We start from the raw sequence: 132,424 nt of genomic DNA on the forward strand, positions 1-132,424 counted from the left end.
GCCGAGTAAATTAATACCCAACATGTCACGCTTCAAAATTGCGCCCGCTCGTGGAATGGCAGCAAATTTTTACCCTTAAAAATCTCCATAGGCGATGTTTAAAACATTATACAGGTTGCATTTTTTGAGTTACAGAGGAGGTCTAGGGCTAGAATTATTGCTCTCGCTCTACCGATCGCGGCGATACCTCACGTGTGGTTTGAACACCGTTTTCATATGCGGGCACTGCTCACGTATGTATTCGCTTCTGCACACGAGCTCGGCAGGACGGGGTGCGTTTAAAAATATATATTTTTTCCTATTTATTTTACCTTTTATTTTTACACTGTTCTTTAAAAAATAAAATAAAAAATTGTGTCACTTTTATTCCTATTACAAGGAGTGTAAACATCCCTTGTAATAGAAAAAAGCATGACAGGGCCTCTTAAATATGAAATCTGGGGTCAAAAAGACCTCACAGCTCATATTTCCACTAAAATGCAATAAAAAATAAATAAATAATAATTTTGGTCGTATGAAAAAAAAAATGGCCCTTTAAGAGCTATAGGCGGAAGTGACGTTTTGATGCCATCTTCTCCTAACTCATCTCCATGCCACAGGGGAAAAAGGATCTGATCGCCTCCACCGCTACCGAGGGCTCCGGTAAGCGGCGGAGGGCACCGGAGAGCGGCGGGAGGGGGGCCCCTCTACCCCTGCCGATAAAAGTGATCCCGCCGCAGAAACCACTATTATCGGAACCTGGACCGCTCACTAAAGAAGAGGATTCCTGGGGTTATGGCAGCTAGCTGCTGCCATAACAAAGATATCCCTCTTCGGGGCGTGGCCAAGATGGCGGACTGAGAGGACGTGTTCCCTGAACTCTCCTGGAGTGTGATCCGTGAAATAGCCTTTTTTCCCTGCCTGGGCCTGTTTGCGGGGCCCCGTGGTGCTCTTGATGCCGCCTAAAGCCATCGGGAGTCAGAAGAAGCCCAAGAGACTGAAATTCCCGGCGTATATCCCGGAGGATACCACTTTCAGCACCGGCGGCCTGCCGTCCCCTGCACGCATCTGCAATATGGCGTCGCAGACGGACCACGAGGAGGGCCCGGCTCACTCCCCCCCTGGCATCCCTGAAGTGATGGCGGCTATCACGTCGTGCCAGGCAGCCCTGACCAACAAGATCGAGGAGGTCCAGCTGGATGTCAGCCTCATTAGGCAGGACTTTGATAAGATCCGCTCCCGGGTGTCTGAAGTGGAGCACCGGCTGAGCGAGACGGAAGACGCAGTCTCGGGACATGATGCCTCTATCAGGGCCCTGCAGTCTAAGGTTAAAGCCCTCGAGTACCGTGCGGAGGACGCCGAAAATAGAAGTCGCCGCAACAATTTACGGATCGTGGGGCTGCCGGAGGGGGTGGAGGGTCGTGCCCCAGCTCAGTTTGCGGAGGAGCTCTTCCGCTCGTTATTACCGGCGGCCCGGCTCTCTCCGTACTTCGCGGTGGAACGGGCTCACAGGGTTCCCCCTAGACCTGGCCCTGAGGGGGCCCCTCCCCGCACGTTTATTCTCCGGCTGTTGAACTTTCGGGACCGCGACGAGCTGCTCCGGGCCTCCCGCGCTGCAGGGGAACTGCCGTACCGGAATGTAAGGCTGATGCTATTCCCGGATTATACGATGGAGACCCAGAGGCAGCGCCGCTCTTTTGATGTTGTCAAAGCGACTCTCCGACGCAAGGGGATCAAATATAGTGTTCTATTCCCGGCGAAGTTGCGAGTGGTGGATGGGGAGACGGTGCGCTTCTTCACCTCTCCGAGGGATGCCTCTGCATGGCTCGAGACTCTAAACTGAACCCCCACCCTTTGAATCCATTACTATGGGATTGCGGAGCCTCTTCACCTACAAGTGAGTACTGTCTGTGACTGTCCGGTGGTTCCTGCGGTCTGTGTATGCTCATGGGGCTGCCGGGACATGTCGGCGTGGCAGCGGTGGGGTGTTTGAGCTGACTTTCCTGCAAGAGACCTATTCCCCCCTCGCTGCCATATCCGTTTGGGATGCCCTACCGCCCTATAGTACTCGGCAGATGTCCCCCACCTCTCCCGCCGATGGGCGCCATGATGGAGCCGCTGGGGGCTAATTACAACACGTGGATACTGCCCGCAATCCCAATGCTCTTGTTAATGCAACGTTCAGACTGTTTAAGTATGTGCCCCTGCCCAGGCAGGTGAAAACGTTCAGCTAGCCATCCGTCTTGCATCGCTCCAGGGCACTGGAGAGAGACTTGGGTTACCCCTTTTTCTGTTTTACTTCTCTCCTCTGCTTTGTGTGTGGAAGGTGCATTAGTGTCCAACTCTGGCTACACGCTCCCCACTTTGTTGGTACTGTTCATAAACTTTGGGGTTGATGGGTTTTAAGTGCTCCTTAATGTTCCGAGGTGCGCGGGGTGGGGGGCGGGGGGGAGGGCTGTTCTTCTGCCACGGTTTGGCGGGAGGGTTAAAGGTTTTTTTTGTATATAAGGTTGGTTGGTCTTTGCTCTCTATGCTTATCAGTATGTATGTGTACACATTGGGGTACTGGGGCACTCCCGGGGCGTTGGCTGGATCTGGCGGACCGGGGCTGGGCGGGCTCAGGTCTCTCTGGTGGGTTGGCTCTGGCTGGCACAGTCCGGGGGGGATCTCTCCGCTGTTTTCTGACATCCCATATGGCTAAGTGCAGGGTGATCTCATGGAATGTGCGGGGACTCAATTCGGCAGTGAAACGGTCGCTGGTCATGAACTACTTGAAGAAGCTCCACCCCCAGGTGTGTATCCTTCAGGAGACACACCTGATGGGCTCCCGTATCCTGAGTTTAAAGAGGGCATGGGTCGGAGCACATTATCATGCGATGTATTCTAACTATGCTCGCGGCGTCAGTGTGCTGGTACATAGGTCCCTCCCTTTCCAGCTCCTAGACGTTAAGCTGGACCCGGGCGGGAGGTATGTGCTGTTGCATGCCTTAATATCGGGCATACCTATTGTATTGGTGGGTGTATACTTGCCCCCCCCTGCGGACCTAGATGTCCTACATTCTATAATGCAATTGGCTACTATGTATAACGTTGGTGATGTATTAGTTGTGGGGGACTTTAATCTTGTTATGTCTAGGGATCTGGACAGGCTGCATGCCTCTGGCCCGCAGCAACATGGCCTGGCCAATTGGGCGGATGCGTTCCGCATGACGGATCTCTGGCGGCAGCTGCACCCCTCCACCAGGGCTTATACTTGTCTGTCTACCACTTACCGGACTATGTCCCGCATCGACTTGGCGTTTGCCTCCCCTGAACTACTCAGGAGGGTAGTTGACGTGGAGATCCTCTCTAGAGGTATCTCAGATCATGCTCCGGTATCTGTCACTTTTCAGCTGTCCCGGGTGGAGGGAGTGCGCCTGTTGAGATTATCCAAGTACTGGATCATGGATCCCGGAATTCAGGAGCAGATGCTGGAGGCCCTCTGTGCCTTCTGGCTGGACAATGAGGGCTCTGTGGACCCCCTAGTGGAGTGGGATGCCTTCAAGTCATGGCTAAGGGGTGACTTTACGGCTCGTGTGGCGGTGCGCAAGCGTGAATCGATGCAGTCTCTGAGGGATCACGAGGAGAGGGCAAGATTGAGGGAGGCCGAATACGTACGCTCACCGGACTCGGAGCACTACGTGCCCTGGAGCGACGCCCTGAGAGATCTTTCCCTGGTCAGGGTGGACCTCACCAAGAAGTCCATGTTAGAGAGTGCCCAGCGGGTCTTTGAATATGGGGACAAGAATGGTCGACTGCTGGCCTGGCTAGCCAGGGGGCAGCGACCCCTGACCCATGTGGGGAGGTTGCGTGACCGAGATGGGGGGTTGCTTACGTCCTCTGTGGACATCGGGGCTAGATTCCTGGAGTTCTACCAATCCTTGTACTCCTCTAGAGTGACCTATACTACGGCAGAGCTGCTTCACTATTTGGATCGGATCTCCCTTCCCTCCTTGACTGAGGCGCAGTGTACCTTCCTGGACTCTGACGTATCACTGGAGGAGGTACAGGTGGCCCTAAACTCTATGCAGTCTGGGAAGACCCCCGGCCCGGATGGTATCCCAATTGAATTTTATTCAGTGCACCAGGAGCTTATTGCTCCCAGGCTCACCTCCCTACTTAAGCAGGCCTTTAATCTGGGGTATCTTCCTGATTCACTGTCTGACGCGATTGTGGTGTTGGTGCCCAAACCTGGTAAGGATCCTGAAGAGTGTGCCTCCTACAGGCCTATCTCACTTATTAATGCGGACGCCAAACTCCTTGCTAAGCTCTTGGCTCTTAGGCTGGCCACTGTGATTGAGGACCTGATACACGTGGACCAGACCGGGTTCATGCCTGGGAAGGGCACCGACATCAACATCCGTTGCCTGTTCTTGAATCTGGATGCGCAACATGATAATGGGGGCACCCGAGTCGTGGCCTCTCTAGATGCTGAGAAGGCCTTCGACTCGGTGGAGTGGGACTATTTGTGGGAGGTACTCCGTAGATTCGGCTTTGGTCCTAAGTTTCTCCAATGGCTCCGAATGCTATATAGGTCCCCTCGGGCTAGGATTCGTGTGAACGACTATCTTTCTGACTATTTCCCCCTCCGGAGGGGGACCCGGCAGGGTTGCCCCTTGTCACCCAGCCTGTTCGCCCTGGCCCTTGAGCCCCTGGCGGTCATGGTCAGGGACTCGGACCGTGTACTGGGCCTCCGGGTAGGCCCTCTGGAGGAGAAAATATCCTTATATGCGGATGACACTCGCCTGTATCTCCACGATCCAGTCGACTCCCTGTCCTCGGCGCTGGAGATATTTGATGAGTTCGGTAAGTACTCTGGGGTACGTATCAATTGGACTAAATCTGTTCTCTTCCCGCTGGATGCTGGGGCTAGGGAGGTGTCCTCGCAGTCGATGCTACAGTGGGTTGAAGAATTTGTGTACTTGGGGGTGAAGGTTTCCCGGGATCTGCAGTCCTACTACCGACTCAATTTGAGACCGGTGGTTGATAGGCTTAGGGACCACTGCTCGCGCTGGAGCACTCTGCCGTTGAACCTCCTTGGGCGCATAAATGTTCTCAAGATGATTTTTCTGCCCAAATTTACATATTTTTTCAGGAACAGCCCTGTGTGGCTGCCTCAGTCCTTCTTTCGGGAATTGGATAGCTGCATTGGCTCTTTTCTGTGGCGGGGTTCGTCCCCCCGGTTGGCCAGGTCTACCCTTCAGCTGCCTGTTGGCTTCGGGGGGTTGGCGCTGCCCAACCTTTTGGTGTACTACTGGGCTGCTGTACTGGTCACGGTCCGGTGGTGGTTTGAGCAGTCCAGGGCCAATGCAGCGGTCTGTCTGGAGGCGGCTATCGTGGGGTCCCTAACTGAACTTAGCAACCTGGTCTACCGGGGCCCGTCTGGATACCCCCTGTTGCCGGGTCCGTCTAGAACCACGCTGAGGGTATGGGGGGCGGCTAGGCGTCGCTTTCAATCCCCTGGCAGGTGGTCCCCCTTTACCCCACTGTGGGGGAATCCTAACCTCGGGCACTTTCGCACCATACCGGACCCGCAGCTGTGGGCACGGTTCGGTATTAAACTCCTGAGAGACATTGTTGCCGATGGGTCCCTGCTCCCTTTTTCGACCCTGTCTACTCGTTTTGGTCTGGCGCCCTGGATGCTGTTTCGCTACCACCAGTTGCGGCATGCTTTTAGGGCCCAGTTCCCTACCCCCCCCCGTTCTCAGGGCTGACCTGGTTGAGGACTTACTGGCCCAAAGCTCCTTAAATAAGGCGCTGTCCACTCTATACCTAACGATTCTTAGCAAGGACTCCCCCAAGATGGATGCCCTGTGGCGTAAGTGGGAGGTGGATGTCCCGTCCCTGGATAGGGAGACTTGGGAGGAGTGTTTCGATGATGGGTATAAACTGGTGATCTCGTCTAGGGATAAGCTGATACAGGCAAAGTTCATACACAGGGTGTATTTCACCCCTCAGAGACTGCATGGGATATATCCGCACCGCTCGCCTAACTGCCCACGATGCTACACCTCAGAGGGCACATATATGCACATGTTCTGGACCTGTCCTAGGTTGGTGGACTTCTGGTCCGCTGTGGTTGAGACGGTCAATGTCCGCCTCCACCTGAATCTTCCGGTCTCCCCGGAGCTGATGCTCCTGGGGGTACAGGACGATGAGCAAAGACCTCGATACGTTAAGCTGTTGCTATCATTGTTATTCTTCTATTCGAAGAAGGCAATTCTATTGAAGTGGACCTCTAGGGCCCCTCCCACGGTGGGTGCCTGGATGGATGCAGTTAACGCTGTTCTTCCTCTGTATAAAATGACATACATGAACAGGGGATGCCCGTGGAAGTTTGAGCGAGTATGGGGACCATGGATGAACCCTCTTTGATCACGCCTGCTGAAACCCTGCTTCCTTGCTGGCCCCCGCCCCCCCTCCCCGTTCCCCCCCCTCCCCTCTCCCGGGTCACTTCACTGTCATTACCTCTGGTGTATATGCTCCATTGAATTGTGTTTACGCTTGGCTTACAGTAGATTCTTTTCTGTGCAAATGTTTCCTGGACCTCATGTCTGCTTACGATACTGCTTTGTTCTTTATACCTTGTACCTTGTATTGTACCACTCTTGCATCAAATAAAGACCAACCTTGTTGTTAAAAAAAGATATCCCTCTTCAAAGTGCCGACGTATATCGGCATGAGCCGGTCCGGAAGTGGTTAAAGTCTACCTTAAATCAAGTCTCTAACTGCATATTGCACTTGTTTGTAGCCTAAATACTGAAATTTACACTTTTGGAAAAGCTAGTAAAAACTTAGCTGTGCCAGTAAATATTTGGTGTCGTACCAGTAAATGTCAATCTAGTACGTTGGCAACACTGCCACCTGCAGTGGAGAAAGCAGATTGCACCTGCCTTCCCTGAGATCAAAAAGTTATTTCAAGGGCTCCTGTATTGAAAAGGTTGAGAAAGGCTGCTCTAGTGCGTTTTAGCACAGATGCAGAGATGTATTGAAATGGGGCTGAGCACTTTGCCAAACTGCCCTGATCGTATGGGTACCACAGTGGTGGATTATATCGGGGGTGGCAAACAATGCACCCACAGTTACCAGCTCCAGACCACAACCCCGGTAGGTCGAAGAGCCCCGTACTTACCCCCAGGCAGCGGCTTCTTCCCAGGCATCTCCTCCGGCAGCCTCCTCGTCTCCTCCCACCTCTTCTCTCCTTATCGTGGTCCAATAGGATAGCTTGTCGTTATTGGCCAATCAGGAAACGGGTTTCATGACCCGCTTCCTGATTGGCAGGGAGGAAGATTCAGGAGATTCAGTGTGAAAATAGAAAATATTTATTCGCTATTGTCACACAACTTCAGGTCGCCCCAGGTCGCCTCAAGTCGCGCTGCATGAAGAAATGAATGTAAGTGAATGGAGCCGTCTTAATGTACACTACTGCAGTCGCTCCGACTTGAAAAAAGGTTCCTGTACTACTTCAATCCAACTTGTAGGCGACTTGTACCCATTGATTTCAATGGAAGTCGCCTCCAAGTTGGATCCCTGTTCACAGTGAGGCAACTTTACAGGAAGACGCCCCGGTGTGAACCTATTCGAAGGCAAGCCCTTCCCTCCCACAGGGGAACTCCATGTCAAATTTTAAATAAAAAAACAGCATGGGTTCCCCTACAGGGGCATTCCAGGCCCTTAGGTCTGGTGTGGATTTCAAGGGGAAACCCCTACGCCGAAAAAACGGCATGGGGTCCCCCCCCAAATCCATACCAGACCCTTATCCGAGCACGCAGACTGGCCGGTCAGGAAGTGGGGTGGGAACCGTACCAGGCGGCATGTCCTCAACATGAGGGGGTGGTTTGGAGCAGGGGGGCGCCCTGTGGCCCCCCCACCCCAAAGCACCTTGTCCCCATGTTGATGGGAACAAGGGCCTCTTCCCGACAACCCTGGTTGTCGGGGTCTGCGGGTGGGGGACTTATCCGAATCTGGGAACCCCCTTTAATAAGGGGGCCCCAAGATCCCGGCCCCCCACCCTATGTGAATGAGTATGGGGTACATCGTACCCCTACCCATTCACCTGGTGGAAGAAAAATGTCAATAAAAAAACACTACACAGGTTTTTTAAGTAGTTTATTAGGCAGCTCTGGGGGTCTTCTTCCGACTTCGGGGGTCTTCCAACCTCTCCGCTCTCTTCTCCCGCTCTCCGGTTCTTTTTCCCTTCTGCCGGGCACCACCGCTATCTTCTTTCAGCTCTTTCACCAGCGGGGGCCTGGTCTTCTCCCATCTTCCGACTTCGGGGGGTCTTCCGACTTCTCCCGCTCTCCGGTTCTTTTTCTCTTCTGCCGGGCACCGCCGCTGTCTTCTTTCAGCTCTTTCACCAGTGGGGGCCCGGTCTTCTGCGTCTCCTTCTTCTCTTCTTCTCCTCTTTGATGTTGACGCAACGCTCCCTCCTGCTGTAATACTGGGTGTGCGGTGCGCAACAACTTATATTGGCTTCTTATGACGTCACAGTCCCAGCATGCTCCAGGTGTTGACAACATAAGGGGGCGGGGTAATTATGTCGTCACCACCCGGAGCATGCTGGGACTGTGACGTCATAAGAGGCCTATATAAATCGCTGCGCACCGCACACACGACATTACAGCGGGAGGGAGCGTCGGGTCAACATCGAAGAGGAGAAGAAGAGAAGAAGGCGACGCAGAAGACCGGGCCCCCACTGGTGAAAGAGCTGAAAAAAGACAGCGGCAGTGCCCGGCAGAAGAGAAAAAGAACCGGAGAGTGGGGGAAGAGAGCGGAGAAGTCGGAAGAAGGGAGAAGACCGGGCCCCCACTGTAAAAGAGCTGAAAGAAGACAGCGGTGGTGCACGGCAGAAGGGAGAAGTCGGAAGACCCCCGAAGTCGGAAGAAGACCCCTGGAGATGCCTGATAAACTACTTTAAAAACCTGTGTAGTGTTTTTTTTATTGACATTTTTCTTCCACCAGGTGAATGGGTAGTGGTACGATAAGCCCCCCGCCCGCAGACCCCGACAACCAACGGCCAGGGTTGTCGGGAAGAGGCCCTTGTCCCCATCAACATGGGGACAAGGTGCTTTGGGGTGGGGGGGGGGTCACAGGGTGTTGGGCATGCCGCCTGGTACGGGTCAGGAGGGGGGGGCATTCGCACGTCCCCACCCCCTTTTCTGACCGGCCGGTCTGCGTGCTCAGATAACGGTATGGTATGGATTTGAGGGGGGGACCCCCACGTCGTTTTATTGGCGTAGGGGGTTCCACTTGAAATCCATACCAGACCTAAGGGCCTGGTATGCTTCTAGAGGGGGAACCCATGCAGTTTTTTTATTTACAATTTGGCATCGAGTTCCCTCTCCTGAAGTCGTGTTGTAAGTCGCTTTGTGATTCATACTCAAAAATAAAAGGGGAATTACCGCTCCAGGTGGTTCCGCTTATGTGATCAATGTCCTCCCAGGAAAGCAAGGGTGCTGGCAATGTACTTGGCAATCAATGAGACAGGAAAATGTATGGACAGCCGCACTCCAAAAAACCTTTTGAGGTTGTCTTTATTTTAAAAAAAAAGGATGAAACCGCACTACAAAATCACAGCAGAACAACAAGGAAAAACAGCTGACGCATTTCACACTATTGGCTAGTGCTTAATCATAGCTTTAAGCACTAGCCAATAGTGTTTTTTGGAGTGCGGCTGTCCATACATTTTCCTTTCTCATTGATACTCAAAAACAACATAGAATATCCAAGCTCAAACTTACCAACCAATCGGCAACCAACCAAATTCACCTGTCTAACAGTATGCGTTAAAAACAGAGGTTTAGTTGCACGCATTTGCAAATGCATGTGTAAGCTGCAGGCCCCGTCGAGGCTCTCTGTGTACTGCAGTCCTAACTCTAAAATGTTAAAGTCTCCTCAGTGGAAGCACATGCATTCTGATGGATAAAGGGCAGGTGACTGAGGGTAGCCCAGCCCTCCTTAAAGGGGCAGGAGCACACTAAACACCCAGCACATAGAACCAAAGGTGTCAGTGCGTTGCCAGACCACAATGACATCAATACAAAAAACAAATGTCACTGCCCCTACCTATGACTGGTCTATACAGTAAGGAGCATGCATTTGCAAATGCGTGCAATTAAACCTCTGTTTTTAACGCATACTGTTAAGACAGGTGAATTTGTTTTGTTGCTGATTAGTTGGTAAGTTTGAGCTTGGATATTCTTCGTTGTTTTTGTATGTATACGCACCCTTTCCAGTGCTCCTTACTGTATGGACCAGTCATAGGTAGGGGCATTTGTTTTTTGTGATTCATACTCAAGTCCTGTTCAAGTTGCCTCCCAAAGTCACGCTGAGAGTCGTGTTGCCCCTGTGTGAACCGGCTCTTAGTAGGAAAGTTGAAAGTGCTGGATGGGGGGGGTGGGGCCGGGCACAGGCTTCAGGTGCTGCTGTCGTCAGACCGGCGCAGCTATGTGTATCCTGCACCCCCTTATAGGTATGTGCACCTGCCCTGATAAAGTCACGTGACTATACGCGTCGGGCTGGAGCACTAGACCCAAGCACTCTGACGGCAGGCTTGTAATTGTCCCCGATCGCTTTATCTAATGCAAATGTGAGTGTTTTACCTTTCCTACTAATAAATGTGTATACGTTTTTACGGGATTACGCGATGTGCCTCTTCCTTTACTTTCTTTGTCATACCGCCACTCTCTGAGTACCTTCCGCTGTGCACTGTGAGATAAGGAGTGATCTAAAGAGGAGCATAAGGATTTTTGCGAGCTCGCCGCTCGTGGTGATAAGCCCGCTATTTACTGTTCCATGTGAGTGCATCAGTGTATTTACCAATTGTATGTACTTTCGGGTTACAGAGTCACACTATATACCCCTCTGTCATCTTTTTACATGGTACTGATGAGGACTCATTACTTAATTGATATCCTGAAAAAACCTCAGGGTTATCCATACTGCCGGATGATTTCAAATTATAAAATGTAATCTATGAACAGAATAAAAACAGACCACATGCTCACCTTCCAATGTTTCAACGGCCAAGAGCATGGCTGCCGTCTGAGCAGTTGCCTTTATTTTTAGCACACAAGCACAAAATGCATTTTCATTGGTTCACAATTAAACAGAAACACCCACCAATCCTCAATACCACCCACTGATTACTCCCATTCAGTCTCTTTTTACACTATTCAAAGTTCCTCTGAGTGTGTAGAAGGGGAAGTCAAAGTCCATATTTGGGCATGCTGCCCACATCATCCAGTGTAGAAAAAAAGTTCATTCAGCTCTGCACATTTTCCTTCCAAGCAGTCTGAGTGAGAAGGAGGGGGATGGGAAGGCTTTTCCTGTTACAACTGAGGAATCCAGGAGGGAGGGTTACATCTGTTTTTAATAACATATCTTTGTATGGTCAACCTTAAGTTCCAAGATGTACTTATAACTTTAAAACACCTATCTCTTCATTTCATTCCTGATATGACAAAATCTTCATCAAGGAAAATAAGCAATATACTAAAGAAATATTACCGAAATACACTTTAATATTTCTAATCATAACATAAAATTTTCATTTTAGTTTCACGTCTATCACAGCCCCCCCTTGAAATGAATATTTTATCAGTTTATTCTCTTTGTTATTTCTTAACAGACAAGTACAGTAATGGAGGACATGGTCAATATAACAAAACATTATCATAACCAATACAAACAAAATTGCTATACCTATTTGAGTACAAATGTGTTATCACCCAAAATATTGTCCGCAGGTGACATTCTAAATGCCCCCCCTTGTTCACCTAATATCCTGTATAAGGCCATAATTTTATACAAAGTCATTTGTGAAGTGGCCTCTAGGTGTTCAGTAATATACTGGAATGCATCCTTGTTTATAGTTAACAAACCTCTATTGACCATAGCAACCAGAATTTATCCAATCTACATTTACATTACTAAGTTAAATTTCATAAAAGCATCCGTTCCCACCAAATCACTATATTTCCCTTCATTAGCATTTTAATTTTATATTGGGCTCTGTCCTAAGTATTTTATTTCCTAAAGAAACTTTATTTATTACACTAGTTTTCAGGACTGATCATGCAGCATGAATATTCTTGTCGCATGTCTGTTTAAACAAACATAGCAGCCTTCAGCATAAACGAACATACAGAAGTTTCATTGTTCCCCTACATGGATCCAAATATAAGAGATCAATTATCCTTCCATTAATACATTCGTCAATCTGAAGCCTAGAAAGTGACATTTTAATCCATAAATATAGCGGTATCATCATCATCTGCATCATCTATCCATTGTATCTTTATTTTTAAACTATTTTAACTGACCTTTCTTAAGCTATGCAGATTAACACCATATTTCATTCTCTTTAAAATAACACCCTTTAAGTAAGGTATTCTTCAAACTAAATGGTGCAAAAACCCACAGTTTAGTAACATATGAGAGAAAGAAAGAATGAGAGAGAAAGAAAGAAAGAAAGAGCAAAAGAAAGAGAGAGAGAGAGAGAAAACGAAAGAAAGGAAAAGAAAGAGAAAAATAATACTTTATTAATAAGGGCTTTCTTTCAGATCTTCTAATGATTGTGTACAAATTACCTTTTATTATTAAAGAAAGATTTACCCTCATAATATGCTTTTATAGTTCATAACATATTTACTTCAGACAACTATAACTTTTACTTTCAAACATTGCAAAGAGCCATTTAAATCACAGCAGCTGAGAATGTTACTGGGTGTCTGGTTTCAACGCTAGCACTCACTCCAGATAGAAGGGTAATTCACCACAGCCTGTAACCTGATCTGCTGTTAATGACCTCTAAGGGAAAACATCTGTTCCCCCCCCATGCTTGGAGCAGATTGTACAAGTTTTAGACCATATACAATCCAATCGAATTGCATCGTTTTTCTCATTTTTAACTCTTTTTCAAAAATTTTAAAACATATTTGGTTTGTACATCTGCCAAAAATCATGTACATCACATTATACAACGACATTTCCCAACTATAATAACGGAAAAAGATCGCTTAGAGGACAAATCTCATGAAATCCACTGACCAGTCCCTGCGCATGAACCGACCATTGTTTTCTTTCGATAATGTCACTCATAATTACTCACAATCTATATTTTATCAGAAATGTCACTTTATAATAACTTTTAACACTTGTATATTTTTTAATTTTATTTTTACAATTTTTATAATAATATTTTTTATAAAGTTTTTAGATTGAACATAACTTTCATATTTTAATATTTTTCCTGGGGAACCCTATAATAAACCAAACCCAAGTTTAGAATCTGTTGTAAACATAGCTCAAACCTCTACTTATTAATTCTTACAACCAGATCTGTAGGATTTCAGTTAAATATAAAATACCATGTTGTTTACCATAGACTGAATTGTATACAATTCTTCACACAATCTCAATCAACAATTTTCCCATTAAACCTTTGTTCTAATCCCATGTTTATGCTTTGACATGTCATAATACATTTTCAGTTGTTGGGGTAAACATATTCATAAACATTTACAGGCAGAATTAAACTTAATTATCTCATTAGAGAACTTCTTTACACTCTGACATTATTTAACCAATTAGCCCATGTAACCGGGACCCCCCTTTGAGATATTCCAACCCACAAACCCCAGTGGTCACAATCCCATGTATTTGAAAAAAGATATATAATTTCATTCAGATTTGTGGGCACAGTCCATCATATCACTCATCTCCAGAGAATATTTTCGAAGGAACCTTTTAATCATCACCCAGGGGATATTGGTAATTATCGGTACCTACATCAGAAATGTGAGAAAAACTCGTACACGAATATTAGTTACCTATTTTCAAAAGTGGTCACATAATCATAGCTCATAACAATCTAATCTAGAGACTGTCTCAAACAAGATTTCAGAAGGGGATAATGTATTGAATGCTCCCCCCTTGGGGCCACTTACCCACTTAACCCTGAGGATGGCATGGCACAGCATGTGGAATAAAACCATTTAAATGTACTATGTAAAATGTTCTACTGTTCCAATGTGATACCCAGAATCTCCTCATCCCTCATTTGTGACTTGTGAACACAGCGTCTGTAGTCATGAACGCCAGGATTTACACACTCTCTCTACCGCTTTTGGGCACCCCATGAGGTCAAGGCATTGAGGTCTGGGCACACGTGACAGCATATGAGCGGATTCTACCTTCAGGTAGGTCTGCCACTCCCATCTACATCATTCTCCTCCCTTACGTGTCTGTCCAGCGAAGTGGCATTGTAGTTACCCCCCCCTGGACAGACTAAGGAGGGCATGAAGAAGAAGGCCCGTGGGCCGGAGGGCACAGAATCCAGTAAGGGCAGCAGGCAGGAGGCGACACCATCTGCGTTCAGAATGAGGCAAAGCCTTCAGCAGGGAAGAGCATCCGGGCAGGCCCATGCTTCCTCCAGCCGGGCAGACAGTTGGGCAGAACGTAAGGGGAAGGAAGGGGCACGGCCTCAAGCAGTCGGGCGGGGCCCATGCTTCCAGCAGGCATCGTGGGCAGAACATGAGGGAAACGAAAAGACAATAACAGGCCCTGGGTATCACATTATAAATTTCAAAACTGGCAAAAAGCCCTCTATGTATCAAGTCAAAATACAGTGCATGGCATCGTCAGTGTAAGTGTAAGTGGGCAACCCAGATGGGACAGGTCCCCACAGAACACGCATTCAATCTATCCGATTAAAAGGATAAAAAAACGGGACGAAATAATTCACCTAAATTAATTCTCTGTAGAAGATTTTAACTGTAAAATAAAGACTTAACAATGGCTTATTATGTGCATCAAATGTCTGTTCCATATTTTTTAAACCTCAGGAGAAATATCCCATTATTTACTGATTACCGTTTATTAATTGCGACAAAGCAACTGAAATTGTAGACTCTAACGGACATAGACAGTGCAATATCCCAAGTCAACCTTTTGTTAAAAAAAAAACTCTGTGTTACAAAAAAAACTGTCTCCTAGGTTGTCGTCCCTGGGGGGGGAGAGAGGCTATCCTCCAACTTGCAAATGTGGCAGAGCTCAGGGCGGGCAGGATACGGGGGTCTGGACCTCCCACATTCCTCACACACCCAGTTCTATCCCCCCACCAGGGAGGGGGCAGGAGTATATATTATATCAGGGAGGCATCCCAGAAATATAAAAAAAACCAGCAAAAATAATAAGCCCCACTGTACACATAGATTCGGATATAAAAATAGTCTGCGTTATCCCAAAAACCCCAAACTTCTGCGAATCAAAAAGATACACCAGCAGCTGCTGAGATTTTGAAACAGACAAACCACGACATATATACACACATATCTCACAGTGTTCCTCTCAGACTGGCAGCAAGGAGAGGGGGGGGGGAATTAAAGAGAAATCCTGCCCAGCAGGGAAAGAGTTAAAGGGGGGGGGGGGGGGAGGGGGCCATCACTGCCTGGTTACTCCAGCAGAGAAATCTGAAACTCCAAAAAAAAAAGTCTGCTGATAGAACTCCACACAGCCTGGAGAGGGGGGGGGGATGGAAATGAAAAAGAAAAAAAAAATTGGCTGCAGCACGTGCTTGTCTGCCATTTATAGTGGGCTGCTAACAGCTCTCAGAACAAGAATGCATGTAATAAAAAATAAAATAAAAAAAAAAACGCACGGACAAACAATAAAACAACACAAAACACACGGCTCTTTCAGCCCCTAATTCTTAACCCCTAACCCCAAAAATATGTAGCAACCCCCAATTTCACAGAGTGGGCTGGCATCTGGGACACATCCGGGTCCCCCTCATTACCACACCCTGTTTTCTTAACCCTTAACCCCAAAAATGTGTTTCACAGAGTGGGCTGGCATCTGGGACACAACCAGGTCCCCCTCAGTACCGCACCCTGCTTCCAGCAAGGTAACCCCAATTTAGCTAAAATAATCCCATAAAGTTTAACCCCAAAAATGAACCCCAATTTCACAGAGTGGGCTGGCATCTGGGACACATCCGGGTCCCCCTCATTACCACACCCTGTACCCCTTAAAAAAAAACTCCGCCTTGAACTGCCATAGTCAAGGATCTCGGCTCACCAAGCCAAGCAACTTACTGATACACCCCAATTTGAATCCCCCCAAAAATACTAGCAACCCCCAATTTTTCTCAAGCCAAAAGCCAGCGCTACTCGCTTAGGCCAAAGCAACCCCCCAAGTTAATTCCAGTCCCCCCTCAGTCAACGCTCGTCTTAGTGACTGACACACCCTGTACCCCTTAAAAAGGAACCCCCTTAAAAAACTCTGCCTTGAACTACCTTAGTCAAGGAACCCCCCAAATCCTGACCAACCGTGCCAGGCCAAATCTCGACTCACCAAGCCAAGCAAAAGCAACCCCCCATTACTTAGCTAACCCCAAAAACCTCTTCATTCAGACCAGACATATTGACATGGGCATACTGCCAACCTATCCAGGGACAGTCATGCACACATAAACATCTCCACCCCAAGACACGCTTACCATGCGTCACCGGCTCAGGACCCCTGAAAGAAAAATACTGTCCACCTACAGACATAGACCCCTGAAACAGTCACATTCAAACTAACACAACACTTAAACATAAAAACCCAGGTATCAACCCGGCAGACGGGACAAAGGGTTACAAGCGTTGCTCAAGAAATCTCGTCTTTGATTTGAGGAAGCGCAAAAACGCCTGCACCGAAGTGTAGGTGAGCAGCCCGTCTCCACCCGCACAGACGCATTGCATTTCCCAAATAAAGCAACGAACCGACGTTGGGGCCAATTGATGAGGACTCATTACTTAATTGATATCCTGAAAAAACCTCAGGGTTATCCATACTGCCGGATGATTTCAAATTATAAAATGTAATCTATGAACAGAATAAAAACAGACCACATGCTCACCTTCCAATGTTTCAACGGCCAAGAGCATGGCTGCCGTCTGAGCAGTTGCCTTTATTTTTAGCACACAAGCACAAAATGCATTTTCATTGGTTCACAATTAAACAGAAACACCCACCAATCCTCAATACCACCCACTGATTACTCCCATTCAGTCTCTTTTTACACTATTCAAAGTTCCTCTGAGTGTGTAGAAGGGGAAGTCAAAGTCCATATTTGGGCATGCTGCCCACATCATCCAGTGTAGAAAAAAAGTTCATTCAGCTCTGCACATTTTCCTTCCAAGCAGTCTGAGTGAGAAGGAGGGGGATGGGAAGGCTTTTCCTGTTACAACTGAGGAATCCAGGAGGGAGGGTTACATCTGTTTTTAATAACATATCTTTGTATGGTCAACCTTAAGTTCCAAGATGTACTTATAACTTTAAAACACCTATCTCTTCATTTCATTCCTGATATGACAAAATCTTCATCAAGGAAAATAAGCAATATACTAAAGAAATATTACCGAAATACACTTTAATATTTCTAATCATAACATAAAATTTTCATTTTAGTTTCACGTCTATCACAGTACCATCCGAGATTGATTCCTCTAGCCCAGTGTTTCTCAATTCCAGTCCTCATGCCCCCCCAACAGGTCAGGTTTTCAGGATTTCCCTCAGATGAAAAGGCTGTGGTGATTACTAAGGCAGTGAAACTGATCAAATCACCTGTGCAAAATAATGGAAATCCTGAAAACCTGACCTCTTGGGGGGGGGCCTGAGGACTGGAATTGAGAAACACTGCTCTAGCCGCACATAGGATCATCGCAGTGTCTGCTGTTCGATCAAAATTCTTTTGATTGGTACTCACCTCTCCGCCGGCTTCCGGGAGTTCTGTCGCAGATCCGGTGCCGGTGCGGGGCTTGCCGTGTCCATCTGAAGGGCTCCTTTGCTGTGCCTTCATATCTGCATGCCGGTGGGACCTTCCTATCTGCCACACGCAAGGGCTGTTACACTTCCCTCTATGGCCGAGTACTCACGGCAGGACATGTCCGATGAAAACGGTCTGCAGACCGTTTCCATCGGACATGTCTGGCCGGGGACTGCCCGGGGACTTCTGTTCGATGGCTATACACACCATCGAACAGAAGCCCGCGCGTAAACATTACGCGGGGCGTGTCCGCGTCGATGACGCGGTGTCGCCGCGACAATGACGCGGCGACGTGGGCGGGCCGCCTTAAAAATGCTTCCACGCATGCGTCGAAGTCATTCGACGCATGCGAGGGATGCGGGCGGCAGGACATGTACGGTAGGTCTGTACAGACGACCGTACATGTCCGGGCGGACAGGTTTCCAGCGGACTGTTTTAAAACAAGTCCGGGAAACAGTTGTCCGCTGGAAACCTGTCCGATCCGTCCCAAAATGGTCCGCTCGGGCCAACACACGGCCAAACATGTCTGCTGAAACTGGTCTGCGGACCAGTTTCAGCAGACATGTTTGGTCGTGAGTACGGGGCCTCACACTTCCTTCTATCAACCTGGGATTCTACAGCCATCCACTGGGAGTTGCGATAGTTCCCTTCACGGGACATCTACATGCCGACGGACTGATGTTAACCCCTCCTCATCTGGATTCAGCAGTGGTATCGTTGTACACATTTTTATACCAGTATCATACTTAGCAACATGTTTTTATGACTGCTTTTGCTACCGTTTGGTATTACTCGCACCATTTTTACAGTTCATGTAGCTACATCGATTTTATCTCCAGTGCAATATTTATTTTGTTACCTGCTTGAAGACTATAAAACTTTTAATGCTATTCCCATCGAGCGCTGCCTTTGTGTGTTTTTTGTATCCTGCTATCCATTTTTCCAGTGGTTGGTAGCTGCACTGGGAATCAGCCTGCAAGGGGAACAGCTAAAAGTACCGTATTTATCGGCGTATACCACGCACTATTTTGCCCTGAAAATCAGGGCAAAAATCGTGGGTGCGCGGTATACGCCGATACCCGCCACGAGTTTGATTACTGCGCTGGCATATACCGAGCGCAGTACACTTGTGTATCTTCGGGCAGTCTCAGCGCCTCTCGCGCTGACGTCCTGAGCGTACAGGACGTCAGCGCCAGAGTTGCCGAGCCTGCTGATACAGGAGTGTACTGCGCTCGGTATATGTCGGTGCAGTATTCAAACTCGGCGCGGGGAGGACGCCGCAGAAGGATGCCGGACCCGACGAAGAGGACACCCGAAGCCGCAGAAGGACCCGACGAGGCCGCCGATGGACGCCGCGCAAGACACCAAAACTGTGTACAAAACATCTTTTTTCCACAGGAATTCGGGCAACTTTAGGGGTGCGCGCTATATCCCCCGATAAATACGGTAGTTGGATCTGTATGTGCGTTATAATTAATCGAAATTGGTCGATTAATCGATAAAAAAAAAAAAAAAAAAAAAATGATTAATCGAACACAAAAATTTTAATCAGTAACAGCCCTAATAGAGATAGAGATAGAGATAGATAGATAGATAGATAGATAGATAGATAGATAGATCTATCTATATCTCCGGCAGATACAGTTAAAGTAAATTGACCATAAACCATTAAAATTTTGCTTAAATATAATTTTCTAGTAAAGAATTCCCAGCTGGATCACAAATTAGAAATACGTTTTATTGCCTTGATAAGGTCGTTGACATCAGAACAGTACACAAAATGTATTTATTAAAAAGGGAGCACAAAAATACACAAAAAGGATCCAGTCCTTGTGACAGATTACAAAAGTTCTTTTGAAGACTTGATAAAGTTGGAGACGCCTGTCCGTGTTCACCCGATGCGCTCTGCAGACAGACGGAAAAAATTGGATTTTCCTCCATCTGCAGAATCGGAGGATTGCGGACACTGATGAGATCGGGTGTCCGCGGATGGTCATCTGCTGAGACCCGCCATCTCTTAGGGATCAATCCCTTTTTCATTCCTAAACGGATGGATGAAAAAGCAGACATAGGGTCCGCACGTGTGAAAGGGCCCCAATGCATCCTATGCATTAAGGTGAAACATCTGATAAATTACCAGCCCCCCGTTTTACTTACCCGAGCCCTCAAAAGTCCCGCATCGAGAACAAAGCTGGTTCTTGCCCCTGGCTTCTCGGCTCTTCATTGGATAGATTGATAGCAACGCAGCCATTGACTCCTGCTGCAGTCAATCAAATCCAATGACACGGGCGCCGGGGCGCAAGTCCGGCATTCGTGTCTATAGACGCAAATGCTGGATGCGGGAGCGGGCCCACAAGGCAACCCCCTTGGGAGAGCGCTTCCCAGATGGGTTATCTGATGCGGGGAGGAGCCGAGACATGTTGGATGGTCATGCTCCCAAATTGTCTGACAACAAATGTGTTCCATCGGATTATCCGATTGTGTGTACACAAGGCCAGCGGACTAAAATCTAAAGTACAAACACGCATACTCCGAACCAATGCCAACCATTAGACAACATTAACAGAAGTTGCCCAAAGGGCGACGCTAAAGAGCAGAAAACCCACGTAGTTTTGTGAAGGTTGGCTGAAAAACTTCTGCCGTCTGTTTGCAGAACACGTTCACGGATTTGTCCGATATGGAAATCCGATCGTGTGTACGAGGCTTTAGGACTTCAAAGCTATTTTGGCAGTAAAGTGCCAAAGTACAATAATTTAGAAAGAAAAACACATCTTTTCGAAAGCTGTGCAAGCGCACATCCCCTCAACCACGGACAAACTTCAGCAATTACAGCCTCAGCATCCTACATTGCATCGAGGGCATTTAAAACATGTCAATCATTACACTATAGGCAGGCCAGAGCTTGTGCTCAAACCAAAAATCACTGCACGTTTATGGCACATAGGGGTTGATTTACTAAACTGGAGAGTGCAAAATCTGGTGCAGCTCTGCATAGAAACCAATCAGCTTCCAGGTTTTATTGTCAAAGCCCAATTCAAGTTAGAAGCCAATTGGCCACCATCCACAGCTGCACCAGTTTAAAGGGGTGGTTCACCCTAAAAACTACTTTTTCTTATTACACTGGCCCCCCACATTACAATACGATTAAGGCTATTAGTTTTTTTTTGATGCTGTACATACCTTTGTACAGCATATTCACCTGTGGCTTCCGAGTTGCGAGTCCCGCGGGAGTGGGCGTTCCCAACATGTCTGTGATTGACGTTTTGACCAAAAACGAGCTCCCCCCGTCGCGTAAGCCGCGTCACGATTGGCGAAAGGAGCCGAACGGCGATGCGCAGTATAGCGCCGACTCGCCGTTCGGCTCCTTTCGCCAACCGTGACGCGGCTTACACGATGGAGGGAGCTCATTTTTGGTCAAAACGTCAATCACAGACATGTTAGGAACGCCCACTCCCGCGGGACTCGCAACCCGGAAGCCACGGGTGAATATGCTGTACAAAGGTATGTACAGCATCAAAAAAAAAAAAAAACTAATAGCCTTAATCGTATTGTAATGTGGGGGGCCAGTGTAATAAGAAAAAGTAGTTTTTAGGGTGAACCACCCCTTTAAGTAAAATCTCCCCCATAGAGTTTAAAAAAGAAAAACGATATATATGTGGCTAGCACACCATAAAGTCATTTTATATAGTCCAACTATTTATGGGAGCAATCACAAAACAAATACCTGGGGCTAAATTCATAAAGAATTTACGCCGGCGTATCTATTGATACGCCGCGTAAATTCAAATCTGCGCCGGCGTATCTTCCTTATGTATTCAGAAAGCAAGATAAGAAATTTGCCTAAGATCCGACTGGCGCAAGTCTCTTACGCCGTCGTATCTTAGTTGCATATTTACGCTGGCCGCTAGGTGGCGCTTCCGTCGTTTTCAGCGTAAAATATGCAAATGCGCTGGATACCCCGATTCAGAAACGTATGTGCGCCCGGCGGAATTTTTTACGTCGTTTGCATAAGGCTTTTTCCGGCGTAATGTTGCTCCTGCTATATGAGGAGCAACCAATGTCAAGTATGGACGTCGGGCCAGCGTCGAATTTTGCGTCGTTTAAGTCGTTTGCGTAAGTCGTTCGCGAATTGGGCTTTGCGTAAGTTACGTTAACGTCGATAGCATTGACAATTTGCGGCGTAATTTGGAGCATGCGCACCAGGATTCTTTCACGAACGGCGCATGCGCCGTTCGTTAGAGACGTCATTTACATAGGGGCCATGTTTTATTTACATAAAACACGCCCACCTCTTGACAATTTGAATTCGGCGCGCTTACGCCGGCTGATTTACGCTACGCCGCCGCAACTTACGGAGCAATTCCTTTTGTGAATACTGCACTTGCCCGTCTAAGTTGCGGAGGCGTAGCGTAAATAGGATACGCTACGCCCGCACAAACTTGCGTCCACCTACGTGAATCTAGCCCCTGGACTATAGATCCATTATGTACTGGCAACAAACTGTCGTCTGTGTGGATACCAGTTGACTAGCTGCTTTGGCAAAAAAGCTCCAGGCTTCCCCCAGGAAGGAGTGATGGGTATAGAACAGAACTAGGGATGGAGTTCCTACAGCGCACAGACCATAGCTTCCTGATGCGGTTTAGGGGTTCCCCCAGTACAAAGTTGGCAGTTTTCTGATATGGTTTAGGAATGACAAAAGGGGTCGATTTACTAAAACTGGAGAGTGCAAAATATGGCGCAGCTGTGCATGGTAGCCAATCAGCTTCTTTTCCAATAATTTTTATTGAAAAAAAATTGTACATGTCAAATTTTCAAGGCAAAATATTGTTTACATGAGAAAAGCATTTCCATATACAAAATGTCTCAAGATACTAGAGGTGAGAGCAATATGGTATACCTTAACAAGGGTGCTCATTGTATCTCTCATCTCTTTAAAGTGGATGTAAACCCACTCTCATCCTTTCTAAACTACTGCCTTAGTGCTGATCTATAAGGATATAGACGCCTCCTGCATGTATCCTCACCTGTCAAATGTCTCCTCTCTGTCTGTTATGAGACCTGAAAAACTGCAGATTCTGTGGGTGGATCTGTTGTCTGGAGCTCGGTGGGTGGAGTCATGATGTCAGTAGACTCTCCGCCCTCCTCTACACTCCCCTTGACAACATGCATTTTTTCCCTATGTATCTCTTACACTAAATTCTGGTATGATCACAAACATCCAGTCAAAATCCAGAAAAGTAACCACATGACTTCAGAAAAGGGGTGGAAATAAAAGAATAATGCCAGTGACTTGTCCTTAAGGTTTCCCCTAACGGGGAAGTTCCTTCAAGGACTGCGCAGGCGCAAACTTGCCAACGGAAATCTCCGAACCTCTCCCGGCATCCAGGCTCATTCTTTAACATCCCCGTGGATTGGAGGATGTTAAAAAAAGAGCCAGGAGGCCGAGGGAGCGAGGACGTGAGGCCGACTGGCCACTTTCCTCGAAATCCATGGCACCCTGGATGCCGGCCGAGGTTCGGAGATTTCCGTCGGCAAGTTTGCGCCTGCGCAGTCCTTAAAGGAACTTTCTCGTTAGCCGGAACCATATCGGCAGATCAGGTTACACCTGCGCAGGAACTTCCACGATAGCCGGAACCATACCGGCAGATCACCGGTCTCCAGGCTAGTGCATGAGATATGTAAATAACCTGTCACTCACAGCAAGGGGGCGGAACGGACTAAGGTTTTTCTCTGTAAGTCGGTTTTTATTTCACTGAACAATAAAAGGAGGATTGCTCAGAGCTGGAGTAACTGTGTGGCAAGACTGGGCACAGCTGATAGGAAATCTTATACTCTACTCCGCGACATAAAAAAAAAAATTGTGTTTACATCCACTTTAAACTTTAACTTAATGAGCCAATCAGCTTCTAACTTCAGCTTGCCAAATTTGTCTTTGACAAAAAAACTGGAAGCCGATTGATTACTATGCAGAGCTGCACCAGATTTTGCACTTTCCAGTTTTAGCAAGTCAACCCCAAGTATATGTCACCAGCACACCATGGATCTGTATAAGTTATGTTAAAGCAATTACAAAAAAAAAAAAAAAAACACCTGGACTACATGACGAGTATCCATGATCTGTAGGCAACATCTTCATTCTTCTGATACCAGTTAACCAGCTGGTTGTTACTCCACACTATTCCCAGGAAGGAGTGCGATAGGAATAGAACTAGGGATGCATTTTAGGGGGTCCCCCAGGTGCACAGAAGACAGGTCCCTCATGTGGTTTAGGGTTGCTCCACGGCACCTTATTTAATTACAAGTTTCCTTTAACCACTTCCATACAGGGCATTTTCACCCCCCTTCCTGCCCAGACCAATTATTATTTTTTACTAGTAATGGCGGCTATCTGCGATTTTTATTGTGACCGTGAAACTGCGGCGGACATATCGGACACTTTTGGGACCATTCACATTTACACAGCGATTAGTGCTATAAAACTGCACCGATTACTGTGTAAAGGTGACTGGCAGGGAAGGGGTTAACACTAGGGGGCGCTGAAGGGGTTAAATATGTTCCCTAGGGTGTGTTCTAACTGTTAGGGGGACTCACAAGGGGAGGAGATCGATGTATGTTCCTCTGTACTGGGAACACACATCAGTCTCCTCACCGCTGACAGGACATGGATCTGTGTGTTTACACACACACACAGATCCATGGTCCTGCCGTGATTGCGGGTGGCCGCCGGGCACGCGCAACGGGTCCCGAGCAATGCAGCGGGGGTGCGCCGTCGGTGGCACGCGCGCCCCCTAGCGCCTGGAAAAGCAAGGACGTCATATGACGTCCAGTCTGAAGGACGAAACGTTCCCGCCGACGTCATTTTACTAGGACTCGGTAGGGAAGTGGTTAAAAAGCAGAACAACTCCAAAAACATGTTTTGGTTATAGATCTGCTTTAAACGTGGAGCAATTCACTTTCAGACAGAATAAAGCATTCTAGGTAATTGGCCTTTAAAAAAGTCCTGAGAAGATTTGGCAATCCAGCAATCCCTGTGTGTTCAAAAGTCTGTTTCCAGAGAAAGAATTTTATAAGTCCTGAATGTTTAACTGTTGTCTGTATTCCTCAATCCATTTCTTCATATAAGCCACTTCCAGAGCGCGAGCCTCGATCACCGACCTGGGGTCATAAGGGCTATTGGAGCGTAGGTCCAGATGGTGAGCTCCATCCGGTATAAGAATGGCGACCAGCGAATCGCTGAGGCTCTGCTTGACTCCTCCAGCCGACCACGGGTCTAGATCACCATTACTGGAAAAAGAATCACATGTTTAGATTTTCTTATAAGGCAATGTCAGAAAGTTCATAAAATCGCATACAGTGAAGCCTGAGCTTGAGCACCGTTCCCCCGACAGACTAAACTCACAAGCATATCATCTTCCAACTCATTCCATAGCTAAATGGATAATCATTGGCCATAAATGATGAAGATAGCGGAGCAAACCAAATCAAACCCGACTTTGCAGCTGGGTACTGGGGCATTATTAAGAAGGAGGTTTTTATTTGGGAAGGGTGGCATTACACCAGGGATTTAAAGCCCGTTTCACTCACACCAGGTAAGAGTTACAGAGGAGGTCTAGTGCTAGAATTATTGCTCTCGCTCCGACGATCGTGGCAATACCTCACGTGTGATTTGAACACCGTTTTAATATGCGGGCGCGACTTGCGTATGAGTTTTCTTTGCTGCGCGACTATATATATATATATATATATATATATATATACACACAGGTCATTTTCAAAAAATTTGCATATTGTGATAAAGTTCATTATTTTCTGTAATGTACTGATAAACATTAGACTTTCATATATTTTAGATTCATTACACACAACTGAAGTAGTTCAAGCCTTTTATTGTTTTAATATTGATGATTTTGGCATACAGCTCATGAAAACCCAAAATTCCTATCTCAAACAATTAGCATATCTTAAAAAGGTTCTCTAAATGAGCTCTTAACCCAATCATCTGAATCAACTAATTAACTCTAAACACCTTCAAAAGATTCCTGAGGCTTTTAAAAACTCCCAGCCTGGATCATTACTCCAAACCGCAATCATGGGTAAGACTGCCGACCTGACTGCTGTCCAGAAGGCCATCATTGACACCCTCAAGCAAGAGGGTAAGACACAGAAAGAAATTTCTGAGCGAATAGGCTGTTCCCAGAGTGCTGTATCAAGGCACCTCAGTGGGAAGTCTGTGGGAAGGAAAAAGTGTGAGAGAAAACGCTGCACAACGAGAAGAGGTGACCGGACCCTGAGGAAGATTGTGAAGGACCGATTCCAGACCTTGGGGGACCTGCGGAAGCAGTGGACTGAGTCTGGAGTAGAAACATCCAGAGCCACCGTGTACAGGCGTGTGCAGGAAATGGGCTACAGGTGCCGCATTCCCCAGGTCAAGCCACTTTTGAACCAGAAACAGCGGCAGAAGCGCCTGACCTGGGCTACAGAGAAGCAACACTGGACTGTTGCTCAGTGGTCCAAAGTACTTTTTTCGGATGAAAGCAAATTGTGCATGTCATTCGGTAATCAAGGTGCCAGAGTCTGGAGGAAGACTGGGGAGAGGGAAATGCCAAAATGCCTGAAGTCCAGTGTCAAGTACCCACAGTCAGTGATGGTCTGGGGTGCCATGTCAGCTGCTGGTGTTGGTCCACTGTGTTTTATCAAGGGCAGGGTGAATGCAGCTAGCTATCAGGAGATTTTGGAGCACTTCATGCTTCCATCTGCTAAAAAGCTTTATGGAGATGAAGATTTCATTTTTCAGCACGACCTGGCACCTGCTCACAGTGCCAAAACCACTGGTAAATGGTTTACTGACCATGGTATCACTGTGCTCAATTGGCCTGCCAACTCTCCTGACCTGAACCCCATAGAGAATCTGTGGGATATTGGGAAGAGAAAGTTGAGAGACGCAAGACCCAACACTCTGGATGAGCTTAAGGCCGCTACCGAAGCATCCTGGGCCTCCATAACACCTCAGCAGTGCCACAGGCTGATTGCCTCCATGCCACGCCGCATTGAAGCAGTCATTTCTGCAAAAGGATTCCCGACCAAGTATTGAGTGCATAACTGAACATAATTATTTGAAGGTTGACTTTTTTTTTATTAAAAACACTTTTCTTTTATTGGTCAGATGAAATATGCAAATTTTTTGAGATAGGAATTTTGGGTTTTCATGAGCTGTATGCCAAAATCATCAATATTAAAACAATAAAAAGGCTTGAACTACTTCAGTTGTGTGTAATAAATCTAAAATATATGAAAGTCTAATGTTTATCAGTACATTACAGAAAATAATGAACTTTATCACAATATGCAAATGTTTTGAGAATGACCTGTATATATATATATATATATGGAACAAAAGGTGTACTGTAGGCCTATAATACACCTCCCGGCGCCAAAATGGACAGAAACTGTTCAATAATCAATAACAGAGGATTGTCAATAGATCGATCATCTGTGTATTACAGTAAATTAAATTAAAAAAAGCAGCCGTTTAATAAAATACAAACATATAAAAAGAGATTTAAAATCTATAAGAACAAAAATTGTCAGCATAGAAAAAATCACAAACAGCGCTAATAGTGGTATGTTCTAGTGTAAATCCCAAAGAAGGAACCACTTATACACTCGGTGCAGAATAAAAGAGTGTGTCAGTAAAATAAAGAAAAGTCCATTGATACAGTGTCCGATATAAGGAAGAAATCAGATAGCAAACACCTTCCACCCGAATTCCTTAAAGGGCACCACGTGGGACAAAGTAAGCCCCCTCTGGGGTGCGAACTCACCGCAACACAATGAATATAAGGCGATGTATAATATCTCCAGACTGACAAAACTCTTCAGGTAGGGTAATCAGAAACATCTGCTAATAGTCTCCCAAACAGACCAAAAAAACACAGAGAAATGCCATAGCGTAATTCCGTTTTTAATGGTAATGTAAAACAAGAGCCCCACAGCACAGATTCCCCTCAATCAATGCACGTACATGTAAATAAAATCAATAGCGCAACATAGTCACCATCTCCAAGGACTGGAGTAGCATCATACTGGCCTGGTGTAATCTCGTGGGAGACAGACTGTCCTGGTTCCAGCAGAGGCTCTGGTGGAGCGCATAGGTCACTTCCTGAGCGTCGTGATAAGCCACGCCCTGACGCGTTTCGTCATAGGACTTCGACAGAGGGCGCCCTCTGTCGAAGTCCTATGACGAAACGCGTCCTATGACGAAGCTACACTCGGAGGGGGAGGAGGAGCAAGAAGAGGAGAGAAGGGACGAGCAATTCAGTACGCTCACGCTGGCGTCCCAGGACCAGGAGAGGTAGGATGGCCGGCACGACACCCCCGCCCAATCCCCGCTCCCCCCCCCATTGGTAAAAAAATGACATTGGCGTATAACGCGCACCCCCGATTTCCCCCCTGATTTTAGGGGGAAAAAAGTGCGCGTTATACACCGATAAATACGGTATATATATTATATATATATATATATATATATATATATATATATATATATATATATATATATATATATATATATATATATATATATATATATAATGTTGTCCCGATACTAGTATCGGTATCGATACCGAGTATTTGCGGGAGTACTCGTACTCCCGCAAATACCCCCGATACCTGAATAGAATACTTAGGCCAACCCCCCCTGCCCCCCGCCATCGTATACCGCAAAGCCGCCGCTGCCGCATTAATCAGCGTGCGGGGAACATTACAGGCAGCTTTCGTTTGAATAGCTGTATTCCCCGCCGCGCATAGACACTCCCCCTTGCTCAGGATTGGACAGATCCGTTCAATCCCGAGCAAGGGGGAGTGTCTATGCGCGGCAAGGAATGGACAGCTATTCAAACGAAAGTTGCCTGTAATGTTCCCCGCACGCTGATTAATGCGGCAGCGGCGGCGGGATCATCATGTACTATGTATGGGGGACATGGCTACAATATGTGGGGGGGGGGGGGGGGGGACATGGCTGCAATATGTGGGGGGACATGGCTGGATATATGTGGGGGGACATGGCTGGATATATGTGGGGGGACATGGCTGCATTTGGGGACACATTTAAAAAAAAAGTATCGGTATTGGCGAGTACATGAAAAAAAAGTATCGGTACTTGTACTCGGTCCTAAAAAAGTGGTATCGGGACAACCCTAATTATATATATTATATATATATTAGTGCTGTCAAACGATTAAAATTTTTAATCGCGATTAATCGCATTAATGTCATAGTTAACTCACGATTAATCTCTCTAATTTATGACGAATTTCCCCACAAATATCGCACAATTCTGCAAGTGATTATAATTTATTATCGCTGTTTTCTAGCTGATCTAAAACCATTTTTGACATAAAGGGACACTTTTGGACAATCTACAGTTTTTCAGGCAGAAAGAATAGTTTTTATTTTATAAAAGAACATGTAGGGCACTGGGCAGACCACTAGGGACAAGGGGGGTGTGTATTTTTTACATACAGTACTGTAATCTATAAGATTACAGTATACTGTGTGTATTGTGTTTGTTTACTTTTTTAAATTTGGCGCCGTTCTCCGCTCCCGTGCGTCGTAACGTCGCAGGGAACGGAGCTCGGCGTCACACAGGCACTGTGAATCGAGCGAGGAGGACCCGCAAAGCAAGGAGGACCCGCTCGATCACACAGCGGGGTGGCATCGCTGGATCCAGGGACAAGGTGAGTAACTTGTCTGTGAATCCAGCGAAAAGGTAAGCCGCGCCGCTGCACACTCTGCATGTCCACCCGAGGGCTCCTGCGTTAATCGCGCGACAAAAATATTGACGGCGTTAACATGGGTTTGCGTTAACATCGCGTTTAACGCACAGCCCTAATATATATATATATATATATATATATATATATATATATATATATATATATATATATATATATATATATATATATATATATATATATATATATATATATATATATATATATATATATGCAGCAGGCAGGTTAAATTAGCTGGATTCACGTAGGGTTACGCCAGCGTATCAGTAGATACGCCGTCGTAACTCGGAATCTAAGCCGTTGTAAGTTTAAAGTGTATTCTCAAACTGAGATACACTTAAACCTAGCTAAGATACAACGGCCTGTCATATCATACGGTGCAATTTTTCCGCTGGCCGCTAGGTGGCGCTTCCGTTGAGTTCGGCGTAGAATATGTAAATGATCGATACGCCGATTCACGAACGTACACTTGCCCGTCGCAGTAAAGATACGCCGTTTCCGTAAGAGGTACGCCAGCGTAAAGATAAAGCTGCCCCCTAGGTGGCCTAGCCAATGGTAAGTATGGCCGTCGTTCCCGCGTCAAAATTTAAAAATTGTACATCATTTGCGCAAGTCGTCCGTGAATGGGGCTGGACCTAATTTACGTTTACGTCGAAACCAATACGGCGTACTTTGGAGCAATGCACACTGGGATATGTACACAGACGGTGCATGCGCCGTTCGTAAAAAACATCAATCACGTCGGGTCACCAATCATTTACATAAAACACGCCCCCCTCATCCTAAGTTGAATTAGGCGTGCTTTCGCCGGCCCCATTTACGCTACGCCGCAACTTAGGAGGCAGGTGCTTTGTGAATACAGCACTTGCCTCTCTGACTTAAGGCGGCATAGCGTAAATACGATACGCTACGCCGCCGTAAAAATGCGCGCATCTACCTGAATCCAGCTATGTATATCCCCTAGGTTCAGGCTTTATGTCAGTTTATACCTCTAGGGCAGTGTTTCTCAATTCCAGTCCTCAGGCCCCCCCCCAACAGGTCAGGTTTTCAGGATTTCCATTATTTTGCACAGGTGATTTGATCAGTTTCACTGCCTTAGTAATCACCACAGCCTTTTCATCTGAGGGAAATCCTGAAAACCTGACCTGTTGGAGGGGCCTGAGGACTGGAATTGAGAAACACTGCTCTAGGGGGAGTGCTGGGAGTCCTGCTGGAGGACTTGATGGGCCCAGCTGAATTTGGTAAGCTCATTAGGTCCTCTACAAAAACTCCCAGCATGCAGAGAGAGATGCTCCAACCTGCAACCAGATCTGTGTGGATAGTCTGGGGAGTGTGATCTCTGTGCGGTGAGACTAAGCCTGTGTGGCTTTTGCTAAAGAGATTTAAACAGCAGGGAGTCAGGGACTGGGGCAGCACAAGGCTGTACCCAGTTGTTAGTTAGGGACACCAATGTTTATAGCAAGCAGGTCAAGTTGACCAGGATTTATTTTTGTATTTCTTTTGTTTTATGTCATATTTTTGTTTGTATATAGTTCAAATAAAACCGCACCTTTTTGTTTTCCTCCTACCACTGTCTGCTGTGCCTAGTGTATTTTTGTGTGCTGAACCCTTCCAGGGGACACACACACACACACACACCTGCTGCCGGGCTAACCCCTCACAATATATATATATATATATACAGGGCAGGACTTAGGGTGGTGGGGGCCCCTGGGCTTGAGTGTTGAAGGGGCCCCCTGGAGCCGAGAATTGGGGGGGATCGAAGTTGTTGAGCGGGGGGGGGGAATTGAAGTTGTTGAGGGGGGGGGGAGCGCATTAAAGTTGTTGAGCGGGGGGGGATTTTGCAGTTGTTGAGGGGGGGAGTGCCTCTCACCTGTGCCAACAGCCGGGGCTACAGACTGTCATTAGCCCGGCTGTCGGCTTTCTTCCCTTCAGCAGCCACAGTCCTCCACACACCACTCCGGTTCCTCCTGCTTCCGTGCTGCCTCCTCTTGCAGTGCGGGAAAATTAACCCTTTTGCGGGACTGCGGGAAGAAGCTGTCTGTGCGGGAAAGTCCTGCAGAATCCGTGCGTGTTGGGAGGTATGCGCAGGGCCGCCATCAGGAATTTTGGGGCCCCTTGCACAGCTTAAGGCATGGGCCCCCTGAAGCAGAGAACCTAGGGGGGGTGGGGGTGCTGCCGCCTGAAATTGAGAAGCGTGGGGGCTGCCGCAAATTGAGAAGCGGGGGGGGCCTTTACAAAAAAAAGAAGAAATAAAGAAGAAAACAAATATATATAAATATATGTAGCCATCCGGGGCCCTGGGGACCTCTGGGCCTTTTAATAAAAGAAAAAATAAACCTCTGGGCCCTTTAATAATAAAAAAAAAAAACATTTATAAAAAATACATAAAAAAAGGGAGGTTGCCAAACCCGGGGGCCCTGGGGACCTCTGGGCCCCTGGGAACCTCTGGGCCTTTTAATAAAAAATAAACAAAAATAAAAAAATAAAATAAAAAAAGGGGGGGTTGCCACATGGGGCCCTGGGGACCTCTGAGCCCTTTAATAAAAAAAAAATATATATATATATATATATATATATATATATATATATATATATATATATATATATATATATATATATATAAAAAATGTAATTTTTTTTATAAAAAAGGTGGGTTGCCATCCGGGGGCCCTGGAGAACCCTGGGCCCTTTAATAATAATAATAATAAAAAAAAAAATTATATATATATATATATATATATATATATATATATAATATATATAAAAATAAATATATAAAATTTTTTTTTTTTACAAAAAATAAATAAAAAAAAGGGGGTTGCCGTCCGGGGCCCTGGAGACCCCTGGGCCCTTTAATAATAATAAAAAAATATATATATATATATATATATATATATATATATATTATATTATATATATAAAAATAAAAAATATATAAAAAAAAACATTTTTTTACAAAAAATAAATAAAAAAAAGGGGGGTTGCCGTCCGGGGCCCTGGGGGCCTCCGGGCCCCTGGGGACCTCCGGACCCCTAAAAAAAAAAAAAAAAAAAAAAATTTTTTTTTTTTTTTTTTTTTTTTAAAGGGGGCCCCCTATTGGGTGGGGCCCCTGGGCTTGAGCCCAGTCAAGGCCAATGGTAAGTCCGGCCCTGTATATATATATATATATATATATATATATATATATATATATACACACACACACACACACACACACACACACACACACACACACACACATACATACATACACACACACACAAAATAAAGAAAACTTTGATCACTTGGCAGCCGAGTAAATCGGAAGTGACGTTGTGACGTTGCTTCCGTGTTTACATACAGGAGACTGGAACCAAGCCATTTCCAGCTTTGTGCCAGTCTCTGTCTAGATGCCGGAAGAGGCGGATCGTGGATCAGATCTCCCGGTGGAATGGGAGGCCCGGTAAGAAGGGGGGGGAGGAATGTTCCCTCCAGCTCCTCTGGGATAACAACCGAGCGACTTTTAGCTGCATCAGTTGTTATCCCTGGAAAGGAATACAGGCATTATCCTGGTATAACCCCCCCAAAGCCGAGGCCGCATATATGCGTACAGTCGGTAGGAGGGGATAATTAAAGTGGTTGTAAACCCAATATATACCTAATGCAGTGACTGGTATCAGGGGATACACAGAGACTAAAAACAAACCCTCCTACACACAGTATCTCACAAAAGTGAGTACACCCCTCACATTTATGTAAATATTTTCTTCTATCTTTTCATGTGACAACACTGAAGAAATGACACTTTGCTACAATGTTGTGTAGTGAGTGTACAGCTTGTATAACAGTGTACATTTGCTGTCCCCTCAAAATAACTCAACACACAGCCATCAATGTCTAAACCGCTGGCAACAAAAGTGAGTACACCCCTAAGTGAAAAATGTCCAAATTGGCCTCAAAGTGTCAATATTTTGTGTGGCTGCCATTATTTCCCAGCACTGCCTTAACCCTCTTGGGCATGGAGGTCACCAGAGCTTCACAGGTTGTCACTGGAGTCTCTTCCACTCCTCCATGATGACATCACAGAGCTGTTAGATGGAGGAGGTTAGAGACCTTGCGCTCCTTCACCTTCCATTTGAGGATGCTCAATAGGGTTTAGGTCTGGAGACATGCTTGGCCAGTCTATCACCTTTACCCTCAGCTTCTTTAGCAAGGAAGCGATCCTTATGTTGAAATACTGCCCAGTCTCTGAACGGAAGGGGATCATGCTCTGCTTCAGTATGTGACGGGGTGGACACGGAGGCCGGGACACCCTCCAACATGCAAGTCCACGGGCAGCACAGGATAAGGGAGCTGGCGATCGGGGGGGGGGGGGGTCCAGGTCCGTCTGCCACCACCTCCCCCCACCGCTGGAGCACCAGTCGCCACTGCTTAGGGGTTGATTTAAGAAAGGAAAATAGACAGTTGCTCCAGAGTCAAGTAACAGGAGGTAAAGCTTCACTTTGCAAAGACTACCCAATCACATACAAGAAAAAAAAAAAATGTTTTGCTTGCACGCAACTGTATTACGTCCGAGGTTTGCAATCACTTTAAAAGCAAACTGTGCCTTACCTATGCAAGACAGCCAGTTACACATTATCATTGTTGGTGCGGTGCCCTCAGAGGGAAGGACAGTGCAAGTGCCAACTAGAGTGAACTGGCGCTTAAAGGCCTCCTTACCTCAATTCTGGCAGCTGAATGAGTAGGAGTGAAGGAAAGTAAGTAAGTATCTGCTGCTAGGGAAGGGGGACATTAAAGAGAACCTGTTGCTTTGATCCACAAAAAAAATAAAAAAAAAAACACGCACACACATTTGTCCATACTTCTCTTGTGGGCAACAGGAGTACAATTACTTTTCCCCTCCTATGACCTAGAGTCAGCTTATAGTGGACTACCGACTGCCAGCTGATGGAGCAAAGCCACTACAGGCTTGTGAAGAATCCTGACAATACTGTCAAAATCCACCCTGCTGCCTGACTGCTGGTTCTGCCTCTCAGCTTGAGCCCGCCACTCCCACCCTGTCCCCAGCCCGGTACTCCAGTGAGCGCCGGTTGGGCATAGTGGAGACTGGTGACTGACAGTCACTGCTCTCTGCTCAAAGCAGCCCAAGAACTGAGTAGCCGTCATGTGATCACTTTGTTCTCAGGCCCAGAGACAATGTGGGAGAGCTGCGCCCGTAGGGAGGCAAGTAGAATAGAGAGATTGATAGATATCTACCATTCTCTCTATCACACACTTCAGCCTCCCCCCTCAAATCCCATACTTTTTATACATTTCTCACAAACTGTTGCTATTGCAGACAGGACCACTAGATGGCACCCTCATAAAGGCTGTGGGGGGAAAAAATAAAAATGTATGAACATTCCTACCTGAAGATGATGTTGCTGGCAGAACTGATGTTCTTCCCACCGTAAATGGTTGTGATCCATTTTTCGCGAGGCCGCACTCCCCACTGTTTGTAGCATTCATCTGAATAGGTTTCGAAATCCCACTTTTGGGGCTCAAACATGTCATCGACTCCATCAGGGCAAAATGGCATCACCATCTCTGTGCAAGCCTAAAGGGACAAAAAAAAAAAAAAAAAAAAAAAAAAAAAATATTATATTATATTATATTATATTATATTATAGTGTTAAAGCGGGGGTTCACCCAAAATTTTTTTTTTAATATTACATCTAGCAGAGCCAGCATATTAAGGGCTTTTTTTCTCTGTACATACCTTTTATATTCTGTTTTTGTCCAGGGCTTCCGGGTTCCGATGACTGCGGGACTGGGCGTTCCCATCCTTCCGTTCGATGATTGACGGCTTGTGAAACAGGTGACCTGTCGCACAACGCGCGTCACCAGATTTCCGGAAATAGCCAAGCTGCCAGTCGGCACTATACGGCGCCTGCGCAGTTAGCTCTACACGCCGGGCGCAGGCGCCGTATAGTGCCGACTCGCAGCTCGGCTATGTCCGGAAATCTGGTGACACGCGTTGTGCGACAGGTCACCTGTTTCACAAGCCGTCAATCATAACCGAAGGATAGGAACGCCCAGTCCCGCAGTCATCGGAACCCTGAGCCAGGGCTAGGAACGCCCAGTCTCGGAGTCATCAGAACGCGGAAGCCCTGGACCAAATCATTTTTAGGGTGAACCTCCACTTTAAGTCTTACAGTAAGTTCCAAAAGATACCATCAATTCTAACAAAGGCCCATTGGTCCTGGTAAAGTTACAAAAGCTGTAAATCTCCTCTGTTAGAACTGACAAGGGACAGCTGTGTGAAATGCATTCTCATCACCAAGGTATACATGACCCCAGACTCGAAGGGGTTGCCACTCAATACACCCAACAGCTGCGTTAAGTAGGGTTTGCTCTGAGACATTGTAAGACACGAGGCCATAGATAATTGGGTCCACTGTGCGGATCAGCAATCATGGAATCTAGTCAGCCCCCATACCTACACACTAGACTGGTTATTACTGCCATCTGTGCCCAGATCTCATCTTCCGGAATTTCAAGGGAAGTGTTTAAATAATTTAAGCATGAGGGTTCCCATAACATTGTGCGATGTAGGTCAGATTTTGTGCCAGAAAGGAGGAATATTATGGATTGCATACCAACCTAGGGTCCAAAACAATGTGTCCTTTATGGGTGACCAGTAGGGAACCACTCTCCCGATCTTTTGTCAACCTAGGGACTAAATTAGAGGTCTCCAAACTTTAACCACTTCCATACCGGGCACTTATACAGCCCGCCCAGACCAATTTTTAGCTTTCAGTGCTGTTGCACTTTGAAAGACAATTGCGCGGTCATGCTACACTGTACCCAAACTAAATTTTTATTATTTTGTACCCACAAATAGAGCTTTCTTTTTGGTGGTATTTGATCACCTCTAGGATTTTTATTTTCTGCAAAAAAAAAAAAAAAAAGACCGAAAATTTTGAAAAAAAAAAAACGTTTTTTTTTGTTTCCGTTATAAAACATTGTAAATAAGTACGTTTTCTCCTTCACTAATGGCCACTGATAAGGCGGCACTGATGTGGTGGCATTGATGGGCACTAATATGCGGCACGGATGGGCACAGATAGGCGGCGCGGATGGGCACAGATAGGCACCGATAGGTGGCACTAACATATGTGTTGTACTAATAGATGCCAATCAGTGTCAAACAATGCCTGCCAATCAGTGATGACCATTGCGAGCACTGATTGGCATCCATTATTTCTATCATTGTCATCCCTGGTGGTCTAGGGTGGCATACCTGTGTTTTGCATCCCTGGTGGTCTAGTGGCATCTCTGGTGGTCCAGTGTGGGCATCCTTGGGGGGGGGGGGCTGTACAAACCCCCCCTGTCAGAGGAGCAGCGATCGGCTCTCCTCTACTTGCATCTGACAGACACGAGTGAGGAAAAGTCGATTACCGGTAAATAGTCTCCGTCAGACTCTTTACCTAGATCGGTGTTGCGGGGTGTCAGACTGACACCCTGCAACAACGATCACCGCGATGCGCGTCCCCGGGGGCGCGCAGCGGCTCAATATCCTGAGGATGTCATATGATGTCCACTCAGGATATTGAAACCACTTTGCCGATGTCTTTTTGCATAAGGCGGGCGGCAAGTGGTTTAGAACAGGTCAGTTTATCAGACCTCAAATTTTCCACTCGCCTACTCGCAGTGGAAAATGAGGTCTGGCGAGGAGCTGGGCTGCCTGGGGAGAGAGGGCGAGCACCGCCGCCGGCCGTTGATCGGGAGCTTTTCTCCCAGCGATCGCCTATGGCAGAGAGCATTGAGGTAGGACGAGGACCGCGGTATCACAGAGTTATATAGCATATCATTGAACTTTTCTCTGCTCGTTCTCACACACACAGCCCCGCCTCCTCCTAACCCCGTGCCTGTATGACAAAACGCATCCCAGCATTGGACCCGCATTCTGTCTTACAGTCGCGGGGGTTAGGAGGAGGCGGGGCTGTGTGTGAGAATGAGCAGAGCAGAAAATAAGTTCAATGTTATGCCATTACAGCGGGCTATACCACTCGGTGATACCACGGTCCTCCTCTACCTCAATGCTCTCTGCCACAGGCGATCGCTGGGAGAACAGCTCCCGATCAACAACGGCCGCTTCATGCAATGAAGCGGTGAGGCGCATTTAATATTTAAGGTTGTCTGGTAAAGGGTGGCTAATTACCTGCTCTTCTAAAGGGAAATGTGTAGGTGTTAATTGACAGTGGGTTATACCGCAGCTCTCCTTTCTCCTGTCATGATCTGGCCACCAATGGGGGCACAGTGAGTCTGCAGTGGGGGCACAATGAGGCTGCAATGGGGGGCACAGTGAGTCTGCAGTGGGGGCACAATGAGGCTGCAATGGGGGGCACAGTGAGTCTGCAGTGGGGGCACAATGAGGCTGCAATGGGGGGCACAGGTGAGTCTGTACTGAGGGGGAACTGATAAAGTTGTTAATATTTATTTTTGTAACTTAATTCTGCATAAAACATTTAAGTGTCATTTTAGGAGATAATTTATGAGGGCGTGATTAGCGACAGAATTAGGGGCAGGGCATGGTAGTGGTTGGGCGGGGAAACCGGTGGCGAGTAACCCTTGAGGCCTGGGTAGTGGCTCAAGACTTGACATTTTGAGCCCCGAGTTTATTGTCCTTCAGAATTTTGCCAGTAGGTACAAGAGGGAGTAAATCATGCCCCATTATTGGTTCTTTTAATACTAGAGTGCCATTGTTGGCATCTGTAGGAGAGATGGTGACCCATCATTGGTGTCAGTGAGAGAAGTAGTGCGCCAAGGGCCGGATAAAGGCCACAGGCAGTGCCCAGGCCACAGTTTGGAGACCACTGGGCTAAAGTGTCAATTAAAATTGTAAAGGTTTCCAGTTTGGTTCTTACCAAGTGGAAGTTTCATGTGCTTATATAATGCCTTTCCCTCCTCCGCTTTTCATCTACACATTAATCAAAATTTATGGCTGGTTCTTCAAAAATTGTATCTACACCAAGGACACCAGAGGAACCCTTAAACATTTTCAGGTCCCATTCAGAAGCCATTTAGTGGGGAGGTGGGCTCATTGTAAAATAATGCCCCTCCTACAGTGGTATTTAGAATGCCTCTACCTTTACAGATGGCAAAACTGACCATTGGTGTCACTCTGCCATGTGGCATTGGCCCTGGAACTATGCTGAACCCATCAAGTGGGAAGTCAGCCACAGCTCAAGAATCCGCTATCCACCTCTGGAGGAATCCTTGCTGAGAATGGCTGATATAGACAGTGCACATCTCGTAGAAATGTAATTACAGTGTATGAAAAGTATTCATACCCCCCTTGAAGAAGGTTTTCCACATTGTCATTTTACAACCAAAAACGTAAATGTATTTTATTGAGATTTTATGTGATAGACCAACACAAAGTGGCTCATAATTGTGAAGTGGAAGGAAACTGATAAAAAAGGATAAAAGTGTGGCGTGCATTTGTATTCAGCCCCCACAATACTTTGTAGAAGGACCTTGGGATGTCTCCACCAGCTTTGTACATCTAGAGTGACATTTTTGCCCATGCTTTGCAAAATATCTCAAGCTCTGTCAGATTGGAAGGAAAGAGTCTGAACAACAATTTAAGTCTTGCCACAGATTCTCAATTGGATTTAGGTCTGGACTGTGACTGAGCCATTCGAACACATGAATATGCTTTGATCTAAACCATTCCATTGTAGCTCTGGCTGTATGTTTAGGATCATTGTCCTGTTGGAAGGTGAACCTCCACCCCAGTCTCAAGCCTTTGAGACTCTAACAGGTTTTCTTCTAAGATTGCCCTGTATTTGGCTCCATCCATCTTCCCATCAACTATGACCAGCTTCCCTTTCCCTGCTGAAAAAAAGCGTCCCCACCACATAATGCTGCCACCACCATGTTTCACGGTGGGGATGGTGTGTTCAGTGTGATGTGCAGTGTTAGTTTTCCTTTTAGGCCACAAAGTTCAATTTTGGTCTCATCTGACCAGAGCACCTTCTTCCACATGTTTGGCTTCTCGCAAACAGGACTTTTAGCTTTCTTGCCACTCTTCCATAAAGGCCAGATTTGTGGAGTGCACAACTAAAAGATCTCTGTAGCTCCTCCTGAGTTACAATGAAACCAAAAAAAACTTCTCCTGGTGAGCGAGTCTCTGGTTAATACACACATAGTTCTAGCCCAGCTCGCATGCTGTGTATCATAAAGGAAATGATTTTGGACAACTGCACTTTCAAAAATCCTCACATGACCAGTGGTTGACAGATGGAGCGGTGGGAAAAAGAGGTAGACGTGTTTCGCGCAAATGTTAGCGCTTAGTCATTACCTCCTCCAGAGTTACCATGGGCCTCTTGGCTGCTTCTCTTTTTTTTTTTTTCCATTTAAATTTTTATTAAATATTTTTTTTTTTTTTAACACAGACTAACATTAACATAACATTCTTACATTTATATACTGACAGACATATAACAACACATACATGGTCTCCTTGTGGTCCCTTATTTTGGTTAGTCTATGGTGACCCTTCTTTCGCTCCCTCTACCCTTCTTTATCTCTTTCTCCCCAATTTACTTAGAGACAGGAGGGTAACCTCCCTGGGATATATACAATTTGATACGACTAGGTCCCTGATACAGATACCAATAGAATTAGTAGGGGTAGGGAGAAGAGAGAGAGGAAGAGAAAGGAAGAGAAAAAAAAAATATATAATAAAATAAAATAGAAATAAAAAAACAAGAAAAACAAAACCACGCCCCATTTTTAATTATGGCTTATTAATCCCCTTCATCCAGGGTACCCAGTGTGCTACTTATTTAAGTTTATAATATTTATTTCTAGGTGATGCCTACCTTCCATAGGGGATAAGGGAAGGAAAAAAAAAAGAAGAAAAAAAAAACCCTCCCCATTTTTAGCTGTGACTATATCATCTCCTTCATCAAGGGCACCCAGTGCACTACTTGTTTAAATTAGAATTTATATTTCTAAGTGGTGTGTCTACCTACCCTATAAAAAAAGAAGGAGGAGGGGACAGTGACCTCCTCCACCGAGGGAAACCGTTCTCCCACCTTCCTTCTTGTATGTATATGTGCCAGCCTTTCTAATTCTAAGGGGGCAAAACCTGCCCCTACCTCCGACAAAAAAAAAAAAAAAACACAATACCCCTCCCCATTATAAACTGTGATTATATCATCCCCTTCATCAAGGGCACCCAGTGCACTACTTGTTTAAATTAGAATTTATATTTCTTTATCGTACATCACGGGACACAGAGCCGCATAGCCATTACATGTGGGTTATAGAGTCTACCGTCAGGTGATGGACACTGGTGTAATCAATTAAACAGGAAGTTCCCTCCCTATATAACCCCTCCCCTACTGGGAGTTCCTCAGTTTTTTCATCAGTGTCTAAGGTGTTGGTCACGAGTTAACATGTGCTCTTAGGAGCTCCACTGGAGGGATCCATGCTGGATGTAAAAGCCTCCATAAATCCGGATCCGTCCAAGGTGCTTCATAGCCAAAGTGGACGGTACCCGGGCCTCGGTACGAAGAACGAGGTTTAGCCTATAATGTCTCTCTGCGGAGGGCTGGATCCTGGGTTCCAGAACTTTGTGCCTTCTAAGGACCAAATGTTTTTTCTGCTGCCAGGGTGCTATATAGGTCCAGGGGTGTGGTGTTCCTGCTATGGACCCCGGTCCCTGAAGGTCTAGGACTATACCCACGGTGAAGGGGGAAGATTGGGCCTCTTGCTTGGCAATACCCTGCAGCGTGGAAAGGTAAGAGAGGGACCTACAGGACTTAGTTCGACAGTAGGTCTTCTGTAGGGGACTATGGGTCTCACCTATATTATGTTTCTATGCATGGGCAATGTAAACCACGATGTCTTCTGAGACGGGATGGCTCAGGGCACCCATATACCTCCCCTAGCCGGCATGTAGCCTGGGCCACTAGGTCTGTTCAGACAGGATGGCTGTAGTACCCATATATCTCCCCTTGAAGGGGCTGGTACATAAAAAAAAAAAAAATGCCCTTAATCCTATGCAAAGGATTGTCTTCCATGAGTAGCTGCAAGTCTTATCTGTTTTTCCACTACTATGGGCAGTAAGACATGCCTGATGTTTTCACTTACCATGCTTTCCAAAAACGGAAGCGTAAGTGTTAGCTGGTCTATTGTGCGTCCCACTTCCTCAGCTTCAGGCTCTACCATGTCGCACGTGCTCACCGGCTCAGTGCAGTCGCAGAGAGGGCTCTTCAAAAAGGCCCAGACGTCAGAGCTCTGTAAAGCTAGGGGGACACAAATGTAAGCACCTTGTGTGAGTTGGATACAGATTCATCTAAGACGCCTACTCCGCATCTAGCTGTGCAGATTAGCAGGCATTGTTGCTGCCAGACTTCAGCTGTTGATGCACCTGGGTTAAGCTCCTCTGCTTTTAGCTTAGGACTTTTGTCTCCCCATTGAATAAGGTCAGGGGGAGGAATATAAAAAGGAATCGCCACCTGAACCTGGTGGCCCCTTATTCTCCCCTGTAGAGACTTAAACAGCTCACAGATTGAGCCATCAGACCTGTCAGGCAATCAATGCAGCCTCCCCCAACATTGCAGCCACTCTGCATGTGTTTTGTTTTTTGCATCACATTTGTTGTTCTACAAGAGGTTAACTGCTATGTTTGCAGCATCCTCACAAGAAGCAAAAGAAAAAAAAAGAAAAAAAAAGAAAAAAGCAGGGTGTGTCCCTTTTCCTGCTTTAATCCTTAAACAAAGGGATTAGAAGAGCTGGGGATGAAGGTTCACTGTCAGAGGACAGGAGACAGGAGCTGCAGCCTAACGAGGAGAAGCTATCAATAGCTCTACAGGTTCTGATTGCACCTGCAGTCTTTTCAGAGATTCATGCTGCATATAATTTCCCTCTGCCTACTCGGCCAAAGCCTCTATCTTCTCCTTGGAGTGTAAAGAGAGGTTTTTCCTATAGGTGGCTAGTAAGACCTCCATATGGTCCTCAGCCTGGTGTCGGCTTCAGGCTAACCAAATGCACATCTGAGGGATGCACAGTTGCTGGTACACATTGCTAACGTCTCTTAATTGAGGAAACGCACATCTACAGAGGATAACTTCCTCTTTACCAGTCCGCATGTTGCATAAGATACATGAGTTTGGAATGCATGTGGGATAAAAACAAGTAACAGAGCATGTTTTATTGTGGATCGCATAAGGATACATGTTTCTGTCTGTATGGTGTTGCATGTTTGTTAGAGTTGCATAGAAATGCTTGAGTGCATAAAGATGCTAGTTACCTGATCACTCAAGTCCTGGATTACCCAAGGATATTTGGTCACACAGAGAGACTTGTTTCCACAGAAAGGCTAAAATCGCATAAAGACGTTTGTATGCATAAAAATGCTGGATCACACATGGTTACCTGATCACCCAAATCCTTGATTACCCAAGGATGTTTGGTCACACAGAGGAGGTTTGTTTCCACAGAAATGCCTAAAATCGCATAAAGTTGCTTGGATGCAAAAAAGATGCTGGATCACACATGGTTACCTGATCATCCGCGTCCTGGATTACCCAAGGATATTTGGTCACACAGAGAGGCTTGTTTCCACAGAAGTGCCTAAGTTTGCATAAAGATGCTTGTATGCATAAAAATGCTGGAATCACACATGATTACCTGATTACCCAAGTCCTTGATTCCCCAAGGATATTTGGTCAAAAAAAGAGGCTTGTTTCCACAGAAATGCCTAGAATCGCATAAAGAGGCTCGAAGGCATAAAAATGCTGAATCACACATGATTACCCGATCACCCAAGTCCTTGATTACTCAAGGATATTTTGGTCGCACAGAGAGGCTTGTTTCTACAAGAATGCCTAAAGATCGCTTAAAGATGCTTGAATGCAAAAAGAAGCTGGATCACACATGGTTGTCGGATCAACAGCATCCTGGATTACCCAAGGATACTTGATCACATAGAGAAGCTTGTTTCACAGAAATGCCTAAAGTCGCATTAAGATGCTTGAGTGCATAAGGATGATGGATCGCACAGGGATGCTTGGTCACACAAGAGTCCTTGGTCACACAAGGGTTCTTGTCCGCACAATAGTGCTTGAAATGCATAAGATGATGATCGCATGGAAGATGCTGAATCGCATAAGGATGCATGATTACTTTAAAGTTGCACATGGCGGCCTAATTAAGCAATACAGGATTCCTTGTGTTTGCATAGAAACACGTGTCTGCATGGGTTCATGTTGCACATTGTTGCATAACACGTTTATAGCGCATGCTTGCTTGCAAGATGCTTGTTCCAGAGCACACATGCTATATGCATGTTTTGCTTAAAACATATTTATATGAATTCATGCTTCCAGGAACACACGCTGCCATGTACACACACTTCCATTGAGGCATATGGCTTTAACACTTGCCACATACACATATGGGGAGCCAGTTGCATATGTGTTTATTTACTTGGGTCTGCAGAGGTTGTCTGCGTTTCGCAGGGGAACAGCACTATCTCCAGTTGGTGGTCTTGCCCTTTTGGGTTAGCCTCCGTGCCTGGGTTGTCAGGGTGCAAGGCCCCGCCTCTAGCAGGTCTGTAGGCCCAGGGTATAGCAGTAATGGCATACCGAAGCAAACTCCTGCTGATGGGTCAGTCAGTAGCATGGCTGGACCTAAGGGTGTCCAGCATGGTCAAGTATCTGGAACTCCTGGGTTGGGATTCCAGTCTAAAAGATACATTCTTTCATTTGACAAGAAGCTGGGTATGTTTGGCACAGTCCAAAAAGGAGAGTTTTTTTGGCCTCAGACAAGACCATCGCTATAAGAAAACTGGTCTATGTGGTCACAGCAAGGAACAGTTCCTTACTTTTGGCCTTTTGATTAAGGCACTAGGGAAGATGCTGGCTTCATTCAAGACAATTCCCTATACTAACTTTTATTCAGGGCTGTTATAAACAGTATTTTGTCGGCCTAGAAAGAGTGGATCTTGACCTAGCATTATCCAAAGAACCCGGTCTCAGAGATATGCTGGAATTCCTCTTGGTGATTCTTAACTAAAAGGGTTTGCCAGGTCAGGAAGAGACCATGGCCCAGGGGAAGTAGTCAAGCTCCAAGGGAGCCTTATCTGTCAGCTAGAGCTACCGATGGAGCATCTGGCTTAGGGGCCTGAACGTTCAGGTGGCAGGTTGGTTCTGTCAGAGTACAATCAGACTATGCCATACTAGTGATTTACTTAATTTACCAAGGAGGAGCTTGTGCCTTGCCTATTGACATTCGTCATTTCATGAAATGCAGAGTTGGCAGGCGATTCGCTGGAGCCGTCAACAAGTGTCTCCGGGAGAATGACCTCTACACCCCGACTGTTTTCCTGACCAAATGTCACAGAAATAGTACCCTGTACATAAGATGTATTGGCGTCCAGGGTCATCAAGGAATTGAACAGCTTGGGGTCAAGGATAAAGGATCCACCCGCATGCGGGCAGATGTGTTTGTAATCCGGGGGGACCAGTTGTCACTGGTTGTGTCTCTCCCCCCAGTGCCGCGACTTTTGTGGCTTCTATGCTACATTAGAGGAGAACGGAAGCTGGCCTGATTACTCCGGCATAACCCTGACGACCTCTCGTGCAGGAACAGTAAGGGTGGTAGTAGAGGACCCACGGTCCCTTACATCTTTTCCAGGCCTACTTTGCAGGGGGTATTACATCCTGCCTTGCAACAGGTGAATTAATGGTCTGGCTATTATAGCCCACATTCTCGAGGATCGGGGCTTTCAAAATTAGCGGCAATTCCCTTGTTTCATACAAGAGAGCTGGCCTCCAGGACCAGATATCCTACGGTCTGGAAGGCCCATGTTCCTGGTGTGAAACCAGATGGTGGCATCCGTGGAAGTTTGTCATTCCTGCCTTCCTACATTTGGAAAGGAGACGGAGCTAGCCTTAAGTTATATCAAGGATCCGATCTCGGCCTTGCTTCCAAGGGTCGCTTACTTCACACTCTTTGGTCCGGGCTGTTATACAAGGGGTGACGTGCATAAGTCCACCAGTTGGGTCGCCCTTGTGCTCGAAGGATTGGCTCTAGTTTTGTCGGCTTACAGGGTCAGCTCCTTGGGCCGATGCACCATATTTCCCTTCATCCTTTAACAAGGGAATTGGTGTTCTTGGTTGTGGTAGCCTCGAAGAGAGTTTCAGTATTGGCAACTTTCTTGGTATAGACTAGAGCCATACTCAATTATTCTTACAAGTAGAGTGATGTTCATCATCCTCACCCAACCTTATTTACTAGAAGGATCTAATATTCATTTGAATCTAGATATTCTTACCTTCCCTTTTTTCAAAACCTTGTTTCACGGAAGGAAAAGTTATTGCTTTTCTCTCAATTAAGATCAGAGCAGTTAAATACCTATCTGAAGGTTTCAGATATAGAAAGCTGACGTTTTTATTGGGCTGCCAGAAGACCCTAGATGGGCAGGCAGTGTTCAGGTCAGCTATTAAAATGGTTACACTCTCTCTCTCTCGTTGGAGTAAGAAGGGTCTAGGCCTATCTGAAGCGGCTACTCGGATACGGAAAACTGATGTTGTGGCGCTACCAGGAGGCCCCAGGAAAGGGCAGGCAGCGTCTAAAATCAACTGTTTTTAAGGTTGATTCATCAGGTTATTATTCAGGCTTGTGGTTTAGAGTAGGATTCCCCCTGTTTTTTTGTGGGGGTGCTCCCTATCAGGATGGTAAGCGCTTTATGCGCAATGCATTTCCAAGCCTTTATGACGCAGATTTTCAAGGCCACAACTTGGTCATCTGTGCTTACGTTCACTAATTCCTATCAGGTGAACATAAGACGGCTAGAGGATGCAGCTTTTTGGCGCAGTATGCTGCAGGCAGCATTATAGGTCCTCACGTCTGATGGCGGTCTGCGTTGTTGGTGTCTCCCTCCCCTCAGTAAGCATTGCTTTGGGACATCCCACATGTAATGGCTATGCGGCTCTGTGTCCCGTGATGTACGATAAAGAAAATAGGATTTTTATAACAGCTTACCTGTAAAATCCTTTTCTTGGAGTACATCACGGGACACAGAGCTCCCGCCCCTCTTGTTTGGGGATATTGGGACACTTATTGCTTTGCTACAAAAACTGAGGAACTCCCAGTAGGGGAGGGGTTATATAGGGAGGGAGCTTCCTGTTTAATTGATTACACCAGTGTCCATCACCTGAAGGTAGACTCTATAACCCACATGTAATGGCTATGCGGCTCTGTGTCCCGTGATGTACTCCAAGAAAAGGATTTTACAGGTAAGCTGTTATAAAAATCCTATTTTCTGAGTGTTGTACATACCATATAAAAAGAAAAAGAAAAGAAAAGGAGGAGGAGGGGGCGATGACCTCCCCCGCCGAGGGAAGCAATCCTCCCACCTTCCCTTCGTGTATGTATATGTGCCAGCCTTCCTAATTCTAAGGGAGCAACACCTGCCCCTACCTCTGAATAATACAAAAAAACAACTAGAAAAAAAAGAAAAAAAAAAGAAAAAAAGAAAAATAACCTCCACCACAAACCTCCGAGGGAAGCTATCAAACCTTCCCATTATATATATATATATATATATAAATAAACACTACCTAAGATAATAGCCGAATATGAGAGATATGGGGAGATATGGGGAGATCACAAATCTAAGGCCCCATACACACGATAGAATCCATCCGCAGATAAATCCCAGCAGATGGGTTTCAGCGGATAGATCCTATGGTGTGTACACGCCAGCGGATCTGTTTCCGCGGATATATCTCCCCTGGGATGGATTCCAGCAGATCGAATATTTGCTGACATGCTAAACAAATCCATCTGCTGGAATCCATCCCAACGGATGGATCCGCTGTTCTGTGTAGACTCACCGGATCCATCCGTCCGAAGGGATCCCCCGCATGCGTCGTAATGATTCGACGCATGCGTGGAATTCCTTATATGACAGCGTCGCGCACGTCGCCGCGTCAAAATCGCGGCGACACGTCATCGCCAGAGGATTTCGGCGCGGATTTCAATGCGATGGTGAGTATACTCCATCGCATGAGAAATCTGCTGAAATCCTCGAGAGGATTTATCCGCGGAAACGTTCCGCTGGAACGTATTCGCGGATAAATCCTCTCGTGTGTATGGGGCCTAAGAATCAATCAAGAGAAAACAGAAATTCTGAGTATCTCGGTGGGTCAGGGAGAACGCAGGGATCTGGAGGCTCTATATCCATTTAGGTGGAAGCAAAGGAGAATGAGATATCTGGGGGTATTCCTATCTAATACTGAAAGGTACATATATGAAGATAATTACATACTCCTATTAAATAAAATAAGATCAGAGTTAAAAGGTTACAGCATAAGTAGAGTGTCCTGGTTAGGAAGGGTAAATACAATAAAGATGATGATATTACCTAAAGCCCTTTCCAAACCCTCCCGATAGGAGTCCCAGAAGCTTTTTTTAGAATGTTAGGAAGGATAATAGGGGGATTCATTTCGAGGGGTAGGAAATCCCGTATAGCAGTAGAAACCCTGAACAGACCCAGACAGGAAGGAGGACTCCTACTGCCAAACTTTAAACTGTATTATGAGGCCTCGGTACTGAGGAGGATGACGGATTGGTTCCTGAATGAGGGAAGGGAGAAAAAGAAATGGGTAGAAGTAGAAGAAAGTTTAAGTGCTAATAAACTAGGAGGTAGAATATGGGTACCGAAAAAGTATAGGGGACTGCCCCAAGATGTCCCAACAATTACAAAAGAAACATATACAATTTATGATAAAATATGTAAAAGGGAAGACTGGCCATACAATAGTCCATTGATGCCTCTTACGGGTACAGACTTCTTTAAACCAGGTAGAGAAGGAGGTTTATATCAGAGGTGGGGAACTTCGGAAACATTAAAACTTGGGGACTTGATGAAAGGCGAAGGTCTGTGCTCCTTTCTTGAACTACGAGAAAGATATGGAGTATTCCCAGGAGACACTTGGAGATACAGGCAAATTAAGCATTTTATAAACACTTTGCCGAAACCATTACGAGCCCCAAATGACTTAAACCAATGGGAAAAATGTACCCTCCGGGGAGGAATAGGAAAGCAGGGACTCTCTAATATTTATAAGATCCTGACACCTAACGACAAGCTGGAGGCACTAAAGGTAGTTGAAAATTGGGAGGTAGAATTGAACCAAACAATTTGTATAAAAAAAAAAAAAAAAAAAAGGAAGATACTTGAATATGTTCACTCCACGTCAATGGACGCTAAGGTTAAGGAAATTAATTATAAGCTTCTCTGTAAGTGGTATTTTGTTCCAACGAAAATGCACAAGATAGATAGAGAGACATCACCCCTATGCTGGAGGGAGTGTGGGATGGAAGGATCACACGCCCACATATGGTGGCAATGCCCCCTGATCCAGGAATATTGGAGGGAGGTATTGGCACAGATAAAGGAGATCAGTGGATATGAGGTGAACCAAGATCCCTGGGAATGTCTATTCCATAACTCGGAAATGACCAGGAAAGAATATAGAGGGTCTATGGTCCCGCATCTATTAAACGGAGCCAAGATACTTATTCCTAGGAACTGGAAGAAAAAGGAGGCACCCACTATAGAGGAATGGTTCCGTGAAATAGATAGAATTAGAAGGATGGAGGAGCTGTGGGCGTTCCATGCCAACTCCAGGAGGGGACAGGAGGGGGTGTGGGAGGGATGGAGGAGGTTCAGGGAGGGGGGAGGGGGGGGAGAGAGTAGGTGTGGTGGATGTAGATGTGGCAGATCTCCCCTAACTATCCCCCCACCCCCCCATCTCTTTACCTCCCTTTTTCTCCTTTTTTTTTTTTTTTTTTTTTGTTATACATTTTTTTTTTTGGGGTGGTGGGTAAGGGGTAGGAGGTGCCCTTCTAGTGTTTAGAGGGCTAAGTACACATATATATATATACTTGGCTGCTTCTCTGATTAATGTTCTCCTTGCCCGACCTGTCAGTTTAGGTGGACGGCCATGTTTTGGTAGGTTTGCAGTTGTGTCAAATGTTTTTTTTTTTATTATTATACAACCCAACCCTGCTTTAAACTTCTCCACAACTTTACCCCTGACTTTTCTGCTGTGTTTCTTGGCCTTCATGATGCCGTGATCGGAATTTCCGACAACAAAACCTTGGATTTTTTTTTGACGGATGTTGGCTCAAACTTGTCTTGCATACACACGGTCGCACAAACGTTACTCAGAAATTCCGATCGCCAAGAACGTGGTGACGTACAACACTACCACGAGCCTAGAAAAATGAAGTTCAATGATTCTGAGCATGCGTAGGATTTTTGTGCGTCGGAATTGGATACAAAGGAGTGTAAAAAAGTAAGAGCGCTCCTATGACCCATAAGAGCTTTGGCCATACTGGAAAGCCTATCATCGTTTTCCAGCTTGGTCTTTGAAACAAGACTTTGCATAGTTCAAAAGAAAAAAAAAACGAAAAAAAAAAAAAATTACTAAATTGCAGTAAGCTTGATGCCGCGTACAAATGATGAACAAAGCGCGGTGACGTACAACACGTACGACAGCACTCTAAAGGGGAAGTTATATTCGCCTTTGGGCTGCTTTAGCCGATTCCTTGTTAGTAAAAGACGATTTGCGCTTTTTTGTCTGTTACAGCGCGATGAATGTGCTTACTCCATTATGAATGGTAGTTTTACCAGAACGAGCGCTCCCGTCTTATAACTTGCTTCTGGGGATGCGCGGGTTTAAAACGTTGTTTTTGCCCACACACGATCATTTTTAACAACACGAAAAACTACATTTTAAAAAACTACGTGAAAAAAATGCAGCATGTTCGAATTTTTTTTTTGTCGTTTTTCAGAAGCCGAAAAATGATGTGAAGCCCACACACACGATAATTTTAAATGACGTTTTTAAAAACTTCATTTTTTTTCCCATGCTGAAAAGACCGTGTGTACAGGGCATTAGACTTCTATTTCGGTTTTTAATGTAAGGCAAAAAATAAAAAAGTTTAGACTTTAGCATTCAGTGACATGTGTTGCAACAAATTCTGTGGCATTACCTGGTAATTCCAGCCAAGATCACTGAGGCTGCCCACAGCGGTCTCAGAGGTGTTGAGGCAAGGCGTCCCCCCGGTGTAATTAAAATACACATTAATTGCCTGAAAAATATTCTGCAGCAGTCCCTTGTCGTCGAGGTTGGGGTTCTTCAAGTGCTTGCAGACTTCCTACAGGAAGAAGAAGAGGTTAGAAGTTTGAAAATATCCAAGGTGCAAAGGGCCAATGATGGTTGGATGTGGTGGCTCAATCCAATCTTTTTATTATAAAGATGGTAGCATAAACACACACACACACACACACACATTGCAAGAGAAGCTATTAGACCCCCACAGGGTAAAAAATAAATAAAAAACAAAAAACTAACTGGTATCCAGTGCTGCTGGAAGAGACCCCTGGGGCATGATTAGTGAAGGTGCCATCTAGAAGACATCGAGATCCTAGCTGGAGCCTTAGCTGGGGGCCATAGTTTTGCAAAGCCTAGCCCTGGACAGTGGTGGACGCTAATCTCCATGCACCCGTCCCAAAATCTCCACGCAGGGTGCCAGACGCATGGATTTCAAATGGGTTGGGACTCTTATTGGCTTCAAAAAAACACTTGTGTGACATTAGCAAATTAATATTCGCGATGGTCTTCCTGCTTCTCCATGTTGTTTACTGGCCCCATCCATGTTTCAGCTTGTGACCAAATGGGGAAGCTCTGTACAGAGCCATTCCTGTCCTTTCATTTTGTGCAGCTGAGGCTGCAGAAATGGAGATTGAGGGCTGTGTCCTCAATCTCTATCTCAATGGTGGAACATTAGAGGTCTGTTTAGATTCCCGATATCTCCACTACTAGGCTCAAAGAAAAGGGCCCAGCCTGGGGGTCAGGGGGGTTGCTTGCATCGGGGCTCTGATGGTTCTAGTCAGAGCTTTTTTCCCCAGAGTCAGCTTGTGGCCAAAGAGTGCTGGGTAAAGAACCCAATATATCTCTGCTCCTCTCAGACCAGCTTGAGGAAGACGTTTTGATAGGGATACTAGTAGGGCTGCAACTAACGATTATTTTCATAATCGATTAGTTAGCCGATAATTGTTTCGATTAATCAGATAATAGCCTTAAAAAAAAAAAAAAAAAAAAATTGGGCCAATTTGTTGTTGGGCAGATTACAAAACACAAATTGCCGCAAAAACACATTACATGCTTTTCTGCAGATTCTCCATTGAAGTATAGCACAGACCAAAAGTTTGGACACCTTCTCATTCAAAGAGTTTTCTTTATTTCCATAACTATGAAAATTGTAGATTCACACTGAAGGCATGAAAACTATGAAGTAACACATGTGGAATTATACATAACAAAAATGTGTGAAACAACGGAAAATATATTTCATATTCTAGGTTCTTCAAAAGTAGCCACCTTTTGCTTTGATTACTGCTTGGCACACTCTTGGCATTCTCTTGATGAGCTTCAAGAGGTAGTCACCTGGCGCAGAACCCCATCACTCCCCTTCCTGGTCAAATAGCCCTTCCCCCGCCTGGAGGTGTGTTTGGGGTCATTGTCCTGTTGAAAAATAAATGATGGTCCAACTAAACGCAAACCAGATGGAATAGCATGCTGCTGCAAGATGCTGTGGTAGCCATGCTGGTTCAGTATGCCTTCAATTTTGAATAAATCCCCAACAGTGTCACCAGCAAAGCACCCCCACACCATCACACCTCCTCCTCCATGCTTCACAGTGGGAACCAGGCATGTAGAGTCCATCCGTTCACCTTTTCTGCGTCGCACAAAGACACAGGGGGTTGGAACCAAAGATCTCAAGTTTGGACTCATCAGACCAAAGCACAGATTTCCACTGGTCTAATGTCCATCCCTTGTGTTCTTTATCCCAAACAAGTCTCTTCTGCTTGTTGCCTTTCTTTAGCAGTGGTTTCCTAGCAGATATTCTACCATGAAGGCCTGATTCACACAGTCTCCTCTTACCAGTTCTAGAGATGTGTCTGCTGCAAAAGGTGGCTACTTTGAAGAACCGAGAATATGAAATATATTTTCAGTTGTTTCACACTTTTTTGTTATGTATAATTCCACATGTGTTAATTCATAGTTTTCATGCCTTCAGTGTCAATCTACAATTTTCATAGTCATGAAAATAAAGAAAACTCTTTGAATGAGAAGGTGTCCAAACTTTTGGTCTGTACTGTGTATTGAACCAAAAAACAAAATAGCACAGTTTTGCGCTTTGCCCTTTCCAAATACGCAGCAGCTGAAAAAAAATCATGGATGTGAACGTGTCCCATAGGAAAACATGTAAATGAACTGTAGTGTGTTTCTGCAAAAAGCACCAAAAAAAAAAAAAACACAGAGGTGTGACCCCGGCCTGAGAGGTTTAGTAACATAATGGGGTTTAAAAAACAAAAAGAAGTACAAAAAGAGCAAATAATCGCTACTGTAAGGGGTTCATTTTTTTTACTGTGGGACAGTGAAAGTAATATTTACAGTAGCGATTTGCTTTTTTGTACTATAAAGGGCTAATTTTAGTTTTTTTAACCCCATTATGTTACTGGCCGATTAATCGATTAATTTCATAATCGATTACCGTATTTATCGGCGTATACCGCACACTTTTTTGCCCTGAATATCAGGCCAAAATCGTGGGTGCGCGATATACGCCGATCCCTGCTTCCCGCGCCGAGTTTGAACCACTGCGCCGGCATATACCGAGCGCAGTACACTCGGGTATAGTCGGGCAGGCTCGGCTACTCTCGCGGTCACGTCCTGGACGTGACCTCGAGAGGAGCCGAGCCTGCCCGACTATACCCGAGTGTACTGCGCTTGGTATATGCCGGCGCAGTGGTTCAAACTCGGAGCGGGAAGCGGGGAGGACTCCGCAGAAGGACGCCGGACCCAACGAGGAGGACACCATTGAAGCCACAGACGGATGCCGGACCCGACGAGGCCGCCGATGGACGCCACGCAAGACACCAAAACTGTAAGTACTAAAATCTTTTTTTTTACAGGAATGCGGGTCCACTTTAGGGGTGCGCGCTATACGCCGGAGCGCGCAATACCCCGATAAATACGGTAGTTGTTTCGGCCCTAGATACCAGCAAAAGCATTTCACCCCAGAGGGATTGGTTTAATGACCGCTTCTTTTAAAAATATAATCAAATTTTTTCATAGATTACCTTAATTGGCCAGGCAGGCAATGGCTCCAGGAAACTGGCGGGGTACGGATACTCCACCATGGCCAGGTTTATCCAAATATCAGACAGCCAGCTTTTCATCATTGCAACATCCTCTTTGCATCTAAAGGGAGAGCACATGTGAAACGCGCTGGACAGCCATCGCATACCATCATCTGTAATAAGGGAAGGAGGAGGAACGCGTTAACAGGTTCTCCAAAGAAAAGGTCATAATCATTACCAACATCTGTACAAAATGATGCCAGACACACTTACCTGTCTCTGCCATGCGGTTTATGGCAGCCCAAGACTTGGATACGCTTTCCGCACACCCGGATCCACTCTTCTTAAAATCATTTGTCACAATTTGGTAATATAGATTACAAGGAACCAAATCCTCAAACTGCCAGATTGGAGCCGAAGCAGCCAGAGCCCTGGAAGTGGAAGGACGCGTTTTGGGTGATTAGATTGAGAGGATAGAAGAAGTTGCCAGCACTCAACTTATTAAAAAGTTACATAGTCAGGCTAAAAAAAAAAAACACACACACACACACACACACACACACACACACACACACACCCCAACCACGCTCTAGCAATGCACCAAACTGAGCATGTGCAGAGTGCCCCCAAAGGCTCTGTATTATCAGGAGATGACAGGATCAAACTGCTCTTTTACACAATGCGGCAGATCAACCCCCTTAGGTTCCACAGTGAGCATTAGACATGTGCAATTTGTTTTGTTTTGAATTCTTTTTTTTTTACGAAAATTCGGAAATTAATTACGAATTTTCGTGATTACAAATTTAGAATTTACGAATTTTCGTATTTCCGTTTTTTTTCTTTAATTTCTAAATTTTCGTATTTACGAATTTCGGATTTTAGAATTTTTCAAGTTTAAGTTTTCCAAACTTTGAAAATTTGAAATTTCGAAAATTGAAAAATGTTTCAAATTTAGAAATTTTTAAATTTCCGAATTTTGAATTTTCGTATTTACGAATTTCGAAAAGGAAAAATTCGAAAATTGAAAATCGAATTTTTCCATTTTCGAAATTTCATAAATACGAAAAATTTTAAATTTCAAAATTTGAAACAATTTTCAATTTTCGAACTTCTCAAATTTCGGAAAATTAAAAAAATTCCAAATTTGAAAAATTCCAAAATTCGAAACTTGAAAAATTCGAATTTTAGAATTTTTCAAAATTGAAAAAAAAGTTTCAGATTTCGACTTTTCGTATTTCCGAATTTTCGTACTTCCGAATTTCGAAATTGAAAATGTTTTCAATTTTCGAATTTGACATTTTCGAAATTTCGTATTTCCGAATATTTTCGTATTTCCGAATTTACGTATTTCGAAAATTTCCCGAATTTACGAAAAAAAAAAAAAAAAACGAATGAAACAAAAAAACGGAAAAAAACAAATGTTTTGAATTTCCCGAATTTACAAAAAAATTTAAAAAATTTAAATAACTTTAAATGAATTTTTTGGCAGTGCACATGTCTAGTGAGCATAACAAGCATGCTTTACTGCATATACAGACCGATTTTACTATTGTGGGTTTAGTAACACTTTAAGGCCCCTTTCACACTGGGGCGGGAGGTGCGGTAGTGGCACAGCACCGCCATTTCTAGCGGCGCTTTACCGGTGGAACTATGGGCAAAAAAAAGGGTCAATACCGCCCGCGATGCGCTTCTGCAGAGGCGCATTGCCGGCAGTATAGCCGCTGTTTCCCATTGCTTTCAATGGCAAGGAGCGGTAAACACCCCACTCCTTCACCGTTCCAAAGATGTGGCTAGCAGGACTTTTGGAGCGGTCCCGCTAGCTCACCGATCCAGTGTGAAAGCCGCCATTTCAGGCGCTATTTTTAGCGCAACAGCGCCTGCAAACCGCCCCAGTGTGAAAGCCGCCATTTCAGGCGCTATTTTTAGCGCAACAGCGCCTGCAAACCGCCCCAGTGTGAAAGGAGTTCCTCCCGTCTACATACTCAGGATAACAGCAAAACACGGCAAAGCCAACTCTCTCTCAGCTTAATGAGACACATTGGGGTTGATTTATGAAAGACAAAATAGGCCGTTTACTTTGCAAACTGAAATTTCACATTCACTCAGGGACAATGTCTCTTGCAAAGAATATCCAATCACGTGTAAGAATAAAAAAAATAATAAATAAAAAGAAGAAGGACACACGCTGCACGATTCTGCCTAAAAATCAGAATCACAATTTTGCTTAGAAGATCAGGATTCTCGCGGCGTAACATCTTTCACATTATTCAAAAAATAAATTGGGCCAACTTAATTGAATAAAAAATAAACCGTAAAGTAATCCCCCCCCCCCCCCCCCCAAAAAAAAAAATTGTGTTTGAAAAGACTGCTGCGCAAATACCATGTGACAAAATATTGCCATTTTATTCTCTAGGGTCTCTGCTAAAAAAAAAAAAAAAAAAAAAATATTAATAATAATAATAATAATAATTTAGAATATTTAATGGTTGGGGGTTATACACAGATACAGATTTTTAACTTGTAAGTGTCAGAAAAAGGTTTAGTCTTTAAGTGGTTAAACTGCCCTCATCTACAGACAGACGTTCATTCCCTTCATCTGATAACGAAATGTTACTTTGTTTATAGTCATCTCCAATGTAGAGAAACTTGGCAGACTGCCTGGATTTTTTATCAGCTGTCATAAGTGAGCAGAGAACTCTAGAAATTGGGGAAATGCTTTAAGATCGGGAGGGGGGGGGGGGTAGAATCACGATTCTTTAACGAGTAATCGTGCAGCTCTAACACACCCACACCACACGCTAGTAAAAGAGCTGCAAGAAGGTAGCGGAGGAGCCCGGCAGAAGAAGAAGAGAGCGGAGAAGTCAGAAGACCCCCGGAGCTGCCCAATAAATGACTTTAAAAACCTGGGTAGGGTTTTTTCTTTCCCTTGACACTTTTTTCCCCCCCAGGTGAATGGGTAGGGGTACGATGTACCCCATTACTCACATAGGGTGGGGGGCCGGGATCCGGGGGCCCCCTTATTAAAGGGAGCTCCTAGATTATGATAAGCCCCCTGCCCGCAGACCCCGACAACCAACAGCCAGGGTTGTTGGGGAGAGGCCCTTGTCCCCATGTTGATAAGGACAAGGTGCTTTGAGGTGGGGGGGGGCCTCAGGGCGCCCCTGCCCCAAAGCACCTACCGCCCCATGTTGAGGGCATGCGGCCTGGTACGGTTCAGGAGGGGGGGCACTTTTACGTACCCACCCCCTTTCCTGACTGGCCCGGCTGCGTGCTCGGATAAGGGTCTGGTATCGATTTTGGGAAGACACCCATGCCGTTTTTTTGGCGTAGGGAGTTCCCCTTGAAATCCATACCAGACCTAAGGGCCTGGTATGCTCTTGGAGGGGAACCCATACCGTTTTTTTTTTTTATTTAAAATTTGGCATGGAGTTCCCCCTCATGATAAGCCACTGGCAAAGTCCCGTCCTGGAGGCGACTTAAAGTTGCGTTGTAAGTCGTGCTGTAGTCCACGCTCAAGTCGTGTCCAAGTTGCCTCACAAAGTCGCGCACAAAGTCGTGTTGCCCCTGTGTGAACCGGTTCTAGGGGCCATTGTGTGCAATTTTATACATGCATGTATAAACATGTAGGTTTTGGTTTTAATTTTTTGCATTTGCAATCACTTTAACATTTTGGTACAAGTCCTCTTGTTTTCCTGCAATATGTAAACTGTTCTAGGCTGTAATTCCCAGATTTATTGTTCTACATTTTAAAATCAGCAGAACAAGTCTGCTCTTTTTTTTTTTTTTTTTTTGAAACGACGGGAAACAAAACCTCCAGTAGTTTTTATTTTTTCCAAAATAATGAATATTATATACATGACAGCTTGTAGCCTGGCTTCCTTCCCAAGTGACCCATCCTGAAAGCTACAGAAAAACCAAAAGCACAGCTCATTTTAAAGACATGCAACTCCAGCAGGATACAGATGTATTTGTAAAGGCAGGACTGCTGAAAGAACAGCATTGTCGCAAAAGTTTTTTTTTTTTTTTTTACCCTACGAATTAAGAAAAAAAAAAGAAGGAGAAGATGCTCATAATACTCTTATTTGGGTACGAAACATTTTTATTTTTTATCTAAAATTAAATAAATAGCTTAGGGTAAATCTAAAATCAGTTTCATAGCCAAAATAAGAGTATTTTTTTTTTCTTTTTTCTTTTTTTTTTAAATACAACTTTCCATCTAAAATGCTTTTTTCAATGCAAATTTAACGTGGGGATGAAATGCTTCTCCAGCAAGTTTTCATTGCATGAGGCTTTATTGAGCTACACTGTTGACGATGGGTCTGTTAACAGCTTGCCGACCGCTGCACTCACTTTAAAGCGGAGGTTCACCCTCAAAATTAACTTTTTCGCTAACCTAACAACTTTTTTAATGTGTACACTTCCCTGTATTCAGCCGCACTTCCGGGTCTTCTCCCTTGCTGGGAGTGGGCGTGTCGCTCCTCCCCCCCCCCCCCCCCGACGGGGAGCTCTGCGCAATGTCTCCTGGGAGTGAGTGTTGATCCTCCCAGGAGACGATTGACGTGCGGGTAAAGCGCGTCATTGCCTTCCGAAAATATCCGACGGGGACTTGGCTCTTTACGGCGCTATACGGCGCCTGGCGTGTAGAGCTGACTGCGCAGACGCCGTAAAGTGCCGAGTCCCCCTCGGATATTTTCGGAAGGCGATGACGCGCTTTACCCGAATGTCAATCATCTAAGGAACGCCTACTCCCCGGGGGAGCGAGAACCCGGAAGCCCCGTGAAAATACCATAAGACCGTAACTACAGCGGTACAAAAAAAAAAAATCCAGCATATTGTAGATGTCAGCAGTATGCTGGATGTAACGTTCTATTTTTGTTTTAGGGTGAACCCCCGCTTTAAGAACCCCCACAAAGAAATCTTCAAAGCCAAGAAAAACTATTTTTCCGAGGCTATCAACAGCGCCCTTAATCGCCCACGCGAACTCTTCAAGCTGGTCACTCAGACCATGAATCCAGGATGTCTTGAAGCCCCCAATTCGGACTCACAAGAATTTTGCAGTGAATCGTCGGATTACTTCATTAAATCGAGGGGATCCAACAAAGCATTCAGCAAAATAATTCCCCCTCAACCCTCCCCGTAATGATTTACACAATACCTGCAGTAATTCACCACAACCAGGTAAGTTCACGCTGGAACCCATCTCTATCCATGCCACAAAAAATATCATCGGTACTCTGCGTAACAGCACCGCGCTGAATGATATCATCCCCACTAAACTGCTGAAGGAATGCGCCGACATCCTGGCACCTCCTATCACGCAGCTTATCAACCAATCCTTCAGGGAAGGCATAGTGCCCTCCCAGTTGAAGGAGGGTATAATTCGACCCATCTTGAAGAAACCCAACCTGGACCCCAAGGACCCACTCCACCATCGTCCAATAACAGGCCTAAATGTACTCTCAAAGGTAATGGAGAAAGTAGTGGTACAACAGCTGCAACAGCATCTAGATACCCACAACCTACTTGATCCATTTCAATCGGGATTCCGGCCTGGACACGGGACAGAAACCGCATTGCTCAAAATATGGGACGACGCTCTTGAGGCCGCAGACGAAGGAGCATCTTGTCTTCTGGTTCTGTTGGACCTGAGCGCAGCCTTCGACACAGTAGACCACAAGCTTTTATTGACTCGGCTAGCTGAAGTAGCCAGAGTCGCAGAAGGCGATTTATCTTGGTTCTCCTCTTAATAGTGAAGTTAGGACCTTTCACTTCTGAGAAACGCACATTATCGTGCAGAGTCCCTCAAGGATCCCCCCTGTCGCCGGTGTTATTCAACATCTATCTTCGCCCTCTTTTTGAGATTATTAGCAGTCAAAAACTGCTCTACCACTCATATGCAGACGACACGCAACTATATTTCCGCTTTTGCAATAAAAAGGATCATCACCTCAATCTAGAGACATGCCTCTCTTTGATAGAGGACTGGATGACAAAGAGTTATCTTAAACTCAACGGAGCGAAAACAGAACTTCTCCTGTTTCACGCCAAACGTGTGAATCAACCTGCAACAACTTGGACCCCCCCCCCCCACCCATTCTGGGCAAAATCATCACCCCTAGCGCCAAAGTCAAAAGTCTTGGGGTCATCTTTGACTCCTACATGACAATGGATGCACAAATAGGGTCAGTAGTCAGCAGATCTCACCATCTGCTGCGCCTAATACGCAGACTTACTCCTTTTATTCCCAAGGAAGACATAGCGGTCATGGTGGGAGCTATTGTAAACTCAAGATTGGACTATGCAAATGACTCGGACTCCCAAAGTACCAAATCGCTCGTCTACAAGTCGTTCAAAATACGGCCGCCAGACTAGTGACTGGGAAAAAACCCTGGGAATCAATCTCACCTTCACTGAGATCCCTTCATTGGTTACCAGTAAAAGACAGAATCACTTTTAAAGCACTCTGCCTAACGCATAGATGTATCCATGGGAATGCTCCCCAATATCTATGCGAAAAAAGAAAAGCTCATAATCCCAATCGCGTTCTGCGTTCCACCAATCAAAATCTCCTCCAGATACCGAAAGCCAGATACAAGTCCAAAGGAGAAAGGAGATTCGCGGTCCAAGGGTGTGCTGCCCCAATAGGGGCATAGAATATGAGATGCATAGCCTCAGTTAATATTAGCATTGTTATATAGATTAGAGTCTATATAGTGTGGTTTGCCTACTATTTTCTCATAGCTAAATCTATGTGTTATCCTATGCTGCCATCTAATGGCCTTTGTTGCAATGCACATGTTTATGTGATTCTTTGAGTTACCACATATTTTCACTGTATGTATGCCCCTCCCTGCTTCCTGTGTGGAGTACTTCCTGTGTCATCTCTTCAGCCAGCAAGCCACATGTAGAAGGACACTCATGTACTCTGCCCAAGGTAGGAAAGGCATCATCTTTTGACCGCACAATACTATCACCATTCATCTGCTGTTCCTGTTATCTGCTGTAACCTCTGAAGTTTAAAGAATAAACACCTCTTTTGAATGAATCGGTATTGACGAGTTCAGCTGTCTGACAAGGATTGTCCGCAGTGAGTATATCTGCTTATACAGGCCAGGCATAGAGGTCTCAGCAAGGGATATATCGCTATCACAACAATCGGAGTCAGAACAGTCAAAAGATGCATAGAATTCTTACAGCATGCTGTGTATATGTGTGTGCCTAATCTGCAATCAAGCTCAGTGCCAGCCGCCATCTTGTGAAAGCACATGGTCGCACAAGCTTAATGCGCTTCATGTGAATGTTGAAAGCTGTTTCTCTAATTGAACTGTGTTACCCCACCTGTCTAAGCTGCTGTTCGTCTTCTTAAAGAGACAGTACCATTTTTTACAAAACCGTGAGAAATGTCTAGACAAGGCTCTGAACACTCTTTTACGGCTGAACCAACGCAGATTCATCATGCCTCTGAACCCGCAGACGTACAGGGAGCAGACTCTGCAGATATTGCTGAACAGAGTGTAAGACCCAAGCGTACAATAAAACCAATACAGAAACTCAGAGAAAACTATGAATACACTAGAGATAAGTTCTCCAGCAAGCTATCGGACTTCTGGGACAGAACTTCACACTGCATGTCAGTTTTGCCACACTTTAATGATCAACCGGCTGAACTAGGAGATTCTATAGTTCGCCTATCTGCTGCGTATGAACATTACCAACGGCTGTCTGCAAAATACACTGCTTTCTTGCAAGACTGTAATATAGAGGACTCTTCAGCAGAACTGACCAAGACTGATGCACCGAACCAACAAAGGGATCTCTTAGTGAAAAATGCTCAGTGTAAGGCAGAACTCCGCATTGCTCAACTGCAAGAGACCAGATCTCACAGATCAACATCAACCAAGCACACTGCACGTTCTTCTAGATCCTCTCGCTCCAGAAGTTCAACATTAAGCGACAAGCTAATAGAGGCCCGCGCTGATGCTGAATCCAAAAAAGCGCAAAGCTCCCTTGCTAAGAAAGAAGCAGAGATGAAGGCCCAAAGCAAAGCTCTTGAAGCAGAGATGGAAGCCCAAAGCAAAGCTCTTGAAGCAGAGATGGAAGCCCAAAGCAAAACTCGCCAAGCAGAAATGGAATCCCAAATAAAGATTCTGCAAATAGAGAAAGAGGAAGCAGGTGCGCTAGCAAGGCTGAAAGTCCTTGAACAAGCAATGGGTCAAAGTACTAATTCAGACTGTCTTATCCCAGCAGAACTGGAAGATCCAATTGATCGCACCAGTGATTATGTGCTAAAGCATAATGTTTACAAAAGATACAGAGTCATCTCCTGTACCTCCTACTAACAACACTGTTCTGACTCTCAACTCAGGGACCTCCCAGCTCAAAATGCCTGAGTCTCCTCAAGTCCACAACGCCAGAGCATCTACGCAGCAAACCACATCAACTCCTGCCATCAACAAGGTGACTTCCAGCGACAAGCCGCAGCTCCAGCCACAGCCAGCAGAAGCCTTAAAGACTACACCAGTTAAGCGCTCATGCAACATCATTTCATCCTGGTAAACCTCACCCTTCTTCACCAGAGAACTTTCACACCCAAGGGGTTCCACAGATTACTTTGGCACCAAAGAGTGAGAGATCAGACTTGAATGACTTAGCCAGCTATATGGCACGCCGTGAGCTCATTATCAACAGCCTCTCAAGGTTTGATGACTGTCCAGAGAGCTACAGGGCCTGGAGATCAACCTTCAAGGCTGCTATTGCTAATTTCAACCTTAATAGCAAGGACGAACTTGATTTGCTCATAAGGTGGCTGGGGCCAGAATCTGCAAATCGTGTTAAAAGACTGAGAACAGTACATGTTGACCACCCAGATGCAGGTCTTGTTGCCACATGGGCAAGACTTGAGCAAGCCTATGGTGGCTCAGAAGCCATAGAAAGCGCTCTATTCAAGAGACTGCAAAACTTCCCAAAAATAGGGAACAAAGACTATCGCAAGCTCCAAGATCTAAGTGACCTCCTCATGGAGTTAGAGTTGGCAAAGACAGACCCACGTCTACCTGGTCTAAGCTTCCTGGACACTGCTCATGGTGTCAATCCAGTGGTGTCTAAACTGCCATACGGCCTGCAGGAGAGATGGGCGCAGCAGGGCTCAAGGTACAAAAGAGACTATAACGTATCCTTTCCTCCATTCTCATATTTTTGCAGGTTCATCAGTGAACAAGCCTGGATGAGAAATGATTTCAGCTTCAGTGAACCCAACTTGCCTGCTTCATCACCATCTCCAAGGTATGACAACACAGCAGCTAAACACAGAGACTTTCATAGAGCAATATCTGTTAAAAGGACAGACATCTCACCACCCGTATCCTCTCATGCATACCAGAGTGATTCGGGTGATAAAGATCCTAATCGTCAGTGCCCTATTCACAAGAAGCCTCACCCTCTTAAGAAATGCCGAGAGCTGAGAGCAAAGACTTTACAAGAGCGCAGGGAGATTCTCCAGAAACTTGGAGTATGTTACAGGTGCTGTGCTTCTTATAGTCATTTTGCCAAGGACTGTAAAGTTGTCATCAAGTGCACAGAATGCAGCAGCGAAAGACATGTGACAGCTATGCATCCTACTCCACTTACAGACAGCCCACAGCAGCTACCTACCTCCACCCCTCTCTCAAATCATGGCGGGGAGCAACGAAGCCACGCTCTAGCCCAGGAGAATGTTTCTTCTTCATGCACAGAAGTCTGTGGAGAAGGTTTAGATCACAAGTGCTGTGCCAAGATATGCCTTGTTAAGGTATACCCAGAGGGTCAACCTGAAAAAGCTGCCAGGATGTATGCCATAATAGATGAACAGAGCAACAGATCCCTGGTCAAGCCTAAATTCTTTGAGATCTTTGGCATTGAGGGTCATGCCACACCGTATACTCTCAGAACCTGTTCTGGTCGCGTAGAGACTTTCGGCAGAAGGGTCGATGGGTTCATGGTGTCTCATATCGAAGGGAAAGAGGGCATACTCCTACCAACATTAGTCGAGTGTGACCAGATACCAGACGAAAGAGAAGAGATTCCTACTCCAGAGGTTGCATATCACCATCCTCACTTAAGGCACCTTGCTGATGAGATTCCCGCAATGGACATGAATGCTGAAATCTTAGTCTTGCTAGGAAGAGACATTCTTAGAGTACATAAGGTACGTGAGCAGTGTGATGGACCTGAGGATGCCCCTTATGCACAAAGACTTGATCTAGGCTGGGTAATAGTGGGCGATGTATGCCTGGATAGAATGTGTACGTCATCTGAGATCCACTCCTTCAAAACTTACATGTTAGGAAATGGACGTGCATCCCACTTCAAAGAGTGCCCTCACCATCATGAAATAAAGGAGAAGCCTCTTGACATCATCCAAGTACCTGATGTCACTCCTATCTTTTGTGATGACAACCTAGGTACCACAGTGTTTTGTACCACAAGTGACGACAACAAAATAGCCTTGTCAGTTGAAGACAGAGATTTCATCAAAATAATGGACAAAGAGTTCTTCAAGGATGAGTCTAACAGCTGGGTTGCACCATTGCCTCTTCGTGCTGCAAAGGTCAAACTGCCAAACAATCGGGAACAGGCTTTATCCAGATTCAACTCACTTCAACGAACATTAAAGAACAGGCCTGAAATGAAGGACCATTTCATTACCATTATGAAGAGGATCTTTGACAATGAGCATGCTGAGCCAGCTCCACCTCTTCAAATACACGATGAGTGCTGGTACCTACCCTTCTTCGGAGTGTACCATCCACGTAAGCCAAAACAAATTAGGGTAGTGTTCGACTCCAGTGCCAAACATCAGGGCGTATCCCTGAACGATATTCTTCTCACTGGTCCTAACCTTACCAACAACCTTGTAGGTGTACTCATGAGGTTCAGAAGAGAGCCAGTTGCCATAACTGCGGACATTGAACAAATGTTTCATTGCTTTATTGTACGAGAAGACCATAGGAACTTCCTAAGGTTTCTGTGGCACCGTGACAACAACATGAACAATGAGATGATTGAATACCGCATGAAGGTTCATGTTTTCGGAAATAACCCCTCACCTGCCGTCGCAACATACGGTTTACGAAGGACTGCTCTTGACGGAGAACAGGAGTATGGTGCAGATGCTCGACATTTCGTCGAGAGAGATTTCTATGTGGACGATGGACTTAAATCTTTACCTACAGCGGAAGAAGCCATAGACCTGCTCCAAAGGACACAAGTTATGCTTTCTGAGGCTAACCTCAGACTACACAAGATTGCCTCAAACAGTGTTGCTGTTATGAAAGCCTTTCAACCTGGCGATCATGCCACAGGGTTTAAAGACTTAAATCTGGGGATGGACATGCCACCTGTGCAGAGAAGTCTGGGCCTACGGTGGGACTTATTAAAGGACAGCTTCGACTTTCAAGTCAGCTCTGCAGACAAACCATTTACCAGGCGTGGAGTTCTGTCAGTGGTGAACAGCCTATACGATCCAATGGGATTTGTGGCTCCCATCACCATACAAGGTAAATCCATACTTAGACAGCTCTCAGAGACTATCAAAGATTGGGATGCCCCACTACCAATAGACAAACTTTCAAGGTGGGAGTCCTGGAAACAGTCGTTACATGCCTTAGATGGAATCCTTATACCACGCTGCTACACTCCGACTTCCCTTGCCACCAGTCGGAGGAAAGAGCTGCACATCTTCTCAGATGCATCTACTGAGGCCATAGCAGCTGTTGCCTACCTCAAGGTAAGGGATTCAGCTAATCTAACCCATGTAGGGTTTCTGTTTGGGAAGGCTAAGTTAGCACCCAAACCTGAACACACAATTCCTAGGCTTGAACTTTGTGGGACTGTGCTAGCTGTAGAGATTGCAGATTTCATACTGCGTGAGCTAGACATTCAGATAGATGACATCAAATTCTACACAGACAGCAAGGTTGTTCTGGGCTACATATACAACAAGACTAAACGTTTCTATGTCTATGTCAGCAACCGTGTAGAAAGAATAAGAAAATCATCTAAACCTGAACAATGGCATTATGTTCCATCTGAAATTAATCCTGCAGATCATGGCACCAGGCCAGTGTCTGCGAGTGCCTTCGTAAATTCTTCTTGGTTAACAGGTCCTGAATTCTTGTTGGCTGATCCAGAAGAAACCACGGCTGACGTCTTTAGTCTTCTAGAACCCGACAAAGATCCAGAGGTTCGTCCTGAAGTTAAAACCCTTGTCACCAGAACTGAACAAAGATGTGCCTTGGGCTGTCAACGCTTTGAACGTTTCTCCAAGTGGACAAGGCTGGTACGCACCACCGCAAGGTTAGTTCATATTGCACACTGCTTTCACACGAAGCTCACAGATGCTCACTGTCAAGGTTGGCACATGTGCCAAAAGCTTCTTTCTGCAAAAGACATTGCTGAAGCTGAACTGATCATAATACGCAGTGTACAACAGGATGTCTTTGGCTCAGAAATCAGACGTATCCGTGACAAGGGGGACATTCCAAAAAACAGTCCAATTGCTAACCTGAACCCATTCATTGACAATGATGGCACGTTAAGGGTTGGCGGACGCCTAAACAAGGCTAAGTTCAGTGAGCAAGAACAGAATCCTCTCATTATACCTGCTCGCCATCACATCACCACTTTGCTCATACGGCACTACCATGAAAGGGTGAAACACCAAGGTAGACACTTCACAGAGGGAGCCATAAGAGTTGCAGGCCTTTGGATTATAGGAGCAAAAAGACAGATTACAGCTACACTGCACAGCTGTGTTCAGTGCCGCAAACTAAGAGGGAAACATCAGCAACAGCAAATGTCAGATTTGCCAGCTGACAGGTTAAGTACTGACCCACCCTTTACTCACGTTGGTCTGGATGTCTTCGGACCATGGATGGTAACAGCCCGCAGAACACGAGGTGGCCAAGCCAATAGTAAGCGATGGGCAGTGCTGTTCACCTGCATGAGTGTACGTGCAGTACACATTGAAGAAATAGAATCTATGGATGCCTCAAGTTTCATCAATGCTCTAAGACGGTTCCTTGCCATCAGAGGACCAGTCAAGACACTAAGATCCGACTGTGGAACTAATTTCGTTGGAGCTTGTCGAGAGTTACAGCTCAACTCTAGGCCAATACAAGACCTTTTAGCTGAAAGAGGCTGCACATGGACTTTCAATCCTCCTCATTCTTCCCACATGGGTGGTTCATGGGAGAGAATGATAGGAATCACGCGAAAAATACTGGACTCTATGCTCATGGACTTGAATTCCACAAGACTTACCCACGAGATTCTAACCACCTTCCTGGCAGAAGCATCTGCCATAATCAATTCAAGACCACTTGTTCCAGTGTCTACAGATCCAGAGACCCCAACTATCCTTACTCCAGCCACTCTTCTTACCCAAAAGCTTGGGACTGTTCCCGTGCCACCTGGAGACTTTAAATCAGGAAATCTGTGCTACGATCAGTGGAAGCGAATACAACACCTTGCCAACTGCTTCTGGAATCGTTGGAAGATGGAGTATCTTTCTACTCTGCAAGGACGCAGGAAATGGCAGCGCCCGAACCTTAACATCCAAGTTGGAGATCTCGTTCTGCTTAAGGATCAGCAAGCTGAAAGAGTCGAGTGGCCTATGGGTCTTATTGTAAAGAGCGTTCCTAGTGATGACGGTAAGGTACGTAAGGTGGAGGTGAAAGTTTCAAGACAAGGGACTGTAAAGACTTTCATCAGACCTATCACGGAACTCATTTTGCTCTTGCCGTTTGGAGACTGAACTTACTTGGGTATGCTGTTGGATCCTACCTGCGACTTCGAGAAGGAAGTATCTGGAACTTTAGTTGTCACAACTTGAAGCCTTATATTATAGTTGTTGTATTATATGCATGTTCTCCATTATGCCTTTCAGGTTTTCAAGACATCAAGCAAATTGCGCTGTTGTTTATTTGCATAACTACCGTTGTATTATGTAAATAGTGGCATTATCATGCCAGACGGGGAGTGTGCTGCCCCAATAGGGGCATAGAATATGAGATGCATAGCCTCAGTTAATATTAGCATTGTTATATAGATTAGAGTCTATATAGTGTGGTTTGCCTACTATTTTCTCATAGCTAAATCTATGTGTTATCCTATGCTGCCATCTAATGGCCTTTGTTGCAATGCACATGTTTATGTGATTCTTTGAGTTACCACATATTTTCACTGTATGTATGCCCCTCCCTGCTTCCTGTGTGGAGTACTTCCTGTGTCATCTCTTCAGCCAGCAAGCCACATGTAGAAGGACACTCATGTACTCTGCCCAAGGTAGGAAAGGCATCATCTTTTGACCGCACAATACTATCACCATTCATCTGCTGTTCCTGTTATCTGCTGTAACCTCTGAAGTTTAAAGAATAAACACCTTTTTTGAATGAATCGGTATTGACGAGTTCAGCTGTCTGACAAGGATTGTCCGCAGTGAGTATATCTGCTTATACAGGCCAGGCATAGAGGTCTCAGCAAGGGATATATCGCTATCACAACAATCGGAGTCAGAACAAAGGGCCTAGACTATGGAACGCTTTACCAACCAGCATTCGGTTGGAGGAAAACCACTTGGCATTCAGGAGAAAGATCAAAACTCATCTCTTTTGATACCAAAGGAGACAGGAACAACAAGCGCCCAGAGGCGATTAAGTTCGCATGTGTTGCGCTATACAAGTTTTCATTCATTTAATGTCGACAGAATGGCACAGCTGGGCGTATGTATGTATGTATGTATGTATGTATGTATGTATGTATGTATGACACACACACGTCCCCTTTAGATTTGCGGCCGTGTGGTCGCAAGCTCCGACTCGATGTCTGCCGGTGTCCCGCGATCGGGTCACAGAGCTGAAGAACGGGGAGATGTCAGTGTAAAACACAACATCTTCCTAGTGACAGGACACCGATTGGGTATTCCCTGTCATCGGGAACAGCGTTCAGTGACGTGTCACGGAAAGCCACGCCCCCTAACATTTAGAAGCACTTCCTAGGTCACACTTAAACCCCTTCAGTGGCCCCTACTGGTTTACCTCCTTCATTGCCAGTGTCATTTTTACAGTAATCGGTGCATTTTTATAGCACCGATCGCTGTAAAAATGACAATGGTCCCAAAACGGTGTCAAAAAGTGTCAGCCATAAAAAATACATAAATCGGCCTAAAAAATAAAAAAGGGAAGACGTTTTATTTTTGGGGGATATTATAGCAAAAAAGTTAAAAAATTTGATTTTGTTTTCAAAATTGTCGCTCTATTTTTGTTTATAGCGCAAAAAATAAAAACCCCAGAGGTGATCAAATACCACCAAAAGAAAGCTCTATTTGTGTGAAAAATAAAGGGGATGTCAATTTTGTTTGGGAGCCACGTCGCACAATTGTCAGTTAAACCAACGCAGTGCCGAATCGCAAAAAGTGGCCTGGTCTTTGGCCAGCGAAATGGTCCAGGGCTGAAGTGGTTAAAGTGGAACTTTGACCACAACATAATAAATAAGCAAGGTCTCAGGCCTCCTTTGGTCTTATGAGAACCTCCAGGGCCAGAGATAGCCGACATCCTTCTGTATGTAGTGGGTTGTGAGGCATAGTGGGTGCAAAGATGGTGAAAGTCATTGGGCGCCAGACACTTCTTTGATGTAAAAGAGGTTTTATTTCTCTGTATTTGGGGGGAGAGGGGGTTAGGGCCAGGACACCCTTAGGTAGTTGCAAATTCAATTAGCAGACTGAGACATCAATAGGAGGACAGCTGTGCAGGCCTGCAGCAAGGCACCACATCTGCACGTGCAGGAATGCCGTCTATGGCAACATTCTTTAAAGGGGTTGTAAAGCTTTGCATTTTTGTATCCTATGCATTAAGGTGAAAAAACACCTTCCACACTCCCCCCCCCCCCCGAGCCCCCATTTTAAATTAGCTGAACTCCAAATCTCCATGGGCGCGATCCCGCGTTGTTTTCCCCCAGCTCTTGATTGGATGATTGATAGCAGCGCAGCCCTTGACTCCCGCTGCTGTCAATCAAATCAATGACACGGCATGCCAGGGGATACACTCGGCTGCTATGGCCGCCGACTGTATCACACGGGAGCGTGCCCGCAAGCTAACCCCCTTGGGAGAGCACTTTCCAGAGGGAGGTTAGCTCTTGCGGGGAGGAGCCGAGATAGCCGCAGATGGACCCGAGAAGATGAGGATTGGGGCCACTCTGTGCAAAACGAACTACACAGTGGAGGCAAGTATGGTATGTTTGTTTTTTATATTATATATTTTTAAACCTTCCAGTCTCTCACTAGACCCTCCACCCTCTTACTAGACCCTCCAATTCACTGCCACGGAATCCCTTGAGGTCCTCCAATCTTCACGTGTTATCTTTCTCAATCCTCACCCCCCCCCCACTTCTCTGCTGGGTCCCAAGCTTGGCACTCCAGATACTTCTCAAGTTTCACCCCACTGGCCTAGTTGGTCCCTAGCTTGACACACAAGGCTGCTCTGCAAGTGTCACCTCCGCTGGCTGGCTCAATTCCCACTGAAGTGTCCCGATTCTTCACCGTTCCCATCTGGTGAGAATACTGCTCCAGTACTTGCTTCAGCTACTCACTGTGGTCCCTGGTAATCAGGCGGATGGTCCCTTAGTGGGGACAGCTTCCCCTCTACCTCCAACCACGACAGGTTCTCCGGACGGCAGAACCGCCACTTTTGGTTGGACTGCAAGCCGCAATCCCAACCGTGCGTTGCTCTCTTGGATAGGCCCTCAGACAGCCTAGCAGCCAGATGCCCCTGGAATAGGCCCAAACTGTGGCCTAGCAGCCTGGGAAATACGACGCACATCCACCCAGACAGCCGTCCAGGTGGCACTGAACACAGATCACTCAAATATATAGGCTCTCCAAGCAGGCCAAGGGATTCAAGAAAACCCTTCCCATTGGCAGATATACCCCATATACCCATAACCTGACTTTGCATTGCCCTGCTCATATCTAGTACCACCAAGAACCCGGCCACCTAGTGGTAGAAGAGAAGAGTGAAACCAAGCCAAACTTAAGGAGAAATAAATAAATCTCTAGCAAACAAGGATAACTACTCCTGGCAAGTAAATTTATGAGTAGCAACCCTGCCTAAACTCCAGGGTGCTACAAATAAATATTCTTTAGCAAGGACAAAAAAAAAATAGTGCGTGCTGTAAATTGCAGCATTGTTCCCATTTCCTCTTGCTGGAGGCTGCCAATTTGCTGAAGCCCAGAACCCCTGAGCTGCAGTACATTTTTTAGGCTGTCAGATTTTCCTCTAGTGGTTCAAATGTTCCATTTCACTGTAAAAACTGTCCTGGAAAAAAAAAAAAAAAAAAAGAGCTACTTATCCTACTTTCTCCTTGGCCGGAGCGGCCGAGTGACATAGAAGTCCCGCCTTCTGGACCGACACCTATGATGGAAATCACACTGGTCCAATTCCGGGACATGCAACGTCCATCATAGGAGCCAGAGAGCCAGTCCAGGTGGAGAGACTTATCCGGCATGGTGTCGCGCTAAGTGAAAGATCCCCGGCTCTGTGTAAACCAGCGATCCTCCTCTCCCCATGGCATGCACTGGGCAGGCTGCATCAATGGGCACTGGCAAGGTCAAAACTCAAGATTGACCCAAACCCCTAAATCATTCCTAGTATACAAACAAAGCTTGAAAGAGTGGAGAGCCGAAAAGGACATTACAAAAAACACAAACTTTTTTTTTTTTTTTTTTTTAAGGATCCACACTTACCCCACTATAACGTGCGGATATTTAATTCTCATCCAGGCTGCCAGCATTCCACCATAAGACCCCCCAATGGCAATCACTGGGCTGTGCTCTGCGTCTGCACTCTCTTTAATGAACCTTATAAGAACAGCAAAGTCTGCAAGAGCCTGTTCTGAGGTCAGATAATTCAGATGTATGGGGTCCTGTTAGAAAGAAAGCAGATAGTAAATGCAAGAGATATTTTATCAGAGTCTTTTAGAACATCAGTCATGGCTGGAAATTATTACTAGAAAGCTATTCTGGTGGCTGCATTTTAGGAGTAGACTATGGCCCTCCAGTTCAGGAACTACAATTCCCATCATGCCTTGCCATGTCTGTGAATGTCAGAGTTTTATAATGCCTCGTGGGACGTGTAGTTCCACAACAGCTGGAGGGCCGTAGATCCCTGGTTTAGGGAATAGGTTTTGCCAACAAAGAGACAGACCATTGCTTCAATACCGGTAGTGGTCTTCATCAAGAGTCTATGAGATACTTATCAGTGGTTTCCCCAATCTGGCCAGCAATGACTTTTCCAGAGCGGGTCACCCTTAAAGATATAGGAGACATTTGAGGCTATTTTCACCACCGGCTTTCCCGCGGAAGTGGGCGTTCCTAATCACAGGCTGTGATTGACGTGCTTCCGATCGGCGCATACTGCGCGTCACGAGTTGCAGTTGCAGAAAGAAGCCAAACGTCGGTGCGCAGGTGCCGTATAGAGCCACACCGACGTTCGGCTTGAATGAATGAAAACTTATATAACGCAACACATGTGAACTTAATCGCCTCTGGGCGCTTGTTGTTCCTGTCTCCTTTGGTATCAAAAGAGATGAGTCTTGATCTTTCTCCTGAACGCCAAGTGGTTCTCCTCCAACCGAATGCTGGTTGGTAAAGCGTTCCATAGTCTAGGTCCTTGGACCGCGAATGTCCTTTGGACTTGTAGTTGGCTTTCGGCATCTGGAGGCTTCTTTCCGCAACTCGTGACGCGCAGAATGCGCCGGTCGGAAGCAGGTCAATCACAGCCTGCGATTAGAAACGCCCACTCCCGCGGGGAAGCCGGGGGTGAAAATAGCCCTAAAAAAATGGTATGTACACCAAAAAAAAAAAAACACACAGCATACTGTCGGTCTCATAGGTCGGCTCCATGCAATGTTAGAATTTTTTTTTTTAGGGTGAACCCCCACTTTAAGACTAATGCCATATGTAAAGTCATGCATGTCAATAGCACACCTCCATTCTACAGAACAGTCAAATCATGAAAAAGTTGCCATGAAGCAATTGCAACATTTCTATAGTTAGCAAGGTTCCATCATCAAGGCAAAAGATGGCAACATACCAAATGAAATGTTTAAATACACACAATGCAAGACAGACAATGGAAAGTGGACCCATCATCAAGTACCCATATAAGCATTCGGGATTACAGGTTGGGCTGATCCACATCAGATCAGAATTCAAAATTCAGAAAGCATTAGCTAACCAAAAGGATACTTTACAAGGTATCCGCCACCTTTGTATAACAGGAGGTAGCCATTGCCCATGTTAAAACAATATTGGCCAGATTATAAATAGTAGGGTATAAAGTTCACACCTAGAGAACTCATATCTTTAGAAAGATGTATCCTCATTGCTATAGCCAACAGCACCACCAACTCTAGTTTTAATAATAGCTGCAGTCCCTAAAACACAAAAAAAAAAAAAAAAAAAAAAAAAACCACACACACACACCACAACACACCTAAAAGAACACTTACATTATAGGACAGGTTTCCATAAGGCATCGATTCGCCATAGTAGCGGTGTTCAGCAAATACCAGCATGGCACCAAACTCCTCCGCTATGTCCCACATGAAGCCCTAGAGAAAAATATTATTATTATTATTATTATTATTATTATGTCCTATTATAATGTTTATTATGTCCTATTATAATGTTTAAAATTACCCAAACAGCAAAGCTCCCAACTGTCCCCGATTTCGAGGGACTGTCCCCGATTTTGAGCAATGTCCCGCATTCCTCCTCATTTCGGTCTGATCGATATAGTTGTGTATAAAATGTACTTTGTATCTATCAAAAAGTGTTTTCCAGCGCTAAACCTTTCATCCAATTTCTAAATTGCTGCATTTGTAAAATACAATATAATGAAAAAAGAAAAAAAAAAAACAAACACACACACACAACAACAACAACACACACACACGTGGGTTTAAAAGGGGTGTTCCAGGCATTTATGTTTATTAAAAAAGTCAGCAGTTACAAAAAGTGTAGCTGCTGGCTTTTAATAAACAAACACTTACCTGTTCCACGGTCCAGCGGCGTGCCGCTGGGAGCTTCGTTCCGGTCCCCCCCCCCTTCAACGCCGCCGCCTCCACTGCAACTGTGGGCACCCGGCCATGACAGCTTTCGGCTTCACGGCCGGGCACCCACGAGCGGCGCTGCGCCATCCGATTGGACAGGCGATCGCCTGGGACCTGTCACGTGTCCCAGGCGATCGCCTACAGGGAGGGGCTGCCAAAAGGCGATTAAGTTATACGCCTTTGCAGCCCCTCGGCGGAAGGAGGAAGTGGGACAGGAAGTCCCACTCCTCCTGAAGCCCCCCCCCCCCGCAAAAAAATTACATGCCAAATGTGGCATGTAAGGGGGCGAGGCGTGGATTAGGCGGAAGTTCCATTTTTGGGTGGAACTCTGCTTTAACCAAACTTGTTTTTTGAACAATTCTCCTTTAAGGGGGCTGCATACTTTTGCTCATAGGTATCCCTCATTCCCATCTCAAAAAGTTGTACAGTCAACAGGTAAGACTGTAAACTGAATGCGGTGGTCCTACTCTACTTTGGTCCATATTTAGATATGTAATGACAGAGGGGGGGTTGCTTAGAACCTCAGAATTTGTATGTTCATTGAGCTGCATAGTACCCTCAACATCTCCTTATAGTACTAGAGGATCAAAATGCATGTGGCAGTTCCTAATTCTACAAGACAGTGGAGCACTGTACATCATTCTTAAAAGAGACACTGTTGCCTTGTTTATGCCCTCCCTCGCTGCTCCTCTGCAGCTGTACTGAATAAATGACTGGTAACATGGGGGAGCAGTGGCATCACTTCCATGGTAATGCGCCTGTGCTTGGGTCAAGCTAATGGCTGCTAGACTTAAGCCCTCTCATAGGGGAGGAAGTCATGTTTTCCCCATACTTGGAACGGTTGGGTATAATTGCCAGCTATAGAGTAGGAAGAAGTGGAAAAAGAAGAAAAAAAAGAAGAAGTGGAAAAAAAAAGAAAGAAGAAGAAACCCAACATCGCTCCCCTTTCTGGGACCCCCTAGAGCCCACCTCCTGTCCTGGTCTGCTGCAGAAAGCACTGGCAAGGAAGAGATTATGGGTGAAAGGGTTCCCGAGACTGGAAAAGCTCTCTCAGGGGTGCGTAAAAATAAAAAAAATAATCTGCTTGCTGCATCTTTGATGCACACATTATATAGTGTAGCACTACAACCCTGTAGGAGCTGCTGGTTGTTTCGGGTGGCACGATCACCTCATGGCTCCCCCGAATTCCTAGGGGTGAATGATGCGTATTGCATTTGATAGAAGTAAAGGAATGTCCAGAACAGGTGCTCTTTATTACCCAGCCGGGTAAAAACAATAAACTTATGGTGAGGAAAGTAAAGTTGAAGAAGAAGAAAAAGGAGAACAGCAGATTCTGGCGTGAGGATAGGGAAACAGTCCGGCTCCCTGAGTGGGTTTAGTGTACCCGGACAGGCCTCTCTCACTGACCTGGTAGCCGGAGTATCACTCGAACATTTGTAGGATAAAGTCCCTGCCACAGACCCTTCTTGGTGAACCCGAGCAAAAGTTTCCGCCACAGACCCTCCCCAGCGAACCCCAGGGAGACACCTCCGCCACAGGCCCCCTCCGACCCGCAGCCACAGAGGAAATCCTCCGTGGCGTAGTTCGTCTCGGATCTCCCCCAACCTGCCGCCCAGGCACCGACTGACAGGCGATGAATCCTTCAGTGTCCGGCTAACTTAATCCCCGGTGGTTTGTCGAGGCCCTTTTGGGTCGCCAGCCTCTCAATGGTGCTCCTCAGACGGACGCCCCACTGAACAGCAATACAGCTTGGGATCTTCTAAGGTGGGAACCCAGTCGCTCAGTGGGTCCCCGCCGCTGTTCAGACGCTCCCGGAACCAGGAACACCGCGTGGCACGCATGCCCCAGCCAGGTAGGCCATAATGCCGGGGCACAGTGATGTGGTCACCCTAAAAGGTGGGTGCCACACTCGAAGAAGAAGACCCCGACTCAATGGCGTCTGCCCAAAACCCTCCTGATTGGCTGCTGGGAGAGCGCACACAAACCTTGACTCCACTGCTGCCATCTGCAGCACCGGGGTTGGAAGAACACCCCAATGCAACAGAAAAGCCTACAGCACAGCCAAGCTGAGACAGAGGGCCAGATTCTCGTAGAATTACGTTGCTCCACAGCAGCGTAACGTATCTGATTTACGTTACACCGCCGCAGGTTTACAGCGCAAGTGCCCGATTCTCAAAACTCTTACCTGTAAACTTGCGGCGGTGTAACGTAAATGCGGCGGGCACCATTTAAATTAGGCACGTTCCCGCACCGAACGTACTGCGCAGGCTCCGTCGGGTAAATTACCCGACGTGCATTGCGCTAAATGACGTCGCACGGACCTCATTTGTTTTGACGTTAACGTAAATGGCGTCCAGCGCTATTCACGGACGACTTACGCAAACAACGTGGTTTTTTAAATTTCAATGCGGGAACGACGGCCATACTTAACATGGCTTAGAACAACTAGGGCTCAGCCCTAATTTTACGCGGCGTAACTCGACGGAAACAACGTAAAGTTAGATCGACGGGCAGCGCGGACAGTCGAGGATCGCCGTAACTAGTCATTTGCATATTCTACGCCGACCGCAAAGGCCTCGCCACCTAGCGGCCAGCCTAGAATTGCATCCTTAAGATCCGACTGTGTAATTCAATTACACCTGTCGGATCTTAGGGCTAGCTATGCGTAACTGATTCTATGAATCAGTCGCATAGTTAGGACGGCCGTAACACAGAGATACGACGGCGTATCAGGAGATACGCCGTCGTATCTCCTTTTGTGAATCTGGCCCAGAGACCCTATTTTACACTTAAGAATTTGGATCAGAGTTTAACTACACTCTGATCTCCCTCTAAATTAAATTCGCACCGGTACCATAAACAAAGTACACAGGCGCTACAATAGCGTCAATGGTAATTCCCCTAAAAGCACAGATGTGAACTCAGACTTATTTCCATATGTTCGGTTCCATTTTTCTGTAAGTGTGCCAGCATGGCTTCAGTGTCCTTCCACAGATTCTTCAAATACATGGCACTCCAAATTAAATCTTTAGTTGCGGCTCTGTATCCTGGAAATACCCAAGTACTATGGGAGACGGGACTTTCTGTGTAACTACATAAAATGAGTCACAAACACACCCTGGGGATTTCTGTTAAAATGGTTTAATTATTCATTTGTGGTTAATCTGACGGCACACAGAGTGGCGCCCCCCACCCCATCTAAGATTTATGCCACTTCCTGGTCCTGTGCAGTGCTAGGAGATTCTGCTGAATTGCAACTCTTCACACACAGAAGAGTCTGGCAAACGCAGCAACAGGCGAAGGTGTCAGTTCCTAAAGATACGTTCCCCCCCCCCCCCCCCCCCTTTAAAAAAAACAGAGTTCATAAGCTCAAAAAAACTGTATTATTTAACCATTTCAGCCACTTTGTGAGACCAGAGTGAGTAGCAGCTGAGAGAGCAGCAGTGTACTTGTATTTAGAGGGTCACTTGCCACATCACCTGCCACAAGCTGAGGATTGTCCACCTGCCACGTCACCTTGCCACGTCACCTGGCCACAAGTTGTGGATTGTCCACTGGTTGTGGCTTTATGGCTGCAATTCTTCCACGATGACCACTTCTGGCCAGACTGCGACAGTTTGTGTGCGCCCGAGTCCCACTGGTTTCCACCATGCATGAAAACATGGGAACTGGGGTACAGAAAAAAATGGCAGCAATTGCTCTGGACTGATGAGTGAAAACATTTGGCTCTAGCAGGAGACAGTTTGCTTGCCAGCCAAAGGGCTGGAGAGTGTTACAATAATGAGCGTCTGCGGGGGGGCAGACTACAGTTTGAAAAAATAAAATATGAATGCATTCTTGTGCACACTGCACATCAAAGACTCCTCCATCACAGAGCCTCCCCCCACCAAACTCTTCAACAAACCCCCCCCCCTTAATCACAAGGCCCTCCTTTACAGAGCCCCCCCCCCCCAATCACAGAGCCCTCCAGCGGTATTACATTACCACTTCAACATCGCAGAACCACTCCTGCCCTCTGCTACCTTAAATCACACAAGACGCAAAGCATGACAGATCGGGACAGAGCGCCCTTTGTCCGGACCTGTCATTTTTCGACTCGTGTGTGATTAAGGTAGCATAGAGGAGGGGGAGTGCTGCAATGTTAAAAGGGGCAGTCCGGGTAAATCACCCTGGCGGGCCAGAGTTTGAGGACCCCTGGTCTAGTTTTCCCATGGTAAGGAATTGACATGTGCACTGCCAAAAAATGAGTTTTTTTTATTTTTTCGTAAATTCAAAAAACAATTTTTTCCTTTTTTTTTGCCTTTTTCATAAATTCTGGAAATTCGGGATTCCGAAAAAGCCAAAAACGAAAAAAACGAAATTTCCAAAAAAAAAAAAATTTTTTTTTTTCGTAAATTCAAAAAATTCGTAAATTAGAAAATTCAGAAGTACGAAAAAAAAATGTAATTCGAAAATTCAGGATTTTCTAAAATTAAAAAAAAAAAAAAAAACGAAAATTCCACAATTTCGAAAATTCAGATTGGTTTCATTTTCGATTTTATAAAAAAAATAAGTTTTTCACATTTTCGAATTTTTCCATTTTCGAAAATGAAAAATTCCAAAATGAAAGATTTGAAAATTCAAAGATTGAAAATTTCAAAATTTGACATTTCGAAATTTCAAAAATTCTGAATTTCTAAAATAAAAAAAAAAATCGAAAATGTAAAAAATTCGAAATTTCTAAAATTCGAGATTTTTAGAATAAAAAAAAATAAAATAATTAAATTCGGAAATAAAAAATTCGTTAAAACGAAAATTCGAAATTAACGAATCTCCAGGGGGGACAAACTGCTAAAGAAACCTGACCCCCCACCCTTATCTTGCTTTACAAATGGTTTTATAATAAGGAAGTGTCCTTTAAGTGGTTCTAAAAAGCAAAACGTTTTAACCTCAATTTATTTTTTGCATTAAAGTGGATGTAAACCCGATTTTTTTTTTGATCCGATCATCTGTGCCCAGTCTTGCCAAACAGAGTTAATCCAGCTCTGAGCAATCCTCTTTTATTGTTCAGTGAAAGAAAACGAATTTACAGAGAAAAACCTTAGTCCGTTCCGCCCCCTTGCTGTGAATGACAGGTTACTTACAGATCTCATGCACTAGCTTCAGACAGGCATTCTTTTTTAATTCCCACCCCCACTTCTTTTCTGAAGTCATGTGGTTACTTTTCTGGATTTTGACTGGATGTTAGTGATCATAGCAGAATTTAGTGTAAGAAATACATAGGAAAAAAAAATGCATGTTGACAAGGGCAGTGTAGAGGGGGGCGGAGAGTCTACTGACATCACGACTCCACCCACTGAGCTCCAGACAACAGACCCACCCACAGAATCTGCAGTTTTTCAGTTCTTATAACAGACAGAGGGGAGACATTTGACAGGTAAGGATACAAGCAGGAGGCATCTATATCCTTATAGATCAGCACTATGGCAGTAGTTTAGAAAAGATGGGAGTGGCTTTACATCCACTTTAAGGTAAAAAAAAAAAAAAAATAACCCTACACACCACTTTCACTGCCTGAGTTCTGTCCCGATTCAGTGCTGCCCCATAAGCAGCAGTGATGCTCCTCTTTTCCTGCCTTCACAGGAGTCCGAGAGCAGATCAGCAGAGTCAGTCAAATTCCAGTGGAGGAGGGAGCAGGGGGTGTGGCCAAGCCGTGCGCCTCTATGGACACACACAGCCCAGCTGAGGCGTGCACCCACACAAGTGCCCCCTTAGCAGCCAGCTGAGAAGGAGCCAAGAACTCTGACAGGGAACTCCAAAAGAGGAGATAAAAGGACCATTGCACAGAGCAGATAAGCATAACCCCCCACTTCCCCCCCCCCCCTTCAAAAAAAAAAAAAAAAAAAAAAAAAAAGGAAAAAATGTGTAGGTTTGATAACAGCCTTAAGATTTGGAATATTTAAAAATGGAGATAAAAATAAGAGCCAATAAACCTGGATATGTACGTACGGTATTATTGCTGAACAAGGTGATATCGCCCTCATTGCCAGTATAGAAGAGGATGGGGCCCCCGGGCTTCTTCCAGTGGGTTTCAGACACCAGGTACCGCTGTTTAAATGTGGAGTCCTCAGCAAATCCAAAGTGGTCAATCTGTAGGAAACCAATAAAAAGCATTAAAGCCATGCAGTAATTGAATAAAGGCACCACTCAACCCAGGTCTAAAATAATTAGAAAAAGGAATCCCCCACATACACTTAAAAGTTGAACTACACGCAAAAAAGCAAAGATTAGCAATGTTATAAGGAGCACATAGAATGACAATTGGGTCCGAGACAAGATGTACCCTGAAAATCTACCTTTTGGGCTAGATTCAGGTAGGTCGGCGTAATTTTGAGGCAGCGTAGCGTATCGCCTATACGCTACGCCGCCGTAAGTCAGAGAGGCAAGTGCTGTATTCACAAAGCACTTGCCTCCTAAGTTATGGCGGCGTATCGTAAATGGGCCGGCCTAAGCGCGCCTAATTCAAATGTGGATCAGGGGGGTGTGTTTTATGTAAATGACTCGTGACCCGACGTGATTGACGTTTTTCACGAACAGCGCATGCGCCGTCCGTGGACATATCCCAGTGTGCATTGCTCCAAAGTACGCCGCAAGGACGTATTGGTTTCGACGTGAACGTAAATTACATCCAGCCCCATTCACGGACGACTTACGCAAACAACGTAAAATGTTCAAATTTCGACGTGGGAACGACGGCCATACTTAACATTGGCTAGGCCAGCTATTTGTTCGACTAACTTTACACCGGAAAAAGCCTTATGTAAACGACGTAAAAAAAAAAAAAAAATGCGCACGTACGTTTCTGAATCGATGTATCTAGCTCATTTGCATATTCTACGCCAAACTTAACGGAAGCGCCATCTAGCGGCCAGCATAAATATGCATCCAAAGATCCGACGGCGTAGGAGACTTACGCCGCTTGTATCTTAGCCTAATTTAAGCGTATCTGGTTTCCAGAATACGCTTAAATTTACGACGGAGTAGATTCAGAGTTACTACCGATACGCCGGCGTAACTGTACCTGAATTTAGCTCTTTGTCTACTTTCTCGAGGGTGCCTACAGCTTCTTAGCTGTCGATTTCCCTTGAGATGGGAAAAAAAAAAAAAACACGCACATGCTCAGAAGCAAGTTATGAGATGGGAGTGCTCGTTCTGGATAGCACATTCGTCACGCTGTAACAGACTGAAAAGCGCAAATCGTCTCTCACCAAAATTTTACCAACACAGTAACACAAAAATCAGCAAAAGCAGCCCAAAGGGTGGCACCATTCGAATGGAACTTCCCTTTTATAGTGCCATTGTACGTCACCGCGTGTAATTTTTTTCAATTACATGAATAATGGTCGTGTGTACGCAGCATAAGAGGCTGCTTTTGCTAATCTTTCTTGCCTGGCTATCATGCCGACCCTTTGGTCATCATAAATTAAATCACTTATGCAGATATGGTCGGCAGTGGTTGCCCATGTACTTCTCGTGACAGATTTACTATAAAAATGTAATAGGCTTCACAGTACGGGGACTGGCAGCCGGATTTGTCAAGCCATTGTCAACAGGACTAGATGCATTTTTCATTTCTGTGAAAGCGAACCTAATGAAAGCCAGATTCAAACACAAGTTTTAATGAACCAGAAAGAAAGTAAGTGACCAAGACATCATTGGTTCATCACCCACTGGCACTTTAAACAAATGAAGTTGTCAAAATATTTGGTGAATCCGGGAGGTTAAAGGGTCGTTTTCAGAGGTCTTGACCTCCAGATGTCTGGTCTTTGTTCTTGAATGTTGTGGTATCGAAGCTTCAACTGACCTCCCTTTTCTGCTCTAAAAGGGAACTACAATTATCTAAGGCACCTTAGGCCCTTTCACACTACTGCGACTTCAAAGTTGCGCGATTTTGCCACGATTTCAGGGAATGCCTGTGTAAGTGGCATCAAAAGTAGTGCAGGAACTACTTTGAAGCCGGAACGTCTTGAAGTCGTAATTGGAAATCATGGGAAACGATTCGTCATGCTACTTTGCCATCAAAAATCGTAGGACAAGTCGTAGAAGTGTGAAAGGGGCCTTAGCCAGAATTTTTGTAGCTCCAATTAGAGCCAGTACACACAGGGGCGACTCAGCCGCCTGACAAGTCACGTCCCGTTCAATGGAACCGTTCTAATAGGAGCCATTCAAGTCGCTCCGACTTAGAAAAAGGTTCATGTACGACTTGGGGGGCAACTTGCATTGACGTCAATACAGAAGTCATTTTGCAAGTCTCCCCTGAAGTCGTCTTGAGATCGCCTTGCTGAGTCGCCCCCAAAGTCGTGCCGCCCCTGTGTGAACCTGGGGCTTAAAAAGAACAGAAATATTTTGTTTTGATGCCAACCGTTGTCAAAAGTTCAAAAACAGGCAACAAAAGAAGAAAAAGAACCACCTTTTAGCCAATCATGCCCAAGTTTGCAGGAAGTACCAGCAAAAGAGGGTGCCTGGGAGAAAGGATCACTGGTTTGTATTATGCATAGCTTTAAACTGTCTTGGGCATCTGTGGTGGACCATGGCACTTCCACAAACTTATTAATTAGAATGGGCAAGATTGGGGGAAATCTGATATCTATGGAGAATTCTTACTCCATAGACTGTGTGACTTAACCACTTAACCACTGTGTGACTTAACCACTTAAGCCCCGGACCAATATGCTGCCTAAAGACCCAAGGGGTTTTTACAGTTCGGGACTGCGTCGCTTTAACAGACAATTGCGCGGTCGTGTGACGTGGCTCCCAAACAAAAAGAGCTTTGTTTTGGTGGTATTTGATCACCTCTGCGGTTTTTATTTTTTGCGCTATAAACAAAAATAGAGCGACAATTTTGAAAAAAATGCAATATCCCCCAAAAACATATATAAAACAATTGTTTTTCCTCAGTTTAGGCCGATACGTATTCTTCTACCTATTTTTGGTAAAAAAAATTGCAATAATCGTTTATCAGTTGGTTTGCGCAAAATTTATAGCGTTTACAAAATAGGGGATAGTTTTATTGCATTTTTATTTTTTTTTACTACTAATGGCGGCGATCAGCAATTTTTTTCGTGACTGCGACATTATGGCGGACACTTCGGACAATTTTGACACATTTTTGGTACCATTGTCATTTTCACAGCAAAAAATGCATTTTAATTGCATTCTTTATTGTGAAAATGACAGTTGCAGTTTGGGAGTTAAACACAGGGGGCGCTGTAGGAGTTAGGGTTCACTTTGTGTGTGTTTACAACTGTAGGGGGGTGTGGCTGTAGGACTGACATCATCGATCGAGTCTCCCTAATAAAAGGGATCACTCGATCGATGCGCCGCCATAGTGAAGCACGGGGAAGCCGTGTTTACATACGGCTCTCCCCGTTCTTCAGCTCCGGGGCGGCTATAAACGAATAGCCGCACCGTCGTCCCGGGTCGCTCCCCGAGGCTTACCGACCTCCGCATGTACCGGGGGGGGGGGGGCCCGATCGGACCCCCGACCCACGTCAAGCAGAGGACGTACAGGTACGTGCATGTGCCTGTCCGTGCCATTCTGCTGACGTATATTTACATGAGGTGGTTAAAGTGGTTGAACCCATTACAACCACTTTAACCTACAGGTAAGCCTAGATTAAGGCTTACCTGTAGGTGCAACAAATATCTCCCCAACCTAAAAGGTTTATGAGATATTTGCAGAAAATACCGGCAGCAATGTCTACGGCATAAATGCGCCGTAGACATCGGGTGCAGGCGCACTGAGCGTGCTGCTTTTAACGGCAATTATGCCGTTAGTAGCGGCACCCGCGCGCCTGACGTCATGATGCTGTGACTGGCCGGAGCAGCGATACCTGGAAGTCACTTCGGGTATAATGACGGTGGAGGTCACGCAGGTGCGCTGCGGGGGGTGTCGATCTCAAGTAAGGAGTCCCCAAAATTATTAAAACTGCCACTAAAAGAAGACAATTGCCTACTGAAGCATGATTTCCAGTAAGAAGTGTGTAAACAAAAGGATACCTTTAAATATAATTAAAGCATAATACAATGAACATGAAGCCCTTGCAGTAATGATGTCCGTCCTGTCTGAGGAGCTTCCTCAGTTGAAGGAGATAGGAGGTAACAAAGAGGATTTCCTCATTTCACCCACGCTGTGCCTGCCAACTACAGAGCAGGAAGAGAGATTCTCCGGTTGAAGCGCACACACACACACCCACCCACCAATAACGCCAAACTTACAAAATAACAGTGCCATAGGGTTGTATGATCAGAGCTCCTGCAATTAGACTAAAGGCCCATACACACGATCGGATATTCTGACAATTGTCTGGGTTTTGTCTGATAATCCGACCGTCTGTATGCTTCATTAGACAATTGTTGTCGGAATTTCCGACAAATGTTGGATGGTCATGCTTGCAAATTGGCCAACAACAACTGTGTTGCGTCGGATTATCTGATTGTGTGTACACAAGTCTGAACCAGTGGTGGCTGGTGCTCAAAATTTTTGGGGGGGCGCAAACGAAAAAAAATAAACAATTGCAGCCTCACTGTACCCATCAATTGTCACCACTGTGAGATGCCATCAAATGCAGTCACTGTGCCATCAAAACGCAACCACTGTGCCATCAAAACGCAGCCACCGTGCCATGCCATCAAAACACAGCCACTGTGCCATACCAGCAAACGCAGCTACTGTGCCATCAATTGTCACCACTGTGCCCCCAATTGTTGCCACTGTGCCCCCAATTGTCGCCACTGTGCCCCCACTTGTAGCCACCGTGCCCCCACTTGTAGCCACCGTGCCCCCACTTGTAGCCACCGTGCCCCGTACCCCCCCCCCCCCTGGCACTTACCTTTATGGCTTCTACGTCCCTCGATGTCCCTTGTCCCGCCCTCGATGACGCTTCAGCCAATCCGGTTACCTGATTGGCTGAGACGCCTGTCAGTCTTATCCTCGGATGTACAGCCGGTACGTCCCGAGGATGAGCTTTAGGAAGCCGACTGATAGGCACTTCCACACAGCCAGTCAGCTGCCGCTATTCAGCTGACCGGCACTCAACATCCGGCTAGCTAAATAGTGGGCGGCAGCGGCGAAAATATACAGATTCATACAGTGTATGAATCTGTATATTTTACTGGCTGTGAGCGAGCCATAGGGCGGCGCTCCTGCGTCCCTATGGACGCACCGCCACTGGTCTGAACTAAAATCCAAAACATGCATGTTCCAAGCCAATGCTAACCAGATAACATTAGCAAAAGTTGCCCAGAGGGTGGCACTAAAAAAGCAGAAAAAACACCGTTTCGTGAACGTTGGCTGAAAATGTTCTGCCGTCTGAATGCAGAACAAGTTTACGGACAACAACCCACAGATAAAAGTCTGATCCTGTGTACGAGGCTTAAGAATACCTACTGAACTAGATGGTGGAAAGCTGCAGAATGAACGTCGAACGTGTGCCTTTGGCCTATGAAGGTGGTAGAACTGATGACCATCTCAAATGCAAACCTCCTAAGGGGGGTGTACATGGCCAGTGGAGCCATACCGTCCTTAGGACAACTAACATAGTTGAGCATCAGTATAGTGGCCCTGATCCGTCACTCCTTCAGAGAGATGAATTTCCTAAAAGTATCTGAAACCAAAATGTTGTTTTCGGAAAAAGAGTGGCAAGGAGGTCAAAAGCCCTGTCAGGTATTTTTTGACGTCTCTGTCCCTACTGGGGGATTCACCAATAAGTTCACCTTTGACAGAGGTTCTAACACTTCTCCACTGTCCAAAATAAATAAAAAAGTTTTGCCTTTAGTTATACTGTAAATTGTGAGGCGAGGCTTCTATAGATCAAGCTTGCTTTTCTAGTAGCTCTCCCGGATGCCCAATCAATACCTTGAAATCGTTGTGTACTTCAAACCCTTCAATTTCTCAGACCAGACCATCTTCTGCCATTGCTCCGTGGTCCAGTTCTAGTGCTCATGAACCGATTGCGTCTGCATTTGGTTGTGGACATGGGTCAGCACAGGCACCCTGATCAGTTTGTGGCTACACCCCCCCTCCCCCCCCAAATTCTATGAAAGGATTTGGTTGGTAGGGCTCACTGTAACCATCTACATCAAATGAATATTCTCCATCTGTAATCAGTTATAATCTGGAATAATAGTTATAAATTGTGAAGGGGGCTGGTCTGGTTACCATTTCAGTCAATATTCACAAATAACTAGAGAAAAAAAAAATTATATATATATATATATATATATATATATATATATATATATATATATATATATATATATATATATATATATATATATATATATATATATATATATATATATATATATATATATATATATATATATATATATATAAATTGCACAAGTATAGTGTCCCTGATGGGAGTTGAACTCAAGACACCGCTGCCTTAAAATCCTGATGTTATAATACTTAGCCACAAGGTCAGGCTTGAAGCAACACCATCAAAAACGAACCCCCTCACACCCGCCATTGCCACCCGGGGCATGGAGAAAAGTGGCAGATTGCCTCTGGGGGAGGCCTGCCTACTCCCAACTCCTGCAGTCCGGCTCCTCTCTCGAGTACACGCACAAAATACACTTTAAAAAATAAAAAAAAATAAAAAATCAAAACAAACCCAAAAATGGCAGAGTAAGGCCCGGCACTTGCTAATCCAAACCATTGGCTTGTTAAAGTGGTTGTAAACCTCAGACATGAAATATAAACAAAGCATATCTCTATAGGGTGTACTTATTAAAAGCGGAGTTCCATTTTTCCACCTTTCAGGGGGAGGTATAATACAGGTATTTGCACCCACTTCCGGGAATGACTCCCACGGGGGGGGGGGGGGGGGGGGGGGGTACTCCAGTAGCTGATTGACAGCCTCAGGTATGTTCTGGTGGGATGTGTGAAGCTCTGTAGAGTGTAACTTCAGCTCTCCGCCTCCTTTTTCCTGACATCTCAGACAAGCTTTATAACCTATGGACTTTGAATGGAATTAAAAGAGAGAGAAGACTGCAGATAAACGGGTAGAGCTTATGTAGGAGGATTTGGGTCATCTCGACCAATCACTATACTGGGTATAATTAATTATATATATATATATATATATATATATATATATTATATACACACACACACACACACACACATAAAATTCTTTTTTTGTAAAGTTTAAAAAGAATAAGTTCACCTTTTGTAACATGTTACAAACAGACCTGCCCCCCTAGCTGTCGGGGGGGGGGGGGGGGTAGGCGTGTGTGTATATATATATATATATATATATATATATATATATATATATATATATATATATATATATATATATATATATATATATATATATATATATACACACACACACACACACATATATATATACACACACACACACACACACACACACACGTCCCCTTTCAAATTGCCTGCCTTGAGCACCATGTCTGTGCCCGCAGGACGCAGTGTCCGCAGGTGTCCCGGAGCTGAAGAACAGGGAGAGGTCAGTGTAAACAAAACATCTCCCCGTTCTGCCTAGTGACAGGTCACTGTTCCTCGTCATCGGGAGCAGCGATCAGTGATGCGTCACTCATAGCCGCGCCCCCTAACAGTTAGAATCACTCCCTAGGTCACACTTAGAGGGGAGTTTCCATCCCAAATTATTTTTTTCATTATTGTGCTCATTAGACCTAAAAAAGTAAAAAAAAAAAAAAAAAAATATGTTTTTTTACTCATCTGGAAATGCCTGTTGCTATGCAGTCCCACAAAATCTGCCTTTGAAACCACCTAGGATTCTGACATCATCTCCCTCTAATGCTCCTGGGAAATGTGTGTCATCATTTCCCAGGATGCAGTGCGCTGTCCAATTATCACTCCCCATTCAAGACTTCCAGGAAGTAAGTGCCTGTAGGCTTCACAATGCCCACAAGCAAAATGACAACGGTGTAGACATAGTTTTATAAACAATCTTTTTTGAATATCTATGCAGATCGGCAGCGGGTTGTAAAATAGTAAGTGACCGGATTTGTATTATAAAAACGCAGGATGAAAGGACATACATTTAAAAAATGCTAATTGTGGTTGGAACTCCGCTTTAACCCCTTTACTGCCAGTGTCATTTTTACAGTAATCCGTGCATTTTTATAGCACTGATCGCTGTAAAAATTACAATAGTCCCAAAATAGTGTAAAAAGTGTCCGCCATAATGTCGCATCCGTGATTATAAATAATTAAATACATTTGTGTGCATACGAGGCTTAAGATTCTTGGTGCCGAAGCACACTGAAAATCCCACAATGCATGCAATAGTGCCATTGCACCGGCTTCCTAAAAGTCATGTGTACTACAGGCCCCCGGGGTCAGACTGCAGCAAAAGTCTGTATAAGTGGCAATCAGTGCCTTCGCCAAGGACTCTGCGAACAGGAAAGTCCACATTTTCTCCCAAGCCAAGCCTAGCTGTGCTCTACACCATGAGTCTCCATTATCACATCAGCAGTCATAGTTGAACTTCTGCCCGTCTCTTCAGGGTGTGAAATCGCTCAGGAAACATGACCCTGCTGCAGTCCCAGCTGGTGAAGAGATCAGGAGATCATCTACAGATGGGACAGCACTGAAAAGTAATTATCAGAACCCTTGGCACAAACAGCTTCATTGTCTTCAGATGAGAAAACAAAGTGTGATGAATCCCGTAAGAGCTCCCCTGTGGTTCCAGATCATCATTATGATCATACGGAGGGAGGGGACGGGACATCTGCATCACCGTGCATTTCCCAAGGTAAAGAATAAAATGTGCGAAGTGCAACAATCCGCGAAAAAAAAAAAAAAAAAAAAAAAAAAAAGGTATACTGTACACTGTATCACCAATAAGTATCGGGACGCCTGTTTTGCATGAACTCTTATAGCTGGATTCAGAGACAGTTACGCCGGCGTATCAGTAGATACGCCGTCGTAACTCTGAATCTACCCCGTCCTAAATTTAAGCGTATTCTGGTAACCAGATACGCTTAAATTAGGCTAAGATACGAGCGGCGCAAGTCTCCTACGCCGTCGTATCTTAGGGTGCAATATTTACGCTGGCCGCTAGGTGGCGCTTCCGTTGAGTTTGGCGTAGAATATGCAAATGCCTAGAGATGCCGATTCACGAACGTACGTGCGCCCATCGCAGTAAAGATACGCCGTTTACGTAAGGCGTTTTCCGGCGTAAAGTTATTCGAACAAAAAGCTGGCCTAGCCAATGTTAAGTATGGACGTCGTTCCCGCGTCAAATTTTTACGTCCTTTGCGCAAGTCGTCCGTGAATGGGGCTGGACGTAATTTACGTTCACGTCGAAACCAATACGTCCTTGCGGCGTACTTTGGAGCAATGCACACTGGGATATGTCCACGCATGCGCCGTTCGTTAAAAACGTCAATCACGTCGGGTCATTAACATAAAACACGCCCCCTGTTCATCATTTGAATTAGGCGCGCTTACGCCGGCCCATTTACGCCACGCCGCCGTAACTTAGGAGGCAAGTGTTTTGTGAATACAGCACTTGCCTCTCTGACTTACGGCGGCGTAGCGTAAATACGATACGCTGCTGCAAAGATACACACAGCTACCTGAATCCAGCCATTAGTCCCTCAGGGTTCATTATTGAGTTGGCCCACCCTTTGCAGCTATAACAGCTTCAACTCTTCTGGGAATACATATGGGGCCAGATTCACGTAGAATTCTGGCGGCGTAACGTATTGCATTTACGTTACACCGCCGCAAGTTTTACGGGCAAGTGCTCGATTCACAAAGCACTTGGCTGTAAACTTGCAGCGGCGTAGCGTAAATCCGTCCGGCGCAAGCCCGCCTAATTCAAATGGGGCGTGTATCATTTAAATTAGGCGCGTTCCCGCGCCGAACGTACTGCGCATGCTCCGTTTTGAAATTTCCCGCCGTGCTTTGCGCGAAATGACGTCGCACCGACGTAATTTTTTGAACAGCGACGTGCGTTACGTCCTTTCCTATTCACGGACGACTTACGCAAAAAAAAAATTTTAATTTGACGCGGGAACGACAGCCATACTTTAACATGGCAAGTCTAAATATAAGCCATGAAATAGCAGCCGTAACTATACGCCGGGAAAAGCCGACTAGCGACGACGTAAGAGAATGCGACGACCGCGCGTACCTTCGTGGATCGCCGTAAACAGCTAATTAGCATACCCGACGCGGAAAACGACGCAAACTCCACCCAGCGGGCGCCAAAGTATTGCATCCTAAGATCCGAAGGCGTACGCCTGTCGAATCTTACCCAAATGCCGTCGTATCTTGGTTTGAGAATTCAAACTAAAGATACGACGCGGGAAATTTGAAAATACGCCGGAGTATCAGTAGATACGCCGGCGTACTTCTTCTGAGAATCTGGCCCATGGCATTTACTGCTTTTCTTGTCATCATTAAATTCTATTACACATTACATAGCACAATAAAATGATACTTAAAAAAGGGGTGGTGCTGGGAGGTGTGTCGGAACCAAGGGACGACGCACGGGAGGAGGGTAGAGGGCGGAGACAAAGGGTGGCTTGGAGTTCCTGTACCTAGAAGATTGTTGTCAATTGTTACTTATACAGAGAAAGAAATTGCCAATTGCTCAGAGAACCCTGGTGAAGAAAAGCAGCTCTATCCCAATACCAAGACTTGAAAATAAAAATAGTTGAAGCTGGGCAGAGTGGCTCTACTTTTTATCTCATCAGCTGCAAAGGCAAAGTAATCCATACATGGCCGATCCGCCCTATAGGCTCACTATGCAAGCCGCTTAGGGCCCCGCAAAGCCGCGGAGGGCCCCCCAAATTACTAGAGGCCCTGCCTGGTGAGAAGTCATTTTCGGCCCCTCACCCCGCTTCTCAACTCGCTGGCTGCATGGGAGAAGAGGTAAGAAGTCAGCCCCCCCCCCCCCCCCCCGCTTCTCACTTTAATGTAAGATGCTATTTTCGACAGCAGAACACCCCCTCCCTCCCTCCGCTTCTCAACTCCTCCCGGACCCCCCCCCCCCCCCGCTTCTCAACTCTTTAATGTGACATGTCATTTTGCTTAGGGCCCCAGGAAGGTCAGGATCTGCACTGAATCCATAACAAACAGCAAGCATTCTGGGCACCAAGATAAATTTTTAATAGTGAGGGGGAATTTAAACTAAATATTTATCATTGTATTTAACTCTATACTGCCTCGCTAAATTAGCCGGATCCTGAAAAGGTTATTCCCCTTCCCAAACCAGAAAGGAGGATATGAAAGTGAACACTTGCAGATTACATATAACAGAAGGCAGATTCAGTTCTCTATTGGCCTACCACACACACACACACACAGTACGTTGTTGCACTGGTAAGCTTAAAAGTGATACTAAAGCTTCACATTTTTTTTTTTTTTTTAACTAACAACGGCATACTTACCTCCACAGATCCTCGTCTTCTGGGGTCCCTCAGCGGCTGTCTCGGCTCCTCCCCGCTTCTGATAACCCCCAGTGGGAAGTGCTCTCCCAAGGGGGTTACCTTGCGGGCACACTTCCGAATCCTGTATTCGGTGTCCATAGCCGCCAACAAGAAGACTCGGCCCCGCCCCTTGCATCATTGGAGTCGATTGACAGCCGCGCAAGCCAATGGCTGCGCGGCCATCAATCTATCCAATGAAGAGCCGAGAAGCCAGTGCGTTCACAAAGTGGGACTTTCGAGGGCTCAGGTGAGTAAACAGAGGGGGCTGGGGGTCCTGTAAGCAGCGGATGTTTTGTCATCTTAATGCATGAAGGAAAAAAAGTCTCTCTCTCTCTCTCTCTCTCTCTATGACCCAAAGCATACCTCCAAAAGAATGCCTTCCACAGAAGATCAGAGCCCAGACCTGAATCCAATGGAAAATCTGTGTTTATGACCTGTAGAGGCCATGTACAGGAAAGGTCCTCACAATTTTACAGATTTGGAGCGCTTTTGTAAAGAAGAGTCGCAAGATGTGCTGTGCCGATAGACTCCTACCCCAAAAGACTGAACGCGGCCATGAAATTAATTTATGCACCCATGACTGTATCGTAATACATGTGTAGCGCCGGGTTACTTCTAAGTACCGGTGCTGACCAAATTTAAGGGATAAATTTAAGTGGCTCTGATTTAAAATTTCAATTCAGAAAAAGGGGTTTCCGTTTCGGCTTGGCTGTGGGCCCATTCTGTTGTTGCTGGGGTGTTATATCACCCCGAGGCAACAGGTGGCACCAGTGGAGTCAAGGTTTGGGTGCCTATTGCTAGCAGCCAATCAGGAGAGAGTGTTCTCTCGCGGGGCATGCTGGGAGGAGGTACTTCTGGAACAGACGCCATTGAGGCGGGGTCTTCTTCCGGTGTGGCACCCACCTTCAGGGTGGCCACACATCACGGCTCTCGGCGAAATGGCCCACCAGGCCGGGGTGTGCGTGCCACAGGTTCCGTGACCAGGATGGTTCGGAACATTTAAGCTGTAGCGGGGCCCCAATAATCGACTGGGTCTCCAATCTTGAGAAGATCCCAAGCGTTGTTCCTTTGAGGGGGAAGCTGTTCGGTGGGAAGTCCGCCTGAGGAGAGCCAAGAGAGGCTGGCCTTCCAATAGAGCCTTGACGATCCACCGGGGATCAAGGTATCCGGACACCGAGATGCTGTTAGTCACCTATCAGCTATCAGTCGGTACCCAACTGCAAACTACCTGAGAGAGATCCAGGCGCAAAGTCTACTAAGGAGAATTGTTCTCCATGATCTAAGTTATAGGGAGGGTCTGTGCTAGAGACTTTCTTCCCTCAAAGTTCCGAGTGATACTCTGGCTGCCAGCTCGGTGAGAGAGGCCTGTCCAGGTACGCTAAACCCACTCTAGCGAGAGTGGCGCCGAAGAAACAAAGTGGTTGGAGGCAGGACTGTTTCCATATCGTTGTGCCTGAGTCTGCCGTTTCTCCTCCTTCTGCATCTTCACCCTTCACTGAGGCCCCGTACACACGACCGAGTTTCTCGGCAGAATTCAGCCAGAAACTCGGATCAGAGCTGGATTCTGCCGAGAAACCCGGCCGTGTGTACACTTTCAGCCGAGGAAACCGACGAGGATCTTGTCGGGCCAAATAGAGAACATGTTCTCTATTTCCTCGTTAGTCAACGGGGAAACTTGGCTCGCCGAGATCCTCGGCGGCTTCACAAGGAACTCGACGAGCAAAACGATGTGTTTTGCTCGTCGAGTTTCTCAGCCGTGTGTACGGGGCCTGAGAGTTTTGTTGTTTTGCCTTGTTGGGTAAATAAAAGTGCAAAAGAAAGACACCCGCTGTGTGGACATTCCATTACTACGGCTCTCATCAACTACCCTAGACGGTGGAGTCACAGAGGTAACAGGCCATCCCATTCAATAACCAGCGGCTTCTTTTGGGGGTGAGCGCTACACATGTACGCCACAGAAACTGCCATCCCAAAACTAACAAATGATCTACCAACAGCCAAAACCAATGGACACTATTCTGTACTCCTGGACTTTTCTGCTGCCTTGGATATGGTCGACCACCGACTCCTCTTCAAAAAAAAAAAAAAAAAAAAACACCCCACACACACCTCCTCGGTCTCCGTAAATGTAGTCTTCGATGGTTCTCTTCCTACTTATCCAACTGCACCTTTAGCGTTACTTACAATTCTACTTTAACCCCTTCTTCTCTGTTGGGGTCCCCTCAAGGTTCTGTTCTTGGACCTCTCCTAGTCTCAATCTACATCTCCCCCCTAGGTCAGACCATCAGACCAGGCAACATTTTTTCCCAATCTTCTATTGTCCAATGTTGGTGATCCTGTACGAATTGTAGCCTCAGTTTCCTGTTCTTAGCTGACAGGGAGTGGAAGGGACTCAGAGCGCTAAATGTCCGCGGGTTAAGGGCGCAAATTACTTGTCTTGGGTGCCGAAAACGCACAATAATTTTACTTGGGAAATGTTATCAAGGGGTCACGGCACTAGAAAGCTTGAGAACCACTGCTATAGAGGAATACATTTTCTTCACATTTCATTTCTGAGGTTTAGCCTAGGTTCACACTAGACATGTGCATTCGTTTTCGTTATAATGCATTTTCGTCCGAAAATCTTGTTTTTTCGTTATCGTTTTAACAAACGATAACGAAAGTGCAAGAAACGAAAACCGAAAGATCCGACATAAAAAAAATGCTTTGTTTTCGTTGCGGTAAAAATTTGATATAGAGAAAAGATTTGACATCATAGAGAAAAGATTCGACACTATAGAAATAATAGATTCGACATTACAGAGAATAGATTTCGATTTATGAGAAAATAGATTCGACATTATAGAGAATAGATTCGACATTATTACTATTCATACAACATTAGAATTCTTGTAGGCGGAATATTCGAACGGAAATGTACGATTCGAAGTAAAGTTTCGACGTTCCGTCGAATATTCTTTTGACCATTCGACAGAAACCAAGTATTATTGGATTTTCGGATGAAAGCTATTCCCCAACGAAAAACAAAATAAATCAAAACGATTTTCGGGAGTAACTAAATAAATGTATTTTCCAAACGAAAACGAAAAAACAAAACGAAATATTCCAGTCTGCACATGTCTAGTTCACACTGCTGCGAATTCAAAATCGCGGTAAAATGCGCGATTTTACGGCCGCGATTTTGCCGCAATTTAATGTAAATCGCAAAAAAGTAGTACAGGAACTACTTTTTGAAATCGCAGATGCGGTGTCGCACTGATTAGGACAGTGCCATTGCCGACAATTGCCGGAAAATGCCGCCGAATTGAGATGCGATTTGACATGTCAAATCGCATCTCAAATCGTTCCAAATCGTACCCAGTGTGAACCAGGGCTTACAACCACTTTTGGATTGAGTAGAGAAAAAGTGTCCCATTAGCAGAATGTCCTTCCTATGGTGTAGGAATTTTTACAGGGGATCAAAATAAAAAGCTAGGTTCCAACCCTTCCTTACTAGAATACAGAGTACACCTATTCTTTAATGATTACTTACCAACACTTACTTTATACTTAATACGGGTCAGATGTTCTTCCCTGCTGAGTAAGTGTTTACCTACGTTACACATCAGTGTGCAGAAAGATCACACGGCTGGCTGGAGACATCTCAACTGAAAAACAAGTGGCAGACTGAAGATATATTGAAGGATACACTTTTTTTTGGCGGGTGCTCTGCTCTCGGCTTGTGACACACACAGAAAATTCGCGTTTTTCTCTTTGTGTCAGGAGAACGTGTCAGAAGTGATTCATGCTGAAAGAGGAAGGAAGCATCAGACAGAAATGACACTTGTAGCTGGATTCACGTAGGGCAGCGTATATTTTAGCCGGCATAGCGTATCGTATTTACGCTACACCGCTGTAAGTTAGTGAGGCAAGTGCTGTATTCACAAAGCACTTGCGTTCTAAGTTACGGCGGCGTAGCGTAAATGGGCCGGCCTAAGCGCGCCTAATTCAAATGAGGAACAGGGGCGTGTTTTATGTAAATGAATCGTGACCCGACGTCCGTGGACATATCCCAGTGTGCATTACTCCAAAGTGCGCCGCAAGGACTTATTGGTTTCGACGTGAACGTAAATTACGTCCAGCCCCATTCACGGACGACTTACGCAAACGACGTAAAATTTTGAAAATGCGACGCGGGAACGACGTCCATACTTAACATTGGCTAGGCCAGCTTTTTGTTTGACTAACTTTACGCCTGAAAACGCCTTACGTAAACGGCGTATCTTTACTGCGACGGGCAAGCGTACGTTCGTGAATAGGCGTATCTCGCTGATTTACGCATTATAGGCAGAACTAGACAGCTAAGATACGACGGCGCAGGCCGTCGTATCTTAGCTACATTTTAAGTGCATCTCAATTTGAGAATACACTTAAACATACGAAGGCGCAGATTCAGAGATACGACGGCATATCTACTGATACGCCGGATTTACTCTTTGTGATTCTAGCCCTTACTGGAGACAAGCACACACACACACACACTATAGAGGGATATGCATTTTTCATATTTTGTGTCTGTGGTTTACAACCACTTTAAGACTTCAAATACACTTGGCCGTCATTTACCGCAGCCGACGGTCAAAATGTTCCTATCCTGCGTTCAGAAGAGGGAGGTTGAAGCTCGCCTAACCGCAGCAGCTCCTAAACTCTTCTTAAAGCGGGAGTTCACCCATTTATAATTTTTTTTTTTCTCCCCTTAGCTTCCTGCTCGTTTTTACTAGGGGAATCGGCTATTTGTATTAAAATATGATCCGTACTTACCCGTTTTCGAGCTGCATCTTCTTCCGTCGCTTCCGGGTATGGGTCTTCGGGAGCGGGCGTTCCTTCTTGATTGACAGCCTTCCGAGAGGCTTCCGACGGTCCCATCCGTCGCGTCACTCGTAGCCGAAAGAAGCCGAACGTCGGTGCGGCTCTATACTGCACCTGCGCACCGACGTTCAGCTTCTTTCGGAAAATCGTGACGCGATGATGCGACCGTCGGAAGCCTCTCGGAAGACTGTCAATCAAGAAGGAACGCCCATTCCCGCAGCCCATACCCGGAAGCGACGGAGAGGATGCATCTCGTAAACGGGTAAGTACGGATCATATTTTAAAATAAATAGCCGATTCCCCTAGTAATAACGAGCAGGAATCTAAGGGGGAAAAGTGCCCTCTAAGGGTGAACCCCCGCTTTAAAGTGGTTGTAAACACACTTCTTGCTACAGGCAAGCCTAGAATAAGGCTTACCAGTAGCTACCCTGGATATCTCCTAAACCTACACGGTTTAGGAGATATCCTCTGTATTTGCATGTGCCAACGTAGTCGGCACATGCGTACTGAAGCAATGGCATGCACGTGCTGCTGCTTCAGTGAGTGTGCCGCTACCAGCAGCACCCGGAAGTGATGTCGCCGGCTGGTGCCGTGTACAACCACCACAGCGAGGGCTTCGATCTTAGGTGAGCATTACATAATGAGCTAGTATGCTATGCATACTAATGCTGGCCATACACTACACGAAAATTCGGCCGAAATTCGGTTGTTTAGACAGTTCGTTCTTCCAACAGTTAATGGGCACAAAAAAAATAAAAATAAAAATATAGATAATCGTTAGGACATTTGAGCCGAAAAAACAAAAAAGGAAGGAAGGGACCATTTTTTTTTTTTATTTATGTCCACTGAACAATTTATCGGTCGTTGTTACATGATGGCAATATCGTTTGCGTTCACGACCGAACATACGTTTTTCGAAAGTGTATGGCCAGCATAGCTCATCATTCCTTTGTCTTGCAGGTTCCCCCCCCCCCCCCCCCAATATCAAAGTGGGTTTGCAAACACTTTAAAACCGATGTGTACATGGACACAGGCTTTTATGGAGTGGAGTTTAGGAGCCTTGGCAAACACACACGCCCTAAACTCAAGTTTAGGAGCTGCTAGTGTACACAACGTTTTAGGTGTACTTTGCACGTAGGCAATAAAAAGTGAACTTATGCTTTGCCAATGCAGCAAAAAAGCAACAAGTTAAAAACTAAAGGACAGCATCAACTTTCAGAACGTTCTCCTTTAATGACCCCTTCTACCTGCAGGAGAGGTGCAAGGGCCGCATGAAATGGCCTGGAGGGGCGATTCGGCCCGCGGGCCTTGTGTTTGACACCTGTGCCTTAATGCATAGGATACATTACGGTGAAAAAACACAAACCTTTACAATCCCTTTAATTGAGTCATTACTAAGAATTGCAGCCCTACAACATAAAAACGCCAAATTTCTATGCAAAACAATGTACCGCTTTGAGACACAAAAATCTGACAATCATACCACCAGGGTGGTTAAATCTTCTGCCCTTGTTTCATCAGATTAGGTAACCCGTCAGAAAGTGTAACGAAGTGAGGTTTTGTCGCCGCCATCTTGCTACACCCCGCACTCCTCCACAGTAATGCCGCGTACACACCGATCATTTTTCGGCATGAAAAAAAAAAAAAAAAAAAGAAAGTTGTTTTTAAAAAATTTCATTTTAAATGTTCGTGTGTGGGCTTCACATAATTTCTCAGGTTCTAAAAAAAAAAAAACAAAAAAAAAAGAACATGCTGCATTTTTTAATGTCGTTTTAAACTATGTCGTTTTTCAGGTTGTAAAAAAAATGATCGTGTGTGGGCTAAAACGATGTTGAAAACCTGCGCACGCTCAGAAGCAAGTTATGAGACGGGAGCGCTCGTTCTGGTAAAACTACCGTTCATAATGGAGTAAGCACATTCATCACGCTGTAACAGACAGAAAAGCGCAAATTGTCTTTTACTAACCCGGAATCAGCTAAAGCAGCCCAAAGGCGAATGGAACTTCCCCTTTATAGTGCCGTTGTACGTGTTGTACGTCACCGCGCTTTGCTAGATCATTTTTTTTTAAACGATGGTGTGTGGGCAACGTCGTTTTAATGATGAAACATGCTGAAAAACAAAGTTTTTTTTCCCATGCTGAAAAATGATCGTGTGTACGCGGCATAAGGATACAGTGAGAAGATGGCAAGCCGACATCTTGTTACACCCACTGGAGTTTTTATTTTACTTTTTTATTAAAGCGGATGTGCCACTAAAAAAATATATTAAAAGCCAGCAGCTACAAATACTGCAGCTGCTGACTTTTAATATTAGGACACTTACCTGTCCTGGAGTCCAGCGGCGTCCGCAGCAGAGGACGAGCGATCGCTCGTCACCCTGCTGCTCCCCCCGCCATCCACGGTGAGGGAACCAGGAAGTGAAGCGCTCCAGCTTCACTGCCCGGTTCCCTACGGCGCATGCGTGAGTCGCGCTGCGCCCGCCGATTGGCTCCCGCTGTGTGCTGGAAGCCGAGTGTTCCAAGCACACAACGGGGGACGGACAGGATGTCAGAGAAAAACCCGTCTTTTGCCCGTGACGTGTGGCCGGAAGTGGGTGCAAATACCTGTATTTAGACAGGTATCTGCACCCCCCTCCCCCCTGAAAGGTGTCAAATGTGACACCGGAGGGGGGGGAGGGGGCCGATCAGCGCGACTTCACTTTAGGGTGGAGATCCGCTTTAACAGTAAACTGAGGTTATACAGTACTTAGAACTTCGTCTTACTGTTTAGATGTTGAATTTTAAAAGCAGCGGACTTCTGTCAGATTGACAAACCTGGGAGATCAGCAGGCTCACCGCAGCCTTTAAAATTCCACATCCAAACAGTAAGACTGAGTTGCAAGTACTGCATTTCACTATATAAAACGCAGTTTACTGTTAAAAATTAAAAAGTGTGAAATGCAAAACTCCGGTGGGTGTAACAAGATGTCCACTTACCCCCTTCTCAGTGTAGCCTTACTATGGATGAGTGCGGGGTGTAGCAAGATGGCAGCGAAGAAACGTCACTTCCGTTACACTTTGACAGGTCGCCATATATGACGAAACACCCTTATTTTAAAGTGGTTGTAAACACCCCCCAGGAAGTTACACCTACAGGTAAGCCTAGATTAAGGCTTACCTGTAGGTGTTTGTAATATCTCCTAAACCCACACAGTTTAGGAGATATGTTCCAAAAGGTATACACCGTTGTCTACGTTGCATGCGCGCCGTAGACAATGGCGCAGCCACAGCGACAATCCCATTCTTAAAAAAAAAAAAAAAGCAATGCCGTATTTCCCGGCGGCGTCAGCACCGCTCCGGCCAATCACAGCACTGGAGCGGCGATACCCGGAAGTAACCTTCTGGGTATCTGTGAAGAAATGTCTGAGGCCAGATCTAAGGTAGGTAATGCATAATGAGCTAATATGCTAGTCATACTAGCTCATTATGGCTTTGTCTTGCAGGTTTTTTTTTTTTTTTTTTAAACAAGGTAAAGAGAGTTTGCCGGGGGGGGGGGGGTTAGTTATAAGAGGGCCAATGAGAGCTGCAGAGATGGAGGTTGTAAGGGTTTAAGGTTCTGAAGCTAGGGTCCTTCCTTAACTGTTACATATGATTGTAAGGGGTTAAGGGTTTCAGAGTGAATGTTATTTCACTCGAATTCAAAGGCCTCACATACATAATTTCTTGTAGTTTTATCTCTGAACAAAAGATTATACATGCAAAACATTCCTTATTAATTGCTAGAAATGTATCTTTCCTTTTTTGTTATTGTTCTCACAGGTGTTGTTTCTATATAGTCTATTACATGCGAGACATTCCTTATTAATTGCTAGAACTGTATTATATTTTTATCTATATTTTCCCTAGGGTTGTCCCGATACCACTTTTTTAGGACCGAGTACAAGTACCGATACTTTTTTTCAAGTAGTCGCCGATACCGAATACCGATACTTTTTTTAAATGTGTCCCCAAATGCAGCCATGTCCCCCACATATGCAGCCATGTCCCTCTAGCCATGTCCCTCACATCTGCAGCAATGTCCCTCTAGCCATGTCCCTCACATCTGCAGCAATGTCCCTCTAGCCATGTCCCTCACATATGCAGCAATGTCCCTCACATATGCAGCAATGTCCCTCACATATGCAGCAATGTCCCTCACATATGCAGCAATGTCCCTCACATATGCAGCAATGTCCCTCACATATGCAGCAATGTCCCTCACATATGCAGCAATGTCCCTCACATATGCAGCAATGTCCCTCACATATGCAGCAATGTCCCTCACATATGCAGCAATGTCCCTCACATATGCAGCAATGTCCCTCACATATGCAGCAATGTCCCTCACATATGCAGCAATGTCCCTCACATATGCAGCAATGTCCCTCACATATGCAGCAATGTCCCTCACATATGCAGCAATGTCCCTCACATATGCAGCAATGTCCCTCACATATGCAGCAATGTCCCTCTAGCCATGTCCCTCACATATGCAGCAATGTCCCTCTAGCCATGTCCCTCACATATGCAGCAATGTCCCTCTAGCCATGTCCCTCGATGCGGCGGCACGATGCGGCAGGAGCGGCGGGGAAAGTATTCTATTTAGGTATCGGGGGTATTTGCGCGAGTACGAGTACTCCCGCAAATACTCGGTATCGGTCCCGATACCGATACTGGTATCGGTATCTGGACAACCCTAATTTTCCCTATCTTGTACTTTCCTCCTTTTTCAATTATATTATGCAGCTGTTTTCACTTACTAAGCCTTTTTAATGCATAGAAGGTCTGTTTTTAACGAGTACAGAACACGTAGTATTTGTATTAACCAATCACATATTGCCAACATAATAATTCTTTATTTCTTACCCAAATTAATGTATTTCGGCCCCTCCCTTTTTGTAATGCATACAATTGTCTTAATATTATCAGTAAAGTCAGATAATGATTTCAGATACACCGTGTTCCTGTCTTTACTATTCCTGTACTGAAATCTCTCTCAACGGGGGGGGGGCACCCGAACAAACACACTGGGACTGCCTAAAGTCAATCAGCGCCAGTCTGCACCCCTACAGAGGTGTGCCTCTGTGTAAATCCAGGAAGTAAACAGGCAACAGCTTCAGCTGCCCACAGTTAAAATGGCTGCAGCCAGACTCAGTGGAGGGAGATTTATGCAGCATATATTGGGCAAGTACAGAATCACAGTATATATAAAATATGCAAAGTGTTGGAGGGAAGCTTCAATAAAGACAAAGGGGCAGATTCACATACAATTGCATGGGCGCAACGTATGCGAGATATGCTACGTCGCTGTAACTTACTTTTTAAAGCTTTAAATCCAGAAAGAATTTGCGCCGTAAGTTACGGCGGCGTAGTGCATCTCTCGCGGCGTAACGGCGCATAATTCAAATCGGCGAGTAGGGGGCGTGTTTCACTTAAATGAAGCGCGTCCCCGCGCCAAACGAACTGCGCATGCGCCGTCCCTAAATTTTCCGCCGTGCATTGCGCTAAATGACGTCGCAAGGACGTCATGGTTTTGACGTGGACGTAAATTACGTCCAGCCCCACTCACGGACGACTTACGCAAACAAAAACAAATATTTTCAAATTCGACGCGGGAACGACGGCCGTACTTAACATTGCGTACGCCACCAAATAGCAGCTTTAACTATACGACGAAAAAAGCCGAACGGAAACGACTTAAAAGAATGCGACGGCCGATCGTACGTTCGTGGATCGTCGGAAATAGCTAATTTGCATACTCGATGCGGATTACGACGGGAACGCCACCCAGCGGACGCCGAAGAATTGCATCTACGATCCGAAGGCGTACGCCTGTCGGCTCTAACCCAGATGCCGTCATATCTTGTTTTGAGGATTCAAAACAAAGATACGACGTGGGAAATTTGAAAGTACGCCGGCGTATCAGTAGATACGCCGGCGTACTTCCTTTGTGGATCTGCCCCAAAGATGTTGGAGGGGCACAATGCATTTCATTACAATGCTGGAACTATACGATAAATTCTGCGTTTCCCATCACTAAACAGATTTGGAAATTATTACAGATCTGCAGCAAATTAGAAATCCTGAAATATAAAATAGTAATAAATAATAATAAGCCGAACTGAAAGCGTCCCCCCCCCCCCCTCCTGCAAAACCTGTATACTAGTTTACAATATCCACGATCGCTCGCAGAGAGACGATTAGCGGGCGCAGGGAGGAAGCGAGTTGGGTTTCCTGCTCGTGTTTGAAAGTTGTGTCTGCAGTGTGACCTCCTGATTAGCAGTGCATAAAAATATATCATTTCACTGGCAGCCACTAACAAGTACTTCCTTATTTTACCCAATTGCCAAACAGAGTCCATTGTTTCCCCGGAGAGACCATTGTTTGTAGTCGGCTATTAAAATCCTCATTCAACGAGTGCCAAGTACATTAGCTACACTAATCAGGAGAACAATGAGGGGCCCCCGGTACAAAACGGTTTTTATTTTCCCTCTAGTATGACATAACATTAGCAAAGTCTTATTGTTTACCCAATTAAAGGGAAACCCATAGAATTTACAGTAGGCACCCAGTTTTGGATTACTACTTTAATTGTTCATAGAGGAGTACGACTATCAAGTTTGTGGTGTTAGGCTCCATTCACATCTATGCGACAAAACGCCGGACGCTTCTGCCGCTAGAGGGGAGAATTCCTATTGCTGTCTATGGAGATGGTTCACATCTCATAGACGCCGAACGCCTGTAAAAAAGTCCTGGACCCTTTTTTTCAGGCGACATTGGCGTTCGCCCATTGACAGCAATGGGAAGAATCTTAAAAAAAAAAAAAAAAAAAAAAGACACACACTCGCGGCAAAGTACGCCGCGTACGCCGCTGTCGCATAGATGTGAATGCAGCCTTATTCATATTTTCGTTATTTTATCAATACACTATTGGATACATCAGACAGTGTAGTCAGCATACATGTTGAACTACAACAAGACACTTTGTGCACCACACAGGGAAGCCTGGATGGAAAAAGGGTCCGCTTGGTAATGCGCCCACTTTACAAAAAAAAAAAAAAAAAAGAAGAAGTTTTAATATTTTATTTCAAACTAGCATTATAATAGAAGGTAGCACTGCAAATACAGAAAACTGGATAGATATGGAATGAGTAAAATACTGTACCGTCTCGAGATTAGCCCGTCTCAACCTTTGACACAGAGGAACCCTTGAAATAACTTTGCGCAAAAAAATTGCTAGATCTACAACTCATGATGCATTAGTGAGATGGTCAGTGGGAAGAATGCGCCTTACACTTGGGAAGAATGACCCCCTTGCCAGGGGCGTTGCTAGGTGGCAAGAAGACCAGGGCCGGCACGGTTTTGGATCCGGGATGGTCATGGTGCAGGTTTTTTTGGCTGGGCAGTGGGGGGTAAGCTCACTTGCTGGTTGCTGCCTGGCTTACCATTGCCCATCAATTTTGAACACTAAACTCACCTACCTGACACACTGAACATTACACTGACATACATACACCACCTACCCGACATTACATTTACATTTAGTTTACTGCCTGTTGGACCTAGTGGCCTTTTTACCTTGCCATCACCCAATCGCTCCTCCGCTGGCCTGATCTCTCTCCATCGATCCGTGTGCCGCCCGCCCGAGCTCCGAGTGGGGATCATCTCAGTGATGTGGTGCGGCATCACGGTATTGCAATTCCTGCCTTCTGGAGCTTCGGGCGCCTATGATGGACGTCACACAAATCCCGTGGTCCCGGCATTGGATCAGTGGGACGTCCATCATAGGCGTTGGGCTCCAGAAGGTGGGACCAGCCTGCTATCGCACTCGGCCACAATCGGTGCGGCCGCACTCGGCAGGACTCTGTCTCGGCTCGGTGGCACTCGGGATCAGAACGGTCCCGGTGCTCGCTGCTAACAACGGCTAGCTAAATGCCCAGGACTCGGGGCTTTACGGGGACCCATTCGGGGCTCCAGCCCCCTAAGCCCGGGCCCAACGACGCCCCTGCCCCTTGCAAATAGCTAAAAAGATCATTGGTGTTAGTGGCAAGTTACTTATCAGAGAGACAGGAGCTGCTCATAGTACCTCTAGAGCAGTGGTTCGCAACCTGGGGGTCAAATGATGAATTTGCCAGGGGTCCCCGAATCCTGGGTTGTTCTTGAAGCCTGCAACGCTCTTCCTGCCTTTTTGTGGCCACCCAGCTGGGCTGTTCCTGGAGCCCGCCCACTTAGCCTCTTCGCAGCTGCCCATTCAGTTCACGGCATGGGGGGGGGGGGAGGGAGAGGCTAGAGGTCAGCTGATTGGTGAGGAATGTGAAGTGGGAGGGGCCCCTATCTCCTGATTCCGGCATAGGTGCCACTGCTACGAGACACCAAATTCGGAGGCACAGTGAGTAACGGAGTAAAGCGGAGTTCCGGCCACAATTTCACTTTTTATATATGAATACCCCTGTAATACACAAGCTTAATGTATTCTAGTAAAGTTAGTCTGTAAACTAAGGTCCGTTTTGTTAGGTTGTTACAGCATTTAGACACTTTATAAAATAGAAATTGACTGGGGCCATCTTAAGTGTGGGCATCATGAAGCCAGACTGTATGACTTCCTGGATTTCAGCCTTGCAGACCTCGCACATGCTCAGTGCTGCACAAGCAGTGTCAGATCAGGTTTCAGCACCTGTGCTGTCCAAGTCACATAAATCTTTGAGACTGGGGAGTGCACAGACTTCTGGAAAGTTACACCCACTACATTCCCAGGAGTCTGTGCGGCGTAGGTTAGGAAGCATTAAGCACCTAGGTGCAGGAAGTGGGAAGATTAACTATTCTGCCTAGCAACAACACTTTGAAAGCATCTAAAAAAAAATATTTTTTTTTCGTAAAGGACTAATGACATTTTTTTTTTTTTAAAACTACTGATGTAATGTTATATTTATGGGTGGAACTCCACTTTAAAGTTGCCATTAAAGTCCTCACAACAGTTCTCAGATCAGCAGGTGACCTTGTTCAAGAGCACCTAATCCACTCATCCCGCCATCCCACCACGAGTAAGAGAAGGAATACAAATAGAGATTACATGGAAGGGAGAGGAAAATAGGGGTGGAATAAAAAGGTAGACAAAGAACAAGAAACACAGCTAGGGAGAGGAATGGGGGAAAAATAAATAAATTAGGATAGAGCGATAAAAGGGAAAGAAAGGAGAAGAAAAAGAGTGGTCCTATTTCTGCAAGGGGAACCAGATATTTGACCCATCCGGCTTAATTCTTGCAGCTTCTAGGGCATGGGTCTTCAAACTACGGCCCTCCAGTTGTTCAGGAACTACAATTCCCACCATGCCTAGTCATGTCTGTGAATGTCAGTGTGTTACAAGGCCTCATGGGATGTGTAGTTCTACAACAGCTGGAGGGCCATAGTTTGAGGATCCCTGGTCTAGGGAAACGTGAAGAGCAACAAGTCAGTGTTTTTTTTTTAAACCACTTCCCTACCCACCCAGTATCAAATGACTTCCGCAGGAGGGATCTCCCATTCTGTGCAGGCGTCATATGACGTCCTGGACTTCCCGGCCACCTAGGGGGTGCACGCGCCCTCCACATCACTCGGGAGCCGGTGCGCATTCCCGGCGGCCGCGATGTTTGCCAGGCACCCGCGATTGCCGGTAATAGAGCCTGGGACGTGGATCTGTAAACACAGATCCACGTCCTGTCATGCGAGAGGAGACCGATGGTGTGTTCCCTGTACAGAGGAACACTGATCGGTCTCCTCCCCCTACAGTTAGAATCACTCCCTAGGCAACACATTTAACCCCTTGATCGCCCCCCTAGTGTTAACCCCTTCCCTGCCAGTGACATTTACACAGTAATCAGTGCATTTTTATAGCACCGATTGCTGTATAAATGCCAATGGTCCCAAAATAGTGTCAAAAGTGTCTGATATGTCTGCCACAACATGACAGGATAAGAAAAGAGAAAAAAGACACAAACACCACAGGAAATCATCCCCTGCAAGGGTTAAGATTTAGGGTACCAGAAAAGTGTCTTTACTTACCGGATCCCCACTCCACCAGCCCTCACCTCTTCTCCCCTGTGCAACATCTTGTGGACTGTCCTTTGACGTTCAATGAAGGGCTTTGGGCCACGCAATGTACTTGATGTTTGAGGATCAACTTCTTGACAGAGCATTGGGGAGACGAGGCTGAGAGGACCGGTCTCAGTCTGAGGGCCGGTTCACACCACAGAAACAGTCTGGATGCGTTTCTGCATGCACATTTGATGCATTGTGCCATGTTCTGAGCAGAACTAATATGCAGCATGTTCTACCCCATGTTCCCCCCCCCCCCCCCCCCTTCACCGGAACTGACTGCACTGGTGTGAACTAGGCCATCGGGACCCATTTAACCACTTAAGCCCCGGACCATTTTGCAGCTAAATGCCCAGGCCAGGTTTTGCGATTCAGCACTGCGTCGCTTTAACAGACAATTGCGCGGTCATGCGACGTGGCTCCCAAACAAAATTGGCGTCCTCTTTTCCCCACAAATAGAGCATTCTTTTGGTGGTATTTGATTACCTCTGCGGTTTTTATTTTTTGCGCTATAAACAAAAAATTTTGCTATAATAAATATCCCCCAAAAACCATATATAACATTTTTTTTTCCCTCAGTTTAGGCCGATACGTATTCTATATTCTACCTATTTTTGGTAAAAAAAAAAAAAAAATTGCAATAAGCGTTTATCGATTGGTTTGCGCAAAATTTATAGTGTTTACAAAATAGGGGATAGTTTTATTGCATTTTTATAAAAAAACATTTTTTTACTACTATTGGCGGCGATCAGCAATTTTTTTCGTGACTGCGACATTATTTCGGACAATTTTGACACATTTTTGGGACCATTGTCATTTTCACAGCAAAAAATGCATTTAAATTGCATTGTTTATTGTGAAAATGACAGTTGCAGTTTGGGAGTTAACCACAGGGGGCGCTGTAGGAGTTAGGGTACACCTAGTGTGCGTTTACAACTGTAGGGGGGTGTGGCTGTAGGTCTGACGTCATCGATCGAGTCTCCCTTATATAAGGGATCACTCGATCGATACGCCGCCACAGTGAAGCACGGGGAAGCCGTGTTTACATACGGCTCTCCCCGTTCTTCAGCTCCGGGGAGCGATCGCGACGGAGCGGCTATAAACGAATAGCCGCGCCGTCGTCCCGGATCGCTCCCCGAGGGAACCAGCAAGCAGCGGGGGGGTCCCGATCGGACCCCCCACCCGCTAGAAGGCAGGGACATATATATATATACGCCCATCTGCCTGTCCGTGCCATTTTGCGGACGTATATAGTCGTGCGGCGGGCGTTAAGGGGTTAATCTACTGTCAATGCTCTCTCTGCATCAAAAAAGATTGAACTTGCGCCCTCAGGTAAATCAGGTTGTGAGCTCATGCCACTTCCACTTGAGGTCGACTTTTCGATATATCGCAGACTCCGATAAGATCGCCATGGTCAATGCCATCATCAGCAGCCGATTGGACTACTGCAATGCTCTGTACCTGGGTTTGCCTGCTTGTACCATCCACAAGCTCCAGCCGATTCAAAATGCCACAGCAAGGTTACGGACCGTCGTGACTCCATCCCTTAGAGCCCTGCATTGGCTGCCCGTGAAAGAACGGATTTTGTTCAAAACTGGATGTCTTGTCCATAAGGCATTGCATGGATGAGGCCCAGAGTACCTGAAGGAAAACATTCACGAAGTATGCGCCTACCCGACCCCCTGAGATCAGCAAATCTGGCCAAATTGAACATTCCGAAATTCAAGGAGCTGAATTTTGGAACTCCTTGGCCCAGATTCACATACATCGGCGCATATTTATGCCGCCGTAGCGCATCTCTTTTACGCTACGCCGGCGCATCGCACAGAGGCAAGCACTGGATTCACAAAGCACTTGCTCCCACTCGCTCTTAAAGATACGCTGGGTTTCCTCGGCGTAAGCCAGTGTAGGTGAAAGTGGGCGTGAGCCATGCTAATGAGGTGTGACCCCATGCAAATGATGGGCCAAGCGCCATAGAAGTACTTAAAATGAACGGCGCGTGCGCCGTCCCGTGGCCGCATTCCTGTGCGCATGTTCAGAATCACGTCAAAACAACTGCCTAAGATACATCGAATCACTGCCTACGACGTGAACGTAACCTGCGCCTAGTCATATTCACGTACAACGTAAACGACAAAAGATACGACGGCTTGTGTTCCCTGGTTCATACCTTTGCATGAGTTGCGCCTCCTATATGGGGGAATAACTTTATAACGTACGACATACGCAAACCGCGTATACAATGCGCCGGGCGCAACTACGTTTGTGAATTGGCGTATCTCCCTCATTTGCATAGAAAATCTATGTGAGCGGCAAATGCGCCCGGCGTAAATATGCGCCCACGATACAAAGGCGTAGGCAAGTTACGTCGGTCGTAGGAAGCCTATTTTCAGGCGTATCTAGTTTTGTGGGCACGGCACATAGATACGACGGCGCATATTTACACTTACGCAGTGTATCTCAAGATACGTCGGCGTAAGTGCTTTGTGAATCCGGGCCCTTGCCTCTGAAACAGACTTGAGAATGACCTTCTGAGATTTTGGAAGGAATTGAAAACTGTACTTTTTGTAGTCACCTAACTTTATGGGGTGTGATGGACAGACCCTCAGGTCTATATGCTGTTATCCGGGTGTGTTGCCTTTCTTAAGGTCTTTTAAGGTTAACGTATTTGATTTTCCGCCTCGAGGCTGCCGGGTAAGACAGCGTAGGTTAAGCATTTTAATAAATAAATAAATAAATAAATAAATAAAATAGTGCACCCGTGGGTGGGGCTTACGACAGCAATCGCATGAAGGAAAAAAATAAAATAAAAAAGCCTGCCCATTGTTCAAAATTTGGTCGGTTCCTGCTGCCAAAATTTCAATTCCCCTCCCCCAGATATGTGCAGACGTCAATAGGCATCGGCAGCCTCCCAAAGAGGATGGAGGGGTTTGTTGGGGGAACTTATATGAATCCAGAAGCTCCCCAGATATCTTCCCTCCTTCTCCCAGAAGAATACAAGGGGTTCATTAATGCCCCCATTACTCGATCCCACGGTAAATTGTAAAAAGTATATGCCCTCTCATGTAAATCCATCACGTCGGAAAACAATGCAACTCCGCATCCTTTGAAAAGGTCTGACAAGGTTCCCCAACCACATTCCCATTGCTAAATGACAGGTCCCCGACTCTGGAGGTAATAAACACACAGCCGGGGATCCTGAGTGATGTCATTGACTATAAAAGATGATTACCAAATATGGTCAATGACATCACCCAGGACCCCTAGCCCTCTAAAAATCTAGCAATAGGAATGCAGCAGGGAGATGGCGGGTAATCATCGAGCAGCAGGTCATTGTGATGGATGATGTAATCGTTGGACCACGTGATTAATGATGATGGATTTATATTGGGGGGGGGGGAGGGGATAAGACTTACTTTTTAGTGTATTTATTAAAATAACTCCCTCCCCCCCAGACATCCATTTACTTTGACCACTCATTTCCCTGAAAGGGGGCAGATACCAGGGCTCCCCTTAGTCTAAAGGGGGCTTCCAGATGCCTACAAGTTCTCCCCACATGCATCCTTTTTGGGGGACAGAATGTGGGCACCCTACAACATGGAGACAGGGTACCTTGCAAGGAGAGGGGGGAAGCTTTGGCAACTTCCACCCATTACAACATTGAAAGACACGATGGGCCAGATTCACATAGGTTAGCGGATCTTTAGATCCACGTAACCTATGTGATTTAAGATCCGCCGCCGCAATTTTTTAAAGCAAATGCTAATTCACAAAGCACTTACCTCAAAACTTGCGGCGGCGTATCTTAAATCCCCCGGCTAGGGGGGAGTGTAGTATTTAAATCAGGCGCGTCCCCGCACCGATTTAACTGCGCATGCGCCGTCCACAAATTTTCCCAGCGTGCATTGCTCCCAATGACGTCGCTAGGACGTCATTGGTTTCGGCGTGAGCGTAACTTGCGTCCAGCGCTTTTGTGAATCGACGTACGCAAACGACGTAAAATTTCAAAATTCGACGTGGGAACGACGGCCATACTTACATTGGCTGCGTCTCATAGAAGCAGGGGTAACTATACGCCGGAAAAAGCCGAACGCAAACAACGTAAAAAAAAAAACGCCGGGCGGTCGTTCGTTTCGGAATCGGCGTATCTCCTCATTTGCATAATCGTCGCGTAAATAAACCGAAACGCCACCTAGCGGCCGGCCGGGAATTGCAGCCCAAGATCCGACGGTGTAACACAGTTACACCTGTCGAATCTTAGGCATATCTATGCGTAACTGATTCTATGAATCAGCCGCATAGATACGACCAGCCTAACTCAGGAGATACACCGTCGTATCTCTATGTGAATCTGGCCCTGTATGTGGCCCTGTGTGGTCTAGGAATGGGGGGCCACATGCTAGCTGTCTTCCCTTTCCTGGACACCAAAGCTGCATGCCTGGATAAGGGTCTGGTTACAATATTAACCACTTGACCACTGGGCACGAAAACCCCCTTAATCACCAGACCAATTTTCAGCTTTCGGTGCTCTCACAATTTGAATGACAATTACTCAGTCATACAACATTGTACCCATCTGAAATTTTTGTCCTTTTTTTCCCACAAATAGAGCTTTCTTTTGGTGGTATTTGATCACCTCTGCGGTTTTTATTTTTTGCGCTATAAAAGAAAAAAAGACTGAAAATTCTGTAAAAAAAAAAAAATCTAGTTTCTGTCATATTAGCAGGTTATTTCTCACACACAGCATATGCATACTACAAATTACACCCCAAAACACATTCTGCTATTCCTCCCGAGTATAGCGATACCACATGTGTGCGACTTTTACACAGCGTGGCCACATAGAGAGGCCCAACATGCAGGGAGCACCATCAGGCGTTCTGGAGCACCCAGGCCAATTCTGACATTTCTCTCCTACATGTAAAAATCATCATTTATTTGCTAAAAAAAAATACATAGAAACCCAAAACATTATATATGCTTTTTTTTCCAAAGACCCTAGAGAATACAATGGCGGTTGTTGCAACTTTTTATCTTGCACGGTATTTTCGCAGCAATTTTTTTGAACGCGTGTTTTTAAAAAAAAAACAGTTTTGTGCTTAAAAAAAAAAAAAAAAACAGTAAAGTTAGCCCAATGTTTTTGCATAATATGAAAGATGAAGTTACGCCGAGTAAATAGATACCCAACATGTCACCCTTCAAAATTGCACACGCTCGTGAAATTGCGCCAAACGTTGCTACTTAAAAATCCCCATAGGCGACGTATTGCAAGGTATTGGAGTATTGAGGGTATTGCGGAGTATTGGGGGGGTATTGCAGAGTATGGGGGGGTATTGCAGAGTATGGGGGGGGGTATTGCAGAGTATGGGGGGGGGTATTGCAGAGTATGGGGGGGGGTATTGCAGAGTATGGGGGGGGGGGTATTGCAGAGTATGGGGGGGGGTATTGCAGAGTATGGGGGGGGGTATTGCAGAGTATGGGGGGGTGGGTATTGCAGAGTATGGGGGGGTGGGTATTGCAGAGTATGGGGGGGTGGGTATTGCAGAGTAAAATAAAAAAAATGATGAGTGCAATACTCTGCAATACCCCACCCCATACTCTGCAATACCCCACCCCATACTCTGCAATACCCACCCCCCCAGGGTGGGTATTGCAGAGTATGGGGTGGGGTATTGCAGAGTATGGGGTGGGGTATTGCAGAGTATGGGGTGGGGTATTGCAGAGTATTGCACTCATCATTATTTTTATTTTGCAGAGTATTGCGCAGGGATGGCTGGATCTGTGACTGCAATTGTCACAGATCCAGCCCACAGTGCGGCGGCTGCTGCTGCCGCCCGATCCCCCCCCCCTCCCTCTCCTCTCACACTGTACCGAACGGTACAGAGAGGAGAGGGAGGAACCGGCGTCATTACATGACGCCGGTTTGTTTACAAGTGATCGCGCCGTCATTGGACGGCGCGATCACGTGGTAAGGAGCCGCTTCCATTGGCTCCTTACCGCGAGTGCTGTTGCTGCGGGTCCCGTAGACCCGGCGAGCACCGGCGATCGCGTGTGCGCGCCCGCTCGGGCGCGCACAACGCAGTCTCTGGGAGGACGTACATTGACGCCCTCCTAGAGTACAGGAACCGCTCTGTAGCCGTATTTTGGCTATAGGGCGGTTACCAACTGGTTAAAAAGAACCCACGCTTAGGTTTTCTCTCTTTAAAAAAAAAAAAAAAACACACACACACACACACACACACACACACACACCACACACACACACAACATTCAACATAGAGAGGGTCTTTTTGGTAGGTTATAGGGGAAACGCTGAAAATGCCCAAATTCTTTAAATTGAATGCTTGGGGGGGGGGGGGGGGGGGGATTCCCTAAAGATACACATACATGGTGATACAAGTGCAATGTAGTTCTATTTGGTATAATATATATATATATATATATATATATATATATATATATATATATATATATATATATATATATATATATATATATATATATATATATATATATATATATATATATATATATATATATATATATATATATATATATATATATATATATATATATATATATTAGGGCTGTGCAAATTAACTTTTAATTAATCGATTAATCTTTAATTTTTTTGATCGATCAAAATCTTTTTGATCGATTAAAATTCTTTTGATTGGTACTCGCCTCTCTGCCGGCTTCTGGGCCTTCAGGGAGTTCCGTCGGAGATCCGGAGACGTCGCGGACACCGGCGGGGCTTGCCGCGTCGATCTGAAGGGCTCCTTTGCTGTACCTTCATATCTGCATGCCGGCGGGACCTTACTATCTGCCACACGCAAGGGCTGTTACACTTCCCTCTATCAACCTGGGATTCTACAACCATCCACTGGGAGTTGTGATAGTTCCCTTCACGGGACATCTACATGCCGACGGACTGATGTTAACCTCTCCTCATCTGGATTCAGCAGTGGTATCGTTGTACACATTTTTATACCAGTATCATACTTAGCTACGTGTTTTTATGACTGCTTTTGCTACCGTTTGGTATTACTCGCACCATTTTTACAGTTTATGTAGCTACATCAATTTTATCTCCAGTGTAATATTTATTTGGTTACCTACTTGAAGACTATAAAAGTTTTAATGCTATTCCCATCGAGCGCTGCCTTTGTGTGTTTTTTGTATCCTGCTATCCATTTTTCCAGTGGTTGGTAGCTGCACTGGGAATCCGCCTGCAAGGAGGAGATCAGCTAAAAGTAGTTGGAACTTAACTGAGACGCAAAAAACTGGTCATTGTTCAAGGGACCTCTAACAACCTAGAAGACCCTGGCTACCATGGAACCCCAGTTGAGAACCTTTGCACTAATAGTGAACTGTAGATAACAATAACTACAGGTCACCATACATTAGTGCAGAGTTTCTCAACTGGGGTTCCATGGTAGCCAGGGTCTTCTCCAGAGGTTGCTAGAGGTCCCTTGAACAATGATCAGTTTTTTTGCCTCTCAGATAAGTTACCATTGATCTTCTAAAACAGGGGTGCCCAACCTTTTGAAGAGCGAGGGCAACTTAAGCGACTTGGTAAACAGTTGCGGGCTACAATGAGCGGAGTGGGTGGATGGCATGTCCGTGTCCACATATGCAGAGCGGACACGGACACAGCCCACGATACTTTTTAGCGGAGCGTATTGGAGGTAAAGTCGGTTTATGTCTGCCACTACTTAGAGGTGAATAGAGGGTCCAATTGGTCGGACAGACTGTGTGAACGGGGTCCAAGGCTGCTTTCACACTGATGTGCTGTGGTTTACCCGCACCACGGGGTGCAACACAGTGTACCTTTGGCTTTCCTGCACTTTGCAATAGACTTCAATTATATTTTGCAGGTTTGGCGCACTTTTAGAAAGCTCACCAAACTCGCAGGTAATAACAGAAGTCTATGGCCCATTGCAGGTAATCTGCTCTGCACCTGCGGATCAGTATGAAAGCATCCCAGTAACCACTGCAGAACAGATATGCCCATATATACACTGGCCCGGATTCAGGTAGATTTGCCCCTTATTTGCGGAGGCGCAGGGCAGCGATTCACGGAGCAGTAGCTCCGTAAATTGCGTGTGCGCTGTGTAAACTTGCCCTGCGTAAGGGTGCCTAATGTAAATGATGCCGTAGGGGGCGGGAATCATTTCAATTAGGCGCGCTCCCGCGCCGAGCGTATGCTCCGTCGGGAAACTTTCCCGACATGCATTGCGGCAAATGACGTCGCAAGGACGTCATTTGCTTCTAAGTGAACGGCGTCCAGCGCCATTCACGAATCACTTACGCAAATTACGTAAAATTCGAACGTCGCGAAGCGGGAAAGACGGGTATACTTTAGCATTGGCTGCCCCTGCTATTAGAAGGGGCAGCCTTACGCTAAACACGCCATACGGAAACGACGTAAATTGCGTACGCAGGGCTCGCGCAACATTGTGAATCGGTGTTAGTGTGCAATTTGCATACTATACACTGAGCACAATGGGAGCGCCCCCTAGCGGTCATCGCTAGAATGCAGCCTAAGATATGCGTGGCATAAGAGCCTTATGCCACGCAGATTTTAGGCTGCAGTCGGCGTTACGATGTTCCTGAATCAGGAGCATTCGTAACGCCGGGGCAAGTAAGCAATTGCGCTGTGTAACCTATGGTTACACAGGCGCAATTGCTACTTGAATCTGGGCCATTGTGATTTTAGTAATAAACTGACTTTTAATAACAGTCTTCTATTCCATCCCAGAGCAGGAGGTCGTGGGCCACATCAGAGGGCTCCGCGGGCCACTGGTTGGGCACCCCTGTTCTAAAAGATAAGGTCACATTTGGGGGGGGGGGGGGGGGTAATTATTATTATGCATATATTTTTGCAGGGAAAATTATATTATTATTATTAGCAGAGGCTCCCCGAGACTGAAACGTTACTTCGAGGGTTCCTCCACATAAAAAAAAGGGGCTCTTCTAGGAAAAAATAAAAATTCACACTTTCCGTAGAGAAGGTGGCACCTGTACTACACTAACTAGAAAACGCCAGCGCCCAATTAGAGTCAGCTGAGGCCAATCATCTGCTGACTATCAGGAAATAAGCCACAGGGAAAGAAAAAGAATCAAATATCAGCAGACAAAAGAAAATAGAACATCTTGCGAAACACAGAAGACGCGAGAGACTCGTGACCGGCTGAGACGTCACTTTAACCCTCTGAGAGTCATAGCAGCTTAAAATAATCACTTTGCCAACATTTAAAGTGATGTGATCAATGCTCTCCCCTTCCCATCCTTATAGGTTGGTGCTTGCAGAGTGGTCACCTACCTTCTGGTCAAAGTAATATGTTTCATAGGTGGGATCAGAGCACACAAGGGAGACCCCCAGGTAGGTGCAGATGAGGAGAAGCCACCATGATCCTGCTGGAGATGCCATGTCTGTGTGACAAGCAGGGATTCCCTGGCTGGGTATAAACCATAGAGGGGAGGGACTTGATTGGGGAGGAGACTGTCGCTTCCCTTTTCTTTAACCTATTCACTGCCACAAAGGCTCAGCTGTTACAGTGTCGCTCAATTCACTCCATCAACGTTAGCTTTTTGTTGCGTTTTGATTATTTCTTTAGTCACGCTCAAGTGAATCACTTTAACGTCTTGTTGCAATCGCACTAATACAGCTACAATCATCTCTAAAAATCTGCTATCACTTACAATGATTGTTTGCTCGCTTCGCAATATCTTGCATTTTTTTTTTTGGTAGAGTTCATGGGTGATTTTTATGCGCTTGATCACGCAAGAGATGTCAGATAGTGGGAAAATGTCCGAAATCAATTGCATCCTGTAGCAATTTTCTTCCCCGATCTTTTTGAATGTGTACTGTGGTGGGGTGAAACATAGCTAGATTCAAAAAGCTTTACGCCGGCGTATCAGTAGATACGCCGATGTAACTCTGAATCTGCGCCGTCGTAAATGTAAGCGTATTCTGAAAACCAGATAAATTAGGCTAAGATACGAGCGGCGTAAGTCTCCTACGCCGTCGTATCTTAGGGTGCAATATTTACGCTGGCCGCTAGGTGGCGCTTCCGTTGAGTTCGGCGTAGAATATGCAAATGCCTAGATACGCCGATTCAGAAACGTACGTGCGCCCGGCGCATTTTTTTTTACGCCGTTTACGTACGGCTTTTTCCAGCGTAAAGTTAGTCGAACAAATAGCTGGCCTAGTCATTGGCCCAGATTCAGAAAGCAATTGCGCCCGTGTAACAATGAGTTACACGGCGCAATTGCTTAGTTGCTCCGGTGTAACGAATGCTCCGGATTCAGGAACCTCGTTACACCGGCTGCAGCCTAAAATCTGCGCGGCATAAGGCTCTTATGCCTCGCAGATTTTAGGCTGCATTCTTGCGTGTGCTCCCATTGTGTATCAGCGTGTAGTATGCAAATTGCATACTACCACTGATTCACAAGCTTGCGCGGGCCCCGCGCAAGCCAGGTACGGAGTTTCCGTACGGCTACTTTAGCGCAAGGCTGCCCTTTCTAATAGCAGGGGCAGCCTGTGCTAAAGTATAGCCACGCTCCCGCGCCGTGAAATTTGAATTTCACGGCGTTTGCGTAAGTGATACGTGAATGGCGCTGGACGCCATTCACGTTCACTTAGAGGCAAAAGACGTCCTTGCGACGTCATTTGCCGCAATGCACGTCGGGAAAGTTTCCCGACGGAGCATGCGCTCTCCGCTCGGCGCGGGAGCGCGCCTAATTTAAATGATTCCCGCCCCCGGCGGGATCATTTAAATTGCGCTCGCTTACGCCGGGCAATTTTGCCGGCGCGCCCTCGCAAGTCACGGAGCTACTGCTCCGTGAATCGAGGGCAGCGGCGCTAATTTGCGCGGGCGCAGGGCAAAATCGTTGCCCTGTGCCCGCGCAAATTAGGAGCAAATCTACGTGAATCTGGGCCACTGTTAAGTATGGCCGTCGTTCCCGCGTCGAAATTTGAAATTTTTACGTAGTTTGCGTAAGTTGTCCGTGAATGGGGCTGGACGTCATTTACGTTCACGTCGAAACCAATAAGTCCTTGCGGAGCAATGCACACTGGGATATGTACACGGACGGCGCATGCGCTGTTCGTAAAAAAAATCAATCACGTCGGGTCACCAATCATTTACATAAAACACGCCCCCTTCATCCTCATTTGAATTAGGCGCGCTTACGCCGGCCCCATTTACGCTACGCCGCCGTAACTTAGGAGGCAAGTGCTTTGTGAATACAGCACTTGCCTCTCTGATTTACGGCGGCGTAGCGTAAATACGATACGCTACGCCGCCTCAAAGATGCGCCCGGCTACCTGAATCCAGCTAATAGAGTGGAAACTGCGAGTCAGGCCTTCTTGTCCAACATCAGTGCCTCACCTCAAAAATGCACTTCTGGAAGAATGGTGAAACATTCCCATAGACACACTCCTAAACCTTGTGGACAGTCTTCCTAGAAGAGTTGAAGCTGTAAAGGGCGGGCCAATTTAATATTGAACCCTACAGGCTAAGACTGGGATGCCATTAACCACTTAAGGACCCCTTCACGCCGATATACGTCGGCAGAATGGCACGGCTGGGCACATCCACGTACCTGTACGTGGCCCTTTAAGCCCAGCCGTGGGGTCGCTCGTGGACGCGACCTTGTCCGAAGCTCTGTGACCGCGGCCGCGGGACCCGATCGCCGCCAGTGTCCTGCGATCGGCCCCCGGAGATGAAGAACGCTGAGAGCTGTGTGTAAACACACCTTCCCTGTTCTTCGTTGTGGCACTGTCATTGATCATGTGTTCCCTGTTATAGGGATTAGGGAAACACGATCAATGACATCACACGTCCAGCCCCGCCCCTCCTACAGTTAGAAACACAGGTGAGGTCACACTTAACCCCTTCAGCGCCCCCTGTGGTTAACTCCCAAACTGCAATTGTCATTTTCACAGTAAACAATGCATTTTTTTAGAATTTTTTGCTGTGAAAATGACAATGGTCCCAAAATTGTCCGAAGTGTCCGCCATAATGTCGCGGTCACGAAAAAAATCGCTGATCGCCGCCATTAGTAGTAAAAAAAAAAATATTAATAAAAATGCAATAAAACTATCTCCTATTTTGTAAACGCTATAACTTTTGCGCAAACCAATCGATAAACGCTTATTGCGATTTTTTTTTACCAAAAATAGGTAGAAGAATACGTATCGGCCTAAACTGAGGAAAAAAATGTTTTTTTAATATATTTTTTGGGGATATTTATTATAGCAAAAAGTAAAAAATATTGGTTTTTTTTTCAAAATTGTCGCTCTATTTTTGTTTATAGCGCAAAAAATAAAAACCGTAGAGGTGATCAAATACGACCAAAAGAAAGCTCTATTTGTGGGAAAAAATGGACGCCAATTTTGTTTGGGAGTCACGTTGCACGACCGCGTAATTGCCAGTTAAAGCGACGCAGTGCCGAATCGCAAAAACTGGCCGGGTCCTTTTCCTGCATTTTGGTCCGGGTCTTAAGTGGTTAAAGTTCATGTGCGTGTAAAGGCAGGTGTCCCAATACTTTTGATACTTTAGGCTCTAATAGGCTTTAAAATAGGGTGGACTCGGGGGGCTGAGCATTGCGTCCCAGAGCCCACGCAGTTGTGTTGCATCAGCGAATGAATATTCGCTGTTGCAACACTGATCATCCTCCCGGCCAATTGGGAAGCGGGTCTAAAGGTTGCCCAAAGGGTGGCGGTAAAGAGCTGAAAAAACACGTAGTTTGGCATATGTTGGCTGAAAAAGTTCTGCCGTTTGTATGTAGAACAAGTTCACGGCCAACGTCCCTTCGGACAAAAATCCACGGAAAAGTCCGATGGATATCCGATCATGTGTATGAGGCTTTATACTCGTCACCCGTTTGGCTGAAAAGACAGGCGAAGGCGATCCTATTGGATGCCTAGGGGGAGGGGAGGAGACGCATGGCAGAAGCTGCTGTGATCTCAGAAGAGAAGAGGACACAGAAGACACTGCCAGATGCCCACCGCAGCCTGATGTGCCTGTCGATCCCCGATGCTGTGTGCCCGCCGATCCCCGGCTGCTGTGTGCCTGCCGATCCCCGATGCTGTGTGCCCGCCGATCCCCGATGCTGTGTGCCCGCCGATCCCCAATGCTGTGTGCCCGCCGATCCCCGATGCTGTGTGCCCGCCGATCCCCAATGCTGTGTGCCCGCCGATCCCCGATGCTGTGTGCCCGCCGATCCCCAATGCTGTGTGCCCGCCGATCCCCGATGCTGTGTGCCTGCCGATCCCCGCTGCTGTGTGCCTGCCGATCCCCGATGCTGTGTGCCCGCCGATCCCCAATGCTGTGTGCCCGCCGATCCCCAATGCTGTGTGCCCGCCGATCCCCGCTGCTGTGTGCCCGCCAATCCCCAATGCTGTGTGCCCGCGGATCCTTGCTGACGATGGGGTAAGTGCCAGTGGCCGGCAGACAGCGGGGTGGTTTGAGGTGCCGCAGGGGGTGGTTGTTTGCCGCCTCCCCCAAACAAAAAATCCACCGGTCACCAGAGACATCTCATCCAGATGTATCTAAAACGCTGGACTTCAAATTTCCAACCCCCCACTTTCCTTTTCTGGGGCACAGCACCGGGGATTGGAGAGTGGGCAGAGACAGAGGGGTAGGGATAGGAGGGGGAAGAGGAGTAAATTGAGCCCTCTCTCATCTGTGTGTGGGGGGGGGGGGAAGGATATTTAGTGCTGGGATTGGACAGTGTGAAAGAGTGTAACAGACACTCTCGGCTTAGACAACTGCATGCAGCAACCCTGTTAGAAAGTCATAGTCCAGTCTAAATAATGTGTCTGGCTTTCAGGCCATCTGAAACCCGGACGAATGATTCCAAACCCGAACTGTCCGGGTGAATCCCGGACAGGTGGCAACCCTAGGCACGGGATGCCCAGGCCATGGCTTATTGGGCACTGACTTGGCAGGAGTGATAGCTTGCTTCTGGGATCGGTCAAAACCTAAGTTCAGCTAAACCCATGCTGGACCCTACAGAGACCAAAGCTCATTCCCACCATGTGCAGAGAAAACACCAAGGGCCAGATTCTCGTACATTTCCCGCGGCCATAGCGTAAGCCATTTACACTCCGCCGCCCCAACTTACTGGAGCAAGTGCCGTATTCCTCAAGCACTTGCTCCGTAGTTTGCGGAGGCGTAGTGTAATTGGCCCGGCGTATCCCCGCGTAATTCCAAGAGGGCGGCTTGTATTTAAATTAAGCGCGCCCCCGTGCCGTTCGAACTGCGCATGCGCTGGGCTTAAAATAGCCCAGTGCGCATGCTCCAGTTCTCGACGGAAAACGTCAATGACGCCGACGTGTGCGTCATTGACGTAAAGTCGTATTCAAGAACGACTTAGGAAAACAACGTACCCGACGGGAAAAGACGACGCGGACCCGACGCCATACTTAACATGGCATACGTGGGACTGGCGTAAGGTTACCCCTCATATAGCAGGGGTAACCTTACGCTTACCTTACGCGACGCGATTTGCATAAACAAATGAGACCTGAACGTAAACGCCACCTAGCGGCCGGAGGCGAATTACATTTAAGATCCGACAGTGTAAGTGACTTACACCTGTCGGATCTTCAGCGTATCTATGCGAAAATGATTCTAGGAATCACTCGCATAGATACGCGGGTCAAAAAACAGAGATACGACGGAGTTTCCTGAGATACGCCGTCGTAACTCTTCTGAGAATCTGGCCCCACAACACAGCCGAGAGGTGCAGAAAAATCCAGGCAGTCAATTCCTGCTGAACACCAGCAGATGAATAGCAGCCATACACGCACTTAGTTGTATGTTCAGTAGAGCAGATGGGGAAGTGATGAATCAGGACAGTGTTGTGGGAAGAAGCCGCGTCACATGCTGGGGGTCACATTATGGCAGATGGAGATGATGACTACCACCGAGCCCCAACTGAGGGTCTGCATCCAAAGGGAACCTGTCACAATAATGATCCGACCCTCACACTACACCATTGCTGCTAAATGTATCTGATGAGCCAGAAAGAAAAATGAGGCGCCTGCAGATTCGGCATTTGTGCTTGATGACTTTTCTATTGATATCAGCCCAGCGGCACCCACATTGATGCGTCACAATGCGCATAAACACGTCATTGCAATGCATGATGAAAATGTGCAACACACTGATGTGCATGACATGCTTTTTGATATGCTTACATTGATTTCAATAAAAAAATGCATCAGGCAGAAAACATATAGGGGCAGATCCACAAAGAGTTACGCCGGCGTATCTATTGATACGCCGCGTAACTTCTATTTTGCTCCGGCGTATCTTTGTTTTGTATCCACAAAACAAGATACGCCTGAAGCTGGGCTAGATCCGACTGGCGTACATCTTAGTACGCCGTCGGATCTAGGGCCAGATTCACAAAGAGATACGACGGTGTATCTACAGATACACCATCGTATCTCTGACTTACACTGGTCCTATCTATGCGCCTGATTCATAGAACCAGTTACGCATAGATAGGGCCGAGATCCGACAGTGTCACACTGTGTTACACTGTCGGATCTTTTTTTTGATTTAAAAATGGCGCCGGGGGCGTTCCCGCTGATTTACACTGACTAATATGTAAATCAGCGAGATACGCGAAATTCACGAACGTACGCGGACCCGACGCTGTGTTCTTACGTCGTTTCCGTAGCGCGGTACCTGTCGTATACTTACCCCTGCTAAAAGCAGGGGTAAGTATTGTTAAGTATGGCCGTCGTTCCCGCGTCGAATTTGAAATTTCCTACGTCGTTTGCGTACGCCGATTCACGAACACGCGCGTCGCAAGTCCCGCTCACGTCGCAAACACTGACGTCCTATTGACGTCAGTGGGAGCAATGCACGCCGGGAAATTCCCCGGACGGCGCATGCTTATTTAAATCAGCGCGGGAGCGCGCCTGATTTAAATAGTACACTCCCCCAGCCGCGGAATTAGAATTCCGCCGGGGGAGTTAGGATCCGCCGTCGCAAGTTTGGAGGTAAGTGTGTTGTGAATTTGACACTTTCCTCACAAACTTGCGAGGGCGGATCTTAAAACACATAGGTTACACGGATCTAAAGATCCGCTAACCTTTGTGAATCTGGCCCGTAAGGTGCATATTTACGCTGGCCGATAGGTGGCGCTTCCGTAGAGTATGCAAATTAGCTAGATACGGCGATCCACGAACGTACGTCCGGCCGGCGCATTTTTTTACGTCGTTTCCGTAAGGCTTTTTCCGGCGTATAGTTACCCCTGCTATATGAGGCGTACTCAATGTTAAGTATGGACGTCGTTCTCACGTTGAATTTTGAAATTTTTACGTTGTTTGCGTAAGTCGTTCGCGAATAGGGCTTTGCGTAGAATGACGTTCACGTCGTAAGCATTGGCTTGCTGTGGGTTAATTTCCAGCATGCGCACTGGGATACCCCCACGGACGGCGCATGCGCCGTTCAGAAAAAACGTCATTTACGTTGGGTCAAGTAAAATGAACATACAACACGCCCACATCTTTAACATTTAAATTCCGCGCCCTTACGCCGGCAGATTTATGCTACGCCGCCGTAACTTTAGCGGCAAGTGCTTTGTGAATTCAGCACTTGCCTGTCAAAGTTGTGGCGGCGTAGCGTTACTACGATACGCTACGCCTGCCGAAAATTACGATACGCTACGTGGATCTGCCCCTTAGTTGCAATTCCAGCCTTAAAGTGGTAGTAAACCCGCTGTCTTTTTTATTTTTTAAACCTGAAAAGCAAAAGCCACTAAATTAAATTATGGGCACTGATATGGCGGCACTGATGGGCACCGATGAGGTGGCACTGATGGGCACCGATGAGGCGGCACTGATGGGCACTGATAGGCGGTGCTGGTATGCTGCACTGATGGGCACTCATAGGCGGCACTGATGGGCACTCATAGGCGGCACTGGGCACTCTTTGGTGGCACTGATGTGCACTTATGGGTGGCACTGATGGGTACTTATGGGTGGCACAGATGGGCACTGATAGGTGGGCACTGACCATAGATGGGCACTAAGAGGTGGCACTGGTGGACACTGGGTGGCACTGATGGACACTGAGGGGTGGCACTGATGGCAATGCTGGGCATCATTTCAGTCAGTGCCCGTGTTGCCAGTCAGTGCCCATTTGTGGGCACTGATTGGCATCGATTGTGTTAAAAAAAAATTATTGTTTTCTTCCCCCTATTTTTGCTCTATTGAGCACCGGGGGGCACTCCCTGGTGGTCCAGTGTTGGCATCCGAGGGGGGGCTGTCAGACGCGAGTGAGGAAGAGCCGATCAACGGCTCTTCCTGTTTACATTGTGATCAGCCGGGATTGGACACGGCTGATCACGTGGTAAAGAGCTTCCACCGGAGGCTCTTTACCGAAATCGGAGATGCAGGGTGTCAGACTGACACCCCGCATCACCGATCACCGTGCTGCGCGCCCCCACGGGCGCGCGCCAGCTTGTAATCCTGCAGGACGTCAATAGACGTCCAGTCAGGATTTCACAACCACTTCCCGGATGTCAATTGACTATTGACCGGGCGGGAAGTGGTTAAAGTGGTAGTACAGAGTATACTACCACTAAGCCTCATACACATGATCGGATTATCCAACGGGAATTGTTTGATGACAGGCTGTTGTTGGAAAATCCGACCGTTTGCACGTTCCATCAGCATAGGTATGCGTAGCCTATTGCATTGGGGTGTGCGCCTCAAAGCTCCAACACATATGCGTTTGTGACATATTAAAGTGATTGTAAACCCTTACAGTAGGGTGACCAGACATCCCTGATTTCCGGGGACAGTCCCTGGATTGAGGACACTGTCCCCGGACCAAGTCTGTCCCCAGTTTTGTCCCCAGATTGAATTTGAACAGGGGCAATTTCAAAGACAGTGCAGAATAATAAAAAAAAAAAATCTGAATTACACTCACCCATTCAGCCGCTTTTACTAGCTTAGGGCAGGGCTTGACAAATTTGCTTGAAATCTAGCTAAAAAAGTTAGGAGCCAGGAACGTGCCCGTCCTGCCGAGCTCGCGCGCAGAAGCGAACGCGTACGTGAAAACGGTGTTCAAACCACACATGTGAGGTATCGCCGCGATTGGTAGAGCTAGATAATTCTAGCCCTAGACCTCCTCTGTAACTCAAAACATGCAACCTGTAGAATTTTTTAAATGGCCTATGGAGATTTTAAAGGGTAAAAGTTTGTCGCCATTCCACGAGCGGACGCAATTTTGAAGCGTGACATGTTGGGTATTAATTTACTCGGCGTAACATTATCTTTCATAATATAAAAAAAAATTGAGCTAACTTTACTGGTGTCTAATTTTTAAATTAAAAAAAGTGTAGTTTTTCCCAAAAAAGTGCGATTTGTAAGACCGCTGCACAAATACAGTGTGACAGAAAGTATTGAAACGACCGCCATTTTATTCTTTAGGGTGTTAGAATAAAAAATATATATAAAGTTTGGGGGTTCTAATTAGAGGGAAGGAGATGGCAGTGAAAACAGACAGGGGAAGCTCCATTAGCATTGCTGGTTGTCTTGTCATACCAACGGCCACCACAGAAGGAAGCATAGGCCTGCAGAAGACCGCAAAGCCGCGGCCTCAAATACCGGCCAGCGCGGCCCGACGCGAACGCGCGGCGGGGGCGCACGGAGACACATGATACCCCAGCTGTGCCGCCCCAGGAGCCAGGTCGCTAATTCAAGTCGCAATTGCGACCTGGCGCCTGGGGTTTGTCGAACCCTGGCTTAGAAGGGTGTATTTTTTTCCATTATCTGTGCCCCTATCTGATGATCATGTGCTAGGCGGAGCAGAGGGAATATTGCTTCAGTTTCGGGTGCATGCCCATTCAGCTCCGCTCGCATGTTTTTCTGCCTTGGCTCAAATCCCGGACAGCCGCCTGCCTGCTTATCTCCTTGCCTCCCTGGCGGAGTGATCTTCCTCCGCTTCCCACCCTGTAGTAGCCGGGGCCCGGAGTGTGAGACTCGACAGGCTGTGAGGCGAGCGGCGGCAGTGACGGGCAGAGAGTTGCTGATTGCCGCCATTACTAGTAAAAAAAAAAAAATGTCCCCGGATTTCATTTTAAAAATCTGGTCACCTTACCTTACAGACCACTTAGACCTACAGGTAAGCCTATATTAAGGTTTACCTGTAGGTGCAAGAAATATCTCCTTTAACCTATATGGTTAAGGAGATATTTACAAGAAAGACGGCACCGATGTCTACGGCGTATGCGCGCCGTAGACAACGGCGCAGGTGCACTGAGCATGCTGTTTCTGAATGGGATTGTGCCCTGATGGCTCCCGCGCGTATGTGCCGGAGCCGCGATACAAGGAACTCACTCCGGGAGAGATGGCGGCGGTGGAGGAGAGGAACGAGGACTGCTGCGGGGGCTTCGTTCTCAGGTAAGTAATTCATAATGAGCTAGTATGCATACTAGCTCATTATGCCTTTGTCTTGCAGGCAGGGCTGCCATCAGGAAGTTTGGGGCTCCTTACACAGCTTCAGGCATATTGGCCCCCTGAAGCAGGGGGGGGGGGGATTGGTGCCGCGAATTGAGAAGCGGGGGGGGCGCGATTTGAGAATTTGTGGGTTTGCTTCCTCTCTAACCGGCTCGTCATCCTGAAACAATGGTGTGTCTGGGAAGCAGGAAGAAGAGGGACAGGGACAAGAGGGGAGGGGTGGCATATATTGGTACCAATCCCCTGTATTTTCCTCCTGTGGCAGCTGAATGTCAGCGGGCGGGAGAGGAGGAGAAGCCTACTTTCAGCTGCTGCACAAGAAAATACAGATCGGTTCCACAAATTTCCACCCCCGCCGCCTATACTGTCCAGGTTCTGGGGGTCCGCAAGTAAGGATCGTAGCTTACCTGTCACCTGCCCATGATTGACGGATTGCCAACTCCAGGATTAGGGTGTGCCCAGGCACACCTGGCACACTCCTTGCACACGTATTTTCCGTGGACAAATGTGGGATAGCATGCTTTAAAATTGTCCGCCAAAATTGTGTGTTGTCGATTTTCCGATCATGTATACACAAGCCCATGGGACAAAACTCCAAAGTACAAACAAACATGCTCAGAAGCAATGCTCACCATAACACATTAGCAGAAGTTGCCCAAAGGGTGGCACTAAAGAGCTGAAAAACCACATAGTTTTGTGTTTGTTGGCCGACAATTCTTTGTCTTTCCTGGCCAACACCCTTCAGACAAAAGTCCTACGCTTTGTCCGCAGAAAATGCGATCGTGTGTATGAGGCTTTAGAGCTTGTTCACGCCACACCATACAGAAAAAAAAAACACATATATACATTTTTTCAACGCTAAAAACGCCTCCCACTCTGCTCTACCACAGCACCTCCTACCTACACTTCACTTCCCCTGTTAACCCTGTCATGACCGCCCTACGCAGATGTCATTACATTCTATTGCTCCGGGCTTTTCTGGAAAGAGAACACAAGACTGGCATTTCTTCTCAACAAAAGGTGACAGCCTTACCAGGAGTGTGGCTCTCTGTGTCATTAACCACTTAAGGACCGCCTCCTGCACATTTACGTCGGCAGAATGGCACGGCTGGGCACAGGCACGTCCAGGTACGTCCTCTGCTAGTGCCCAGCCGTGGGTCGCGGGCGCTGGAGTCCCACGATCAGTCCCCGGAGCTGAAGAACAGGGAGAGCCGTATGTAAACACGGCTTCCCCATTCTTCACTGTGGCGGCGGCATCGATCGTGTGTTCCCTTTTATAGGGATACACAGTCGAGGACGTCACACCTACAGCCACACCTCCCTACAGTTAGAAACAGACTTGAGGTCATACATAACCCCTTCAGCGCCCCCTGTGGTTAACTCCCAAACTGCAATTGTCATTTTCACAGTAAACAATGCATTTTAAATGCATTTTTTGCTGTGAAAATGACAATGGTCCCAAAAATGTGTCAAAATTGTCCAAAGTGTCCGCCATAATGTCGCAGTCACGAAAAAAATTCGCTGATCGCCGCCATTAGTAGTAAAAAAAAAAAAATGAATAAAAATGCAATAAAACTATCCCCTATTTTGTAAACGCTATAAATTTTGCGCAAACCAACCCATAAACGCTTATTGCGATTTTTTTTACCAAAAATAGGTAGAAGAATACGTATCGGCCTAAACTGAGGAAAAAAAGTTTTTTTATATATTTTTTGGGGGATATTTATTATTGCAAAAAGTAAAAAATATAGATTTTTTTTCAAAACTGTCGCTCTATTTTTGTTTATAGCGCAAAAAATAAAAACCGCAGAGGTGATCAAATACCACCAAAAGAAAGCTCTACTTGTGGGAAAAAAAGGACGCCAATTTTGTTTGGGAGCCACGTCACACGACCGCGCAATTGTCTGTTAAAGCGACGCAGTGCCGAATCGCAAAACCTGGCCGGGTCCTTTAGCTGCCTAAAGGTCCGGGTCTTAAGTGGTTAATGACCTTGGCTGTTCCCCTCTGCTGGCCTTGGCTGTTCCCCTCTGCTGGCCTTGGCTGTTCCCCTCTGCTGGCCTTGGCTGTTCCCCTCTGCTGGCCTTGGCTGTTCCCCTCTGCTGGCCTTGGCTGTTCCCCTCTGCTGGCCTTGGCTGTTCCCCTCTGCTGGCCTTGGCTGTTCCCCCCTGCATCATGTATGAAAAAGCTGAAAATTGGGAAGAATTTTTTTTGGGAATAAAAGGTTATTCCTATTTACCTCCAATAGTTAACCCTAATTTGTAAATATTAAGGGCCTATTCGCACCACTGGGCGTTAGGGTGACCACATCTCCAAACTGCCATTCAGGGACACCCCCCCCCCCAAAAAAAAGGTGATTTTTGGAGAAAAAAATTACGACTTTTGGGGCAGGGGCGTATGAAATCAGTGGGCCCGTGTGGAAGATCAAAAGTGGGCCCTAGGCATCAAGAAGAACAATATGTTGCACAAAACGCGTTGTGGGGAACAGTGGACAGGTCTTAAATTGCGCTTAAAGGGGGTGTTATTAAAGAGAGTCTGGGATGACTTATATAGTGCAGAATGTGGTAATGTTAAATAGGGAAAGCAGAGTGTATGGTGGGGGTAATATGTACATAGTGGGGTGGATAGGGGGACAGTGTGACAGTGGGATGGATAAAGGGACAGTTAGTGTAGACGGAGGGACAGTGGGGTGGACAAAGGGACAGTGGGGTGGACGGAGGGACAGTGGGGTGGATGTAGGGATAGAAGCACAGTGGGGTGGACAGAGGGACAGTGGGGTGGACAGAGGGACTGTGGGGTGGACAGAGGGATAGAAGAACAGAGGGACAGTGGGGTGGACAGAGGGGCAGTGGGGTGGACGGAGGGACAGTGGGGTGGACGGAGGGACAGTGGGGTGGACGGAGGGATAGAAGCACAGTGGGGTGGACAGAGGGACAGTGGGGTGGACAGAGGGACAGTGGGGTGGACAGAGGGATAGAAGGACAGTGGGGTGGACAGAGGGACATTGGGGTGGACAGAGGGACAGTGGGGTGAATAGAGGGACCGTGGGGTGAATGGAGGGACCGTGGGGTGAATGGAGGGACCGTGGGGTGAATGGAGGGACCGTGGGGTGGATGGAGGGACCGTGGGGTGGACGGAGGGACCGTGGGGTGGACGGAGGGACAGTGGGGTGGATGTAGGGATAGAAGCACAGTGGGGTGGACAGAGGGACAGTGGGGTGGACAGAGGGACAGTGGGGTGGACAGAGGGATAGAAGGACAGTGGGGTGGACAGAGGGACAGCGGGGTGGACGGAGGGACAGCGGGGTGGACAGAGGGACCGCGGGGTGGACGGAGGGACCGTGGGGTGGATGGAGGGATAGAAGGACAGTGGGGTGGATAGAGGGACAGTGGGCTGGATGGAGGGACAGGGGTACAGTGGGATGGAGGGACAGGGGTACAGTGGGATGGAGGGACAGGGGGACAGTGGGGTGGATGGGGGGACAGTGGGTTGGATGGAGGGACAGTGGGATGGATGGAGGGACAGGGGGTGGATAGAGAGACAGTGGGGTGGATGGAGGGACAGTGGGGTGGATGGAGGGACAGTGGGGTGGATGGAGGGACGTGGGGTGGATGGAGGGACAGTGGGGTGGATGGAGGGGACAGTGGGGTGGATGGAGGGACGTGGGGTGGATGGAGGGACCGTGGGGTGGATCGAGGGACAGTGGGGTGGATCGAGGGACCGTGGGGTGGATCGAGGGACCGTGGGGTGGATCGAGGGACAGTGGAGTGGATCGAGGGACAGTGGGGTGGATCGAGGGACAGTGGGGTGGATCGAGGGACCGTGGGGTGGATGGAGGGACCGTGGGGTGGATCGAGGGACCGTGGGGTGGATGGAGGGACCGTGGTGCTCAGTGATAGGATGTACACATACCTCTCTCCTGCTGTGGGTTGTACTATAGCAGGGGTGGCAGTATAATAGGAGGGATGGCAGTGGAGGGCAGAGAGTATGTTGGGAGGGGGTAGTAGTGAAGGGCAGTATGATGGGAGGGGTAGTAGTGAAGGGCAGTATGATGGGAGGGGTAGTAGTGAAGGGCAGTATGATGGGAGGGGTAGTAGTGAAGGGCAGTATGATGGGAGGGGTAGTAGTGAAGGACAGTATGATGGGAGGGGTAGTAGTGAAGGGCAGTATGATGGGAGGGGTAGTAGTGAAGGACAGTATGATGGGAGGGGTAGTAGTGAAGGGCAGTATGATGGGAGGGGTAGTAGTGAAGGGCAGTATGATGGGAGGGGTAGTAGTGAAGGGCAGTATGATGGGAGGGGTAGTAGTGAAGGGCAGTATGATGGGAGGGGTAGTAGTGAAGGGCAGTATGATGGGAGGGGTAGTAGTGAAGGACAGTATGTTGGGAGGGGGTAGTAGTGAAGGACAGTATGATGGGAGGGAGGGCAGTATGATGGGAGGGGTAGTAGTGAAGGGCAGTATGATGGGAGGGGTAGTAGTGAAGGACAGTATGTTGGGAGGGGGTAGTAGTGAAGGACAGTATAATGGGAGGGAGGGCAGTATGATGGGAGGGGTAGTAGTGAAGGACAGTATGTTGGGAGGGGGTAGTAGTGAAGGACAGTATGATGGGAGGGAGGGCAGTATGATGGGAGGGGTAGTAGTGAAGGGCAGTATGATGGGAGGGGTAGTAGTGAAGGACAGTATGTTGGGAGGGGGTAGTAGTGAAGGACAGTATGATGGGAGGGAGGGCAGTATGATGGGAGGGGTAGTAGTGAAGGGCAGTATGATGGGAGGGGTAGTAGTGAAGGACAGTATGTTGGGAGGGGGTAGTAGTGAAGGACAGTATGATGGGAGGGAGGGCAGTATAATAGGAGGGGTAGTAGTGAAGGACAGTATGTTGGGAGGGGGTAGTAGTGAAGGACAGTATGATGGGAGGGAGGGCAGTATGTTGGGAGGGGGTAGTAGTGAAGGACAGTATGATGGGAGGGAGGGCAGTATAATAGGAGGGGTAGTAGTGAAGGACAGTATGTTGGGAGGGGGTAGTAGTGAAGGACAGTATGTTGGGAGGGGGTAGTAGTGAAGGACAGTATGATGGGAGGGAGGGCAGTATGATGGGAGGGGGTAGTAGTGAAGGACAGTATGATGGGAGGGGTAGTAGTGAAGGACAGTATGATGGGAGGGGTAGTAGTGAAGGGCAGTATGATGGGAGGGGTAGTAGTGAAGGACAGTATGATGGGAGGGGTAGTAGTGAAGGACAGTATGATGGGAGGGGTAGTAGTGAAGGGCAGTATGATGGGAGGGGTAGTAGTGAAGGACAGTATGATGGGAGGGGTAGTAGTGAAGGGCAGTATGATGGGAGGGGTAGTAGTGAAGGGCAGTATGATGGGAGGGGTAGTAGTGAAGGGCAGTATGATGGGAGGGTAGGGTGGCCACATATCCAAAGTGCCATTCAGGGACACACCCCCTCTCTTACCTTCCCCCCAAAAAAGATATGGGGGGGGAAATATAGTCTCGGGGTTGATGTAGGAATTTGGCAGCGGGTTATTTGTCAGATGAATGTGCCACTTGCTACCAGATGCAGTGCCGCTTGCCACCCATAGCCTGCCACCAGATGCAGTGCTGCTGTCACTCCCTCTGCATGAGCCTCGTGCTTAGAAGGAAAGGGGTGGAGTCACTATCTGGAGAGTGAAGATCACACCAGTCCCTGCTGCTTGCCGCTGGGTGCCGGAGAAGGAGGAGGTGCTGAGGTGGGTGGGGACAGCAGTGCTGCACTAGGCGCAGGCCTCGCTCCCGGTCTCACTGTCTGAGAGTAAATTGTCACTGGTTGCAAGATGCCAGGCAGAGGCGGCCCTAGCAACCAGTTCCGAAAATTTAGTTAGTAGGGGGTGGCTGTGTCCTCTATTGTCCCCGAATGAAGGTGCCGGGACCCAGGACAGACATGTTAATTGCGGGACAGTCCCGGGCAATCTGGGACATGTGGGCACACTACCTACAGCATACACACCTCTTTTTGAGGTGCGTTGGGGTGACATTTACAATGATGGACACCACACTGCACCAATGCATGTACCGGTGGGAAAGGGCCCTAAAGGTGACTGCTGGCAACAACTGCTCTTTCATGTACTAACTCACTGAGACTCTTATCCCCTTTGAAATGTTGGATGTTTGTTGCAGCATTTACAGTGTGCGCAAGATGGCCCCTAACAGTGCAATATTTTCTCTTAACAGGGTCATTAGAGTTTATTTGGCCAACCCTTTTCTGCAAGATTCCTTTCACACTGGGACGGTTTTCAGGTGTTTTAGCGCTGGAAATAGACTCTACTAAGCGCCTAAATACCACCTCCCATTCATTCAAGTGTGACTTTTCACACTGGGGCGGTGCACTTGCGGGATGTTCTGAAAAGTCCTGCAAGCAGCTCCTTTTTGGGCGGTTTGGGAGCGCTGTATTTAGCGCTCCCAAAACACCCTGCCTGTTGGAATGAATGGGAAGCGCTTGAAAAGCGTTTCAGGAGCGCCGCAACATGAGAGTTTTTTAACCCCTTCTTTGGGGTTAAAAGCGCCCTGC

At 46.4% G+C, this 132,424-nt stretch overlaps 1 protein-coding gene across 1 annotated transcript; it reads right to left on the reverse strand.

The window, feature by feature from the left end:
• Positions 1–24,747: 24,747 nt before the first annotated feature.
• LOC120928902 (prolylcarboxypeptidase) lies at positions 24,748–115,866 on the reverse strand. The gene is made up of 9 exons (XM_040339968.1): positions 115,714–115,866; positions 79,967–80,107; positions 73,376–73,477; positions 71,610–71,788; positions 54,107–54,264; positions 53,834–54,006; positions 50,677–50,841; positions 35,016–35,203; positions 24,748–25,117 (listed from the first exon to the last, which is right to left on the reverse strand). The coding sequence occupies exons 1-9, from the start codon at positions 115,819–115,821 to the stop codon at positions 24,898–24,900; spliced, it is 1,434 nt and encodes a 477-aa protein (XP_040195902.1). The 5' UTR covers positions 115,822–115,866; the 3' UTR covers positions 24,748–24,897.
• Between the last annotated feature and the right edge of the window lie 16,558 nt (positions 115,867–132,424).

Source organism: Rana temporaria, chromosome 2, assembly GCF_905171775.1.
Source record: "Rana temporaria chromosome 2, aRanTem1.1, whole genome shotgun sequence".
NCBI lineage: Eukaryota > Metazoa > Chordata > Amphibia > Anura > Ranidae > Rana > Rana temporaria.

Excerpts from the sequence above, each read along its gene's own strand:
- LOC120928902 (XM_040339968.1), bottom strand. The coding sequence starts at position 115,821 with ATGGCATCTCCAGCAGGATCATGGTGGCTTCTCCTCATCTGCACCTAC. Across the intron at positions 71,789-73,375 it reads ATGGAAACCTGTCCTATAAT|GACCCCATACATCTGAATTA; the intron begins GTAAGTGTTCTT and ends TCTTTCTAACAG. Across the intron at positions 54,007-54,106 it reads AAACCGCATGGCAGAGACAG|ATGATGGTATGCGATGGCTG; the intron begins GTAAGTGTGTCT and ends CCCTTATTACAG.